The sequence below is a fragment of the Mytilus trossulus genome, chromosome 1 (assembly GCF_036588685.1).
Source record: "Mytilus trossulus isolate FHL-02 chromosome 1, PNRI_Mtr1.1.1.hap1, whole genome shotgun sequence".
NCBI classification, from domain to species: Eukaryota; Metazoa; Mollusca; class Bivalvia; order Mytilida; family Mytilidae; genus Mytilus; species Mytilus trossulus.
Window position 1 is genome coordinate 113,332,588 of NC_086373.1, and position 144,179 is coordinate 113,476,766.

A 144,179-nucleotide genomic window follows, 5' to 3' on the forward strand; every position below is an offset into this window, starting at 1 on the left:
CTCAGTGGAGTATACAATTGTAAAGTATTCTCACTACGTATAAACCATACCTTTGGTCTCAGTGGAGTATACAATTGTAAAGTATTCTCACTACGTATAAACCATACCTTTGGTCTCAGTGGAGTATACAATTGTAAAGTATTCTCACTACGTATAAACCATACCTTTGGTCTAAGAGGAGTATACAATTGTAAAGTATTCTCCCTACGTATAAACCATACCTTTGGTCTCAGTGGAGTATACAATTGTAAAGTATTCTCACTACGTATAAACCATACCTTTGGTCTCAGTGGAGTATACAATTGTAAAGTATTCTCACTACGTATAAACCATACCTTTGGTCTCAGTGGAGTATACAATTGTAAAGTATTCTCCCTACGTATAAACCATACCTTTGGTCTCAGTGGAGTATACAATTGTAAAGTATTCTCACTACGTATAAACCATACCTTTGGTCTCAGTGGAGTATACAATTGTAAAGTATTCTCACTACGTATAAACCATACCTTTGGTCTCAGTGGAGTATACAATTGTAAAGTATTCTCCCTACGTATAAACCATACCTTTGGTCTCAGTGGAGTATACAATTGTAAAGTATTCTCACTACGTATAAACCATACCTTTGGTCTCAGTGGAGTATACAATTGTAAAGTATTCTCACTACGTATAAACCATACCTTTGGTCTCAGTGGAGTATACAATTGTAAAGTATTCTCCCTACGTATAAACCATACCTTTGGTCTCAGTGGAGTATACAATTGTAAAGTATTCTCACTACGTATAAACCATACCTTTGGTCTCAGTGGAGTATACAATTGTAAAGTATTCTCACTACGTATAAACCATACCTTTGGTCTCAGTGGAGTATACAATTGTAAAGTATTCTCCCTACGTATAAACCATACCTTTGGTCTCAGTGGAGTATACAATTGTACTTTTTTAAAACGTTTTCCGGCGAACAATATCGTCCTCGTGAAGATTAGTCGGGGACAAAAATAAACATTTGACAACGATTTCGATGAAAAATATAAGTATAAGTTAACATATTTTTATTTTTGTTTATTCAAATATTGTTTGCTTTTCATGCTATCATGTGGTCTGGCCTTTGCTCATTGTTGAAGGCCATACGGTGACCATTACTTTTCTTGCTTTATAAAACGTAATAAATCCTCTTCGTAGATTAGTTTCAACTTAACGAATTATAAAAGTATATATATATAACCCTTATAGGACTGGTTATATAATATATACATATGCACATTACTTTTAAAAGATAGACAAAGTATTAACTTGTTTTTATTCTATACCATAGATTCCTGAACTGTATTTGTCGGAGTCGTTTCTCTCTCATGCCATATAACAATTGAGTTCTCGTTAGCTGACTGCTGCGTTTTCTTATAATCCGACGGATCATAGGGGAGGTAACTTAAACGTTTTGATTCTCTGAATTGTAATAATGCGTCCTTTGGTCTCAGTAAAATGTCCGACTCTCTGTGTGCAAGAGTATGTCTATTTGCTTGTGTTCCTATCAAGACGTTTTGGTATCTTGAACTTTTGTCTGTGTATTCTGATGACGGCACTGGGGATAAAGTTCTGTCTTTGGATGATATTTCAAATGAATCGTTTTCAATGGATTGGTCCCATTCGTCTAACTGGGTCAACCAATGCTGAACACTATCGGTGGGCGCTATTTTCTCTTTCGGCAAGCAGTGAAGATTTATAAAGGATATAGGATTTGACGGAGGCCACGTCATCGCACTACTGGAATCACATGACATAGATGACCAATCACTGGTATCCGCGTAATAACTATAACTGACAGAATATGACGTGTCACTGCTACCGACGTTGTACTCGTCAACAGAGTTACTAAGCACATGCTTTGTTTCAAAAGTTTTATTTGAAACAAAATCAGAGCACTCGTTTGGAAATAATGGAAGGGGCGATTTTCTATTTTTTGGTGGACTTTTACAGAACGATCGCTTTATCTCCGAATTATTTGGTTTTCGATCAGATGTTCGAACAGACAGTTCGGGTCGTCTTTTGACTGTTAGACAGGGCATTGTTTGAGCATTATGTAAATGAGAGTTGTTTATATGACAGAATATATTACTTGGGTCACTAACATTTAAAGTGTTTGTATTCCGACTATTACTAGATGCTAAATCTACATTGCTACTATGTTTTCTTCGCTTTTTCCTTGAAGGTGTGGAATCGTCATTTTCAATTGATATTTCCCCCTTTAAATTTTCGGATGTTCCATTCTTATTGTTTCCGTTATGTGGAACTTTATGAATATATCCATTTTGTAAACTAATAATTGAACAATGATTTTCCCCATATTGTTCATGATTTTGTATCTCAATCCCGTGTTTTACAGAGAAATCATGAGCTGTATTTTTCATTGCTATTTCTAATTCAAGTTGGTAAACAGCGTCAGAGAATGGTTTGAATGTTTCATTCTGCAGATAACTACAACTGCAACATTTAAGGAACATTCCACATACAAACGTCAGTATAATTGAGACAGTAGTTCCTAGTTGGTATTTATAATCCCATGTATTGTTCATCATCCAGAATCCTGTCATAATCACATTTTCTACAAGAAGTCCACTATACAGAAGAACATTCACGCACATTATCTTTTGATTCTCTTTGTTGAAAATGTCAAAAATATTAAAATAAGATAAACATATATTCTTAAAAACTTGTAAAATGCTGCCTTTGCCATTGCAAAAAGTTAAAATAGTGGTGGAAAATAAATATACTAGAAAATGAAATCCTAATGGCAGAGGAAGCCAACGTGGTATAACAGCTTGAAATAACATAATGGATCCACATCTTGAGAACATAAGAAAGATGGTACCAAATGTTAACATTATGATACCAACCGGTTTTCTTATCCGAACACTTAATTTAGAAAAGTCGTCGTTTTCAAAGAGAAACTTTTGTGTATTGTACATTGAAAACACAATAGAATTAGCGATTACGCCTATAATTACAAGAATTATTACTTCTGAAGTGGTATCGTGGCCACTGAAGAAATGACTGCCTTTCAAGAGTAAGATTGGGAAACTTTGCATAGCTGTGTGTATCAACCTGAGTATTATAAACTCCCTCCAATCATGTTCATCAAACAATAGAAGCAACTTTAAACATCGCCAAATAAGTCCTACTTGTAGAAAATGGAGTAAGATGCAGATTGTACGAGCACATCCTCGACCGCTGAAGTCCATGGTCCTTAGCACCAGGATGGTAGATATGACGTTCACAAGAATTAATGGTCCGGCGGTTAAAGATAAAATTATAACCGATGACGTGAAGTCTGAGGTAATTCGGGTTAGACATAAGTGTATATTTAAACCTGTTTCTGCCAGGTATAATACCATGCTAGTAATGGACAACACTATACCTAGCATTGCTAGATGTGTGAAAGCTTTGGGTTACTCGATTTGTCGTAGCATTGTCAGTAGTGTCAATGACTATGTACACCTGCCAGTGTAGTATTACTCCTGTCACGAAGTGTAGCGTATATCACTCTGTACTCATGTCACAGACAGAAGATATGTTGCCACTATACGTACTATGATACCTCATTGAGATATGGTACCGTTCAAAGTTCGAGTTCTGGAGAATGGTTACGTGTAACAATGTTCTTGGTCGAGTAAGTAGAAGAGGTTAAATGTATCACGTTTGGAATTTACATAATTGAAGTAGAATTGTTCATATCAAACACTCAGGTATCGAGTAAGTTTATTTTTGGTATCAAGTTGTCGTTTCCATCGTAGAACTATTGACTAAATAACGACACAGTTTATCCATGACAAGAATACACTAAATTCACATTACCCTGGAACGAACATGCAGGCGTAAATCAATCCACCACTCGGGACGAGTTTACAATAGTGTTTAACAAGGAAATATTTTCCATTGTATGCTCGACAAGTTATTGACAAAATATATACCATGTAGTATGATGCCTTGTCGAAGATGAGATGTTCGTCAACTTTCGTCATCCAACAGCACCGTGACACAATCAAGTCAGTTATCTGATATACCTGAAATAAAGAAGAAAAATATATCTGATTGAGTTCTGAATACATTTAACTATGTGTGATTATTATCAAAGCATTTAAACTAAAACCTTCAATGTCCTGTTCTAGCAACCGACGATTTGCATTTCTAAATAATATGTAGTTTGTGTTAATAACGTATCATATTCCATAATAAGGGCCAGGATGAATAAAATAGTAATAAAATTGGATATATTAAACATATCCTGACCTAAGTGTACCATTACACTGACTGCAAAGTTAGTCGTGTCAGTAATATCAAAAGCATCAAAGCTATACCGGTTACTTGTACGAGTTCAAAGGTCACCTACATAGCTGTTTATATAAATATACAATACAAGATAAATCTAGAGGTGGTATGTAGAGTATACATTACTACTTATCATAACAATGGCAGAGTCTTTATCATAACAATGGCAGAGTCTTTATCATAACAATGGCAGAGTCTTTTTCGTGTGTTTTCTTAACATATAATTCCATGACGACATTTAAATATTTTTTCATGTTTTATGTGACTTTAAACAATAGTTGATAGCCCGAGATATTCAGTCAACTGAAACGTGTTATATTGAAGTGTGTGTAAGATTTCACTTCACTGTTTTGCCATCAAAATATAAAAAATCAGTGTTCCTTGTACAATTCTATTTAAATAATAAAACACTGGCTCTTATCAGGCAGTGGCTGAAACGATATTAAACAAGGTAGGTGTTGACAGCCAAATATTCAATGTTCTCGTGTGTTAGTATAATGAAATATACATCGGGAATATATAAATAATTAGCAATAAACAAGATATATATATATATATATATATAAATATACCTAGTCATGTCCCTCCCCAAAACTCATGCAAGACTAACGCATGTAACGCCTAATACATCATGAACGTAAACTATCAAACATAGAATAGTGTCTGTCTTTAGCCCGAGTCAGTATCGAAACATAAAATACCATTATCCTGTTGGTCTGGATGGAAATGAATTTATTTCAATATATGATTATTGACTTTGATGTATCAACTGAAATCAAAAGTCAACAATTGTTTTATTATATGATTTTTTTTTATCCTTCTCCATATTTGGTATTTACTCAAGATCCTTTCAAAACAGCTCCCTGTTTTATACTAAATATTAGGATAGAAACATTGTAAAGTTTAAAAAGGAAACAAAGCACCAGGAATTATCCTTAGAAATATTTTAGTCTTAATTAAATTTGTAAAGACAGCTACATTATATCCATGATGAAACCTACAATGGAATGTTCATAAACAATATCGGACCCAACAAACTGACATAAGATCAATGCAATATAACAGATCTCAAGCAACAGGAGTTCAGCACAACAGCTTACAAACCGACATAAGATCAATGCAATATATATCAATCGCATGTACCTCAAAATTCAAACTTGACCTGATTGACATAGTTCGCCAACAATATTTGACCCTTAAAAGACCCAGGGCAGAGATAAAAAAACATTTTTACCAAGAAAGAACCATAACAGATGCCTTCTTCTAATCTTTCCTTTCCAATGACCATCAGGGATTGGAACAACCCATCAAAATCATTATCGTCAGCCAATACAGTTCTTGGATTTAGAACTGCATTGAAAGACATAGGCAATATTTAGATGTACATGGGTTTGATGTAAATAGCAAAGAGAAAGTGTGTTCTCCGACACTATACAAATTGTTCACTCGGAATCAACTACATTGGTAATTTTGAATCCAGTTCCTTACCTAATGACCTCATGAAGAAATTGTCAATAAAGTTAAGTTTACATAACATTGAAATTAAATGTTGGAATAAGTTGTTTACAAAACTAAAGAAGTTAGCAGCGAAGATTAGGTATACACGTAAAAGTACATGTAACGAACGTAACGGGGAAGTAAAAACTATAATAGAGTTGTTTATCAAGACTACGAGTATAACATCTAAATCAGGGTGCTTACCTAAAAAATCTTCATTTTATAACTTTCCAAAGCAATACAGCACAAGTTAATTGTGAGATGGACTTTTATCAAATACTCACTAAATATTTAAAACAAACAATGATAAATTCTAAATTAAATCAAATTATGTTTAACTTTACGGAGTTGTTTATTTTGCAGAGATAAGCCAGGACGTTCCTAGTTGACAACTGGTTCCCCGTGTTACCCTGGTTCTTTAAGTCATTATAGATAATTTAAATAATCTTGAAGTAAGTTTTTACCTGTACATGATTGCGTTTTAACACCAAATAAAGGCTAATTTCTGAATGCATGCAAAGCAAGACTTTATTTGTATATTGTACCATTGTATTTTTAATTCAGTAGTGGCGGATCTAAAACTTTTCATAAAGAGGGGGGCAGTCATGATTCAGTGATTCCCTATTTAATCAACCAAATTTTCCCCACAAAAAGCCCCCCCCCCCCCCCCCCCCGGGTTCCGCCTATGAATTGGGATAACATATATGATCATAGGAGAAGGTTCACTAGCTAGTGAAAATGGTCCCATTCTAAACAATTTTTCTATTGTGACTAAATAGTTGTATGTGATATATGAAGTATGAAAAGACATGAAATTAACAAATAAATCCATACATTTTTATTTTAGGGTAAATAATGAAAAAATTCTTAAAATACGCTGATTTCTGGAAAATAATTTTAATTTCTTAAATATTCAATTTCGATAATTGGTAGTTAGTTGAAATTAACACAAACTAACATCTCTTAGTATTCAGACTAAATTTTTGGACTTATTGGAGAATTTAACCGAATTTTTGCGTAAAAGATGAAAAATCATAAAAAATCACAGATATGCCTATATATTGTTTGAAGATGTCGATCTTAATTACAAAGCTTGAAACAGCTTTTATACACACAGAGCAAGCAAACATACCAAAGTTTTACTCTACAAGCATTAGGAAATTAGCTGTAATAGATGCCTTGTCTTGATGTAACACGGATTCATTCATGTACACGTGAGTAAGATGACCACGCGTCCAGTTGTAAGTATTTCATGTATTTCGATAACAAGAGGTAATGAAAGAAATGATTCGAAAAATGGAATGTATTTACCTGCGGAAAGTGTTTGTATACCACATGAGTGATCAATCCTCCATTGATGATATAATGTTACATAGATGGTCCCTACTGATATGATATAAATACTAATATGTACCAAGGTACAAATATTATAAACCACATAAACGTGTACTTTGTGATTTCCCATATTTAAATGAGCCAGTTGATTTTCATGTAGATATAAATACAATATTATTTTTTGGCGTCTTTGTTAGATTTTTTGAAAATGTTTATAAATTTCGTTTCAAATTTAATGTTGTTACCTTTCAGAAACAAACAGACTGACTCAGTGATTGAAAATTCAATAATGTGCTTAATAAAAAAAAACAGAAATAGAATTAACATAAATTATCGGTAATAGTATCGTGGTTTCTGTTGCTGTTTTTATTATCTAAGAATGTTTGCTTCTCTATAAAAGAGATCAAAATAAATCTTACAAGAACCAACTGCTTTAACATCTTCTAAAAACTGTCAGACATAATAGGGTGGAGAGCAGGTTGTCTTTAACGAATGTATAAAAAAGAAGATGTGGTATGATTGCCTATGAGACAAATATCCACAAAAGACCAAAATGACACAAACATTAACAATCATAGGTCACCGTACGGCCTTGTCTTGTTTCTTTTACATGAAGGTCGAAAATAACCATTTCTTTTATTATTTTTTTTATCCCTTTTTGGTAAATTTAATACTTATTTTGAACAGACGTTTGGCGGTATGTTCTGACGGTTTTAAAGGTTCTTCAGAGATTATGTTTGTAATAGTATTGCTTATACCGACTCTAAATAAAGCTTTATGTCATATGTCTGTCTTAACTTGAGGCTTTATAATTTGTCTAGCAGCTGATATTTTACAAGATAATCAATTTATCGCGTAGTATTTACGTATTGTGTATGAGAGAAACAAGTGTTATTTGGTTTCCCCAGCAAACAAGAAGATGACTTGACTTTCTCCACTCCTTCTATACGAGAAAGGATTAATATAGGTTGAGCCTTTTTCTACCCTTTATACTGAGAAAGGATTAAAAAAAGGCTGAGCCTTTCTCTACTCCTTATATATGGGAAAGAATTAATACAGAATGAGCCTTTCTCTACTTTTTATATATGGGGGAAAAGTAAAATCACAAAAAAAAAACTGAACTCCGAGGAAAATTCAAACGGACAGTCCCTAATCAAATGGCAAAATCAAAAGATAACACACATCAAATGCATGGATTAATATAGGAGAAAGACTTGATAAGTTCGGATAATAAATAATTAATACATTATTTATAGCGAAAGCATATTATATAATAACAACAATTACTGTAACTGCTTCACATATTTCACAAAACTAATCATGATTTTGAATTGATTAGAAAGCTACTTTAAGTATTGTATCAGAAAGTATCAGAACAGTAAAATACAATAAGTATTGTCTGAACAACCTATGGATAATTTATTTATAAATTGTTGAATATGTTTTATAGAATTGATGTTTATGTAATATTAAGTTATACATTGTTCAATATGTTATGTTGAAATGAAGCATACCTTACAATTTCCTTTCGTCTTTCCAAATAATGCTCAGGTAAAATAATATATTACCTTTAAAGTGCATCAAAGTGTGCAATGAAACTTCACATAATCTCAACACATCTTCGGCTACCGTTGTTCGACATATATTGTATATGAGATGACCTTTCATCCGTTAATGATATTGTCTACCCGACCTCAGTACAATAGGTCGTTATCACTACAATCTTACCTTTAATATGGCTTCCCGTTGTGAACAAATTACTTGTTTGTAAATACGATTATCGAGTGGCATTTTACCTGACAATAGATTATTCAGATACATGCAGTTTGTGTGGCTAAATGTGGATATCTACAATGATGACAATGATAACTACGTACATTGCTGTGACGACGCTATTAAAGGGACAACAATAGAACCACATCAGTCATTATACGGCTATGTAATTCAGTATAACACCCATTCAAAACTCGATCACATTCTTAATTTAAAATGACAACAACAAAAATCTTTAATATTTGAAAAAATCCGAATGTACCGATCTCCAAAATACAAAAATATATCGAATGAATATATTTAAGATTGCAATAATGTGGACAGTAAATAAGTCGCGGTCATAAAACTTTCGAGCAGAATTTTTGTACTCAGACTCGAAAATCAACCAATCAAATTGCTGGATTTCATGTTTCGAGCACTGAGCAAAGTTTTATGCCTTCAAGGTTGAAGTCATGAAACTTTGCTCAGTGCTCGGAGCACAAAAATCATGCTCGAAACACAAAATCCAGTATTTTGATCGGTTGATTCTTGAGTCGGAGTACAAAAATCGTGCTCGAAAGTTTTATGACCGCAAGGCTTGAAGTCATAAAACTTTGCTCAGTGCTCGGGGCACAAAAATCATGCTCCAAACATGAAATCCAGCTTTTTGATTGGTTAATTCCTGAGTCTGAGTTTTTGTACTCAGACTCGAAAATCAACCAATCAAATTGCTGAATTTCATGTTTCGAGCACGATTTTTGTGCTCCGAGCACTGAGCAAAGTTTTATGACTCCAACCCCTGTAGGTCTATGTAAAGAAAAATACAAATAACCCTGATGTATGTATTTGTATGTAGGCATGCCGGACTTGATGTGAGGCCTGGCAATCCAACGGACTGATACATTGTTCTTGTTAAAAGGTGAGGCCTGGCAATCCACCGTTTGGACTGATACATTGTACTTGTTAAAAGGTGAGGCCTGACAATCCAACGTTTGGACTGATACATTGTTCTTGTTAAAAGGTGAGGCCTGGCAATCCAACGTTTGGACTGATACATTGTTCTTGTTAAAAGGTGAGGCCTGACAATCCAACGTTTGGACTGATACATTGTACTTGTTAAAAGGTGAGGCCTGACAATCCAACGTTTGGACTGATACATTGTACTTGTTAAAAGACTTTAAAAAGGTGAGGCCTGACAATCCAACGTTTGGACTGATACATTGTACTTGTTAAAAGGTGAGGCCTGACAATCCAACGTTTGGACTGATACATTGTACTTGTTAAAAGGTGAGGCCTGACAATCCAACGTTTGGACTGATACATTGTACTTGTTAAAAGTGAGGCCTGACAATCCAACGTTTGGACTGATACATTGTACTTGTTAAAAGGTGAGGCCTGACAATCCAACGTTTGAACTGATACATTGTACTTGTTAAAAGGTGAGGCCTGACAATCAAACGTTTGGACTGATACATTGTACTTGTTAAAAGGTGAGGCCTGACAATCCAACGTTTGGACTGATACATTGTACTTGTTAAAAGACTTTAAAAAGGTGAGGCCTGACAATCCAACGTTTGGACTGATACATTGTACTTGTTAAAAGGTGAGGCCTGACAATCCAACGTTTGGACTGATACATTGTACTTGTTAAAAGATAAAGTAGTAGTAGTAGTATTTTAGTTGCTGAGTATACTTTTATATTCTTTTTTGTTACTTTTTTAAGTCGCTGAATACAATTAAATATTAAATAATATTCAAATTTGTGGTTTTATTATTTGTATTTGTTACTTTGTACGTAGCTGAAAATACTTTTGTTATATTTCTCAGAATATCATAATGCGTGACCGGTTTTTTTTGTTATCTTACTATCACTGATGATAATAAAACGGTGAGAATTTATGTGATATCTCCATAAGTTACGGAGTGTATTTATGTATGCCCGAGAATATCACAATGTGTTTTTTTCTACTTTTTTATTTGCTAAGTATACTTGTTTTCTTGTTTTACGCAAGAAGATCACGGTGTGCGGTTAGTTTTATTTTGCTACTGTATAAGTCATATATAAGTTACTTTTTTCCCCTAAAGAACGTGTGTTTGATTAAAGTTTAGCTGAGTATACTTTAGTAATCATGTGAATGTAACAGTATGTGTTTATTTATAGTTTAACTGAGCTGAGTATACTTTAGTATTTCTGTGAATATTACAATGTGCGCTAATTTTTAAATCTATAGGATCCATGTGAATCATTCCAGTGTGTGGTTTATTTTTTTTATAGCTGAGTATAATTTAGTATTCCTGAGAATATTCTCCTGTGTGTTACTTTTTAGTTTTGCTGAGTATACTATAGTTCCTGTGAATATAATTACGTGTGGTGCATTTTTTGTTTAGTCACAGAATATTCCAGTGTGTGTTACTTTATAGTTTTGCTGAGTATACTATAGTTCCTGTGAATATAACAACGTGTGGTGCATTTTTTGTTTAGTCACAGGATTTTCATTATTTCACATCATATTAAACTTATTTCATTTCAACAAGGTATTCAGTATTGAACTTCAGACACGCCTCCCTAATAAAGGGTTGAAGAATGTTCTTTAATCATTTGGATTATATCAATACAACCGTATGTGTCATAATGTCGGTGAGGGGACATTAATAGATCTTTGGTCTACATTAACATATTATACTTCAACAAAACCGTTAGTATTACAAAACAAGCTGCTGTAGCCTTAATTCATAGAACTTACAAAAAATATATATCAATTCAAAAGAAAAATTAACTTCAACAGATTTACTACATAAAAACTTATTGGGAAGTAATTAAAAAAATATAATAAAAGGATTTGTCAAAAATTAAGCTGCTCTATTGAAACATCAAGAATTCATTTCACTATATATACATGATATATATATAATGGAAATAGCGGGTGCATTAATACTTTTGAATTGACAGAAGTATAGATAAAGCTTTGTACTAAGACGTTACATTTATTGACGTGTCAAAAAGCTACGCATTAAGACCTAACATTTATTGACGTGACATAAACTTCTAACACGAATTGGGGGGACAAAAAGCTGTAAGACGTTACATCTATCGACGTGACAAAAAGCTATGCATTAAGAACTTATACGTGTGGGCGTGACTTATAGATACTATGCATTAAGACATATTACATATTGGCGTGACAACAAGCTATATACTAAGACCTAACACGTATTGGGGGACAAAAAGCTTTAAGACGTAAAATTTATTGGCATGACAAAAAAACTATCATGCATTAAGACCTAATATGTATTGGCGTAACAAAAAGCTATATGCATTCAGACCTAACATTTTTGACTTGACAAAAAGCTAGGCATTAAGACTTAACACGTATTGGCTTGACAAAAAGCTAAGCATTAAGACCTTACATTTTTTTACTTGACAAAAAACTATGCATTAAAACCTAACACTTTTGACTTGACAAAAAGATATGCATTTAGACCTAACATTTTTGACTTGATTTTAGGCTGGTATGCATAAAACCACTTTAGTTAAGATATCCATTCGTAATATTAATTTATCGTAGGACATGTAGAAAATCAGTTGGATCGGACAAAACTTAACTTAGTATATTTATGCATATGGAACCTATAAACTGAACTTGGTTTGGTATAGTGTAGAAACAGGCAACGTACCGTTCATTTCTCTTTTAGTCTGTTTACTACATTTGTAGCAGAGAACTCAATCTGTCAATGTATCTTTGTTCCGCCTAACAGACGTTTCCCCGGAAACTTTAAATCATCAAGAACTTGATGCAATTCTTAATTAAATGCAAAGCAACATTAATCTTGCAAAAAACCGTCGAACATCTTAAAATTGAAAACATTTACATGCTTTTTTTTTATAAATATATAATCTGGTAGAAATTTAAGATGATGACGTTTTTCGTTCTTTAGTATGATGCAGATAAATTGGTCGAGAGGGATGTGTTCATTCAAATCTTGTAAATTGGTTGACGATTATGATTACTATCAGGCAATATGACATTTCTATTTATTTATGACTTTTCAAAACTAGAGGCTCTAAAGAGCCTGTGTCGCTCACCTTGGTCTATGTGCATATTAAACAAAGGACACAAATGGATTCATGACAAAATTGTATTTTGGTGATGGTGATGTGTTTGAAGTTCTTACTTTACTGAACGATTTTGCTTCTTACAATTATATCTATCATGAACTTTGCCCATTAGTAACATAGAACTATATTTGGTAAAAATTTACATAAATTTACCAAATTAATGAAAATTGTTAAAAATTGACTATAAAGGGCAATAACTCCTTAAGGGGTCAATTGACCATTTAGGTCATGTTGACTTATTTGTAGATCTTACTTTGCTGAACATTATTGCTGTTTACAGTTTATAGTATTCAAGATAACCAAAAACGGCAAAATTTCTTTAAAAATTACCAATTGGAGGGCAGCAACCCAACAACCAGTTGTCCAATTCATCTGAAAAATTCAGGGCAGATAGATATTGACTTGATTAACAATTTAACTTCTTGTCAGATTTGCTCTAGATGCTTTGGTTTCATAGTTATAAGCAAAAAACTGCATTTTACCCCTATGTTCTATTTTTAGCCGTGGCGGCCATCTTGGTTGAATGGCCAGGTCATCGGACACATTTTTCAAACTAGATACCCAAAGATGATTGTGGCCTAGTAGTTTCAGTGGAGATTTTGTAAAAGATTACTTAGATTTATGAAAAATGGTTAAAGATTGACCATAAAGGGCAATAACTCCTAAAGGGGTCAACTGACCATTTTGGTCATGTTGACTTATTTGTAGATCTTACTTTGCTGAACATTATTGCTGTTTACAATTTATCTCTATTTATAATAATATTCAAGATAATAACCAAAAACAGCAAAGTTTCCTCAAAATTACCAATTCAGGGGCAGCAACCCAACAACCGATTGACCGATTCATCTGAAAATTTCAGGGCAGATAGTTCTTGACCTGATAAACATTTTTATCCCATGTCAGATTTCCTCAAAATGCTTTGGTTTTTGAGTTATAAGCCAAAGACTGCATTTTACCCCTATGTTCTATTTTTAGCGGTGGCGGCCATCTTGGTTGGTTGACCAGGTCACGCCACACTTTTTTTAAACTAGATACCCCAAAGATGATTGTGGCCAAGTTTGGATTAGTTTGGCCAAGTAGTTTCAGAGGAGAAGATTTTTGTAAAAGATTACTTTAATTTACGAAAAATGGTTAAAAATTGACTATAAAGGGCAATAACTCCTAAACGGGTCAACTGACCATTTTGGTCATGTTGACTTATTTGTAGATCTTACTTTGCTGAACATTATTGCTGTTTACAGTTTATCTCTATCTATAATAATATTCAAGATAATAACCAAAAACTGCAAAATTTCCACAAAATTACCAATTCAGGGGCAGCAACCCAACAACCGATTGACCGATTCATCTGAAAATTTCAGGGCAGATAGATCTTGACCTGATAAACATTTTTACCCCATGTCAGATTTCCTCTAAATCCTTCGGTTTTTGAGTTATAAGCCAAAAACTGCATTTTACCCCTATGTTCTATTTTTAGCCGTGGCGGCCATCTTGGTTGGTTGACCGGGTCACGCTACACATTTTTTAAACTAGATACCCCAATGATGATTGTGGCCAAGTTTGGTTCAATTTGGCCCAGTAGTTTCAGAGGAGAAGATTTTTGTAAAAGTTAACAACGACGACGGACGCCGGATGACGGACGACGACGGACGCCGGACGCAAAGTGATGGGAAAAGCTCACTTGGCCCTTCGGGCCAGGTGAGCTAAAAAGGGTTGACATTCGATACATATATAGACAGGTGAGCGATGACATTCGATACATATATAGACAGGTGAGCGATGACATTCGATACATATATAGACAGGTGAGCGATGACATTCGATACATATATAGACAGGTGAGCGATGACCTTCGATACATTTATAGACAGGTGAGCGATGACATTCGATACATATATAGACAGGTGAGCGATGACCTTCGATACATATATAGACAGGTGAGCGATGACCAGGTGAGCGATGACATTCGATACATATATAGACAGGTGAGCGATGACATTCGATACATATATAGACAGGTGAGCGATGACATTCGATACATATATAGACAGGTGAGCGATGACATTCGATACATATATAGACAGGTGAGTGATGACCTTCGATACATATATAGACAGGTGAGCGATGACCAGGTGAGCGATGACCTTCGATACATATATAGACAGGTGAGCGATGACATTCGATACATATATAGACAGGTGAGCGATGACATTCGATACATATATAGACAGGTGAGCTATGACATTCAATACATATATAGACAGGTGAGCGATGACATTCGATACATTTATAGACAGGTGAGCGATGACATTCGATACATATATAGACAGGTGAGCGATGACCTTCGATACATATATAGACAGGTGAATGATGACCTTCGATACATATATAGACAGGTGAGCGAAGACCAGGTGAGCGATGACCTTCGATACATATATAGACAGGTGAGCGATGACATTCGATACATATATAGACAGGTGAGCGATGACATTCGATACATATATAGACAGGTGAGCGATGACATTCGATACATATATAGACAGGTGAGCGATGACCTTCGATACATATATAGACAGGTGAGCGATGACATTCGATACATATATAGGTGAGCGATGACATTCGATACATATATAGACAGGTGAGCGATGACATTCGATACATATACATATATAGACAGGTGAGCGATGACATTCGATACATATATAGACAGGTGAGCGATGCAGGCTTTTACAAACTCTGTAGTTTAAAGCATAGAAAAATCAAGAATTTTGACATGCACCTTTTTGCCTTGAAACGACGAAAAGACGTTAGCAGACTAGACAATGTAAATTCTTATTAATAAAAACTATCTTATACATGTAGTGGAAATGAAATGTGGTAGCAATGACCTATATTCACACCCTAACCGTCGGTTTGGTATCAGTATGAAATGCTCAACTGAGTAAGTTCATGTTTTAAATCGATGTTTAGATCCAATCTAGCTTACTTTTATTAGAGAGCTTACAAATTTGAACTGCTCTGTCAAGGAATATTTCGTGGTTGCTTTCTGCTTTACAAGGAATCATTAGTGGTTGCTTCATACAGCTTGTTATTACTATTTCCGGTTTTTACAGCACTGTGTTTCATTAAACATTCATACACTTTTAAAAATGAACAGAATTCCTAAATAAAAAATAATAAATCCATACAATGATACGGGTTTACCTTTTCCAAACACCTGGCGCGTCCATTTTTACCTGTAACATGATTTATGTTTTTATGTGATACAAAAATAACTAAATAAATATGGTATTCGAAAATTCACAAAGGAAATATCAAGATAATATCAAATTTGTTAAATAATTTACTTTTTTAAATATGGCGAATCTGTGTTATGTTGTAAAATAATAATGTGCATTTGTTAACACATGTAATGATGTATTTTGTGTATTTTTTTCTTACCTTTAGTTATATTTTTAGCTATATCCTGTCCGAGTTAGAATAAATAGTTAGTCAGTTCTATAATCCTATCATTGATCTGTCCCAGCACCTTTAACACATGTTTAATCCGGCTATGTTTACATGTATTGATTTCTTTATAAAAACGCTTTTGGACACTTTAAAAACGTCACACTGTACTCATTCTATTTGTATACAACTATTTTCTCTCCGTTATAGATCGATAAGATTTACACATCTTATATAGACTGTATTTGTGTAACAAAATATTATTTTAAATCGAATTTAAAACTTTGTTGATCGTTAAAAGTAAACATTGATTTAACAAATGCCAATATTAGAATTGTTACCCGGCTTATATTATGATATCTTTGTGTAATAACACGTCACATGGATGACTGCATAGGAAGGTTTATAAACGTAGACAATAATGACCCTTCTGATCTAAATCTCAAATGATGCAGCAAATATAAACACTCTAGTAAAACAGTAAATTAACATGAGCAATTCCTTTTTTTTTTGCGAGGTACCGAAGTATTCCTCAGGTATCGAGAAAGAGTTCACATCCCCAGTAATATTCTGCATTGGTAATTAATTTAGATGAAGTTTTAGATTTTTTTGTTACTTTAAATCCAAAGCAGTTTTTCTTTAATGTAAATACTACGGTTATTGAAAATAAGGATTTACATATTCATGGTATTTAAACAGCACCGATATGAACTATGGACATTCAATAGACTTATATCATGCTAATCATTACGGCTACACCAGATTGAATTATAACAAAAAAACTGCCAAGTATACCAGAAACGAATTGAATATTTTTTTAAACTGTTTTCCGATTATCCATAAATTTGACTGCTATGTTACATTGTCCTCTTTCAATATTAGATGTTTTAATACTAAATAAAGTGTAAACTAACTTAGGTACAAACCTTAAAAGATAAAAGTCAACAAAAGAGTCCCGTCAGTCCGGATTTACCATTCTAAGATATCACACCTTTTCTACAAAAATTGGAAATAGAAAATCTTAACCTTTCCAAGACCTTCGCCGAGCTACCCGTCTTTTAAAAATTTTCGCCGGCTAAAAAGATTTGAAGACTTTCTGGTGAGAACATATCTGTCCTCTGAATCAGGCTATTCGTCGATTGGTACTTGCAAATTTGTGAAAACAAATGATGTCTGTACCAAGATTTTTAAAAAAATCTGATATTGAATACACATTATTTATGAATGTAAACTGCAAGACTACAATTGCTGCGTGTCTTATACAACGTTAATGTGGTTTTATTTTATTTCGCCACCTGCACACGCGTTCGTTCATTTCATTCACGTTTCACATTAACAACTTGTTATACTATTCTTTTATTTGTCTTTATTAATATTAATTTTACTTTTGAAGTGTTTTATTGATATCTGTTTGACGTGGCTCGGTACTTGTTCATCCCGTCATTGTGTTTTTGTTCTTTGATTATTTTCGTATTCTTGTCTTTCATTTTTGCTAATGTGCTTTTTCTATATGCTTTTTGATGTTTCCTTGATACATATGGCTGGCTCTGTACTTATATATCGCGTTATTGTGCTATGGTAAAACATTTTTGTATTCTTGTATTTCAATTTTGCTAATGAGTTTTGTCTTTATGACTTTTTAAGTTTCTTTGATACATATAACATGTATAAGACGTGGCTCTGTACCTACACATCCCATCATTGTGTATTGTTCTATCGTAAATTTATTTATTCAATTCTTTAATTCTTACTAATATGCTTGGTTTATATGCCATTTTGTGCTTTTTTGTGACTTCTTTGTTTGTTTGTATTAAGACTATAACACAATGTTGACTGCTGTACCCCTATTTTTTTTTTACATTTTTACCTATTATGTCTGTTTGTTTTGTTCACACATCGTTGTCGATATAATGGAATTTGATGCAACTGTCATACATGTGAAAGTTTTAACTAGCTTTAAAACCAGGTTTTATTCACCTTTTTCTACATACGAAAATGCCTGTACCAAGTCAGGAATATAATAGTTGTGATCCATTCGTTTGATGTGTATGAGCTGTTTGTTTGGTCGTGTGATAAGGGCTTTATTTTTCGAACTTTCAATGGAGTTCAGTATTTTTGTGATTTTATTTTCATTCACACACCATCTTTACACATATATATTCATTTCATTTACTTTGCTATCTTCACACGCATTCTTGCTAACAATTCACTTCGCGATCTACACACTCGTTCGTTCATTTCATTCACTTTGCGATTTTCACACACATTCGTTCATTTCATTTACTTTGCGATCCACACACACATTCGTTCATTTCGTTCACTTTGCTATCTTCACAATCTTTGCATTGTTTCCAACCATTCACTTCGCGATCTACACACACGTTCGTTCATTTTATTCACTTTTAATTCGCGATCTACACACACATTCGTTCGAATTCATTTAATTCACTTTGCAATCTTCAAACAGGTTCGTTCATTTCATTCAATTCGCAATATTCACACACATTCGTTCATTTCATTCACCTTGCGATCTACATACACATTCGTTTACTTTGCAATCTACACATTCATTGGTTGATTTTCATTAGTTAAGTCAAGTGGATACATTCAGTCAATGCTATATTTAGTTTGTATGCAAATTATGGTATATGCAGTCAGTATCTATCGTCTGTTTGTGTCTTATTACTTATAAAGTTATGACTGCAGAAATTCTAAAAAGCATTTCCATTTGATGCATATAAGTAAGGAGCATGTTTTGAAATTGATTTAAATAAAAGTGAAATGTTAAAGTAAATAGCAAATATGCCAGATGGAAAGCATATTCATTGTACTAGTTTGAAATCTAAATACAAATTTGATAGTATCTTAATTTCCTGAAGCATGTCTTCAAATTAAACTATGTGTCTCTTACTCTATTTAATTGTTCTATGATCGCAGTCGTAATTGGTAATGCACTTTATTTACTAGAACACTTTAATTATGCAACTTGAAGCAAACCACATGGTGTGTGTTTAAATTGGCATCTACGAGCAAACTGCTGCCAGGGTGTATAGTTTTACTACTGAGCTTAATGCAAACCGAAGGGTGTATAACTTTTTACTAGGCTGTTGTTTTATCGACGAAAGCATACGATATTTAAAAGACAAACAAATAGAAATAGGACATTACTTTATGGTTTTGCCTTTTGTTGGATTTGTTACCCTAATAAATACTTAGATTTTACTTCTCCTAAATTCTTCCATTGATGGATCATGCAGTTTGTACACATAGCAATTTGATTTGTTTTTTTTTCGTCAGAATGGTTCTAAGTAAATTATTGTTAAACCTTTAATGGTTGATTCCTTTGTGTTAAATGGTTTGATATAGATATCAAGATAGGACATGATCTTATCTTTATACAGAACAATGGCGTCCTTAAGATTTAATCTGATTTTCTTGATCCTTATTCCAGCAGGTATTTTTCTTACACGGAATTCTTTTACTTTTTAATCGATAATTTATTACATGTATTTTCTTTTTTTATATATATATCTTTTTGAATTGATAATTTATTACATGTACATTTTGTATTTCTTTATATCTTTAAAGATGCCTCCTATTTTAGAACTTGACATAAATCCAAAATTGTACAAGATTTAATTCGCTGCAACCTTCTGAATTGGCTATTTGAATCAATATTATATGCGGAGATCGAACATGTAAGAATGAAACAGCATAATGTATCGATATCTTCCAGGTTTAACAGAGAACTGTCCAAATGGTTGGTTAATATATGATTCTTCATGTTATCTCATTAGTCAGACAAGTGTGGATTGGGCAGACTCGGTGGTGAGTATCAGTTAGTAAAACATTGCGTAAATGAGACAGACTTGGTGTTAAGTTTCATTTAGGAGAGCGTTTATATATAAGACGCATTAGGTTGTGGGTATCAGTAAGGAAGGCGTTTATTGGACCGACTCGGTGGAACAGTTGAGAAGGAGTTTTTTGGACAGAATTGGGGGTGGGATTAGTTAGGATGTAGTTTATTAGACATACTTTGTGGTGACTATCATTTAGGATAGCGTTTATTGACAGACACTGTGGTGAGTCTCAGTAAATATAACATGTATTAGACACACTTGGTGGTTAGCATTGTTAGGATAGCGTTTATTAAACAGACTAGGTGACGAAAATCAGCTTAGCAAAACGTTTATCGTTAAACACGGTGTCGAGTGTCAGTAAATGTCACATATATTAGACACACTTGGTGGTGAACATTGTTAGGATAGCGTTTATTTAACAGACTTGGTGACGAAAATCAGCTAAGCAAAACGTTTATTGACAAACACGGTGTCGAGTCTCAGTTACAATGGCGTTTATAAATAAAGGCAATAGTAGTTTACCGATGTTAAAAACTCATAAATCGATAGAAAGAAAAACAAATCCGGGTCACAAACCAAAACCTAGGGGAACGCATTAAACATAAGAGGAGAATGACGACACAATGAAGACAGACTCGGTGGTGAACACTAGTTAGGATAGCAATTAAACTTGACAGACTCGGTGGTGAACACTAGTTAGGATAGCAATTAAACTTGACAGACTTGGTGGTGAACACTAGTTAGGATAGCAATTAAACTTGACAGACTCGGTGGTGAACACTAGTTAGGATAGCAATTAAACTTGACAGACTTGGTGGTGAACACTAGTTAGGATAGCAATTAAACTTGACAGACTCGGTGGTGAACACTAGTTAGGATAGCAATTAAACTTGACAGACTCGGTGGTGAACACTAGTTAGGATAGCAATTAAACTTGACAGACTCGGTGGTGAACACTAGTTAGGATAGCAATTAAACTTGACAGACTCGGTGGTGAACACTAGTTAGGATAGCAATTAAACTTGACAGACTCGGTGGTGAACACTAGTTAGGATAGCAATTAAACTTGACAGACTTGGTGGTGAACACTAGTTAGGATAGCAATTAAACTTGACAGACTCGGTGGTGAACACTAGTTAGGATAGCAATTAAACTTGACAGACTCGGTGGTGAACACTAGTTAGGATAGCAATTAAACTTGACAGACTCGGTGGTGAACACTAGTTAGGATAGCAATTAAACTTGACAGACTCGGTGGTGAACACTAGTTAGGATAGCAATTAAACTTGACAGACTCGGTGGTGAACACTAGTTAGGATAGCAATTAAACTTGACAGACTCGGTGGTGAACACTAGTTAGGATAGCAATTAAACTTGACAGACTTGGTGGTAAGTGCTATTTATGATAGCGTTTTTTTACCGTCTTGGTGGTCAGTAGTTGTTAGGATGGCGTTTATTAGACAGACTCGGTGGTAGGCATCAGTTAGGATGACATACATAAGATAGATTCATTTCTGACCATCAGTTAGGATGCGTTTATATCGGACTCAACAGTTGAATGGTCATTAGTTTAGATGACGTTTATAAGACAAACTCGTTGGTGAATACTTATACCTCTGGCAGTTCATGCTAATGAATAGAAGATAAAGGATTCCAAGGAGTTTTTATATTCTAACTATCAGATAGGACTGGAAAATTCATTCAGACGACGTGTGAGATAATGGACAACTCAGCCATTAAATTCTCTAACATCAAACCCTCGCACAAGGCAAAACCGAAACTCAAAGTATGGAAACCTGCAATACAGGTTGCTCTTAAGGAAATGCAAAATAGCTACAATGCGTGGGTAAATTCTAGAAAACATGAAGATCTAGATAATGTGTTTTCCCTGGAGAAACGACGTACAATACAACGATTTCGAAAAACAGTCCGTGAATAAATTGCGAAAAGAAGAGAGAACGAAAAAGAGCTGATCATGGAAACTAGAACCAGAAATATGAAACTATTCCGTAGGCTATTCAGAAATACACGTAAAAAGGCGGAGAAATTATAATGGACTTGAATGTGAATGAACACTGCTATACTGGAGATAAAAACATATTAGCTGGTTTCAAGGAACATTTCCACACACTAGCAACATACGATGAAAACATTAACATTGACAACGACTATCATCAACATGTGGAACATGAAATTCTTATAATATATCACCTGGTCAAAGACAAGAACATTTCTGATGCATCAAGGGAAGAATTTTCAAACGCAATCAAAAATATCAACAAGGGTAAATCTGCTGATAACTATTGCATCACAATTGAACATATCGTTAATGCGGGAGAAATCATAGTCATCTTGCTCCAAAGCATCATAAATGAATTATTCCAACAAGGATATGTGCCAGATCTCCTTAAATAAAGGCAACAGTAATATACCGCTGTTCAAAACTCATAAATCCATGGACAAAAAACAAAATCGGGCTGACAAACTAAAACCGAGGGAAACGCATCAAATATAAGAGGAGAACAATGACACAACACCGAAACACAACACACACAGAAATCGGACTTCTCACACCAAGAAATCGGACTTCTCACACCAAGAAATCGGACTTCTCACACCAAGAAATCGGACTTCTCACACCAATTTTCAAAAACAAAGGAAGTAAGAATGATGCAAGAAATTACAGAAGAATAATAGTGCTGCCAGTAGTGAGCAAAATTATAGTGCTGAAAAATAGAACACAACCACCAGTAAGAGCCGTGCAACATAAATATCAAAGTGGATCCACAAGAGGTTCATGCCCAATGAACCCAGCACTACCAGTGGAAGAAGTGTACCGCGAAGTTCATGACGGTGAAACAGAAGCACATATAATGCTGCTAGATGCCAAATCAGTGTTTGACAAAGTGATACATAGCCATATGATGAGAAGAGTGTACCATGCAGGTATCGAAGTCTGTACCAAAATGCGGTTAGTACCATCAAATGGGGAGGAAATATCTCTGAGTCGCATAGAATCAAAGTGTTTGATAGTTACCAAAAGTACCAGAATTACACTTTTATACGCCAGACGCGCGTTTCGTTTACATAAGACTCATCAGTGACGCTCATATCAAAATAGTTAAAAAGCCAAGTAAATACAAAATTGAAGAGCAGTGAGGACCCAAAATTCCAAAAAGTTGTGCCAAATACGGCTAAGGTAATCTACTCCTTGGATAAGAAAATCCTTAGTTTTTCGAAAAATTCTAAGTTTTGTAAACAGAAAATTTATAAATATGACCATATAATTGATATTCATGCCAACACCGAAGTGCTGACTACTGGGCTGGTGATACCCTCGGGGACGAAACGTCCACCAGCAGTGGCATCGACCCAGTGGTGTAAATAGTTATCAAAAGTACCAGGATAACAATTTTATACGCCAGACGCGCGTTTCGTTTACAAATGAATCATTGACTCTGTAGTAGATGGCTGCGATTGCACAGTTTACAATTGCAAATCTACGAAACAAATAGCCCTCGAACGTCTAGGCAGCATATGACAATCACCCATCCATAATAGGTTTCAGAGTGTTGCTGACGCGGGTCTACTGTAAAAGAGGGACGAAAGATACCAAAGGGACAATCAAACTCATAAATCGAAAACAAACTGCCATAGCCAAAAATGAAAAAGACAAACAGACAAACAATAGTCCACACGACATAACATAGAAATTTAAATAACAAGCAACACGAACCCCACCAAAAACTCAGGTGCTCCGGAAGGTTAAGCAGATCCAGCTCCACATGTGGCAACCGCCGTGTTGCTTATGTGATACCAAATCCGGTAAATAGTCTAATTCGGTTGGTCACATTCATGAAAGGGAAGGGGATTGTAGTTACGACGTAAGGAATAGTTATCAAAGGTACCAGGATTATAATTTAGTACGCCAGACGCGCGTTTCGTCTACATAAGACTCATCAGTGACGCTCATATCAAAATAGTTATAAACCAAACAAGTACAAAGTTGAAGAGCATTGAGGATCCAAAATTCCAGAAAATTGTGCCAAATACGGCTAAGGTAATCTTTGCCTGGGATAAGAAAATCCTTACTTTTTCGAAAAATTCAAAGTTTTGTAAACAGGAAATTTATAAAAATGACCACATAATTGATATTCATGTCAACACCGAAGTGCTGACTACTGGGCTGGTGATACCCTCGGGGACGAAACGTCCACCAGCAGAGGCATTTACCCAGTGGTGTAAATAGTTATCAAAGGTACCAGGATTATAATTTAGTACGCCAGACGCGCGTTTCGTCTACATAAGACTAATCAGTGACGCTCATATCAAAATAGTTAAAAAGCCAAATAAATACAAAGTCGTAGAGCATTGAGGACCCAAAATTCTAAAAAGTTGTGCCAAATATGGCTAAGGTAATCTATGCCTGGGATAAGAAAATCCTTAGTTTTTCGAAACATTCAAAGTTTTGTAAACAAGAAATTTATAAAAATGACCACATAATTGATATTCATGTCAACACCGAAGTGCTGACTACTGGGCTGGTGATACCCTCGGGGACGAAACGTCCACCAGCAGAGGCATCGACCCAGTGGTGTAAATAGTTATCAAAGGTACCAGGATTATAATTTAGTACGCCAGACGCGCGTTTCGTCTACACAAGACTCATCAGTGACGCTCATATCAAAATAGTTATAAACCAAACAAATACAAAGTTGAAGAGCATTGAGGATCCAAAATTCCAAAAAGTTGTGCCAAATATGGCTAAGGTAATCTATGCCTGGGATAAGAAAATCCTTAGTTTTTCGAAACATTCAAAGTTTTGTAAACAGGAAATTTATAAAAATGACCACATAATTGATATTCATGTCAACACCGAAGTGCTGACTACTGGGCTGGTGATACCCTCTGGGACGAAACGTCCACAAGCAGAGGCATCGACCCAGTGGTGTAAATAGTTATCAAAGGTACCAGAATTATAATTTAGTACGCCAGACGTGCGTTTCGTCTACATAAGACTCATCAGTGACGCTCATATCAAAATAGTTATAAACCAAACAAATACAAAGTTGAAGAGCATTGAGGATCCAAAATTCCAAAAAGTTGTGCCAAATACAGCATAGGTAATCTATGCCTGGGATAAGAAAATCCTTAGTTTTTCGAAATATTCAAAGTTTTATAAACAAGAAATTTATAAAAATGACCACATACTTGATATTCATGTCAACACCGAAGTGCTGACTACTAGGCTGGTGATACCCTCGGGAACGAAACGTCCACCAGCAGAGGCATCGACCCAGTGGTGTAAATAGTTATCAAAGGTACCAGGATTATAATTTAGTACGCCAGACGCGCGTTTCATCTACATAAGACTCATCAGTGATGCTCATATCAAAATAGTTATAAACCAAACAAATACAAAGTTGAAGAGCATTGAGGATCCAAAATTCCAAAAAGTTGTGCCAAATATGGCTAAGGTAATCTATGCCTGGGATAAGAAAATCCTTAGTTTTTCGAAACATTCAAAGTTTTGTAAACAGGAAATTTATAAAAATGACCACATAATTGATATTCATGTCAACACCGAAGTGCTGACTACTGGGCTGGTGATACCCTCGGGGACGAAACGTCCACCAGCAGAGGCATCGACCCAGTGGTGTAAATAGTTATCAAAGGTACCAGGATTATAATTTAGTACGCCAGACGCGCGTTTCGTCTACATAAGACTCATCAGTGACGCTCATATCAAAATAGTTATAAACCAAACAAATACAAAGTTGAAGAGCATTGAGGATCCAAAATTCCAAAAAGTTGTGCCAAATACGGCTAAGGTAATCTATGCCTGGGATATGAAAATCCTTAGTTTTTCGAAAAATTCAAAGTTTTGTAAACAGGAAATTTATAAAAATGACCACATAATTGATATTCATGTCAACACCGAAGTGCTGACTACTGGGCTGGTGATACCCTCGGGGACGAAACGTCCACCAGCAGAGGCATCGACCCAGTGGTGTAAATAGTTATCAAAGGTACCAGGATTATAATTTAGTACGCCAGACGCGCGTTTCGTCTACATAAGACTCATCAGTGACGCTCATAATAAAATAGTTATAAACCAAACAAATACAAAGTTGAAGAGCATTGAGGATCCAAAAATTCCAAAAAAATGTGCCAAATATGGCTAAGGTAATCTATGCCTGGGATATGAAAATCCTTAGTTTTTCGAAACATTCAAAGTTTTGTAAACAGGAAATTTATAAAAATAACCACATAATTGATATTCATGTCAACACCGAAGTGCTGACTACTGGGCTGGTGATACCCTCGGGGACGAAACGTCCACCAGCAGAGGCATCGACCCAGTGGTGTAAATAGTTATCAAAGGTACCAGGATTATAATTTAGTACGCCAGACGCGCGTTTCGTTTACATAAGACTAATCAGTGACGCTCATATCAAAATAGTTATTAACCAAACAAATACAAAGTTGAAGAGCATTGAGGATCCAAAAATTCCAAAAAAATGTGCCAAATACGGCTAAGGTAATCTATGCCTGGGATATGAAAATCCTTAGTTTTTCGAAACATTCAAAGTTTTGTAAACAGGAAATTTATAAAAATGACCACATAATTGATATTCATGTCAACACCGAAGTGCTGACTACTGGGCTGGTGATACCCTCGGGGACGAAACGTTCACCAGCAGAGGCATCGACCCAGTGGTGTAAATAGTTATCAAAGGTACCAGGATTATAATTTAGTACGCCAGACGCGCGTTTCGTTTACATAAGACTAATCAGTGACGCTCATTTCAAAATAGTTAAAAAGCCAAATAAATACAAAGTCGAAGAGCATTGAGGATCCAAAATTCCAAAAAGTTGTGCCAAATACGCCAAATAAGGAACATATCCAATATCAAGGGATGTTTCAAGCCTACTTGTACGTCGTTGAACCATCTTAGCAGCGTAACATGTTGTAGCCAACGGGTAATCAGGAGCTGATCCAGCACGACCATTCAGCATTAAGGACTGATACGTGACTGAATTGTAATGACTTTATGTGATCTCAGGTGCTACCGAGGGTAAGCAGATTTGCTTCACATGTGGCACCCGTCCTGTTGTTCGTGTTATTACAAACCCGGTAAATACTCTAATTCGGTAATGTAAGTATCTCTAAGAATTGGGTTTATAAGACAGAATGAGTAATGAATATACTTTTGGATAGCGTTTATTGGACAGACTCGTTGCTGAGTATCAGTAAGCATAGCGTTGATTGGTCAGACTTGGTTTGGAGTATCAATAAAATTATGATTGCATTGATTTGACATACTCGATGTTGAGTTTGTAAAAGAATCGCTTGTGCGACAGACTCGGTAATGTGTATCAGTTAGAACAGCGTTTGTACGGTCTCTGTAGTGAATAACATTTATGATTGCGTTTGAAGGACAGACTCGTTGGTAAGTGTCAGGTAGACAAAACATTAGTTAGAAATACGTAGTGGTAAGTATTAGTTAGGATATGGGTTATTTGTCATACTCGATAGTGATCATCAGTAAGGATGTAGGTGTTTAGATAGACACATTGGTAAGTACTTGTAAGGTTAGCGTTTATTAAAGAGACTAATTGGTGAGTACTTGTAAGGATACCGTTTATTTAAGAGACTAATTGGTGAGTATCACTTATGGTAACGTTTATTAGACAGACTGGGTGTTGAGAATTAGTGAGAATGGCGTTTATTGGACATACTGCTTTTTTAGTATCAAAGTGTCATAGCATTAATTGAATACACTCAGTTATGAGTTTACAAAAGAATAGAGAAGTTTGGATTTGCAAAACTTTGAATTTTTCGAAAAACTAATGAATTTCTTATCCCAGGCATTGATTGCTTTAGCCATATTTGGCACAACGTTTTGGAATTTTGGATCCTTAATACTCTTCAATTTTGTTCTTATTTGGCTTTATAACTATTTTGATATAAGCGTCACTTATGATTCTTTTTTAGACAAACGCGCATCTGGCGTACTTAATTAAAATCCTGGTACCTTTGATAACTAATTAAACTAGTTCGTTGGTGAGTATGAGTAAGGATATCGTTGTTTGGAAGAACCGGTTGAGAGTATTTATTAGTATATCGTTGCTTTGACAGACTCGATTATGAGTATCAATAGGTATAGTGTTGATTGGAATGTCTCGATGGTGTGCATCAAGAAGGAATTTCTCGATTGGACAGATTCGGTGTTGAGTATCAGTTAGGATAGTGAAGGTTGGGCAGAGTAAATATTGAGTATGAGTTAGGATGGTAAAGGTTAGACAGAGTAAGTGTTGAGTATGAGTTAGGATACTATTGATTCGAAGGATTCGGTAGCGAGTATAATGTTAGCTTTGGTTGGATAGACTAGGTGTGAGTATGAGTTAGGAAAGTGAAGGTTGGACAGAGTAAGTGTTGAGTATGAGTTAGGATATTATTGATTCGACGGTTTCGGTAGCGAGTATAATGTTAGCTTTGTTTATATAAACTAGGTGTGAGTATGAGTTTAATAGGATAGTGAATGTTGGACGGAATAAGTGTTGAGTATGAGTTAGGATATTATTGATTCGACGGATTCGGTAGCGAGTATAATGTTAGCTTTGTTTATATAAACTAGGTGTGAGTATGAGTTTAATAGGATAGTGAATGTTGGACAGAATAAGTGTTGAGTATGAGTTAGGATATTATTGATTCGACGGATTCGGTAGCGAGTATAATAGATATAGGAAGATGTGATGTGAGTGCCAATGAGACAACTCTCCATCCAAATGACAATTTAAAAATTAAACCATTATAGGTTAAAGTACGGCCTTCAACACGGAGCCTTGGCTCACACCGAACAACAAGCTATAAAGGGCCCCACAATTACTTGTGTAAAACCATTCAAACGGGAAAACCAACGGTCTATTCTATATATAGTTAGCTTTGGTTGGATAGACTAGGTGTGAGTATGAGTTTAATAGGATAGTGAATGTTGGACAGAGTAAGTGTTAAGTATGAGTTAGGATATTATTGATTCAACGGATTCGGTCGCGAGTATTATATTAGCTTTGGTTGGATAGACTAGGTGTGAGTATGAGTTTAATAGGATAGTGAATGTTGGACAGAGTGAGTGTTGAGTATAAGTTAGGATGTTATTGATTCGACGGATTCGGTAGCGAGTATAATGTTAGCTTTGGTTATATAAACTAGGTGTGAGTATGAGTTAGGAAAGTGAAGGTTGGACAGAGTAAGTGTTGAGTATGAGTTAGGATATTACTGATTCGACGGTTTCGGTAGCGAGTATAATGTTAGCTTTGTTTATATAAACTAGGTGTGAGTATGAGTTTAATAGGATAGTGAATGTTGGACAGAGTAAGTGTTAAGTATAAGTTAGGATATTATTGATTCGACGGATTCGGTAGCGAGTATAATGTTAGCTTTGGTTGGATAGACTAGGTGTGAGTATGAGTTAGGAAAGTGAAGGTTGGACAGAGTAAGTGTTAAGTATGAGTTAGGATATTATTGATTCAACGGATTCGGTCGCGAGTATTATATTAGCTTTGGTTATACAAACTAGGTGTGAGTATGAGTTAGGATAGTGAAGGTTGGACAGAGTAAGTGTTGCGTATGAGTTAGGATATTATTGATTCGACGGATTCGGTAGCGAGTATAATGTTAGCTTTGGTTGGATAGACTAGGTGTGAAAAAGTAAAATCACAAAAATACTGAACTCAGAGGAAAATCAATTTGGAAAGTCCATAATCACATGGCAAAATCAAAAAACAAAACCCATCAAAAACGAATGGACAAGAACTGTCATATTCCTGACTTGGTACAGGCATTTTCAAATGTAGAAAATGGTGGATTAAACCTGGTTCTATAGCGCTAACCCTCTCACTTTAATAACAGTCTCATCAAATTCCGTTACATTTACATGATGCGTTAAATAAACAGTCACAATCAATAAAATAGTCAAAATATGGGAACATCAGTCATCATCGTATAACAATTTAACAGGACACAACAACATCTACTATCTACGAACACATGGATTGATTCGAGTATGTGAGTATGAGTTAGGAAAGTGAAGGTTGGACAGAGTAAGTGTTGAGTATGATGTTAGGATATTACTGATTCGACGGTTTCGGTAGCGAGTATAATGTTAGCTTTGTTTATATAAACTAGGTGTGAGTATGAGTTTAATAGGATAGTGAATGTTGGACAGAGTAAGTGTTGAGTATGAGTTAGGATATTATTGATTCGACGGATTCGGTAGCGAGAATTATGTTAGCTTTGGTTATATAAACTAGGTGTGAGTATGAGTTTAATAGGATAGTGAATGTTGGACAGAGTAAGTGTTGAGTATGAGTTAGGATATTATTGATTCGACGGATTCGGTAGCGAGTATTATGTTAGCTTTGGTTATATAAACTAGGTGTGAGTATGAGTTTAATAGGATAGTGAATGTTGGACAGAGTAAGTGTTGAGTATGAGTTAGGATATTATTGATACGAAGGATTCGGTCGCGAGTATTATATTAGCTTTGGTTATACAAACTAGGTGTGAGTATGAGTTAGGATAGTGAAGGTTGGACAGAGTAAGTGTTGAGTATGAGTTAGGATATTATTGATTCGACGGATTCGGTAGCGAGTATAATGTTAGCTTTGGTTGGATAGACTAGGTGTGAGTATGAGTTAGGAAAGTGAAGGTTGGACAGAGTAAGTGTTGAGTATGAGTTAGGATATTACTGATTCGACGGATTCGGTAGCGGGTATAATGTTAGCTTTGTTTATATAAACTAGGTGTGAGTATGAGTTAGGAAAGTGAAGGTTAGACAGAGTAAGTGTTAAGTATGAGTTAGGATATTATTGATTCGAAGGATTCGGTAGCGAGTATTATGTTAGCTTTGCTTATATAAACTAGGTGTGAGTATGAGTTTAATAGGATAGTGAATGTTAGACAGAGTAAGTGTTAAGTATGAGTTAGGATATTATTGATTCGACGGATTCGGTAGCGAGTATAATGTTAGCTTTGGTTGGATAGACTAGGTGTGAGTATGAGTTAGGAAAGTGAAGGTTGGACAGAGTAAGTGTTGAGTATGAGTTAGGATATTATTGATTCGACGGATTCGGTAGCGAGTATAATGTTAGCTTTGGTTGGATAGACTAGGTGTGAGGATGAGTTAGGAAAGTGAAGGTTGGACAGAGTAAGTGTTGTGTATGAGTTAGGATATTACTGATTCGACGGTTTCGGTAGCGAGTATAATGTTAGCTTTGCTTATATAAACTAGGTGTGAGTATGAGTTTAATAGGATAGTGAATGTTAGACAGAGTAAGTGTTAAGTATGAGTTAGGATATTATTGATTCGACGGATTCGGTAGCGAGTATAATGTTAGCTTTGGTTGGATAGACTAGGTGTGAGTATGAGTTAGGAAAGTGAAGGTTGGACAGAGTAAGTGTTGAGTATGAGTTAGGATATTATTGATTCGACGGATTCGGTAGCGAGTATAATGTTAGCTTTGGTTGGATAGACTAGGTGTGAGTATGAGTTAGGAAAGTGAAGGTTGGACAGAGTAAGTGTTGTGTATGAGTTAGGATATTACTGATTCGACGGTTTCGGTAGCGAGTATAATGTTAGTTTTGTTTATATAAACTAGGTGTGAGTATTAGTTTAATAGGATAGTGAATGTTGGACAGAGTAAGTGTTGAGTATGAGTTAGGATATTATTGATTCAACGGATTCGGTAGCGAGTATAATGTTAGCTTTGTTTATATAAACTAGGTGTGAGTATGAGTTTAATAGGATAGTGAATGTTGGACAGAGTAAGTGTTGAGTATGAGTTAGGATATTATTGATTCGAAGGATTCGGTCGCGAGTATTATATTAGCTTTGGTTATACAAACTAGGTGTGAGTATGAGTTAGGATAGTGAAGGTTGGACAGAGTAAGTGTTGAGTATGAGTTAGGATATTTTTGATTCGACGGATTCTGTAGTGAGTATTATTGTAGCTTTGGTTAGATAGACAAGGTGCGAGTATCATCTATAATAGCATAGGTAGGCAAACATCTTTTTAAAACAAAACGTTAAATCTGAGATGTAAAATAATATTCAAATAGGTTTTTTAGAGAGTGATACTGCTTCGTAAGAATGTTTTAAATATGTACGATGTTGTCTTAAAAACGTTTTAAATATGCTTATTCTATTGTTCATAATACATGAAGACATGTCTTTTAAAAATATATCACAAATATAAAACAAAGAGCATATGATTGCAAATGAAACAAATATCAACAAGGGATCGATGGCTTGGGTGTATTGGCAACATTAGGTCTCCGTCTCATCAACAATAAGAAATCCCTTTTCAAAAACTGTAAAGTATTGAACGAAAAACCAACGTCATAGTATTTGAAAATAATTGATTTTTTTATTAATGTCTTTTTAAAATTTTTAATTTAAAGTGCATTTTGATAAATAGCAAACTTTTATGTATTAAATAAATAATTTGAATTTTCAGACATTTTGTAAAGCATTTGGATCAAAACTTGTAGAGATAGAATCACAAAAAGAGGATAATTTCATCCAGACGACATTAAAACATAAACACGAACACGGTAATCTCTTAATCTATTTATACTATAATGTCGCATTGGCTATTTTTAATTAAATTAGACCTTTTTAAATCGCTATGTAGTAGTAACTGCTGGTTGAAATTTTATCCATGAATGTATCACCAGCCTAGTTGTCAGTATTTATATTTATATGTGCTTGCCTGAAACATTAATCAAACTTAAATGCCTGTAAATTTACCTGTTTTTCTAACAGTCGATCGAGATAGCCTTAGCCATATGTGGCATAATGCTTCGGTATTTTCGTTTTTTTTTTAATGTTTTTGAATATTCGTTTCTCTATAGACAATCCAACTGGTTTGATTCGATCACTACCTGCTGGTGTACACAATTATAAACTTTAAATCTTTCATCTCCTCCTGCTAGTGTACACAATTAAAACATATTTGTTATGTTCGGAGGACGTGTTTTTCAACAGACTGTCGGCATTCATATGACACAAACTGTGCCCCTCTACTTGCCGACTTGTTTCTTTATTAATTATGAGGCTGACTTCATGCTGGAAATTCTTAGGAATAAAGATAAGACGTTTAACTCTACTTTCCGCTATATAGATGATGTTCTTTCACTAAATAAATCAAAATTTGATAACTATGTGGAACACATCTATCCCATCGAACTAGAGATAAAGGATACTACAGATACACTGAAGTCGGCCTCATATTTTGACTTACATCTAGAAATTGAGGGTCGGTTGAAAACAAAACTTTACGACAAAACAGATGCTTACAGCTTTCCAATTGTGAACTTTCCATTTCTAAGTAGCAACAATCCAGCAGCACCTTCATACGGGGTATTTACCCCCTAATTGATACGATATTCCCATGCTTGCATTTCCTATCATGATTTTCTAGATAGCGGGTCGCTGCTCACAAGGAAGCTATTAAACCAAGAGTTCTAAACGGTGGAATTGAGATCATCCTTTCGTAAATTTTACGGACGCTATCACGAGTTTGTTGACCGTTATGGAATAACCGTTTCACAAATGATATCGAATATGTTCCTTACGTTGTAACTAAAATCCACTCCCCTTTCACGAATGTGACCTACCAAATTAAACTATTTAACGGATTAGTTTTTACATAAGCAACACGACGGGTGCCACAAATGGAGCAGGACCTGCCTACCCTCCCGGAGAACCTGAGATCACCCGTAGTCTTTGGTGGGGTTCGTGTTGTTTATTCCTAAATTTTCTATGTTGTGTCATGTGTACTATTGTATAAAATTGAGAATGGAAATAGGGAATGTGTCAAAGAGACAACAACCCGACCGTAGAAAAAAACTACAACAGAAGGTCACCAAAAGGTCTTCAATGTAGCGAGAAATTTCCGCACCCGGAGGCGTCCTTCAGCTGGCCCCTAAACAAATATATACTAGTTTAGTGATAATGAACGCCATAGTAATTTCCATACACAAGAAACTAAAATTAAAATAATACAAGACTAATAAAGGCCAGAGGCTCCTGACTTTAGACAGGCGCAAAAATGCGGCGGGTTTAAACATGTTTTTGAGATCTCAACCCTCCCCCTATACCTCTAGTCAATGTAGAAAAGTAAACGCATAATAATACGCACATTAAAATTCAGTTCAAGAGAAGTCCGAGTCTCATGTCAGAAGATGTAACCAAAGAAAATAAACAAACTGACAATAATACATAAATAAAAACAGACTACTAGCAGTTAACTGACATGCCAGCTCCAGACTTCAATACAACTGACTGACAGATTATGATTTCATCATATGAACATCAGGCACAATCCTTCCCGTTAGGGGTTTAGTATCATACCACCATAACATATATGAGAAGAACACAACCCTTGTCATGCCAACAACTGGTTTTTGAATAAATGTGTTTAGTTCCGACGCAAATACCCTATCAGTGAATCAATATTAACGCCAAAATATGCAATCTTTTATGACCTGACAACAGTATCGTAGCTATATCCCTTCTTAATAAGTCTGTTTGTCTTTTTCATTTTTAGCCATGGCGTTGTCAGTTTGTTTTAGATTTATGAGTTTGACTTTTCTCTGGTAGCTTTCGTCCCTCTTTTATTAACCTTATATATTTTGTATATGTATTTACAACCATTGGGTCCTTATCACTGTTAGTGGACGTTTTAGTTCTAATGTTTCACCAACTCACAGTAGTGTTAGCATATAACATCAATGATTCGTTATTATTATTATGTTCATTTTCTGCTTTTCGAATGTTTTAACTATTATAAACAATAAGATGTTTCTTGGAAGGACATGCAAATATAACAAAATGAGATTCGGTTAATAATGTTTCTGTTGTGATTGTCAATGTTATAGTTTGATTATGTGTCTGTAGATTCTATTCTCACAGGGAAACTGAGTAGTCTCCTTGGCAACCTTTTTTTAATTTTCATTTGAGTCGGAGTTCCTTCAAACATATGTCGAAAACAAAAATATATAAGAAGCCAGGTCATTTAGTTTCACATTCAGGTACATTCATTATCACTGAGCTAGTATATATTTGTTTAGCGGCCAGCTGAAGGACGCCTCCGGGTGCGGGAATTTCTCGTTACATTGAAGACCTGTTGGCGACCTGCTGTTGTTTTTGCTATGGTCGGGTTGTTGTCTCTTTGACACATTCCCCATTTCCATTCTCAATTTTATATTGATGATGCTCCTACCTTTAACAATCTAAACTTGTCTGATTGTGTTCTATTTATATATCCCTAGAACTAGAAATTAAAGAAACAACAAACATAGCTTGCCCTGCCTCATTTTTAGACTTATACTTCGAATTTGAAATTCACGTTCATTTTAGAATCAGGATCTATGACTTAACAGACGATTTTAATTTTAAAATTATCTATCCGGTATTCAAGAGCTTGCAGCTGTTACTAAGACTTTGGTAAACGTCACCAGTGTCTACACAGAAAGTTGATATGGGATATGTCAAAGAACGTATCGTCCTTTTGCTAAAAAAACAAGAAGATACAAAGACCTTGTTGATAAACATTCCGCATCAACTTCACAAATAAAACACGATGGTCTATAGATTCTGGGAACCAACGTGGCATTGGCTCGGTACTTATACATTACTTTATTGTTTTTTATTACTATTGTTTCTTTTTATAGTGTTTAAGATTATAACACAATGTTGACAACTTTTCCCTATAATGTCTGTTTGTTTTGTTCACACATCGTTGTCAATATAAGGGACTTTTTTGCGACTGTCATACAAGTGAGGGGTTTAGATAGCTGTGAAACCAGGTTTAATCCACCATTTTCTACATAAGAAAATTCCTGCACCTAGTCAGGAATACGACAGTTGTTATCCATTCGTTTGACGTGTTTGAGCTTTTGATTTTGTCAGTTGATCAGGGACTTGCCGTTCTAAATTTTCCTCGGAGTTTTTTTTTTTTTTTAAGTTGTGATTGTAGGTGAAATCGTTTAATGATATGTCTGAAGATTCTGGTCCCTCACATTAAAAAAATGACCAATCTGATAGATACAGTTAAACTAATGTAGTTCCGTTTGTGATTGTCTGTTTAATCGTGAAGTCATCTCACATTGAACAATAACAGATTTGCTAGATACTATAATGTTCCTTTCGTCATCTGTTTCTGTGAAAAATTCCCTCACATTGAAACTGGGTAGATCTGCTAAATACCATAATGTTGCTTGCTGTGTTCCTTTCGTCATCTGTTTGTGTAATCTATTTCCTCACATTGAAACTGGATAAATCTGCTAGATACCATAATGTTATGTGCTGTGTTCCTTTCTTCCTCTGTTTGTGTAGTATTTTCCTTAAAATTGAAACTGAATAGATCCGCTAGATAACATAATGATACGTGACGTGTTCTTTTTGTCATCTGTTTGTGTAATCTTTTCCCTCACATTGAAACTGAATAGATCTTCTAAATACCATAATGTAACGTGGTGTATTCCTTTCTTCGTCTGTTTGTGTAATCTCTTCACTCATTTTAAAACTGGATAGATCTTCTAGACACCATACTGATACGTGCTGTGTTCCTTTTGCATGTGTTTCTGTAACAAATTCCCTCACATTGAAACTGATTAGATCTGCTAGATACCATAATGTTGCTTGCTGTGTTCCTTTCGTCATCTGTTTGTGAAATATATATCCTCACATTGACACTTGATATATCTGCTAGATACCTTAATGATACGTGATGTATTCCTTTCGTCAATATAAAACTGAATGGATCTTATAGATACCATAATGTTACGTGTTGTGGTCCTTTCGGCATTTGTTATTTAATCTTTTCCTCACATTGAAACTGAATAGATCTGCTAGATACCATAATGGTACGTGCTGTGTTCCTTTCTTCGTCTGTTTGTGTCATCTCTTCACTCATTGTGAAACTGAATAGTATAAAAAAGAAGATGTGGTATGATTGCCAATGAGACAACTATCCACAAAAGACCAAAAATGACACAGACATTAACAACTATAGGTCATCGTACGGCCTTCAACAATGAGCAAAGTCCATACCGCATAGTCAGCTATAAAAGGCGCCGATAAGACAATGTAAAACAATTCAAACGAGAAAACTAACGGCCTTATTTATGTAAAAAAATGAACGAAAAACAAATATGTAACACATAAACAAACAACAACCGCTGAATATGCAGGCTCCTGACTTGGGACTGGCACATACATAAATAATGTGGCGGGGTTAAACATATTAGCGGGATCCCAACCCTCCCCTAACTTGGGACAGTGGTATAACAGTACAACATAAAGACGAACTATAAAAAATCAGATCTGCTAGATACCATAATGATACGTGATGTGTTCTTTTTGTCATCTGTTTGTGTAATCTTTTCACTGACATTGAAACTGAATACATCTGCTAGATACCGTACTGATACATGATGTGTTACTTTCGTCCTTTGTTTGTGTAATATATTCCCTAACATTGAAACTGGATAAATCTGCTAGATACCATTATGTTACATGCTGTGTTCCTTTCGTCATTTGTTAGTGTAAATTTTACTTCACATTGAAACTTGATAGATCTGTTAGATATCCTAATGATACGTGCTGTTTTCACTTCGTCATCTCTATGTGTAATATATTCCCGCACATTGACACTGGAAATATCTGCTAGATACCATAATGTTACATGCTGTGTTCCTTTCGTCATGTGTTTGTGGAATATATTCCCTCACATTGAAACTTGATAGATCTGCTAGATACCATAATGATACGTGCTGTTTTCACTACGTCATGTGTTTGTGTAATATATTCCCACACATTGAAACTGGATAAATCTGCTAGATACAATAATGATATGTGCTGTTTTTAGATCGTCATCTGTTCGTACATCATTTTCTGTCACATTAAAAAAGAAGAGGTCTGATAGATACAATAATGATATGTGCTGTTTTTAGACCGTCATCTGTTCGTACATCATTTTCTGTCACATTGAAAAGGAAGAGGTCTGATAAGTATCATATTGATACGTGCTGTTCTGTTTTCGTCATCTCTTTGGCGATCCTGTTATAAAACATTTGAACTTGATAGTTCTGATTAAAACACAGTAATGGGTTTTTTATTTCAGATGTGGCAAGTAGTGTTATATTTTTGTCTTATTGTTATATAATTTTTACACTAATATGGAAATTGGATAGATCCGTGAGATACACTCATGATTGTGTAAGTTCTCTCTTTCATGCATTTGTAGATTACATCCTATAAGTTGTAATTGGATAGATAGATCATATTGATACCGTGATGTTTATATGTTTGATGTGATTGTTGTGTTCTCTATCTTGTTTTTGTAGATTCTGCTCCACCACATGGATACTGGCTAGGACTGACAGATGTCGTTATACAAAATGAATGGACATGGATTGAAAGTGGAAGAGAATTGTCCAACATGTATAGTCATTGGGAGAAAGGGCAACCAGACTCCCGTCAAAGCGAAAATTGTGGAATACTTTGGCACAGTACAGGATTCACATGGCATGATGACTTCTGTTCAGACAAGCTAGCCTTCTTCATCTGTGAAAAAGAGTATGTATGAAAAATAAAACATGGATTAATTGTTTAGAAAAGACACATTATACAATCATTTTAAAACGTTTACAAACAAAATAACTTAGAAGTATTTGTGCAATTGTTATTGTCATTATTTTTTGTTTCGTAATTGGAATTCAAAATAGCACCGCTGTCACTAGAACGAGAATATTATAATGAACAAAAGTGTCGAAAAAAAATAATCATTCATACATTACTTTTCTTACTGTTATAAGGGACTTTTTCATGATGTTAAACTTGATGAATACGAGTTTTTGTTAGTTATATAGTGTGTCAGAGACCTAATACGATATAAAGGAGGTCTGAAAAATTCCATATGGTTTTTGAGCGAAACTCGGATCTCCATAAAGAATATACTGACTACATATTCATCGTATTAGGTCACAAGCACACGGTGTAACGAATTTAACCTACTGACTATCGTAATATATGATATTTAAATAGCGGCCTATTAAAGTGATCAAATCTCTAATATTAAGAACCTATTTTCTATATAAAAAACATTCCAACAACAATAACTTGTACCAACCGAGTATTGAAATAGACCACGACTACTAATCCCATATGAAATATAAACGGTCTTCACGTGGTTGCTTTAAACCAATCACATTCATAGAATTACAAAGAAGGTAAGAAAAATATAAATGTCACCCTAGCCGTACACATTATAAGAGGTACTTAGAGGAGTTAAATTACACTTTATTTATAAGTTTGATGTCACCATACCCCCAAGAATTATTCCTTTTCAAATTTATCATCAAAATTTATGTCCACAAGGTATAAATGTCATCCTACTAGGACACATATTATACATAACTATTTAAACCTTATGTGGATATGTGTATGTCATGAAAAAGTTGCGATTTTGTAAAGGTTATAACATGTACAAATATTTTGTACATGTTATAATTTGTACAATGCAAAAATACTAGTTATAACATGTACAAAAGTACCTCATAAAGTATTGCTTAAAAATGGTTTTAACTTAAATTTAAAAATAAAAAATATGTTTCTATTATTACAACACATGCCATTAACCTCAATAACATTTTCATCATTATTTTGTTATTGTCCATTCATGTTAGAGTCCAACATTTTTGATACAGTTAATGGCTATATAAAAAGTTTTTATGATTACTTAATACCAGTTCTTAAAGACTTTTAAAATACACATGTAGTCAACAAACATTATTTAGTTTTCTTTCCTAGTATTTAAACAGAAGAAAACTTAGAAGCGATATTTGAAGCAAGTTGTGTATCCAATAATACTGATATTGTAGACCCTTTTACAGAAACAGAACATTATACCGACACTGAAATTAAAACTGACAAAACAATGCCAGAGACGGACATTATTACTGACACAAACACTGAAACTTATAGCGAATTGAATGGTCATGATTTAGCAAACAACATTACAATGAACAAACAATCGGGTTAGAAACAGAATCAGTCCTATTGAATGAAGTGATGCTAACATGGATGGTGAGGAAGTATCAGCATGACATCTACTGGTACACTTCCTCGTGAGAGTGCGCATTCTGGTAGTGATATTTCTGCTGTCAACACTAGTGAGGGTTTGTCTGAAATTTCAAATATTGACATCAAGCATGCACGAAAGAGGTCCCTTTCTGGCCTGCAGGTACAAGCTGATACTTTGACAAAAAACTAAAAAAAATAGATTAATCAAAGACTTACATTTTGTGTAGTTGGACAAATAAAGGGATACTTCAGTAAAAACTAGGGTCAATGTCTTGCAACTGCAACTCTTACCCTTCCGGAGCACCTGAGATCACCCATAGTTTTTGGTAGGGTTCGTGTTGTTTATTCTTTAGTTTTCTATGTTGTGTCGTGTGTACTATTGTTTGTCTGTTTGTCTTTTTTATTTTAAGCCATGGTGTTGTCAGTTTTTTTTTGTTTTTTTAGATTTTATGAGTTTGACTGTTCCTTTGGTATCTTTCGTCCCTCTTTTTATGTGTCTTCAGTCCCAATGAGTGATACGAGTGTGAGAGAGATGGTGCCTAATATATCATTAAGTGGAGGGCAAAGTTTTGTGCATTGTCAGTTTAAGAAAGGCAGTTGTAAGGCAGCTGGTAGGTGTAAATGTAGAAGAATGAAAGTTTTTTTTGCAATTCAAAGGTGCCACATGTCTCTGTTTTGAAGCAACAAGTAAAACAACTTGTTTCTAAAATATATGAAAATGAAGTATGTTATGCATGCTGTAAATAATGCACCTTCTTTTGCATTTGATTATTGTTCATTATTATTTTCAATCGTGAATGTATATTCTGCTTTATTATTATTCTAAAATTTTGTACAGGTTTAGACCATTTTTAAGTAATATTTTGTACATGTTGTAACATGTACGAGGTACTTTTTTACATGTTATATTTTGTATTTTGGCATTGTTCAAATTATAACATGTACAATATGTTTGTACATCTTATAACCTGTACAAAATTGCAACTTGTACACGACATTTATATAAACAATAGTGGATGGATGTAAATGACGTATATATATACATAATAACTTTTTTTTAACTCTTTTCAGACTTCGGCCTGGTGGTTCAGAGATAATTGGTTGAAATAAACTTGTATTATTGTCATTTTGTTTATTTTCTTTGGTTACATCTTCTGACATCAGACTCGGACTTCTCTTGAACTGAATTTTAATGCGCGTATTGTTATGCTTTTACTTTCTACATTGGCTAGAGGGATAGGGGGGGGGTTGAGATCTCACAAACATGTTTAACCCTGCCGCATTTTTGCGCCTGTCCCAAGTCAGGAGCCTCTGGCCTTTGTTAGTCTTGTATTGTTTTAATTTCAGTTTCTTGTGTTCAATTTGGAAATTAGTATGGCGTTCATTATCACTGAACTAGTATATATTTGTTTAGGGGCCATCTAAAGGACGCCTCCGGGTGCGGGAATTTCTCGCTACATTGAAGACCTGTTGGTGACCTTCTGCTGTTGTTTTTTCTATGGTCGAGTTGTTGTCTCTTTGACACATTCCCCATTTCCATTCTCAATTTTATTTGCATGTTGTATATGTGTTATTTAGAAATAACTACAATCCCATTTTTTTAAGAATCTGACCTACCGAATAAGAGTATATACAGGGTTTTAATGACATGTGCAACACGACGGGTGCCAAATGTGGAGTCAAATCTGCTTCTTAGTTTTCTTTGTGTCTCGTGTACTATTATTTGTCTGTTTGTCCTTTTCTTTTCAGTCATTGATTTAGCCCCTCTTGTATCCTTATCATTGTTAGTTGAGAAATCCTGTATACTAGTAAAAAACAATATATGTAAATAAAATAAAACATTTGTCATTGTCAATAATTGTTTTATTGTCGAAACCTTTGTCACAACTTATGTTTTTTACGACTGAGCCCAAGGATTATAACTGATTTCGGTTGCGACGATCTATTTCTGTTCTTTTTTCACGTTTGAAATCTCTTAACACGACTTATTTCCGTCGACAAAAAAGATTTTCGCACTCACGACTAGTTTCCGTTTTTTTTCACGATTGAAATCCGTTGTCACCACTGATTTCCATTGTCAAAAATGATTTTCGCATTCACAACTTATTTTTTTTCTTTGACACAATTGAAATCCGTTGTCAGAAATAATTTTCAGACTCACGACTGATTTCAATTGTCACAACTGGTATTTGATTAATTGTCCTTGCGGCGTGTTATCTTTATGTTCTAGAATGATAAGATGAACTGATTTTGATTATATAGTAGGGTTAGCGGCAGGGTTATCTAAGGAGTGGAAATGAATTTAGTTTATATACAGATTTTGTATTTCTATCATACTTTCTATGCAGGTAAATATAACAGTTTTTCTATATTTTTTAATGAATAATTAGTCGTTTCATATATTGATGCTTATCAACCATATTTTATTTTCCCTGCAGATAAATATTTTTTTTTTTTTTATTAATTACTAGTTATGACAAAATATATCCATTAAAGAACAGGATTCTACTTAATGGGGAAACAGTCATTTCTTTTGCTGATAATAGAACAGGTCTTCAATATTTATCAATGTAGGAAGAATTCTTTCAAAGACATATATACATCTTGATACAATTCCAGCTTTTTTTGCTCACCTGGCCCGAAGCTCGTCGTCGTCGTCCGTCGTTATTAGCTTTTACAAAAATCTTCTCATCTGAAACCACTAGGCCAAATTCAACCAAACTTGGAAACAATTATCATTAGGGTGTCAAGTTTAAAAAGTTGTACGATGACCCCGCCAACCAACCAAGATGGCCGCCATGGCTAAAAATAGAACATATGGATGACATGTAGATTTTGAATTATATCTCTGAAACCAAAGCATTTAGAGCTAATCTGAAAAAGGGTAATACTGTTTTGGGTCGAGTCTATCTGCCATGACATTTTGACACATCGGACAACTCATTGTTGGTTTGCTAACCCTAGATTGGTAATTTTAAGGAAATCTAGAAGTTTTTGGTTATATTTTGAATATTATTAAAAATAGAGAGAAACTGTAAACAGCAATAATGTTCAACAAAGTAAATATTTATCAAAGGTACCAGAATTATAATTCAATACGCAAGACGTGCGTTTCGTTTACATAAGACTCATCAGTCACGCTCAAATCGAAATATTTATAAACCCTAACCCTAACCCTTACAAAGATCTACACATAGGTTATATGACCACAATGGTCAATTGACCCGTTAAGGAGTAATGGTCCTATACAGTAAATGTTTCAACATATTCTTGTTAATTTTTGTAATCTTACAAAAGTCTTTTTTCTCTTAAACTACTGAGACAAATTTAACCAAACTTGTTTACATTAATTACTAGAGTATTCAGTATAAAAAAATATGTCCGATGACCCCGCCTCCAAACCAACATGACCAACATGGATACAAAAGAAGATAAGGGGGGAAAGCAGTCGTTTGGTTATATCTCTGAAACTAAAGCATTTAGAGCAAATTAGACAATGGACAAAAATGTTCATCAGGTTGAGATCCTTCTCTCCTGCAATTTAAAAACGAGTCAGTGAAAGCGTTGTTTTGTTGCTGCCCCTGAATAAGTTACTTTAAGGACAGTTTGCAGTTTTTGGTTATCTTGAATATTATTATAGATAGAGATAAACTGTATACAGCCATAATGATAAAAAAAAGTAGATCTTCAAATAATTCAAGCATTTCCAAAATGGTCAATTGACCCCATAAGGAGTTACTGACATTTTCAGTCAAATTTAACAATTTTCCGTAAATATTTGTAATTTTTACAAAAGTCTTCTCCTGAAAGAACTGAGACAAATTTAACAAAACTTGACCACACTCAGCATTAGGGTATCTAGTTTAAAAAATGTGTCTAATGACACTAACAACCAACTTCAGTGGGCAGACATGGCTAAAAATAGGGACAAAATGCAGTTTTTGACTTATATCTCTGAAAGCAAAGAAAAAGTATAACGGTTGCATTATTTTAGCATCGTATGTAAATTAAAATATCAGGTGAGCAACAAAGGCTTGTTGGAGCCGATAGTTGTTGTTTCAAAATAACGAAAAGCCAACCTTTTCGTATGTTAATGGTATAAATAAACTCATCATAGATACCAGGACTAACTTTATATATACGCCAGACGCGCGATTCGTCTACAAAAGAATCACAAGTGACGCTCGAATTCAAAAAAGTTTTAAAAAAAAAGCCAAATAAAGTATAAATGATCTTAATTTTTATCAATGACGTCGTTTGATATATATGTTGATGATGGAAGTTTATCAAGCGAAAAAATCTTTCTTTCATATATATTTAAAACATTGATGTGACGTCATTCTATTGTTTAACCTGTTCTTTATTTCAGTTATTGGACTATCATTTACCTTTAAGAAACCATTATTTCACCTTTAGCTGTCCAGTATTTTTAAGAATAACCCTCTTCTTTCTTAAAAATAATTGACAGATAAAGGTAGCCTAACTGATTCTTAAAGGCAAATGAGAGTTCAATCACTAAAATTAAAAACCTCTTAATTATCCCAATTGTTTTCATCATGTAAACAAGTAAACAAAAATACAACCAAAGAACAAATGGCAATTAAAAAAAACACATTTTATTAAAGCCACCTTCCAATAAAATAATGTTGTCACTCATCAAAACGGTTTCTTGAGGAAAACAAATGACTTTATTATTATTTTCAACACTACCTATATTTATATCACAACCATTTTTGTCATGTTCTTGGGTTGTCTCTTTTAGCATTAATTCAATAAATTGATTATGTTCGTTGTAAGTCTTGTTTTTGTTGCCTTTATGTATTTTTTTTTTTCAAAAGAATTATCCTCGTCCGTCTTTAGGTAATCAAAATTAACCTCTGGTGTTGCTCTTATTCTTTCTAACCTCATTTTCAACTACAATTAAAATGAAAAAAGCAACAAATTAATGCTTCTAAAATTTGATAGATCATGCCACAATACAATGGCCATAAACAACCTAAACCTTATCCTGTGTACAAAGTGCGAATCTAGAACTTCCTTAATAAACTAGGGGACTATAAGAATTTTGTCAGGTAACTGCGTTGATTTACAAGTTGTTGCATTTTATCTGTCAAACAAACCAATCGTGTGTCCGATTCGTACTTTGCTCGCCGTGATCGTTTTATAAAAGCTTTTTTACATGTCGGTGTCACTTAAAAAACACAAGGGACTCAATAGAGCGACACAATCTGGCAGGAAGAAAAAAACAAAAAAGAAATGCATGTTGTTATCTCTTCATTTGCTCATATTAATTATATATTCGAAATAAAATTGACTGCAGTGCACTCGATATGGTTCAACGAGAACCTGTCTCAATATGCTATTCTCTTTTTTCTCGTTCACAAGGTAAAAAATAAAACCTGAGATCGAAGAACAAGAAACTTACAGAAGGGGACTGCATTTTAAAATATAATATACATAACACTTGCCATTATTAGCTGCTTTGACTGTATCCTCTTTGTAATCCACACTAAAATAATGTATCTGAATAGATTCTGAATACACATCTGATTTTAATCTAAAGTTTTAAACAACACAAACACTAAAAATTACATCTATTTCTTCGTTTTTGCATTAAGACTATACTTTCATCACTTTATCCATTTTCAAACACAAAACGTATGTAATGGTAGTAGCGGAAACTATGTGCGAAAACTATGAGTAGTCATTGCGCACGCAAAAATGCATGTTGTTAACCATCAGCTGTACGTTCTTTTCGTCTTTTCGTCTTTTTTTTTTTTAAAGTTGAGCTACTGTTTAAAGGGGCCAACATGTAGGATGTATTTAAATGAAAGAAAGTTTATTCACAAAACAATATTCATACTTGATGAAAATAAATCTTTGCTTGCTTTTTCTTTGTTTTACCTTTGTTTGGCGACTTAAACAATGTTTTAAGTAAGATATCCAACATCAAAATGGACTGTTATCGGCTTATATCTCTTACGTCATTGATATACCAGTTCTTTTGTATTCATTGATTAAGGAGCATTCCTTTCATATATATGTTGACGATAGAAAAGGTCTTCAATGTTCATCAATGAAAGAACAATATAATTTTCATATAATCAATGAGAGAATTGTCATCCGGTATACATGGTAACGATCGAAAAGGTCTTTAATGTTCATTGTGAATGAACAGTCTTTTCATATACATGTATTTGATAGATCAGGTCAGAAATGTCTTTGACAAAGGAATAGTCTTTCATATACAAGTCAATGACGGAAAAAGGGTAAGTAGATCCTACTCCACATGTAAAATCCTAAGTATATCGAATAATTCATACTTTCGTAAACAGGTTACTTTTTGAAAATGACCATATACAATTTAACCTGTGTAATTCGACACACTGGGGACCATAAAAATATATGGGATTAAGCTGGTTGTCTGAATACTCGGCAAGGATATGCATATTTTGGGACCATGAAAATGTGTCGATTAATTCAGGATGTTGGAATACTCATGTGTCAGATTAGTAAGCAGTTTACACTGTAATTGATATTCATGTCAACACCGAAGTGCTGACTATTGGTCTGGTGATACCCTCGGAGAAGAAACGTGCACCAGCAGTGGTATTGATCCAGTGGTGTAATTATTATCAAAAGTACCAGGCTTATAATTTAATACGCCATATGCACGTTTCGTCTACATAAGACGCATCAGTGACGCGCAGATCAAAAGAGTTATAAAGCCAAACAAGTACAAAGATGAAGAGCGTTGACGACCCAAAATTCCAAAACGTTTTGTCAAATACTGCTTAGGTAATACATGCCTAGGATAAGAAAATCCTTAGTATTTCGAAAAGTTCATACTTTTGTAAACAGGAAATTTATAAAAATGACCAAAATGATAGTGAACACAGACGACAACCTTCATTTGATGTTTATGACAAAGTTACAATTGATTGATATATGGCATTCGACAGTAGGAAATCAAAAATAACGTTGCTACAAACTTAATTCTAGTGCACACAAAAATTTAGTACAAAACATTGACAAATTCATATGCATAAGAAATATCACAATGCAAAATACTATTTTTCGTAAGCAAAATTAAAGAAGTCTTCTTATTGGCTTTTGAAGTAAAATTGCGAATATAATTCATACACTGATGTTTAGTTCAACAGAAGCGTAAAATAAGTCCAATCTGGAAACAACAATGATATTAAAGGATTGAACCTACAAAGCTGCTTCACGAGTAAAAATAATTTACCCCACAGGCAATACAATATTTTCTATATAAAATCAAGATACTCCCAATCCATATTGATATATAAAACTATAATAAAAAATAATCAAAATTATTAATCCTGTCGCATCGAATGTAAATATATATAAATCTATGCACACAAATATAAAGCCAAGATACATAAAATGGTAAATCCACACCTTCCTTCACCTTAGTAGACAAAAACGGTTGTCATTCGTTATAAAGAGGAGGACGGTCGTGAAAGAAAGCGTTACGGTGGTAAATTATTTCGATTGGATCGTGAAGTGATCTTATCTCCAAAAAAACATATGCAAGGTCAATAGGTAATCACATTTAAAATGGTTCAACAATATGATCAGTATTCCAGAGAGTCAAGAGTTTTAAATATCATCGTTTTTATAAACGTACAAAAGGCAGATTGGTCTTTTACAATTTGGTGACAGAATATTTCAATACCGCGAAAAGGATCGTGTAGAATGCAGTGTTGCTTAATATTTGAAAATTCCATGATTATGCAGTCAGTTTGTTAGCCATTATCAAGGTTTTTGGAGATGTCGTCTATAAGTTCTATCAGCTGGGTTTCACATGATAGTTTCTCCCGAAACCAATGTTGGACGTCATACATGATGTTGTTGTTATTTGCATGGCAAATAAAATAGCTGATGACTATGTGCTCCATTATTTTACAATATATACAGGTAAACGATATTGCTCTGTAGTCGTTTGGTTCAAACTTTTGCCCTTTTTTATATCAGAAATAACATATAAAAAACACGTCATATAAAAAATATAATCACGGGATGGGAAGGAAATCAAAGTCTCGGCCAATAAAACGGTGAGAAAACATTACAAAACTGCTAGGCCGGTATTGATATGGAAATTCAAATCGCAAGGCTAAAAAATAACCTCTGAAAAGATGCAGAATGTAAAGTAAATGTTCAAATAAACTTATTTTGAAGGCTAAATTATTCTTCAGCTATCTAAATATTAATTTCATTAAATAATAGTTTTCATATTACAAATTTCACTAGAGCCTCTATGTGAAACTCATCTTATTGTTTTGGAACCTTACGAAAGAGATTGTCAACACGACTGTTAAATAGTTGTTCTTTGTATATGTGTGTGTCACTGTTAAAGCAATCAACGACAATTACTCCTGAATAGCAAGGGTGAAATCGTCAATATTAAACTGAATGTTTGAAGAAAAAAATAGTTGGTTTTACAATCCTTGATAGAAAGATCGTAATATAGAACATGATAGATGATACCATAAATGGACCTTAACTAACTAATACTATCCTTTAATGTTTAAAACTATTGACTGCAAAATAAACTTTACTGGTATGTTATCATTAATTACGACCAGGAATTTATATTACAGTTGCAAACGGAGCATGTCCAAACGGTTGGTTTAGTCATGGACTGTCCTGTTATTTCTATAGTAAAACAAGTGTAGACTTTGCGGATGCTATGGTGAGTATCATTAACTACATTTATAATGATATAATCAGTAAAATAAGTGTAGACTTTGGGGATGCTATGGTGAGTATCAGTAACTACAATTATAATGATATAATCAGTAAAACAAGTGTAGACTTTGGGGATGCTATGGTGAGTATCAGTAACTACATTTATAATGATATAATCAGTAAAACAAGTGTAGACTTTGGGGATGCTATGGTGAGTATCAGTAACTACATTTATAATGATGTAATCAGTAAAACAAGTGTAGACTTTGCGGATGCTATGGTAAGTATCAGTAACTACATATATAATGATATAATCAGTAAAACAAGTGTAGACTTTGCGGATGCTATGGTGAGTATCAGTAACTACATTTATAATGATATAATTAGTAAAACAAGTGTAGACTTTGCGGATGCTATGGTAAGTATCATTAACTACATATATAATGATGTAATCAGTAAAACAAGTGTAGACTTTGCGGATGCTATGGTAAGTATCAGTAACTACATTTATAATGATACAATCAGTAAAACAAGTGTAGACTTTGCGGATGCTATGGTGAGTATCAGTAACTACATTTATAATAATATAATCAGTAAAACAAGTGTAGACTTTGCGGATGCTATGGTAAGTATCAGTAACTACATATATAATGATATAATCAGTAAAACAAGTGTAGACTTTGCGGATGCTATGGTAAGTATCAGTAACTACATTTATAATGATATAATCAGTAAAACAAGTGTAGACTTTGCGGATGCTATGGTGAGTATCAGTAACTACATTTATAATGATATAATCAGTAAAACAAGTGTAGACTTTGCGGATGCTATGGTAAGTATCAGTAACTACATTTATAATGATATAATCAGTAAAACAAGTGTAGACTTTGCGGATGCTATGGTAAGTATCAGTAACTACATATATAATGATATAATCAGTAAAACAACAGTAGACTTTGCGGATGCTATGGTAAGTATCAGTAACTACATATATAATGATGTAATCAGTAAAACAAGTGTAGACTTTGCGGATGCTATGGTAAGTATCAGTAACTACATTTATAATGATATAATCAGTAAAACAAGTGTAGACTTTGCGGATGCTATGGTGAGTATCAGTAACTACATATATAATGATGTAATCAGTAAAACAAGTGTAGACTTTGCGGATGCTATGGTAAGTATCAGTAACTACATTTAACATGATACAATCAGTAAAACAAGTGTAGACTTTGCGGATGCTATGGTGAGTATCAGTAACTACATTTATAATGATATAATCAGTAAAACAAGTGTAGACTTTGCGGATGCTATGGTAAGTATCAGTAACTACATATATAATGATGTAATCAGTAAAACAAGTGTAGACTTTGCGGATGCTATGGTAAGTATCAGTAACTACATTTATAATGATATAATCAGTAAAACAAGTGTAGACTTTGCGGATGCTATGGTGAGTATCAGTAACTACATTTATAATGATATAATCAGTAAAACAAGTGTAGACTTTGCGGATGCTATGGTAAGTATCAGTAACTACATTTATAATGATATAATCAGTAAAACAAGTGTAGACTTTGCGGATGCTATGGTAAGTATCAGTAACTACATATATAATGATATAATCAGTAAAACAACAGTAGACTTTGCGGATGCTATGGTAAGTATCAGTAACTACATATATAATGATATAATCAGTAAAACAAGTGTAGACTTTGCGGATGCTATGGTAAGTATCAGTAACTACATTTATAATGATATAATCAGTAAAACAAGTGTAGACTTTGCGGATGCTATGGTAAGTATCAGTAACTACATATATAATGATATAATCAGTAAAACAACAGTAGACTTTGCGGATGCTATGGTAAGTATCAGTAACTACATATATAATGATATAATCAGTAAAACAAGTGTAGACTTTGCGGATGCTATGGTAAGTATCAGTAACTACATTTATAATGATATAATCAGTAAAACAAGTGTAGACTTTGCGGATGCTATGGTAAGTATCAGTAACTACATATATAATGATATAATCAGTAAAACAAGTGTAGACTTTGCGAATGCTATGGTAAGTATCAGTAACTACATATATAATGATATAATCAGTAAAACAAGTGTAGACTTTGCGGATGCTATGGTAAGTATCAGTAACTACATATATAATGATATAATCAGTAAAACAACAGTAGACTTTGCGGATGCTATGGTAAGTATCAGTAACTACATATATAATGATGTAATCAGTAAAACAAGTGTAGACTTTGCGGATGCTATGGTAAGTATCAGTAACTACATTTATAATGATATAATCAGTAAAACAAGTGTAGACTTTGCGGATGCTATGGTGAGTATCAGTAACTACATATATAATGATGTAATCAGTAAAACAAGTGTAGACTTTGCGGATGCTATGGTAAGTATCAGTAACTACATTTAACATGATACAATCAGTAAAACAAGTGTAGACTTTGCGGATGCTATGGTGAGTATCAGTAACTACATTTATAATGATATAATCAGTAAAACAAGTGTAGACTTTGCGGATGCTATGGTAAGTATCAGTAACTACATATATAATGATGTAATCAGTAAAACAAGTGTAGACTTTGCGGATGCTATGGTAAGTATCAGTAACTACATTTATAATGATATAATCAGTAAAACAAGTGTAGACTTTGCGGATGCTATGGTGAGTATCAGTAACTACATTTATAATGATATAATCAGTAAAACAAGTGTAGACTTTGCGGATGCTATGGTAAGTATCAGTAACTACATTTATAATGATATAATCAGTAAAACAAGTGTAGACTTTGCGGATGCTATGGTAAGTATCAGTAACTACATATATAATGATATAATCAGTAAAACAACAGTAGACTTTGCGGATGCTATGGTAAGTATCAGTAACTACATATATAATGATATAATCAGTAAAACAAGTGTAGACTTTGCGGATGCTATGGTAAGTATCAGTAACTACATTTATAATGATATAATCAGTAAAACAAGTGTAGACTTTGCGGATGCTATGGTAAGTATCAGTAACTACATATATAATGATATAATCAGTAAAACAACAGTAGACTTTGCGGATGCTATGGTAAGTATCAGTAACTACATATATAATGATATAATCAGTAAAACAAGTGTAGACTTTGCGGATGCTATGGTAAGTATCAGTAACTACATTTATAATGATATAATCAGTAAAACAAGTGTAGACTTTGCGGATGCTATGGTAAGTATCAGTAACTACATATATAATGATATAATCAGTAAAACAAGTGTAGACTTTGCGAATGCTATGGTAAGTATCAGTAACTACATATATAATGATATAATCAGTAAAACAAGTGTAGACTTTGCGGATGCTATGGTAAGTATCAGTAACTACATATATAATGATATAATCAGTAAAACAACAGTAGACTTTGCGGATGCTATGGTAAGTATCAGTAACTACATATATAATGATATAATCAGTAAAACAAGTGTAGACTTTGCGGATGCTATGGTAAGTATCAGTAACTACATTTATAATGATATAATCAGTAAAACAAGTGTAGACTTTGCGGATGCTATGGTAAGTATCAGTAACTACATATATAATGATATAATCAGTAAAACAAGTGTAGACTTTGCGAATGCTATGGTAAGTATCAGTAACTACATATATAATGATATAATCAGTAAAACAAGTGTAGACTTTGCGAATGCTATGGTGAGTATCAGTTACTACATATATAATGATATAATCAGTAAAACAAGTGTAGACTTTACGGATGCTATGGTAAGTATCAGTAACTACATATATAATGATATAATCAGTAAAACAAGTGTAGACTTTGCGGATGCTATGGTGAGTATCAGTTACTACATATATAATGATATAATCAGTAAAACAAGTGTAGACTCTGCGAATGCTATGGTGAGTATCAGTAACTACATATATAATGATATAATCAGTAAAACAAGTGTAGACTTTACGGATGCTATGGTAAGTATCAGTAACTACATATATAATGATATAATCAGATGAAGCTATATCATTGACGACTGCTGAATGGGTTGGCACAGGCATACTATGTATAAGTTGTTGATGGAATTAATTCGGAGCTGCGTATTATTTATCAATGTTAGTATTTGTTTCTCAGAAAGACATATAGCAAGTCATCATGGAACAGAAAAACATACATATTGTACACCAATGAAGATACGAGTTTCTTGAAAGATGTTCTACAAATAAACAAGGAACAGGCTGAATTACGTAAAATACAACAATTTTAGTACTTGTTTCTTGGTAAACCTTCATCAAGTACATACTGTGGATTCATTGATATTCGTTGGATACCAATTTTCGTGGATTTCGTGGGTACAGGAGAACCACGAATTCAAATGTTCAACGAAATACAAATTTTGTAAAGGAATGAGTGTAGACTTTGCAAAAACCACGAAATTAAATATCCACGAATATGTAAGTTTTCCTCAAACCACGAAAATTGGTACCCACAAAAATAAATGAATCCACAGTATGTAAATTCCCAATTTAGGTCAATCAGTGGCCATACAAAAGCACAAAATAAAGGCAACAGTAGTATACCTCTGTTCAAAACTCGTAAATCCATGGACAAAAACTACTAAATCGGGATAACAAACTAAAACTAAGGAAAACGCATTAAATATAAGAGGAGAACAACGACACAACATTAAAATATAACACACACAGAAACGGACTAAGCATTAGACAAAATCCGATGAGAATAACAAATATAACATCACCACTAAATACATGAATTTGGGATAGAAAAGTACCGTGACACGTCTTATAGTAATGTGAATTTATACTCAAACACTAGAGAAAACAAACGACCCAACGGAAACACAACGTTAAAATGTAACACACCCAGAAACGAACAAAGCAGTAGATTAATTGACCGAGCTTAACATATCTACCACTGGCCTCTGGGCAGAAGTTACATCAAGTAACGGGCTTATAAGAGAAAAAAACATATTTTACAGACCGGATGATGTTTTAAGAAAAAAAATCTATTTGCAGGTTTTTTGCAAAAACATTGATGCAGCGTTAGTTGAGATAGAATCAGATGATGAAAACAAATTTATACAAAACAGTCTGAAAAACATAACATTAAAAGGTAGTATATTATGTTAACATTGTTGATATGAGTGGATATCGGTGTCTTTTTCTGATATGATTTAAACGAACACACCTATACCTTCAATCAAGCGCTCTGGGTAACTATTCCATCATCTTATCAGAGTGATACATCATTGACACGAATCTTATTATGTGTATGAACTAACTCTTGGACTCTGTAATGGACTGTGAGTGATACATCCTGGACGTGAATCTTAATACATATACGAACTAACTCTTGGACTCTGTAATGGACTGTGAGTGATACATCCTGGACGTGAATCTTAATACATATATGAACTAACTCTTGGACTCTGTAATGGACTGTGAGTGATACATCTTTGACGTGAATCTTACTATGTGTATGAACTAACTCTTGGACTCTGTAATTGACTGTGAGTGATACATCCTGGACGTGAATCTTAATACATATATGAACTAACTCTTGGATTCTGATATACTGGAGACAGTGTCATTAACACTTTGAGTTACATTGGAATTACATGTATTATTCGCATCTATATTTTGGGTTAAATTATCTACCTCAGAATTTATAGTTCCAAAGTTCACTTTCAACATATTGGACTTAAAAATTTCTTCTCGTTTAGTAGTCCATTTAACTCTTCTAAGAGTTGGCTTAACACAATTATCACATGACTTATTCACTAATTGAGAATGTAAAGTTATTGAAATTGGATAGTGATCAGATATTGTTGGTTCAAATTGTCCTACACTAAAATTGACAATACTTGGTAAAAATTCAGATGAACATAAACAATAGTCATCAATTGACACACCATTATGATTATACAAAGTGATTTTACCATTTGAATCACCAAGAGTTCTTCCATTCAAGATTCTTAATTGAGATTCTGTGCATAAGTCAAATATTAATTTTCCATAGTTATTAGTTTTTTGGTGTACTTGAGTATTTCAAACTTTGCATACACTATCTGCCACATAATTAGTGGGAAGACAGTTGTCCAAACTGTCATCTACTTCATTTGTTATGAAATCTAACTCTTTACAGTTTATATGTGCATTTAGATCTCCCATAAGGATTACATCCCCTAATATACTATATTTCGCAATATCTGCTTCAAGTTTCTCAAAAAATTGTTTATAAAAATTTGTTCTTTATGTGTAAGATGAGTTTGAAGGAGGAATATATAAAAAACATAAAAATACATTTCTATCAAAACTGAAAAATGTCTTGTCTAGTTTAAACCACATTATATCATCCATTGATTTATCCATCAACTTTACGCTTGATAATATTTCCTTCTTAAAAAATGTAGCTAAACCACCTCTAACTTTATTTGAATCAGATGATCTACAGTTTACATAACATTTATAACCATCATAGTTTAAAATCTCATTGGCGGGGGTATGAGTTTCTGAAAGACCAACAATGTCTGCAGTCATAATATGACAAATATTAGCATCATCTAGTTTACAAACTCTGTTACCACTTATTCTTTTAAATAATCCATTAACATTCCAAGAGTTGATAGATAATTGCTTTGAAACTTTTATACTTTTTTCACTTTCGATCTTTTATATCTGGGCGTCACTGGTGAGTCTCGTGTGGACTAGACGCGTTATTGGCGTATTGAATTTTAAACCTGATGCTTTTTGTTATCTATAAATCATGCTTTTCTTTGTCTAATATGTTCTGCTTTTTATTTGTATTGTAGTCCTGTAATATTTTGTTTTCATTTCAATGTTATATTTAACTGTGCCACTAAAGTGTGAGGTTTGGCATGCCATAAAACCAGGTTCAACCCACCACTGTTATTCCCCTTTAAAAGTGTCCTGTACCAAGTCAGGAAGATGGCCATTGTTATAATATTGTTCGTTTCTGTGTGTGTGTGTTGCATTTTAACGTTGAGTCGTTTGTGTTTTCTCTTATTTTTGAGATAAGACGTGGCACGGTACTTGTCTATCCCTAATTCATATATTTGGTTTTGATGTTATATTTGTTATTCTCGTGGTGTTTTGTCTGTTGCTTGGTCCGTTTCGGTGTTGTGTCGTTGTTCTCCTCTTATATTTAATGCGTTTCCCTCGGTTTTAGTTTGTTACCCCGATTTTGTTTTTTGTCCATGGATTTATGAGTTTTGAACAGCGGTATACTACTGTTGCCTTTATTTATAGACATGATCAAAATTTTATTTGAATTAACCAATCAAAATGCACAGGGGTCGGTGAACTGTAAAACAGATGGAGAGAGAAATTAAAGTGAAAAATAAAATAGAGAAATACTATCACTGTTTAATTATTTTCAAGTCTAAAATCTTACTTGCTTAAATTATTTGCCTTTATCCAGCTTTGATTATAATATGTGAAATTAAATAAAAGTGCTTGCCCTCTACTAGCATACAAGCTGGAAAGTTACTTTAAATGCAAGTATTTTTAAAACTATGATAAAGTGTAAGTATTACAAATGTATTACAAAACTGTCTTTTGTCATCCTTGGCTAAATTTATCCCTAATCTACATACTAATAGTAAATACTGAGAAATATCACTTCTGCAGAAGCTTATGACAATAATAATAATAATAATTAGAACCAATAATGAATTCTTAATATATATATTGAGACATTATAAGAAATCTTCCCTTGTCTTTATCTAGGTTCATCCTCAATAGTCCTTGAATTCTATAAAGGACTGATACTGACTTGCCACGAGATCTCAAGCCATGAGACATTATATCCCTTGTCTTTATCTAGGTCCATCTGCAATAGTCCTTGAATTCTTTGATACTTCAGTGTTTAACTACCTTTCCAACAACTTCATATATGCATTTACTGTCAAGTAATGCCTGAGTAAATACCTGTTTTACTGAAAAGAGAGAACTATATATTCTTCAGACTTGGGTCCTCTTTGGAAGGCACGAACCTAAGACGCCATAGTGGGAGTTTCTGTAGTATTTCAATTGTTTTAATTTTCTTACGAAGTCATCAGATCAGCTGAACATATTTGTTGCTTGAAAGTAACATGATTTATAATAATCAGATTTAAATACTAATCTCGCTGATTCACTAGTTAAATCAAGTAGAAACCCTATATGTAGGCGGATAGTCAACATACCAGGTATTGAGGTCGAAGGTCGTAACTCCAGATCAGTTTCACATTTAATCGCTTTAAGGTTGTTGTCTTGAAGTATACCATGGACTTTTGCCAATATACGGGAATCGGCAGATTTTAGATCCATGAAATTGATTATAAATACAACATTGATATTTAGTTTGCTTTTAATTTACTGATAATAAAATTGATATTAATACAAATAAAAAAAAGTATTCAAAGATCAAATTACAATGTTGAATTGGTAACCTTTTAGAGTAGTGTATTTAAAAGTATCGATATGTTTACCAGGATCGTTTCTAAATTTTCTGGACACGGTAATAAAATTAACGGTACCAATTTTCTTGCACCAGATGCGCAGTTCTTCAGTGATGCTCGTGGCCAAAATATTTGTAATCCAAAGCTTATATAAAAGATGAAGAGCTATAATCCAAAAGGTGCAAAAAGTATAGCCAAATCCGTGAAAGGAATCAGAGCTTTGCATGAGGGAGATACATTCCTTAATTTATAATAATTCTTAATATTTTGTAACAGCAAATTTTAATAACACAAAAAAAATAATCCGTATTTTCATACCAGTAAACGACATCTCCGTATAAATGAGGATATGGTATCCCGTTAGAAATAGGTTTTTACAAGAACAACCTAACTTCAAAACAAAATCTTTATTCATATGGACGAATTTAGTAAAAGTTTTCAGAAATGTATGGTAACAAAATCCCTGTCCTAATAATTTTTACAGTAATACATATAGACCACGGTCGTGAAAATCTAAAATGTCACAACAGACAAGTGCGTAACGAACAGGTAGTGAAATATAAACACCATAAGATTGTGCCCAAGGATCATCACCATAAAAATAGGGAACGGAAAATTGTCCCTTTTATCGTTAATTTTCCCGTGGTATTTCCCGTGTAAAACTGAAATATCTCAATTTAGGAAAAAACACTAATAAGCATTTACATTAGATTTACTCAAAATTAATTCCTTACGGTAAATTTCAGCAGTATTCTTAGAAAATTTTTGTTTATTCAATATAAAAAAGATCAATCCTGATAACGGAAAGTGTTGTTGAATTAATAAATTAAATGCAATTAAGACGGGTGTTTATTAATTTGGTTATAAACTGTGATTCATAACAGAACAAACAAAATAGGTCTTCTAAAAGAGGTGCGCATTTATTGTCCATCGGGTTACCTACATTCTGTCGATAAACTTTATTGCCGACACGTACATAAAAGTTATCTAAGAGAAAATTAACCGCTTCAATTGTCTCATGAAACAACCAATATATCTAGCATTTAGGCCGTTCTTATTAAAGAAGAAGGAAGCTTAAAATGAGTTGCACACAATATATTTGCGTTCATATTCAACCAAATGGCCATTGAATAAAGTAGGAAAACTGTTCTTTGATGAGATTGTGTGGAAGTGTAGTGTAAAGAGTTGAAAAGTCAATAGTAATCAAAGGTACCAGGCTAACAATTTGATACACCAGACGTGCGTTTCATCTACATAAGACTCGTCAGTGACGCCAAACAAGTATAAAGTTGAACATTGAGGATCTAAAATGCCAAAACATGGTAACAGATACGGCTAATATAATATATTCCAGGATAAGAAAATCCTTAGTTTCTTAAATTGTTCGTACTTTTGTTTACAAAACTAAAAGGACCACTAAAAGCACATAGTTTATCTTAATCATCCAAAGAATGTTTTACACCCAAGAAATAGTTGATTCCACCATTTTCATATATTTTGTAACAAAGGTTTCTAGAAGTTTTTTAGTAGTAAGGGAACTAACTAAAAGCTATTTTGTTCGTATGGAATGAAAGTAAGTTGTACATGTCGGACTTGAATCATTTTACAACATACTGGAGTTTTCTGAATATTCATATCAATGTTAGACACTGATTGTATATCTTTATAACTGTATTGTTTATACTCACTCGTTGATACTTGGATTATTGATGCCTTTAAAAACTTTATTTATTATTTTTACCTTGTGAGTAAAATGAAATCAGGGGGGGAAATCTCCAAACCTCTTTTGAAAATAATCACGTACCATAAACCAAATAAGTGTGTTGATCTTAACCGACGGAACATAAAATAGGGTTAGTGTTTAGGGTTAAATAATTTAGTTTTGGAAGTAACGCGTCTTCTGATTAGCTGACGTTATTTTGTTATCAGCCCAGAGACATAATTAAGTCATGTGACCGTGACGTCATCAACATTTTTTCGTGGTTATTATTGTTTAAAATGGAATTTAGAATTAAATTATAAGAAATGACTGTAAAATTGTTTCTGTTCGAAATAACATAAAAAATGTGGTGCACACTGTTAAATAACCCATTATGCGCGTTTTTAAGTGTGCACCAATTTTTTTTATGTTATGTCTTTATAGACAGAAAAACTATTACAGTCATTCCTTAAATACATAACTGGCATACAAACTTGCAAACTTGTAGTTTGGTATGATAACGACATGTAATATGTGTTTTAAATTCTGTTCTGTGCAATTCACTTGCTACATTGAGTTTGTTATAAGAAAGTAATGTCCCTGCATTTACTTCACAGTTCCACCCCATGGCTATTGGATTGGTCTAACAGACATTGAGATAGAAAATGAATGGAAATGGATTGAAAGCGGAAATTCTGCGTCATACGTCAACTGGAATCCTGGTCAACCGGATCTGCGTCAGAGTGAAAACTGTGGAATACTATGGTACAGTACTGGATTTACATGGCATGATGACTTCTGTTCGGACAATTTAGCCTTCTTCATCTGTGAAAAAGAGTACGTATAAATAAAAAAACATAAATTAATTGTTCCCTGCATAAATTCTAGCTTTATTTTAAGAAAAGATATACTGGCATGTTGTATACATCTAATCAGTGATACAACCCTTTATTTTTCTAATCTGCTCCGATCAAGGACAGTAAGTAACCTATATCCTGAATATAACCCGGTCCTCTTGCTGGATATCCTTAAATCGATTATTTTGCTAAAATACTAGAACGTTCATACAGTCGTCGTCGAGACGATAAGCAGGCTGTCTTAAATGTTGGCTCATTGGGAGAAATGGCTTCCTTATGATATATCGCTCCCACATCATGTGCGTTGTTTGTGGAATATTGAATTTAATTCACCAACAAATTGAAAGCAAGTATCAGTAGAAAGATTCTAGATAAAAGAAATAATGTATATCATTCAAAAAGCGTTAGCAGAGAAAAAAAGCTTATTTTCCCCCGCTGTAAAGAATGCTTTGATAGTTCCGTAAAGTTGTCAGGCGGTCAAAATCAAAACAATAAATGATAGTTAATTTTTCACGTTTTCATGAGCTTATTCTTCTTGAAATAGAGGCATTTTAACTTTATGTGGGAACCTTGAGTTCAACGACTACTCATACAAGGTTTGAACTTGATCATCTGTAGGAGATTCAAGTTTCAAATTTCACTCGGCAACCTGTTTTTAATTACCTTGTAAGCCAAATGTCAACACGAAGTTTAAAAATTTGACGTTTCAGCCGTTTCAGCCTGTATTTTACACTGCAATATAAAAAGCTTCTCGCTTCCATTTTTATTTTTGCAACAACAGTCATAATTATGTTTCGTTTAAATGGTGTATATTGTTGTGTATATTTGTTTTCTGCCCCGGCAACCTGTCTATCACTTAAATTAAAATTAAAACACACATTTTTTTCAAAATTCCCTATCATTTTGATATATCTTCTGTTACCCGTATCCGATTTCCTTAGTATAATATCCAAAAAAGCAATGTGGCGTTGATTTCTGGATATGTTGCAAAAAGAAATAAGAATTCCGAACCAAAACCAAAATTCAAATGGAATTTATGTTATATATGGTGTACTAATTAATTATCAGTTTGTGTCGAATAAAAATGTACTTTAATGCAAAAAGAAGAATCAAACCTCATTAGTTATATTAAATACAGAAAACATTGTGCCCCCTCCTTACCAAAAATAGGCGAAAAACACCGGTTTACACCTAAAATGGGGATGCTAAAAAAAATATAAAAAAAATTAAATAATTGAATAGCTAATTGTTATTATTGAAACACGAAGACAATGGTATCGCTCTATCATTTAACGTATAAATAGTAATCACATATAATACACCAGACGAGCGTTTCGTCTTCATAAGACTCATAAGTGACGCTCATCTCAAAATATTTATAAATCCACACAAGTACAAAGTTGAAACGCATTGAGGACGCAAAATTCCAAAAAAAGTGCCAAATACCACTAATATAATCTATGTCTGGGATTAGAAAATGTTAAGTTTCATTTGAAAAAAAAATTCAAAGTTTTTTAAGCAGGAAATTTATTAAAAAAATACAATATAATTGATATTCATCATTTCAACACCGAAGTGGTGGATAAACTGTTTACTGTGGTCAATGTCTATGATGAAATGTTGGTCGTGTCATTTTGGTAAACTTGGGCAATAAAACTTAAAAGTTAATTTGAAGAATAACTTTGTATTGTATACCAGGTATAACTATACATGCTTCGGTTTAATAATTTCCTAAAAAGAAGTATTGTTACCATGTAGAAAATCATCGTATATCTCTTTTAACTGTATCTCAAGCTTTCATATCCTCTCTCCAGCAATGATAGATTTGCAACTCCATAAGAGAAATACAAAGATAACAAAAGAAATATAAAATGTCATTGACCTGTTATTATTTTGCATATGATTTTAAGATTAATCATAACTTTTACCTCCTTTTTAGGAAATCATGTTTTACTATAATTCGTTTATTTTTTAGAAGGGAAGTTTGAAAAGGAACACCACCAAGATACAGAAAAGTGTGTGTTCGTGAACTTGACATTAATTTTCAATAAATAATAAAAGTGTTATTGTTCTATTTTGTGGAGGTTATTAGAATGGGATGTATTTCAAAATAAGAAATTACGTAAATTTAGACACGTTCCATGTAAACTAACTAATCCTTAGAATAAATATTATAAAAGGATCGAAAGTTTATCCTATGAATGCGGCGTTCACACATTGCCAATCATTGCTCCCGTTTGAGATCAGACAGCAATATGACACGAAAAGTAAAAAAGCCGGATAACTATCCTCAATTATCTAGAATGTCATATCATTGTCTGAACGCAGTTGTTTAAGTTCGCAACAGATACCTACGAGTCGGGAATGGTCCGAACAGTTCGGAGAAGCACCCAGACAGTTAGGTAAATGCTGGGGTCACACATTCGCGACCTTTCCCGATTTAAATTTGTCAAAAGACTGATCAAGATCCTGTGAATCGTGGATGAAAATACAAACTAAAATTTAAATCTAAACAAAAATTTAAATTAATCACGACAACAATCAGATATTGTTCAGGAAGCGTCGATATTCAACCGTTTCCAAGCGAATTTATCCCGACAATTCCGTTCTTAATCCGCTTCTAATCCGATTTGTGTCTTTCGTCTGATAAAATTCGATCGAATCTGTAAATACTGCGTCCCGATTTTATCGAATGTTATCCGACAGATATCAGACAGTGAACCGACGCTGAAAAATGGTGGCATACTCGGGATGATCAGGTACTGTCGGAACGTAATCCTATCAAAGTCAGCTCTATCGCATTGTAAACGGTCGTGTCTTTTCTCAGTCGTATTGTATTCAGTAATTGTCGCTGGGACTCTGACGTGGCTATATCATTGCCGAATATCGTATTAATAACAGGGCTATCCAGGAACATTTTTGACAAAGATGGTTCGCAAGATCTGGATGCAATCTGGACTCAATCGGCAAAAAAACAGTAATAAAAACCTGTCTCCAGATCATTCCCGTTCAACAGGACACCATCCACAATACACAGAACATTGTTAGGACTTTGATTCGATACAGCAAAATCTGTCACGCACGATTGTAATCCGACTAGACAAAATCGGCTGAGTCTTCCCCCATGTTCTTCTCTTATATATTTAATGCGTTTCCCTCAGTTTTAGTTTGTAACCCCGATTTCATTTTTTGTCCATGGATTTATGTCTTTTGAACAGTGGTATACTACTGTTGCCTTTATTTACGGGACGGGTGCTTCGCCGAACTATTTGGACCCTTCCCGACCCGTAGGAATCTGTTGCGATCTTAATCGACAATGCTAGAACGTTCCAGATAATTGAGGATAGTAATCCGACTTTTTCACTTTTTGTGTCGTATCGCTGTCTGATCTCAAACGGGAGCAATAATCGGCAATGTGTGAACCCCGCATAACATTTGGGAAAACTCAATCGATTTTGTCTAGTCGGATTACAAGCGTGACTATGTCGTGACAGATTCTGCTTCATCGGAAAAAATCCTTACAATCCTTCTGTGTTTTCTGGACGGTGTCTTGTGGTACGGGAATGATCTGGAGAAAATTTTAATTGCTGTTTTTCTACCTAATGAGTCTAGATTGCATCCAGAGCTTGTCGTTTGCGAACCATCTTCAAGTTTGTCGGGAACGTTCCGGGATAGTCTCGTTATTAATATGATATTCGGCAATAATACCCACGTCAGAGTCCTGATAATTACGAAACACAATGCGGCTGGGTCCAGATAAAGCCGTGTGCAATGGAGAATAAAGACAATAACTGTTTAATGTCTTTAAATATGAGCTGTATTTGTACTCGGCTCGGCTAAAAGCTCGCATACACCTTGTTTCCTAGCCTCGTACAAATACAGCTGATATTTAAAGACACTAAACCGTTAGTGTCTATTGAATTTTAGCTTTAGATGACTGATAATGTTATGGTCTGCTATTTAGACAAAGTTTACAGATACAAATTTGATCATGTTGTGTATATGGGTCCCATATTATGGCACCATATTCCATAGTTGATCGTACTAATGATATATATGCAGTCTTTTTGGCATCTTTTGGGCAGAAGTGTAGATTTCTTCTTAAAAAGCCGAGTGTCGAATAGGCTTTCTTGGCTACATTTGAGATATGCGTGGTCCATTTTATGTCTTCTTATATTTGAAAGCCTAAGTATGGGTTGTGTTTGAATTGTTGTAGTACATGTCCGTCTAGGCTGTACATCATCTGGCTTTTGTTCTTGATGCTAAGTATATAGCACTTCTTTGCATTGAAGCGCATGCCCCAATTTTTTTTTTCTCAACAAACTTTTTTTTCGCCTTCGGTGAAGAACAATATATTTTTTTTGCGGCAAGTCGAAAACAATTTTTTTCTTTCAATGTTAGCATAACATATAGTGATAGCTAAGGGTGAAACAAACATTTTTTTTCTCAGGGTCAAAAACAAATTATTTTTTTCTCCAAAAACTGGAAACAAACTTTTTGTCTCAAAAGAAATCATAGCCCCTCCCCCCCCCCGAAAATAAAATGGTTGCTGCCTTAATGTGACAGAGGAAGAGAAGGTGTCCTAGTACTGTACCTGGTGTTACACCGGAGTCAACTGAAGATTCTTCTGCTTCCTCCCCATCTACGACTGCTGTTATTTTCTTTGGGTTAGGAACATCTCCAACCATTTGTTTAGTGGTTCTCTTATACCGTATTCGTTCATTTTGTGTAGCAGTTTGTAGTGTGGCACAGTGTCAAATGCAGGAGGATTTGTTTTGATCGGTTATGTATCTTTGTAAACTAAGGGGACAGATTATTCATTTTCTGCACTATTGAAGCAAGATTTTTCATTTTCATTAAAGCGAGGGACTGATTATTCATTTTCACAACTATATTTATGATATTCGAAAACCTTCAATTTTTAAATGATTTGTTTAAATTATAAATAATACATGTAAAGTCAAGTCATGATTTTATGTACCATTTAAACAGAATTAATCATCATCCTCAGAAGAAATGAATCTTTTATATTCCCCACTGCATATACATGTATTGCATACATACATAGTAGCCTCTTTTAAAACAGGAACTTGTATGTACACTATACATCTTAAAATTTTAAAATGGATAAAAATAATATCTTGTCAGTTGTTTAAATTTCTCTTAATAAAGGAAAGTGAAAGGATCTATTAATCCGTATTAGTAATGGGTTAAATTTATGGACTAGTATATGGTTTCATAATTAAATTATATATATATGTACTTAAAATCTAAAATGGTAAAAGATACGAATAAAAAAAAAAGAAACTTGTAAAAATTTGTTTTAAGTAAAACAGTAGAGTTTGTCAATACAATTTGGGTCTACAATATTATTTACAGGGGTAATTAATATTCATATGCTCTAGTTATGGTTTAACTATGAAGTACTTAGCTATATCACCTAGTATTTAATTAAGTATATATACATAGTAGTATAATACTTTTTATATGTTACATTCCCACGACTGACAGCCACTTGCAAGTTAAGCTCAGAACTCAACTGATTGTTCATTTGCTTTCCAAAAGTTGGGTTCTTTTAGCATACAATGCATAGATCCAGTTTTTTTCAGATTCGTTCTAAATCTCTCTGCTGAGACACAGTTATAAGGTCGTTCCTAGAACAGTCAACCAAGAATTCGAGAAGATCCTCATCAGAATTAATTATACTGCAATAGGGAATTTGATTATCCTCTAGTAGGGATTTTAGTCTATTGTGATGAATTTTTCTCACACAATTCAGACTTTCACACTTGATTAGAAAATGTTTATAATCCTCAGGTCCTACCATGCACAATATGCATTCTGCAGATTTTGTTTCGTCAAATCGGTTGGTAATACTTTGGGTTTTGTAAGTTCCTGTAAGTATCCTGGATTGCATTATCCCTTTGCTAACATCTCTTTTATGATCTCTGACACTGCTCCAACAGAAGTTTGGTTAAGTTAAGTTCCAGTTGTTAACTTCCATATATTTGAGTGTTGATTTGCTTCTAGCAGTTTCGGTCCATCTATTTTTCCAGGTTTTGTCTATGACATCATGAGTCAATCTTTTCCAATTTTTCTCTGGATTTAGTATAATCTCATGTGCGGATGGAAGATCATAAGATTTGAGAGTTTTGTCCATATTTATGTACCAACTATTTGATTTATCATCTTTTGTAGCTAGCTGTCTAATTCCAATTTTACACTCGATTGAGTTGGGATCTTTTGATATTCTTAGAAATAGGTAAATGACAGCTTTATGTACGAGTTGCTCAATAGATTCGGCTCCGAGCAAGATATAGATAGCAGCATCTGCAGTTCTTTGTGGTAAGGATAGAATTTGCTTAAATGTTTTTTTCTGAAAAGCTTCTAATTTTTGGATATCAGTTTTAGTAATGTTGAGAATTTCAATTCCATAGAGCATTCTTGGTATAACGTAAGTCCGCCATAGTTTATACGATAATAGAGAATTTATACCATTTATTCCATGTAATCCAGCACCTAATAGTGAATACATTGTAGCTCTTGCAGCAGAGATTCTTTTCTCTACATTTGGATTATTTTTCTCTTGTCTTCCAATTCCTAAATGTTTTTTTTTGCTTTTCGTCTATTTTTTCATTAAAAAGTTGAAGATTTATATCTTTATTCTTCTTGTTAATCATTAGAAGTTCAGTTGTTTTGCTGTTTGAAAGCATTTGACTGTCTCCCCCATGACTTACTGCTACTGAAACTAAAAGCTTATGGTCTATCCAAATCCTCACTTTATATGTTATATAGTTATTTAACAAAAAGAAAACAATGTGTGAAAGTAAACCAAAATTTAAGTGGTATGCTTGACATATTTAAAGGGGTACCACAAGGTTCTATCATTGGACCCATCCTATTTAAATTTTTATTAACGATTTGTTCTTTTTTGTAAAAAAATGTTCTTTATATAACTATGCTGATGACAATACTTTGTCAAAGTCTGGAAATTCCTTACAAGATGTAATTTCTGATCTTGAGGAAGACAGCAATTATTTAATACAGTCACTGTGGTTTTCTTCCAATAAAATGCAGGCCAACCCAGAGAAATTTCAAGCTATCTCTCTTGGCAAAAAAACACACGATAAAAAGATTGTGTTTGATTTGAATGGTATTTCTATATCATGTGAGGATGAGGTGAAACTACTTGGAGTTACGATTGATTTTAAATTAAACTTTATTTACACATTTCAAATATTTGTAAAAAGGCTGCAAGGCAAATAAATGTTTTGAAAAGAATTGGGAAACATCTAAACAAATTGAGTAAGCTTACAATTTACTACTCTTTTATTATGTCTAATTTTAGTTACTGCCCTTTGACTTGGCAAAATACCAGAAAAATAGAAAAAATACAAGAACGAGCGCTTCGATTTATTTATGAAGACCATCTGAGCACATACGAAACACTCCTGCAGATTTCGATCCTTCCATCATTAAAAACTCGTAGAATGCGCTCAATTGCCTTGGAGACCTTTAAATAATTAATAAAAAATGCCCTTTATTTATTCAAGATTTAGTTGTAATAAAAAACAATTCATATAATTTCAGGTATGTAAACAATGCTGAGGTACCTAGACCTAGAACCTCCAGTTATGGTAAAAGATCTTTTAGATTTGAGGCAGCACAAGTATGGAACTCAGTTCCTAATGAGGCTAGACTCATGACTTCTTTTGGCCAGTTTAGGAATTACATAAATTCCTGGTGTGGGGGTCAAAAATGCTTCTGTAGTTCATGTCGTTTCCACCCAGTGCTATCTCAAAGCTGAAATTTCTCTCTTTCTTTTTATAATGGCCTTTTGCTCTGCTTTTTATGCATTTTTATTTAATATATCTGCCATTAAATGCTAGTGCTTATTTTTATTTATTTATTTGTTTGTATGCTTTTAGTTTGTTATATTTTATGATCTTCAAATGATTTGCTGATTCCCCCGTTTCAATGCACATAGAGGCGCTTGCCACATGAGCTTTGACTCTGGAGGCTTAAATCAAATAGAAGTTTGCTTTCATTATTTTGCATGTTTTATTTGGTAGTATTTGCATGATGCTGCATGATTTTTTATGTGATAGTCGGTTAAAGAGCTCACCAGAGCTCATGTTTTCTCGGTTATTATGTATATATATGCCGACTCTAAATAAAATTTACTTACTTACTTACGTTTATCTTTACCCGATCGTTTTTGGTACAGTTTTCAATGATGCGGAGTTGGATTGAGGCATCATATTCTGAGCCAGCACATAGCATTATGTCATCTGCGCACGTTGGGCAACCCACATAATTGGTTCCAATTTTAATTCCTATGTTTGTGGATTCAAGAGTATCACGGATATTTTTATTATAGGCCTTGTAAAAAGTGGCAGAGAGAATTCCTCCTTGTTTGACTCCCTGCTCATTTACAAATGTTTCCGAGATGTATCCTTGATATTTAACTTGTGTAGTTGTCTTGTTATATAGTTCCTTAATTAGTAACCATGCAGCTCCATTAATTCCTTGATGATATAATTTCCAAAATAGGTGTATATGGTCTACCACGTCAAATGCTTTTTCTGCATCCAGAGTTATTAGAACGAGACACTCGTTTTTATCTTTGGCTTCATTAATTGCTTCAGAGATGAGAAGAGCAATATTAATAGAGGATGCACCTTTAGTGAAACCTTTCTGAAGCTTGTTTTTATTATTATTATTATTATTATTATTATTATTATTATTATTATTATTATTATTATTATTATTATTATTATTATTATTATTATTATTATTTTATTATTATTATTATTATTATTTCCGCAAATATAGGTAAATTGGGGCGGGTTGATAAGAATGGGACGATTTTTTAAAAAGAGGGGCGAGTTTGTGAAAAAGCGGAGCTGGTGTGGGTCGATTTTTCAGTGGGGCGAGTTGGGCACAGCTTACTATATAAAAACATGGCGAAGAATCAACACATCCAACAGAATGAAGGCCCGCTGGTCAATAATTTCGAAGTACCGTCTTGGTGTGTAACTAATAGCGTATTTGAAATTGCGACTGCAACATATGTTATTCATTATTTATGCATATAAATTTAATTTTGACAGTGCACAACATAAAAAGGCCAAACCGAGTGTCTTTAATTCACTGTCTCGGGCATTTGCCATTTCTCTTTGTAATTATATACTGTTTTTCAATTACACCACTTTTTCTGATATGATTATGTTTTGTCTGAAATGTGAAGTTACTCATTACCATTTGACAATATATAGTTGTGTTAAGCATGTTAAATGTTTACACAATATACATGTGCTACTCTGCACAAACAAACCGTAAAACCACAGGAATCGGAAGTTCTATCAATAAAATTCTGTAAATAATAAGGTTGACTATCAATAGAGCTTCTCGTAGACAGTCAACCTCATTACGAGAAGCTCTATTGATAGTCGAACTTATTATTTACAGAATTTTATTGATCCAGAACTTCTGCTTCCTGTGGTAAAACTGAGAAAATACATCTACCTACCTGTTTGGTCTACAACTGGGGCTTGCATCATAGTGTAGTGACTTAAGTATACTAATAGATATATATGACTTACCGAAGAGTTTGGCTGAGTACTCTTAGGTTGAGAGTTTCAAGGGTCTGTGTACAGCACCGAATGTCAGGCTCCTACGATCAGGGAACACGTCTGTCATCTATATTAACTTTAGATAAGGGAACCCCGACCATTCGGAACTCTCTTGACTAATACATATGGTGTTTGATTGTATGTAACCAGCGTACTTTACAATAGATGCATTTAGTCTGGAATATGTCAACTGGAATGCATGGTAGACTACATGTTCAAGTCAAAAGTCGCCCAGGTAACACTATATGTAACAATTTGATCTTAAGTACATGGACATCATTATGTTGACCTAGTCCAAATAATTATCACGTCTTGAAAGGCTATTATAAATTTTTTCAAAGTAAGACGTCAAAGAAAAAAATTATAATAGCCTTTCAAGTTGTTATAATTATTTGGACTATGTTGAACATGTGCTTTTATAGACTTAAATAAGGTTACTGCATCCCAAACTGTGGAACATGTAAACAATTGTAGTTTTGATCAAATGCAATCATAGGATTGAACGTTGATTTCATTTTAGACTTGTTTATCTATAACAGTCAGGGGTGCTACTTAAACAAGTGATTTCATTATAACCTATTTCAGTGATTTGATAAATTCAGTTATCACCTATTTAAGTGATTTTGGTGTTTCCTTTGATTTTCAAATGCTAATTTCATTGATTTTCCATATTTTCACAAACTTTTCTATAATTTTCCTACATAGATCAGTTATCCCTTTTTCTATGGATATTAACTTCGCCAGTGAGTTTGGGCAGTAAGTTAGTGCGCTAAAGCTTTTAAAAGTACCCTTGGGAATTGTTCTGTAATCAAATATTCATTAACTACTCTGACTATCAGACAAAGGTCAACAATATTAGGTAACCTGATTGGTTTTCTTTAGAGTTAGAATGATATACTTCAAGGTTATGTCCTGATCTACAAATTATTCCAGAAAATGCATATTTTCAATAAATTGTAAAAACTGACAGGCTTATCAAGCAAAAGACAATTTCTAGATGTACATAGTTGTTTTTTCAATGGAATTCTTGTCTTTTTAACAATAAAAAAATCCAGCTTGTGCAGTCAGGGATATAACTCTATAGGGTTATTACAGAAAAATAACATACATTTGTTATTGTGAACTAAAAATTCAAAGAATAGTGATAACATATGTATGTTACATGTTTAAAACTTTAAAAGGGACAATATACAACATTAGTTTAGTTAAAATGTATAAAAGTTCTATTGATATTACTTTTGTCTATATCAGGGTTCTCGTTAAGACGCGTATACGCGTCCTGGACGCATGAAAATCGAGCTGGACGCGTCATTTTTGAAACCCGTGAGTCCCTGGGACGCGTCCTGATTGTATCCCCTGAGTCCCAGAAACATCGTTTTGCCTAGAAGATTAATGATATGACATTGTTTTGACAAGAAACTAAACCGGAAGTCGATGTCAAAACATCGATGTGATGCGTAGATCAATATTTTTGACAGCTGATAGATTTATAATTTACATAATTTACATTGTCTGCATGGTTGAACAAGCCAATGAACGGCGATCATGAGACATTTCTCAAATTGAAAAGTAAAAATTCTTTGCAAACTATATTTATTAAATACAAATGCATGACTGTACCTTAAATGAAGTGAATATTAATCCAAACTAAATTATGAAAAGCAGAATAATCCAGAAAATAAATGAATTGCTTGACCACATGGTTTGTTTTGTTTACAAATATGTCACATGATCATTTTAGGCGGGAAAAATACTTGGGGAAACACCTAAGTAACAGACAACTGTGTCTGGATATTTATAGACATTAAAAATAAACAGATGATATGGTTGTGCCATGAAAGTAGTAAAACTTGGTGTATAAATTCAATCTACACTAATTTAATTGGGAAAAGGGGTTTGAGGGGAAGGGGTTAATTTGTAAATTTTTTTTTTTTTTAATTTTAATAAATTGTGGTCACTAAAAATGACAAGACAAATTCTTTAACTGGGTTTATTATTGAATAGTCCATTCATATAAAAAAACAAAAAACAAACTAAAACCCTACCTATCGCCCTGATCTTTTTAAGAGAACTCTGGCTTTGGCAAACCAATTTTTTTTTCAATGTGGCCCCACATCAAGGATATGATATAGACCCAGAAAGAAGTCTGTTACATGTATATTTTGAACAATAACTATTAAGAGGTCATATTTTTTATTGATTTAATAAAATCTACCAACCCGACACGCATGGTTTAAGTTGTATTTCGTCAAATTTCATTATTTTATGACACAAAAAAAATACATTGCATCCTGGACTCATCAAAATCTTTTGGGACTCACCATTTCTAAAAGTGATGAGTCCCAGGACTCACCATGAAAAATTCCTAGTGAGAACCCTGGTCTATATGTATACTTAACTATTGAAAGATATAACAGTTCATAGTTTGCCAATTTTGAATAGTACACCCATATGTTATTACAGAAAAAATATGCCTGTAATAACTATAGGGTGTTATCACAGCTTCTCTATATCACTTCAAAGCATTTGCTCAGACATACATCATGCTTAATTACAATGTTTTTTAATTTATTGTAAGAAATAATGACCAGAGCATGTAATGAGGTTCTGCGCAATTTTCTCAGTAATTCCCAAGTGTTTTATATAATAAGTTACATTCCTTTAATAACCTAGCCTTGTTATCACGGCTAAGTTTATTCTTTAATAGCCTCGTCTCATTGATTTACCATAATTAATCAAAAATGAATTAATTCAATTAAAAAATTAGTTATCAAGGCTATATATATATATGCATTTAGTTTCTGCGCAAAGTCTCAAGAGTTCCCTAGAGCCCACTACAAATGAAATAATTTTACAAATAACAAACATATATTATTACAGATTTAGAAAATTTAAAAAATAAAGAGTAGTCAACTCATGAAAGTATCTGTAATAACACACACAAGTTATTTTCTGTAATAACCCTATAGAGTTATATCTTTGACTGTTGTGAGAAAAATATCAAGAAAAAGTTATAAACACTTATTGAAGTGATCTTCTCAAATTACTTGTTTCAGTGATTTTAAAAAGTCTGTGTCTATTTATAGATTTTTTTTTAATATTTCACAGCCAAAATCACTTGAAGAAGTGATTCTGAAATCGCTGGTTTAAGTAGCACCCCTGACTGTATAATACTAAAATAATGAAGTTCAATTTGTCAGCCGTCATCAGGTAAAAAACGACAAACCAAAGAATTCAACTTTATATATAGCAAATATAGGACAATGATGTAGACTAAAAATTACACCACTCCAGGCCCTTTTGTTTTCCACATATTTAATATTGCCAATAATCATGATAATTAACAAGTTCCAGTTCGAATCCGATACCGATACCAATATATAATATTCACCTGTTACCTTTTACCTTATCTGAACGTTCTGCATCTGACAGGCGCACTACCAAATGGTATATTAAGGATTCTGCTATAAACACAGGTCAAACTCACAGGGAATACTAAAATAATGAGGTCCGATATATCAGCCGTCATCGGGTAAAAACGACAAATCAAAGAATTCAAGAGGGGTGTAAAGGGGGGTATCTGCATGGAATGGAAATAAAATTGCCATTTCACAATGAACGAACAATTAAGAATTTCTTGCAGGTTGATCTTTTTACTGATTTCACAAAACACAGTGATTAACAAACCTTTTTCTAGGCTGCAAGTGAAATAAAAATGGCAAAACATGTTGCACCAAAACAATCCTTTACCAACCTCGTTCAACAATTATTTTGCCTTCCTACTACATGTACTGTTTCGAACCTTAATATCACTGAAGTGACATTAATTATCAAATCTGGATATATGGTGTATAAATTTTTGTTATGTTTCGGTATACAATCTTTTCTGCAAGTTTATCTTTTTCTGTTTGGTATTAAATTTTTAAGAGGGTGGTAAAGTGTTATTTTCATGCAACGATTCATACAGCCAAAAATAATTATAATGGTCAATTATGCACACCTGATGTTGATTATAAGAGAATAACAACTCATAACACCTCATGTTGATTATAAGAGAATCACAACTCATAACACCTGATATTGATTATAAGAGAATCACAACTCATAACACCTGATGTTGATTATAAGAGAATCACAACTCATAACACCTGATGTTGATTATAAGAGAATCACAACTCATAACACCTGATGTTGATTATAAGAGAATCACAACTCATAACACCTGATGTTGATTATAAGAGAATCACAACTCATAACACCTGATGTTGATTATAAGAGAATCACAACTCATAACACCTGATGTTGATTATAAGAGAATCACAACTCATAACACCTGATGTTGATTATAAGAGAATCACAACTCATAACACCTGATGTTGATTATAAGAGAATCACAACTCATAACACCTGATGTTGATTATAAGGGAATCACAACTCATAACACCTGCTGTTGGTTATAAGAGAATCACAACTCATAAGACCTGATGTTGATTATAAGAGAATCAAAACTCATAACACCTGATGTTGATTATAAGAGACTCATAACACCATGAACACCTGATGTTGATTATAAGAGAATCACAACTCATAACACCTGCTGTTGATTATAAGAGACTCACAACTCATAACACCTGATGCTGATTATAAGAGAATCACAACTCATAACACCTGCTGTTGATTATAAGAGAATCACAACTCATACATGTCATAACACCTGATGTTGATTATAAGAGAATCACAACTCATAACACCTGATATTGATTATAAGAGAATCACAACTCATAACACCTGATGTTGATTATAAGAGAATCACAACTCATAACACCTGCTGTAAATGATAATCAGCTGAGGGTCATACACCTTATCATGCATGAAGACGGGCAGAATTTTTGTATTTCATCAAAATAATACGACAACAAAGGCATGGACTTTCAAAAAGGGCACAGGGCTGCAGTCAGGGGTACTACTTTTTCAAATAATTTTTATTTATTTGGAAGAAGTAAAAAAAAGTATACTGAGATCGACGTCTGGTCTCTAATCATCTTCGTTCCCAAAATCTAACGTCACAATAAAATATCTTTCCAACTCAACGGCTTATCATTTTCTAATTGAATACCTATCTAATCCGACAACGTCCATTTTTTTTGCTTCTCTAATCGACATCCAATTTTTAGCTTCTCTAATAAACATCCCCTTTGAAAACACAGAATACAAAATTGACCAGAACCAACCACAGCTGAAACCTTTAGACCTTTAAACATATTATGTGTGACAAATAGCATGAATAGGATCTATTTAAAAAAAATTTGTCATTTTGGACTTAAATGCAATTTTATTTTTTGCGATATTGTGAAAAATCCTGTAAACATGGTAAACATGGTATAATCCCTAAAAAAAAAAAAAAATGCGAGTTCAAATTAAAGGGAGTCACATTTTTTTGCAATAATAAAAGCATCGCAATAATTTCTGAATTTACTGCAATGTTTCTGATAGTTAGCTTTTGTTGTAAATTTGAAATTTTAAAATAAAAAGTAATACAGTCCTAATTTTGAAATTAAAAGTAATACAGCCCTAATTTTAGAGAAAATGTTCCATTATCTGTTTTCACAGAGGTCTCATATATTCATGATATTTGGAGGAATATTAATTTTCTTATGATTCACTAATTATATCATGTATATGACATCTCTTGCTAAATTCAGAATCATGATAAATAAATAGATAAATAGATATAATTTGCTGATTAACATGACATGTATGGGATATACAATTTGCTGATTAACATGACATGTATGGGATATACAATTTGCTGATTAACATGACATGTATGGGATATACAATTTGCTGATTAACATGACATGTATGGGATATACTTTTAGGGCAGGTAAACCACCACCAGGCCTCCATTTGGATGTTGTCAAAGAAAACAAAATGGTTCAGGTAAGCTAGATTTTACTATTATGAACTAAAAAGAATAAAAAAATACTCCTTAATTTTAAGGACATGAAGGATGAGTGCATTAAAGTTTGTCATCACTCCAGATTATTATCATAACCCTAACCCATGCATGCCATGTAACCCTAACCCTATATAGATATCCAAATTTTATATGCTGAAACTTCAGGAATAAAATAGAAAGGCAGTGCCTCAATGCCATTCATGGTCAAAATGATGGTATCAGGTAATAGACATTTTGTATCTATATACTTGGGGACGTAATTATAACTATGTCACCATTGTAATCCAGATAAGAGGAATTTTATCTCCATGATCTCCTTCTTGGTAATATACTGTGTTTTATATTGTAATTCATTGACATTGCAAAGTAAGGAATCAAACAGCCTTATTTTTAAGTTGTCAAATTTACTACTTATCACGTGGATACTCATCTTGATAGTAGGGCCACAATGAAAAATATTTCAGGTAGGCAAATCTGATGTGCCAAATATTGTTTTATATGATATTTGATTTCACAGTGAAATTAACATTGAGCCTATAGGGAAGGGTTTTGCAATACAGACAACAGTATAAAAAAACTCTGCCATTTTCACATACTGCTTTACATTTCGTTAAATCAGAAGATGAAAATTAATTTGAATATTTATTATCATGATTATGTGCTAAATGAGTAGTTATTGTTGCAATCAAAAATTTGAATTGAGATTATTTTTGGAATAAGGGAAAGGGGAGGAGAAAAAAAGGGGGTGGGTTACAAATTTGCTTATTTCAGATTTCAGAAATTAAAAAGAAAATATCTTCAAATATTTTTGTTGAGGGGATTAATATTCAACATAATAGTGTATTTCTCAAAAGCAAAAACAAAATAAGTTCATTAGACCACATTCACTCTGTGTCAACTTTTTAATCACAATCCAAATTCAGAGCTGTATCAAGCTTTAATGTTGTGTCCATCATGTCCATACTTGCCCAAACTGTTCAGGGTTTGACCTCTGCAGTCTTATAAAGCTTTGCCCTGCGAATCATCTGTTGTTTTTTTTTATCTAAATTGCCAACATTAATATTTAAAAGCACATGAAAATCACAGGTATATGTAGTGGATGGTAATTTAAATGTGCATGTCCATGCAACAGAGATGGGTCCGATTACTTTCAATGTAATTGATTAAATTACAATTACTTTGTCATTTGTACGATTAAATTAAATTAAAAAATGCTATAGTTATATATTAAATGTTTATTCATTCACATCATGCAATTTTTTTTTTCATTGTAATCAGACAGTCAGGGGTACTACTTATACAAGTGTATTTTATTTACTTGAAGAAGTAAAAAAAAATACACACATATAAGTAAATTTGTAGGATACTTATACAAGTGAATTTTATTTACTTGTATAGGTAAAAAAAAAATTGGCTTAGTTATGTCCCTTAGGCATTCAGAATTTTTTACTTGTATAAGTAAAAAAATCATCCTTTCTTCTTTTCTTGAATTCTTAAGATTTCTTTGCTCTAATAGAATTTTAAATTGTGTACCCTTTACAGATGTCTTTAATAATCATTTAAGTGTAATTTCATGGACAATGAAAGTCCCATTTGTTTGTTATCTTCTTAACACTGCTCATTTACAAGCCCAAAAGGAGCAATTTTTGAAGGCCTTGCGCAAATATACAAGATCTTTGCTCAATCAGTTTCTTTGATGAATTAATGAGATGAAACATTGATCTTTAATGAAAAAATTTGAGCTAACTCCAATATAAAGAAAAGTATTACTTGAATATAAGTTATTATCAAATATATATGTATATTTGTACATCTTTAAATTGTGAATATATGTACAATATCTTTTATTAAGGCCAGAAACATATAATTGTATTATGTCTCTTCTTAGGCTATTTATGACTTTTCAATACTGTAACAGTTTATTTTTACTGAAGTATACAAACCAATTTTCATGTTTTATAAAAAAAAAAGTAAACCAAACTATCTTATTAAAGATGTTCAATATAAATTGAATAATAACATAAAGTTTCCTTTATTGACCATAAATACAGTTTAAATATTTTTCAATGTAATCAGAATGTAATCATAAAGTAATCAGGATTACAGGGTATTTTGAAAAGTAATTGATTAAATTAAATTACATGTAATCAGATTTTTGGCTGATTAATGATTACAATGATTACTTGAAAAATTGTAATCAATTACAGCTGATTAACGATTACAATTACAATTACCCCAACTCTGCCATGCAACAATACATGTTGGTCACTGTGATCTGTTTGTTGATATGAGATATATTTGATATTAAAGCACTAGAACAGAAAGTGTCCTTACAGTGGTGTGAGGTTCATTTTAACATGGGTGCAATATTAATATGAGTTTTATCAGCATGGTGCTTGGAAGATACAGTATTGTGTTATTACAGCTTCAGACATACAGTATTGATATTAGTATATTTTAATTAAATTAAGAGGTTAATGTAGTCATTTATTTCACCTTTTGCCTTTTTGTTGTAGAAATTAATGATAGACACCAAGAAATGTTACTTCTTTGGGAGAAATAAACAGATGTGTGATTTCTGTATCGACCATCAGTCTTGTTCACGTGTACATGCAGCTTTAGTGTGGCATAAACATTTATCAAGACCCTTTATATTGGATCTAGGCAGTAGTGAGTATATGATAAAATTGAGAATGGAAATGGGAATGTGTCAAAGAGACAACAACTCGACCACATGTTTACTATAGGTTATAACCCTTTATATTGGATCTACTGAGAAGTGAATATATTGAATAAAATTAAGGATTGATTGATTGATTGTGGGTTTTTTATCATCCAGTGACAAATACTTCATGCATATTCAGGACTCATACATGAATATTGCCTATTGGGAGATGTGGTATGCTTGCATTGTCAAGGAGATAACTTTCCATCAAATGAATCATTGTTAAACAGGGACTTAACTAAACAGTTGCCCAATACCCCAACGAGACCAGATTTTTCGGCTGGGCGAATATATATTTATCCTCCTGATTAACATGATTACCCAGCTGGCGACCGATTAATATTTTGCCTTGATTCCAATGTCTATCCTTTCCCGCATTATATAAACAAAAAATGTTCTCAAAGGGAAACCTGATTGGGCTTAAATTTTAATATTGTTTGTTTACCCTTTACCGACCGACCCTATAAATTCGTTCCTCCTGAAAATCTTTTATCTGTATTTACCAGCAAGATTTTACTTTATATTATTTTTCGTTCCTACCAAAAATCTTATATTTGTATTTCCCGCTCAAAACTTTTTTAACCGGAATCCTTGGCTTTTATCTTCACCGTATAAGGTTTAGTCCGTTTGGTATCACCATGATCACGTGAGCGTTTGACATGAACACTTGCATTTAGAGTTTCAAAGCATTTGTTTTGAAATCAATGTTGAAAGCTTTTGAATCATGATATGACGAACGTTACTCTGTCTTTATATAAGCTACGAACAGTTCCGCAGCTATCTTTATACTTGAAAAGCAGGGTTCATTTAAAAAAAAGTCCGTCCAATACAAAATTATCATTGTGTGTATAAACTATTTTGTAAACAGACGTTGTATCCATGTAGGGATGGCCTATGCCTTTGGTGATCCATTGATCGGGATGATTATTTTAAGTGGGTCTCATTGGGTCTAAGCGTGACGTGGGATTGCTGATTGTTTGTAAGCATGACATGTGAAATGCCAATTATTCTGCTGTGAAAACAGGAAATGAAGTCTAGCGGGACACGGGAAAATACAAAAAAAAATGAGAATTGCTTTACTAACGTACATACATGTAGTGTAAGTGGGATATGGGAATCTGACAAAACAGAAAGCGGGATCCGGGATCAGAACCCCCCAATGAGACCACCTTTTAATGATGCCTTCGACCAGCATTGATATATTATCTATATCTGACATGAACCAAAGGTCTTTAAAGTGGAGAATATTTGGCAGTAAAATCGCCAACTTTTTCCATACAGATCAATTATAAATGCGATGTAAAATACAATGTACATGACAATTGAGTTTCAAGTCTCATAGAATTTTTATTGGAAACATAGGCCCACATGAAAATTTAAACATTCTAGGGACTGTTTCCACTAGTAATGTATGTCTGCCCGGACATATTTTACCAGGACAGAGTTATCTCTTTCAGGAAACCTTTAGGTCTAGGTAAGCGTACAAGATATGTTGGTACAGAATATTAGTGCAAGTTAAAACTCGTAAAAGTTCCAGGCATGTAAACGTTGAAAATATGCTGCACAGCCATATATTTTGATATTTGAAAACAAAATAGTAGCGCTTATGAATTCACATTCTACATATTTTTTTTTCAAAACTTCCTGGGACTATAAGTAAACTTATTAGCAAAAGCATGTTTAAACAAAAGCAAAACAGACAAAAAAGCCATCATGCAGGTCTTGTATCTATAAAATAAAATATTATACCTACCTACCTTTTAAAGTTTCTCTGATTAAGTCATTATTTATTAGTGTTTTCGTTAAGCTGTTAAATCGGAATTGCTTCAGAGATACATTCTAGTTGTTCAGGGAGTCATTACAAGTCCGTTTTTGACAAAAACTTGTTTACACAACTTGTTCTTCAATGAAAAAACAAACTTCAAAATCTCATAAATACATTTTTAGCTCAAGTGAGCTTTTCTCATCACTTGTTGTCCGTCGTCATCGTCCTCGTAAACTTTTACAAAAATCTTCTCCTCTAAAACTACTGGGACAAATTTAACCAAACATGGCCACAATCATCATTGGGGTATCTTGTTTAAAAAATGTGTCTGGTGACCCGGCCAACCAACCTGATGTTGGGTTGCTGCCCCTAAATTGGTAATTTTAAGGAAATTTTACTATTTTTGGTTATCATCTTGAATATTATTATAGATGGAGATAAACTGTAAACAGCAATAATGTTCAGCAAAATAAGATTTACATTTTTCGTAAATATCCATGATCTTTTACAAAAATCTTCTCCTCTGAAACTACTGGGCCAAATTAATCCAAACTGGGCCACAATTATCATTGATGTATTTAGTTTAAAGTTTGTGTTTAAAATTACCTGGCCAACCATGCAAGATGGTCGCCATGGCTAAAAATAGAACATAGGGGTAAAATGCAGTTTTTGGCTTATAACTCAAACACCAAAGCATTCAGAGAAAATCTGACATGGGGTAAAATTGTTTATCAGGTCAAGATCTATCTGCCCTGAAATTTTGAGATGAATCAGCCAACCCATTGTTGGGTTGCTGCCCATAAATTGGTAATTTTAAGGAAATTTTACTGTTTTTGGTTATTATCTTGAATATTATTATAGATGGAGATAAACTGTAAACAGCAATAATGTACAGCAATTTAAGACTAAAAAATAAGTCAAATGACAAATGGTCAATTGACCCCCTAAGAAGGAATTGTCCTTTACAATCAATTTTTAAAACAATTTTCATAAAATTTGTAAATTTGTACTAACATTTTCCACTGAAACTACACGGACAAGTTCATTATAGAGAGAGATAATTGTAAGCAGCAAGAATGTTCAGTAAAGTAAGATGTACAAACACATCACAATCACCTAAACACAATTTTGTCATGAACTGTCTGCTTCCTTTGTTTAATTCACATATACCAAGGTGAGCGACACAGGCTCTTTAGAGCCTCTAGTTTCTAATTCCACTGAATTCATTATGGTGTTTTACATAGTGAATATAGATCCTTGGGGCCTCTTTTTTCTGATTCCACTGAATTCATTATGTTGTTTTACATAGTGAAGATAGATCCTTGGGGCCTCTTTTTTCTGATTCCACTGAATTCATTATGGTGTTTTACATAGTGAATATAGATCCTTGGAGCCTCTTTTTCTGATTCCACTGAATTCATTATGGTGTCTTACATAGTGAATATAGATCCTTGGAGCCTCTTTTTTCTGATTCCACTATATTCATTGTTACAGCACATGGCACCTACATTGGCAGAATACGGTTAGAATCAAAGAAGCCACAACAAGTTCCTATAGACAGTGAAATTCATTTTGGTGCATCCACTAGACTCTATATTATACGAGAAAGACCACAGACAATATCTGGACAAATGAATGATGATAAAGATAAAAGAGGCGAGGATTTAGAAGGCAGTTTGTTAGGATTACCAGAAACTGAAACAGAATTAGATGTAAGATAATATCAAATAACAACTCATATGAGTATTGTATTTGTACTCTTTAGTAAAATTGAGAATGGAAATGGGGAATGTGTCAAAGAGACAACAACCCGACCAAATAAAAAACAACAGCAGAAGGTCACCAACAGGTCTTCAATGTAGCGAAAAATTCCCGCACCCGGAGGCGTCCTTCAGCTGGCCCCTAAACAAATATATACTAGTTCAGTGATAATGAACGCCATACTAATTTCCAAATTGTACACAAGAAACTAATATAAAAATAATACAAGACTAACAAAGGCCAGAGGCTCCTGACTTGGGACAGGCGCAAAAATGCGGCGGGGTTAAACATGTTTGTGAGATCTCAACCCTCCCCCTATACCTCTAACCAATGTAGAAAAATAAACGCATAACAATACGCACATTAAAATTCAGTTCAAGAGAAGTCCGAGTCTGATGTCAGAAGATGTAACCAAAGAAAATAAACAAAATGACAATAATACATAAATAACAAAAGACTACTAGCAGTTAACTGACATGCCAGCTCCAGACTTCAATTAAACTGACTGAAAGATTATGATTTCATCATATGAACATCAGGCACAATCCTTCCCGTTAGGGGTTTAGTATCATACCATCATAACATATATTAGAAGAACATAACCCGTGTCATGCCAACAACTGTTTTTAGAATAAATGTCTTTAGTTCCGACGCAAAGACCTTATCAGTGACTCAATATTAACGCCAAAATATGCAAATTTAATGACTTGACAACAGTATCGTAATTATATCCCTTCTTAATCAGTCTATTTAAAGGTTTTGTAAGTTTCTGAGGTGAATACTGACACCTTTGTGCTTTATAAAGAATATTTCCATAAAAAATTGGATGTGAAATACCTGAACGTATAAAAAGTCTGCATGTTGAGCTATATTTACGAATGATGTCTTTATACCGATGATAAAATTTAGTAAAAGTTTTGACTAGTTTGTGATATCGAAAACCCGGGTGTAATAATTTTTCAGTAATACATAAATTTCTCTCGTTAATATCTATAACATTGTTAGAAACACGAGCGAATCGTACAAGTTGAGATATATAAACACCGTAATTTTACCAAATTACAAATTGAGTAAAGTTAATACTTCATATCTTCCTAATGTTTGTCCCCAGTGCTGAATATCACTGATCAATTATCTTTTGAGTTTTGTGTCATTATGAAATGTTAATTTTCATTAAAAAAATCTTTGTTTGCACTCTCACAACTACATTTGTGTAGTATTGCCATGAAACACAATAGAAAAACACTTTTATATGTATGAATGTATGATTATCTGATGTAAAACAGCACACAACAGAAATACACTTTTATATGTATAATTATCTGATGTAAAACAGCACACAGCAGAAATACACTGTTATATGTATGATTATCTGATGTCAAACAGCACACAACAGAAATACACTTTTATATGACTATCTGACCATTGTAAAACAGCACCCAGCAGAAATACACTTTTATATGTATGATTAATTGATGTAAAACAGCACACAGCAGAAATACACTTTTATATGTATGATTATCTGATGTAAAACAGCACTGAGCAGAAATACACTTTTATATGTATAATTATCTAAGGTAAAACAGCACACAGCAGAAATACACTTTTATATGTATGATTATCTGATGTAAAACAGCACACAGCAGAAATACACTTATATATGTATGATTATCTGATGTAAAACAGCACACAACAGAAATACTCTTTTATATGTATAATTATCTGATGTAAAACAGCACACAGCAGAAATACACTTTTATATGTATGATTATCTGATGTAAAACAGCACACAACAGAAATACTCTTTTATATGTATAATTATCTGATATATAAAAAAGCACACAACAGAAATACACTTTTATATGTATGATTATCTGATGTAAAACATCACACATCAGAAATACACTTTTATATGTATAATTATCTGATGTAAAAGGGCACACAGCAGAAATACACTTTTATATGTATGATTATCGGATGTAAAAGGGCACACAGCAGAAATACACTTTTATATGTATAATTATCTGATGTAAAACAACACACAACAGAAATACACTTTTATATGTATAATTATCTGATCAATGTAAAACAGCACACAACAGAAATACTCTTTTATATGTATAATTATCTGATATATGAAAAAGCACACAACACAAATATACTTTTATATGTATAATTATCTGATGTAAAACAGCACACAGCAGAAATACACTTTTATATGTATGATTATCTGATGTAAAACAGCACACAACAGAAATACACTTTTATATGTATAATTATCTGATGTCAAACAGCACACAGCAGAAATACACTTTTATATGTATGATTATCTGATGTTAAACAGCACACGGCAGAAATACACTTTTATATGTATGATTATCTGATCAATGTAAAACAGCACACAACAGAAATACACTTTTATATGTATAATTATCTGTTGTAAATTAGCACACAGCAGAAATACACTTTTATATGTATGATTATCTGATGTAAAACAACACACAGCAGAAATACACTTTTATATGTATGATTATCTGATGTAAAACAGCACACAGCAGAAATACACTTTTATATGTATGATTATCTGATGTAAAACAGCACACGGCAGAAATACACTGTTATATGTATGATTATCTGATGTAAAACAGCACACAACAGAAATACACTTTTATATGTATGATTATCTGATGTAAAACAACACACAGCAGAAATACACTTTTATATGTATGATTATCTGATGTTAAACAGCACACAACAGAAATACACTTTTATATGTATGATTATCTGATCAATGTAAAACAGCACACAACAGAAATACTCTTTTATATGTATAATTATCTGATATATGAAAAAGCACACAACACAAATATACTTTTATATGTATAATTATCTGATGTAAAACAGCACACAGCAGAAATACACTTATATGTATAATTATCTGATGTAAAACAACACACAGCAGAAATACACTTTTATATGTATGATTATCTGATGTAAAACAGCACACAACAGAAATACACTTTTATATGTATGATTATCTGATGTAAAACAGCACACAACAGAAATACACTTTTATATGTATGATTATCTGATGTAAAACAGCACACAACAGAAATACTCTTTTATATGTATAATTATCTGATGTAAAACAGCACACAACAGAAATACACTTTTATATGTATAATTATCTGATATATAAAAAGCACACAACAGAAATACACTTTTATATGTATGATTATCTGATGTAAAACAGCACACAACAGAAATACACTTTTATATGTATAATTATCTGATGTAAAACAGCACACAACAGAAATACACTTTTATATGTATGATTATCTGATGTAAAACAGCACACAGCAGAAATACACTTTTATATGTATGATTATCTGATGTAAAACAGCACACATCAGAAATACACTTTTATATGTATGATTATCTGATGTAAAACAGCACACAACAGAAATACACTTTTATATGTATGATTATCTGATCAATGTTTTACAGCACACAACAGAAATACACTTTTATATGTATAATTATCTGATGTAAAACAGCACACAACAGAAATACACTTTTATATGTATGATTATCTGATGTAAAACAGCACACATCAGAAATACACTTTTATATGTATGATTATCTGATGTAAAACAGCACACAGCAGAAATACACTTTTATATGTATGATTATCTGATGTAAAACAGCACACATCAGAAATACACTTTTATATGTATGATTATCTGATGTAAAACAGCACACAGCAGAAATACACTTTTATATGTATGATTATCTGATGTAAAACAGAACACAACAGAAATACTCTTTTATATGTATAATTATCTGATGTAAAACAGCACACAACAGAAATACACTTTTATATGTATAATTATCTGATATATAAAAAGCACACAACAGAAATACACTTTTATATGTATGATTATCTGATGTTAAACAGCACACATCAGAAATACACTTTTATATGTATAATTATCTGATGTAAAACAGAACACAACAGAAATACACTTTTATATGTATAATTATCTGATGTAAAACATCACACATCAGAAATACACTTTTATATGTATGATTATCTGATGTAAAACAGCACACAGCAGAAATACACTTTTATATGTATGATTATCTGATGTAAAACAGCACACAACAGAAATACACTTTTATATGTATGATTATCTGATGTAAAACAGCACACAGCAGAAATACACTTTTATATGTATGATTATCTGATGTAAAACAGCACACAACAGAAATACACTTTTATATGTATGATTATCTGATGTAAAACAGAACACAACAGAAATACACTTTTATATGTATAATTATCTGATGTAAAACATCACACATCAGAAATACACTTTTATATGTATGATTATCTGATGTAAAACAGCACACATCAGAAATACACTTTTATATGTATGATTATCTGATATAAAAAAAAGCACACAACAGAAATACACTTTTATATGTATGATTATCTGATGTAAAAGGGCACACAGCAGAAATACACTTTTATATGTATGATTATCTGATGTAAAACAGCACACAACAGAAATACACTTTTATATGTATGATTATCTGATGTAAAACAGCACACAGCAGAAATACACTTTTATATGTATGATTATCTGATGTAAAACAGCACACAACAGAAATACACTTTTATATGTATGATTATCTGATGTAAAACAGCACACAACAGAAATACACTTTTATATGTATGATTATCTGATGTAAAACAGCACACAGCAGAAATACACTTTTATATGTATGATTATCTGATGTAAAACAGCACACAACAGAAATACACTTTTATATGTATGATTATCTGATGTAAAACAGCACACAACAGAAATACACTTATATGTATGATTATCTGATGTAAAACAGCACACAACAGAAATACACTTTTATATGTATGATTATCTGATGTAAAACAGCACCCAGCAGAAATACACTTTTATATGTATGATTATCTGATGTAAAACAGCACACAGCAGAAATACACTTTTATATGTATGATTATCTGATGTAAAACAGCACACATCAGAAATACACTTTTATATGTATGATTATCTGATGTAAAACAGCACACAGCAGAAATACACTTTTATATGTATGATTATCTGATGTAAAACAGAACACAACAGAAATACACTTTTATATGTATGATTATCTGATGTAAAACAGCACACAGCAGAAATACACTTTTATATGTATGATTATCTGATGTAAAACAGCACACATCAGAAATACACTTTTATATGTATGATTATCTGATGTAAAACAGCACACAGCAGAAATACACTTTTATATGTATGATTATCTGATGTAAAACAGAACACAACAGAAATACTCTTTTATATGTATAATTATCTGATGTAAAACAGCACACAACAGAAATACACTTTTATATGTATAATTATCTGATATATAAAAAGCACACAACAGAAATACACTTTTATATGTATGATTATCTGATGTTAAACAGCACACATCAGAAATACTCTTTTATATGTATGATTATCTGATGTAAAACAGCACACAGCAGAAATACACTTTTATATGTATAATTATCTGATGTAAAACAGCACACGACAGAAATACTCTTTTATATGTATGATTATCTGATGTAAAACAGCACACAACAGAAATACACTTTTATATGTATGATTATCTGATGTAAAACAGCACACAACAGAAATACACTTTTATATGTATGATTATCTGATGTAAAACAGCACACAACAGAAATACACTTTTATATGTATGATTATCTGATGTAAAACAGCACACAACAGAAATACTCTTTTATATGTATGATTATCTGATGTAAAACAGCACACAACAGAAATACACTTTTATATGTATGATTATCTGATGTAAAACAGAACACAACAGAAATACACTTTTATATGTATAATTATCTGATGTAAAACATCACACATCAGAAATACACTTTTATATGTATGATTATCTGATGTAAAACAGCACACAACAGAAATACACTTTTATATGTATGATTATCTGATGTAAAACAGCACACAACAGAAATACACTTATATGTATGATTATCTGATGTAAAACAGCACACAACAGAAATACACTTTTATATGTATAATTATCTGATGTTAAACAAAACACAACAGAAATACACTTTTATATGTATAATTATCTGATGTAAAACAGCACACAGCAGAAATACACTTTTATATGTATGATTATCTGATGTAAAACAGAACACAACAGAAATACACTTATATGTATGATTATCTGATGTAAAACAGCACACAGCAGAAATACTCTTTTATATGTATAATTATCTGATGTAAAACAGCACACAGCAGAAATACACTTATATGTATGATTATCTGATGTAAAACAGCACACAACAGAAATACACTTTTATATGTATAATTATCTGATGTTAAACAAAACACAACAGAAATACACTTTTATATGTATAATTATCTGATGTAAAACAGCACACAACAGAAATACACTTATATGTATGATTATCTGATGTAAAACAGCACACAACAGAAATACACTTATATGTATGATTATCTGATGTAAAACAGCACACAACAGAAATACACTTTTATATGTATAATTATCTGATGTTAAACAAAACACAACAGAAATACACTTTTATATGTATAATTATCTGATGTAAAACAGCACACAACAGAAATACACTTATATGTATGATTATCTGATGTAAAACAGCACACAGCAGAAATACACTTTTATATGTATAATTATCTGATGTAAAACAGCACACAACAGAAATACACTTATATGTATGATTATCTGATGTAAAACAGCACACAACAGAAATACACTTTTATATGTATGATTATCTGATGTAAAACAGCACACAGCAGAAATACTCTTTTATATGTATAATTATCTGATGTAAAACAGCACACAGCAGAAATACACTTATATGTATGATTATCTGATGTAAAACAGCACACAACAGAAATACACTTTTATATGTATAATTATCTGATGTTAAACAAAACACAACAGAAATACACTTTTATATGTATAATTATCTGATGTAAAACAGCACACAACAGAAATACACTTATATGTATGATTATCTGATGTAAAACAGCACACAACAGAAATACACTTATATGTATGATTATCTGATGTAAAACAGCACACAACAGAAATACACTTTTATATGTATAATTATCTGATGTTAAACAAAACACAACAGAAATACACTTTTATATGTATAATTATCTGATGTAAAACAGCACACAACAGAAATACACTTATATGTATGATTATCTGATGTAAAACAGCACACAGCAGAAATACACTTTTATATGTATAATTATCTGATGTAAAACAGCACACAGCAGAAATACACTTATATGTATGATTATCTGATGTAAAACAGCACACAGCAGAAATACACTTTTATATGTATGATTATCTGATTTAAAACAGAACACAACAGAAATACTCTTTTATATGTATGATTATCTGATTTAAAACAGCACACAACAGAAATACACTTTTATATGTATAATTATCTGATGTAAAAAAGCACAAAACAGAAATACACTTTTATATGTATGATTATCTGATGTTAAACAGCACACAACAGAAATACACTTTTATATGTATAATTATCTGATGTAAAACAGCACACAACAGAAATACACTTTTATATGTATAATTATCTGATATATAAAAAGCACACAACAGAAATACACTTTTATATGTATGATTATCTGATGTAAAACAGCACACAACAGAAATACTCTTTTATATGTATAATTATCTGATGTAAAACAGCACACATCAGAAATACTCTTTTATATGTATGATTATCTGATGTAAAACAGAACACAACAGAAATACACTTTTATATGTATGATTATCTGATGTCAAACAGCACACAACAGAAATACACTTTTATATGTATGATTATCTGATGTAAAACAGAACACAACAGAAATACACTTTTATATGTATAATTATCTGATGTAAAACATCACACATCAGAAATACACTTTTATATGTATGATTATCTGATGTAAAACAGCACACATCAGAAATACACTTTTATATGTATGATTATCTGATATAAAAAAAAGCACACAACAGAAATACACTTTTATATGTATGATTATCTGATGTAAAAGGGCACACAGCAGAAATACATTTTTATATGTATGATTATCTGATGTAAAACAGCACACAACAGAAATACACTTTTATATGTATGATTATCTGATGTAAAACAGCACACAGCAGAAATACACTTTTATATGTATGATTATCTGATGTAAAACAGCACACAACAGAAATACACTTTTATATGTATGATTATCTGATGTAAAACAGCACACAACAGAAATACACTTTTATATGTATGATTATCTGATGTAAAACAGCACACAGCAGAAATACACTTTTATATGTATGATTATCTGATGTAAAACAGCACACATCAGAAATACACTTTTATATGTATGATTATCTGATGTAAAACAGCACACAACAGAAATACACTTATATGTATGATTATCTGATGTAAAACAGCACACAACAGAAATACACTTTTATATGTATAATTATCTGATGTTAAAGAAAACACAACAGAAATACACTTTTATATGTATAATTATCTGATGTAAAACAGCACACAGCAGAAATACACTTTTATATGTATGATTATCTGATGTAAAACAGCACACAGCAGAAATACTCTTTTATATGTATAATTATCTGATGTAAAACAGCACACAGCAGAAATACACTTATATGTATGATTATCTGATGTAAAACAGCACACAACAGAAATACACTTTTATATGTATAATTATCTGATGTTAAACAAAACACAACAGAAATACACTTTTATATGTATAATTATCTGATGTAAAACAGCACACAACAGAAATACACTTATATGTATGATTATCTGATGTAAAACAGCACACAACAGAAATACACTTATATGTATGATTATCTGATGTAAAACAGCACACAACAGAAATACACTTTTATATGTATAATTATCTGATGTTAAACAAAACACAACAGAAATACACTTTTATATGTATAATTATCTGATGTAAAACAGCACACAACAGAAATACACTTATATGTATGATTATCTGATGTAAAACAGCACACAGCAGAAATACACTTTTATATGTATAATTATCTGATGTAAAACAGCACACAGCAGAAATACACTTATATGTATGATTATCTGATGTAAAACAGCACACAACAGAAATACACTTTTATATGTATGATTATCTGATGTAAAACAAAACACAACAGAAATACACTGTTATATGTATGATTATCTGATGTAAAACAGCACACAGCAGAAATACACTTATATGTATAATTATCTGATGTCAAACAGCACACGACAGAAAAACACTTTTATATGTATAATTATCTGATGTAAAACAGCACAAAACAGAAATACACTTTTATATGTATAATTATCTGATGTAAAAAAGCACACAGCAGAAATACACTTTTATATGTATAATTATCTGATGTTAAACAAAACACAACAGAAATACACTTTTATATGTATGATTATCTGATGTAAAACAGCACACAACAGAAATACACTTTTATATGTATGATTATCTGATGTAAAACATCACACAACAGAAATACACTTTTATATGTATAATTATCTGATGTAAAACAGAACACAGCAGAAATACACTTTTATATGTATGATTATCTGATGTCAAACAGCACACAACAGAAATACACTTTTATATGTATGATTATCTGATGTCAAACAGCACACAGCAGAAATACACTTTTATATGTATGATTATCTGATGTAAAACATCACACAGCAGAAATACACTTTTATATGTATGATTATCTGATGTAAAACATCACACAGCAGAAATACACTTTTATATGTATGATTATCTGATGTAAAACAACACACAGCAGAAATACACTTTTATATGTATGATTATCTGATGTAAAACAGCACACAGCAGAAATACACTTATATGTATAATTATCTGATGTCAAACAGCACACGACAGAAAAACACTTTTATATGTATAATTATCTGATGTAAAACAGCACAAAACAGAAATACACTTTTATATGTATAATTATCTGATGTAAAAAAGCACAAAACAGAAATACACTTTTATATGTATAATTATCTGATGTAAAAAAGCACAAAACAGAAATACACTTTTATATGTATAATTATCTGATGTAAAACATCACACAACAGAAATACACTTTTATATGTATGATTATCTGATGTAAAACAGAACACAACAGAAATACTCTTTTATATGTATAATTATCTGATGTAAAACATCAAACAGCAGAAATACACTTATATGTATAATTATCTGATGTCAAACAGCACACAGCAGAAATACACTTTTATATGTATAATTATCTGTTGTAAATTAGCACACAACAGAAATACACTTTTATATGTATAATTATCTGTTGTAAAATAGCACACAACAGAAATACACTTTTATATGTATAATTATCTGATGTAAAAAAGCACAAAACAGAAATACACTTTTATATGTATAATTATCTGATGTAAAACATCACACAACAGAAATACACTTTTATATGTATAATTATCTGATGTCAAACAGCACACGACAGAAAAACACTTTTATATGTATAATTATCTGATGTAAAACAGCACAAAACAGAAATACACTTTTATATGTATAATTATCTGATGTAAAAAAGCACAAAACAGAAATACACTTTTATATGTATAATTATCTGATGTAAAAAAGCACAAAACAGAAATACACTTTTATATGTATAATTATCTGATGTAAAACATCACACAACAGAAATACACTTTTATATGTATGATTATCTGATGTAAAACAGAACACAACAGAAATACTCTTTTATATGTATAATTATCTGATGTAAAACAGCACACAGCAGAAATACACTTATATGTATAATTATCTGATGTAAAACAGCACACAGCAGAAATACACTTTTATATGTATGATTATCTGATGTAAAACATCAAACAGCAGAAATACACTTATATGTATAATTATCTGATGTCAAACAGCACACAGCAGAAATACACTTTTATATGTATAATTATCTGTTGTAAATTAGCACACAACAGAAATACACTTTTATATGTATAATTATCTGTTGTAAAATAGCACACAACAGAAATACACTTTTATATGTATAATTATCTGATATATAAAACAGTACAGAACATTAAATATATGTATTTTTGATATTGTAGAATTTAACAGAATTTAACACAGCCCACAACAGAAGAATAGCATCAATGAAAGAGGATGGCCCAGCCCCTAATCCATTAAAGAGAAAACATAAAAATGCCCATGTGTTCTTTTATGATGAGGAAGATATAATAAATCCAGGTTTGTAGAGTACATGGAGTAATCTGTTGATTTGAAATAATAAAACTAGTATACATGGTATAGTTGATTTTAACCTATTAATTGAAAATTATAAATCAAGGTTTGATGTGTTTGAGCTTTTGATTTTTTTATTTGATGATGGACTTTCTGTTATGAATTTTCCTTGGAGTTCGGTATTTTTGTTATTTTATTTTTTGCTGATTAATATATTGATTTGATTGTTATACCCAGGTTTGTTGATAAATACTGACGATTTTATTACCAATGTTCATGGGTTTGATAGGGAAAGGTGAATCACGAATTTAAGTGTTCAACAAATCTTAAATTTTCTATAGGCTTTGAACACCTTGTATACAGAGATTAGCAAAACCATGAAATCAAATATCCATGTTTTTTTATCTTTCAATTTGAAATAATTAAACAAATTTTGTTGAAAAATCATGTGATGTAAAATTGTAGGGCCAAGTTTATTGATCAATATATTTTTTTGAAATAGTATATTTTCTATTTTAATGTAACATATATCCTGTATATATATACACTGACTGCTGAAATGAGGTGAAAAACAAGTGTAAACTGCAATACCTGGACACAAAATTGATAAATATTCTCTATTGTACACCGAGTAGTAGGTCCAAGAGTAACTTGACAGATATTAAGAAATAATTTCGCTCCTAATGACTGTAACAGCTTTTTTAGTCCTAATGACTGTAACAGCTTGTTATTTTCTGTTTTAGAGGATATTGATCCAACAGTTGGCAGGTTCAGAAATCTTGTATCTACAACAGTTATACCCACAAAGGTAAAGCTAAGCAATGTCAATGTTAGGGAGGGTGAATTCATGTAACTCTAAGTAATGTCAATGTTAGGGAGGGAGAACTCTGGTAATGCTTAGTAATGTCAATGTTAGGGATGGGGGACTCAGGTTATACTAAGCAATGTCAATGTTAGGGAGGGGAAACTCTGGTAATGCTTAGTAATGTCAATGTTAGGGAGGGGAAAGTTTAATGTAATACAATGTCAATGTTAGGGAAGGGAAACTCAGGTAATGCTAAGTGATGTCAATGTTAGGGAGGGGGGACTCTGGTAATGCTAAGTAATGTCAATGTTAGGGAGGGGGAACTCTGTCAATGTTAGGGTGGTGGGACTCATGTAAAGCTAAACAATGTCAATGTTAGGGTGGGGGGACTCAGGTAAAGCTAAACAATGTCAATGTTAGGGTGGGGGGACTCAGGTAAAGCTAAACAATGTCAATGTTAGGGTGGGGGGACTCAGGTAAAGCTAAACAATGTCAATGTTAGGGAGGGGAACACAGGTAATACTAAGTAATGTCAATGTTAGGGAGGGGAAACTCGAATAAGCTAAGTAATGTCAATGTTAGGGAGGGAGAACTCAGGTAAAGCTAAGTAATGTCAATGTTAGGGAGGGGAACACAGGTAATAATAAGTAATGTCAATGTTAGGGAGGGGAACACAGGTAATGCTAAGTAATGTCAATGTTAGGGAGGGGAAACTCCGGTAATGCTAAGTAATGTCAATGTTAGGGAGGGAGAACTCAGGTAAAGCTAAGTAATTTCAATGTTAGGGAGGGGAACACAGGTAATACTAAGTAATGTCAATGTTAGGGAGGGGAACACAGGTAATACTTAGTAATGTCAATGTTAGGGAGGGGAACACAGGTAATACTAAGTAATGTCAATTTTAGGGAGGGGAACACAGGTAATGCTAAGTAATGTCAATGTTAGGGAGGGGAAACTCCGGTAATGCTTAGTAATGTCAATGTTAGGGAGGGGGAACACAGGTAATGCTAAGTAATGTCAATGTTAGGGAGGGGAAACTCGGGTAATGCTAAGTAATGTCAATGTTAAGGAGGAGGGACTCCGGTAATGCTAAGTAATGTCAATGTTAGGGAGGGGAAATTCGAATAAGCTAAGTAATGTCAATGTTAGGGAGGGAGAACTCAGGTAATGCTAAGTAATGTCAATGTTAGGGAGGGGAACACAGGTAATGCTAAGTAATGTCAATGTTAGGGAGGGGAACACAGGTAATGCTAAGTAATGTCAATGTTAGGGAGGGGAACACAGGTAATGCTAAGTAATGTCAATGTTAGGGAGGGGGAACTCTGGTAATACTAAGTATTGTCAATGTTATTGAGGGGAAACTCGGGTAAAGCTAAGTAATGTCAATGTTAGGGAGGGAGAACTCAGGTAATGCTAAGTAATGTCAATGTTAGGGAGGGGAACACAGGTAATGCTAAGTAATGTCAATGTTAGGGAGGGGAAACGCAGGTAATGCTAAGTAATGTCAATGTTAGGGAGGGGAACACAGGTAATGCTAAGTAATGTCAATGTTAGGGAGGGGAAACTCAGGTAATGCTAAGTAATGTCAATTTTAGGGAGGGGAACACAGGTAATGCTAAGTAATGTCAATGTTAGGGAGGGGGAACTCTGGTAAAGCTAAGTAATGTCAATGTTAGGGAGGGAGAACTCAGGTAATGCTAAGTAATGTCAATGTTAGGGAAGGGAACACAGGTAATGCTAAGTAATGTCAATGTTAGGGAGGGGAAACTCCGGTAATGCTTAGTAATGTCAATGTTAGGGAGGGGGAACTCTGGTAATGCTACATAATGTCAATGTTAGGGAGGGGAACACAGGTAATGCTAAGTAATGTCAATGTTAGGGAGGGGAAACTCGGGTCATACTAAGTAATGTCAATGTTAGGGAGGAGGGACTCGGGTAATGCTAAGTAATGTCAATGTTAGGGAGGGGAAACTCGAATAAGCTAAGTAATGTCAATGTTAGGGAGGGAGAACTCAGGTAATGCTAAGTAATGTCAATGTTAGGGAGGGGAACACAGGTAATGCTAAGTAATGTCAATGTTAGGGAGGGAGAACTCTGGTAATACTAAGTAATGTCAATGTTAGGGAGGGGGAACTCTGGTAATACTAAGTAATGTCAATGTTAGGGAGGGGGAACTCTGGTAAAGCTAAGTAATGTCAATGTTAGGGAGGGGAACACAGGTAATGCTAAGTAATGTCAATGTTAGGGAGGGGAAACTCCGGTAATGCTTAGTAATGTCAATGTTAGGGAGGGGGAACACAGGTAATGCTAAGTAATGTCAATGTGAGGGAGGGGAAACTCGGGTAATGCTAAGTAATGTCAATGTTAGGGAGGAGGGACTCCAATAATGCTAAGTAATGTCAATGTTAGGGAGGGGAAACTCGAATAAGCTAAGTAATATCAATGTTAGGGAGGGAGAACTCAGGTAATGCTAAGTAATGTCAATGTTAGGGAGGGGAACACAGGTAATGCTAAGTAATGTCAATGTTAGGGAGGGGGAACTCTGGTAATACTAAGTAATGTCAATGTTAGGGAGGGGAAACTCGGGTAAAGCTAAGTAATGTCAATGTTAGGGAGGGAGAACTCAGGTAATGCTCAGTAATGTCAATGTTAGGGAGAGGAAACTCAGGTAATGCTAAGAAATGTCAATGTTAGGGAGGGGGGACTCAGGTAATGCTAAGTAATGTCAATGTTAGGGAGGGGGAACTCAGGTAATGTTAAGCAATGTCAATGTTAGGGAGGGGGGACTGAGGTAATGCTAAGTAATGTCATTGTTAGGGAGGGGGGACTCAGGTAATGCTAAGTAATGTCAATATTAGGGAGGGGGAACTCAGGTAATGCTAAGTAATGTCAATGTTAGGGAGGGGGAACTCAGGTAATGCTAAGTAATGTCAATGTTAGGGAGGGGGAACTCAGGTAATGTTAAACAATGTCAATGTTATGGAGGGGGGATTGAGGTTATGCTAAGTAATGTCAAGGTTAGGAAGGGGGGACTCAGGTAATGCCAAGTAATGTCAATGTTAGGGAGGGGGGACTCAGGTAATGCTAAGTAATGTCAATGTTAGGGAGGGGAGACTCAGGTAATGCTAAGTAATGTCAATGTTAGGGAGGGGGAACTCAGGTAATGTTAAGTAATGTCAATGTTAGGGAGGGGAGACTCAGGTAATGCTAAGTAATGTCAATGTTAGGGAGGGGAGACTCAGGTAATGCTAAGTAATGTCAATGTTAGGGAGGGGGAACTCAGGTAATGCCAAGTAATGTCAATGTTAGGGAGGGGAGACTCAGGTAATGCTAAGTAATGTCAATGTTAGGGAGGGGGAACTCAGGTAATGTTAAGTAATGTCAATGTTAGGGAGGGGGGACTCAGGTAATGCTAAGTAATGTCATTGTTAGGGAGGGGGGACTCAGGTTATGCTAAGTAATGTCAATATTAGGGAGGGGGAACTCAGGTAATGCTAAGTAATGTCAATGTTAGGGAGGGGGAACTCAGGTAATGCTAAGTAATGTCAATGTTAGGGAGGGGGAACTCAGGTAATGTTAAACAATGTCAATGTTAGGGAGGGGGGACTGAGGTAATGCTAAGTAATGTCAATGTTAGGAAGGGGGGACTCAGGTAATGCCAAGTAATGTCAATGTTAGGGAGGGGGACTCAGGTAATGCTAAGTAATGTCAATGTTAGGGAGGGGAGACTCAGGTAATGCTAAGTAATGTCAATGTTAGGGAGGGGGAACTCAGGTAATGTTAAGCAATGTCAATGTTAAGGAGGGGAGACTCAACACTCATGTTATATAATGTCAACATGGTCAATGTTAGGGAGGGGAAACTTAAATGTAATACAATGTCAATGTTAGGGAGGGGAGATTTAATGTAAGTCAATGTTAGGGAGGGGAAACTTTAATGAAATACAATGTCCATGTTAGGGAGGGGAAACTTTAATGCAATACAATGTCAATGTTAGGGAAGGGAGACTCAACGATAATGTAATATAATGGCAATATTAGGGAGGGGAAACTCAATGATAATGCAATACAATGTCAATGTAAGGGAGGGGAAACTCAGGTAATGCTAAGCAATGTCAATGTTAGGGAGGGGAGACTAAACGTTAATGTAATATAATGTCAAAAAATGTTAGGAAGGGGAAACTTTAATGTAATACAATGTCAATGTTAGGGAGGGGAAACTCAACGATAATGTAATACAATGACAATGTTAGGGAGGGGAGGGGAAACTCAACAATAATGTAATACAATTACAATGTTAGGGAGGGGAAACTCAACGATAATGGAATACAATGACAATTTTGGGGAGGGGAAACTCAACGATAATGTAATATAGTTAGAAATGTACCAAACCAAAATAAGACATCAGATTTGGTATGGTGACAATTTAACAAGAATACAGATTATTATTAAAACCTCAACCATTTTGAACATTCTTTATCAGGATTAAGTCAGTATTAAGCTATATATAGTGCATTGGAAGTTTCTACACAAACATGATTTACATCTAAGAATCAAATATGTGAAGTTGATGAATAAGATATAAGTTGTCACAGTGATCATTGATCAAGAAGTTTTTATTGACTATTTTCTGCTCCTTGGAAAATGTTGGAAGATATCAAAGTATTTGACAAGTATTATCTTTTATGTTTAAGCCTAAGCAACAGCTTAAAACCCTATCTTTCTTATTAAATCTTTTAATTTCTGCATGTATCTAAAATGTTTTTGTTTTTTTACAGCGACAGAAATTAGATGGGAATTTACTATCATCTTCAGGTTCAATGACAGACAATATTACAAAAAGACTACAAAGTTTCTCGTACTCTAATCCTAATTTATATGGTGATTTGCCATCTAGTGACTCTACAGCAAGTATAGCTAGTAAAATGGGAATACATTTACCCAATCTGGCTCCTGACATTGAGGAAGAACCCACAACTCTACCTGTAATAGATGCTAATCAACAGGTGGTGTTCCAAGTAGAGGAGGGATCAAAGGAACCCAGAAAGAAGAAATATGCAAAAGAAGCATGGCCAGGCAAAAAACCAACTCACTCATTTCTTGTGTAGTATTGCATTGTATTTTATGTTCTCATTTAAAACAAATATACATAGGTCTGATCATACATGGATTATTTTAATTAAAAATAATAAAGAAGTCACATTGATATTTCCTCTTCTTTTTTTTAAAGCAAATATTTTCTTACAAAAATGGGTTCAACTCCTTGAACATGTTGATAGTGCAATATTTTTCTGAATACCTGGTTAATATTTTACAATTTAAAAAATGTTTTTAGCCTGAAGATTTTTTGTGAGGATTACAGTCAATGAATAAAAAAGTATTTTTTATTTAAAAAAAACTTCTATTGAATGTTGATAGGTTCTTTAAACTGTAAATGGATTTTAACTACATGTATCTATAATTAAGACATATTAGGCTTTATAGTTTTTGTTTGGTGGGTAAAAGGGATAATCAAATTTTTGAATTATTTGTTACCAGTGACAGACAAACTATGGATTTTTATGCTTTTTAAGGACTAATTGGTTTATCAATATAATTGAGAATGAACAAACAGTTGTGACAAGTTTTTAAAGAATGGTAATTGAGAATGAACAAACGGTTGTGACAAGTTTGTAATTGAGAATGAACAAACAGTTGTGACAAGTTTGTAAAGAATGGAAAAAGCAATGTTTAAAGTCAATGAAAAATTTATAAATTCATATCACTGATATAAGCCTTTTAAAATTCATCTTACAATTTGTCATTCATTTGCAGACATTTAATTAAAAAATAATCTTGAAATTCTTACACACTTGGTTACATGCTAATTGTGTTCCTGTTTGACTGTTTGATCTTTCAGAGCAATCTATAATGAGACAATCTCAACAGATGCCTCCTGTACATCAAGGGTTTAACTGTTTAGGTCCAAAAAATAATTTGGATTTTATTACATTGGTTTCCCATTATGAATGCTGGTCCAAATTTTAAGATAGCTAAATTTTTATCTTGCTGCAGTAAAACAAAAGAAAATCAAGTAAATTTTATCCATATTACGGAATAACAAAATATTTTATACCAATACATGCAAAAATGTGTTAGAAAAATCTCAGTGTTGTGAGACAAAACTTTGTTTATATTATATCCACATTGTAATGTACAAATGTATGTCTGAAAATTGATTTCTGTTCTTTAACTTTAGTTTGCCCCAACCAAACGTAATGAAACTTAATGCAATGATTATTACCACAAAACATCGATCAAGTTTAAATTTGGGTGGCATCACTTATACCTTTCTAAAGTTATGACCCTTTACAAATAGAAAAATTGATGAATTTTTCATTTCCACCTTCTAACTTATGTTTGCCTCAACCAAATGTTAAGAATCTCATACAGAATGATAATGCTATAAAACACAGATCTAGTATCTTCCAAGGTATATCAACAGCTTTGTTAGTTAAATAAAAAAGCACAGTGAAGTGATAATTTAATTATTAAGATCCTACAAGGTCAATGTTATGCAATTTATTGGTGTAATGTTATACTTTGATAACTAAGGCATGTAAGGTACAATATGTTATGCATTTGAATTACATGTACCATACTTGTCAATTTTTTTTTTTTATTAAATACTACATAAGTTTTTATTGTCGAGCCTGCAACTTTTGTTGCAGAAAACTAGACATAGGGATAGTGATCCGGCGGCGGCGTTAGCTAACTTTTTAAAACGTTTTATTTTAGAAGGTGGAAGACCTGGATGCTTCATACTTTGTATATAGATGCCTCATGTTACGAAGTTTCCGTCAGTCACATGTCAAATGTCCTTGACCTCATTTTCATGGTTCAGTGACCACTTGAAAAAAAAGTTCAGATTTTTTGTAATGTTGAATTCTCTCTTATTATAAGTAAAAGGATAATTATATTTGGTATGTGCGTACCTTGCAAGGTCCTCATGCCCGTCAGTCAGTTTTCACTTGACCTCGACCTCATTTCATGGATCAGTGAACAAGGTTAAGTTTTGGTGGTCAAGTCCATATCTCAGATACTATAAGCAATAGGGCTAGTATATTTGGTGTATGGAAGGATTGTAAGGTGTACATGTCCAACTGGCAGGTGTCATCTGACCGTGACCTCATTTTCATGGTTCAGTGGTTATAGTTTAGTTTTTGTGTTTTGGTTTGTTTTTCTCATACTTTATGCAATAGATCTACTATATTTGTTGTATGGAATGATTGTAAGGTGTACATGTCTAGCGGGCAGATGTCATCTGACCTTGACCTCATTTTCATGGTTGAGTGGTCAAAGTTAAGTTTTTGAGTTTTGGTCTTTTTATCTAATACTATATGCCATAGGTCAACTATATTTGGTGTATGGAAATATTTTATGATCTATATGTCAGTCACGCAGGTTTTATTTGATCTCGACCTCATTTTCACGGTTCATTGCTCAGAGTTAAGTTTTGTGTTTTTGGTCTATTTTTCTTAAACTATAAGTAATAAGTCAACTATATTTGTTGTATGGAAGCATTGTTAGCTGTACATGTCTGCCTGGCATGGTTCATCTAACCTTGACCTCATTTTCATGGTTCATTGGTCTTTGTTTAGTTATCTTGGTTAATGTTAAGTTTATGTGACAGTTTTTAATAAAGCTTTATACTTAGGACTTTCAACATAATATCAATGATTAGTAAAGAAGGCGAGACATTTCAGCGTGTGCACTCTTGTTGAATACTACTGAAGTTTTTATTGAATACTACATAAGGTTTTATTGAATACTACATTAGATATGCATGGTTTATGAATCTGTGATCAACTACAAATGTACAATCATGATCAAATTTCAATTTTAAATTTACTTTATACATAGCAAAATACAATTTTATCTTTTATTAAAAATTCAGAAGATTGCCAAATGAAAGCAATCTTTACCCTTCAGTGCAGTGTTAGGGTGCTCAAAGCCCTTCAATTTCATATTGAGTTGGTACAGATGATATTTTCTTGATACAACAAAGTTGATAGGATTACAATTTTTAGTGTTGCTGGCATCTTTCATGAAAGACATAGGTATTACTATCTTTCGAGGCATAGCCTTTTGATTGAAGCTGTATATATTTCAGAAGGAGGAATCCCTAAATTCTTCTTATCTTAAATGCAGATACCTAATGATACTAATGTTATGAAGGTTTTTTTAAAGGCAGTGATTTAAGGCCCGACTTTCAAGTCATGGGGTACATCTTTTCATACGCAACGTCCAACAAATCTATGTAGGGGGTCATTTGGCCAGAAATAGATCCGGAAATGTTCAATTTTCTCCTCTCCTTTTTATGGTATGATATTGTTTTCGGGGATGACGGCTTTACGGCGTCAATCCCCAATGGGGTTGACCAGAGTGACATTCCCTCACATCATTCATTTTGTTTTTTTTGTAAGGCAAACCCCCAACAAATCTTACTGAGAATGATGAGATGGGGAGACACAAATGAATAAATTGACTTTAAACACTTTTTTACACATTTCCCTTCTGTTTCTCTCGAAATTATCGTATAATGAGCTCTCCTTTACACTATTTACGTTTCTTTTACAATCCGGAAAAATCAGTATGACGAGATATTCTAAATATATCCAACCTACATTATATTTTAAAGTGAAGTCATTGTTGGAATGCCACACTACGCATAAGCTGGGATATCCTTCACTAGTTATTTAAATCATTCTCAAAGATTGTGCACTTATTAAAAAATAGTATTTGTTAAATTTAAACATAATGATGTTTGGTGTAGATGATTCAAACATCAACATGCAATACTTTAATTTGTAGGTCAACAAATGCCTAGACTAGAGAAATCTTTACAAATGATGTCAAACACAAACACCAACATCATGCTAACTGGAGATTTTAACTGTCCAGATATAAACTGGGAATCAATGTCAGTCCCGAACAACTCAAGTGACAAGGAGATACAAACTAGACTCATGGAAATAACAGCATCCTTCCATCTTACTCAAATTCATGAAGAACCAACAAGAGAAGACAACCTCCTTGATATAGTACTAACTACAAATCCATCACTTGTCAAAACATAAAAAAACACACCTGGTATATCAGACCACGAAATGATAGTTACAGACTGTGATACCAAACCGTACTACCAGCGTAGCAAGCCCAGGAAGTGCTATATTTACTCCAAGGCAAACTGGAGCAGCATTAAAGAGGAAATAACAAAAACATAAACAAAAGTCCGACAGATGCAGGACCGCGAAATAAACGCACAAGAGATGAGCGACACCTTTAAGAAAGAGCTGTTTAAAAGCATGGACAAACATATCCCATCTAAAGAAATCCGCTCCAAAAATAACTTACCCTGGATAAACCACAAAATTAGGAAACTATTCAAAAAGAAACAACGGCTATACCACCAATCTAAAAAATCTAAAAAGTGGACAAACTACAGACATTTTCAAAAAGAAGTAAAACGGCAAATCAGAAAAGCAGAATACTCATACATAAACGATACCATCATCAAAGACCTAGAAACAAACAACTCAAAGCCATTCTGGAAGTATATCAAATCCAGAAAAACAGATAACATCGGAGTATCACCGTTAAAAACAAAGGGGAGCTGGTCAGTGACAGCAAAGGGAAGGCTGGAATACTAATTCAACAATTTAGATCCGTATTCACAATTGACAAATCAACATCAATACCTAAAACAACAAAATACATCAAGGAATCAATACCACAACTTACTATAACAACTAAAGGTCTCGAAAAACTACTTAAAGATGTAAACCCATCAAAAGCATCTGGACCAGATGGTAAGCCAAACAGAATACTAAAAGAATGTGCATCAGAAATAGCACCAGGACTAACTCATTTTGTGTCAACTTATTCATCATAAGAAGAAAATGGTCATGCCAGCACAGTAGTTTCACTAAAAAAGGATACATATTGGCACCATTTGTAGATACAGCCAACAAAAACAGCAACCTGAAACCTTCATGTCTTCACTTTTGTGTCTGAGAATCCATTTAAACTCATAAATATTGCTTTATTGTCAGAATATGATAAAACATGAAATGGTGTCGCTTTTTATTGTTTTGGGACATAAATATAAGTAACCGTAGACTTATAAACCTCAAATTATGCATTCTTATAGTTGCCGACAAAAGTTTTAGTAACCGTACACCTCTCACCTGTCTAAAACTGTCAACTCTGAGGAACCAACTCAATAAAATGTGAATGCCAGTCAGTAATAACCAAGAAAATTGTCAATATTGGCACCCATAAGTGCTGAATGCAATTAAAATAGCACTTCAAAAACCTTTATTGATTCATTTTTAGGTCTGACAGTCAATTTTTATGTATCAAATGTCCACCATGATCAGGCCAGAAAAAGAATTTTGTAAAAAAAGTAAAATTTTGTCACTTTAAATTGTTTCGCGACATAAATATCAGTAACCCTAACCCTAACACGAACACGAACACTAACCCTAACCCTAACCCTTTTCACGCATGCGCAGTCACAGAAAAGGGCAGACATGCGCAGAAGTGAAAAAGGGCATCTCACAAACCCTCGCCTAAGTCCACAACCATGTACCAAACTCTGACTTTTACCTTAACTCTAACTCTAACCCTAACCCCAAACCTAACCTTAACCCTAACCCTAACACTAACCCTAACCTTAACCCTAATCCTAACCCTTCTCACGCATGCGCAGTCACAAAAAAGGGCAGACATGCGCAGAAGTGAAAAAGGGCACCTCACAAACCCTCGTCAAAGTACACAACCCTAACCCTAACCCAAACCCTAACCCTAACCCTAACCCTAACCCTAACCTTAACCCTAACCCTAACCCTAACCCTAACTCTTACCCTAACCGAAACCGTAACCTTAACCCTGACCCTATCCCTAACCTTTACCCTAACCTTAACCCTAACCTTAACCCTAACCCTAACCGTAACCATAACCTTAACCCTAACCCTAACTCTAACCGTAACCCAAACCCTAACCTTAACCCTTACACTTACCCAAACCCCATATGTGTTAACATTGTTGTTTTGGAGGCCTTACTCCATCTCGGAAAGGGTAAGTCTAGGAGGGTAACCGATTGGATTTTCGTATTAAGTTTTTTCACAAACTTCTCAAAAATCAAAGTTTTGGAGGCATGGGGTTATGGTTTTTGGTACTTTTTGTAGTCAATCTTTTCAATATTTAAACATGATCCTTTGCTTTGATCGGCTTGCCGTTAAAAAATCGACCCATTGTGGATATTACTTTTGGACAATTAAGCCTATAGTGAAAACCGCAAGTCTTTATCTGTTGTAGTTTAGGAGTTGGCGTTAACTCGGGGTAAGGCTTTACTCTCGTATAAACGTTTCTTCAGTGAGGTTGGAAAGTGCGGCCGTCTATTTCATTGATACCAAAACGTTTTCACCCTCTAGATTGCTTTTCCATCTTTTAGGATCAGTTTACTCTATATCTCTATTCAAATCCATTCTTCATCTGTTTGAAGATTGAAGTCAAAGGCACTTTTCATACGCTGTATAACGTACACTACCTTGTCCCAATCTTTACCCTTACCCTAACCCTAACCCTAACCTTAACCCTAACCTTAACCCTAACCTTAACCCTGACCCTAAACCAATTCGGCTTCCCGATGAAAATTTCACCCACGGTAAAACATTTTAGGGTTAGGGTTAGGGTTAGGGTTAAGGTTAGGGTTAAGGTTAGGGTTAAGGTTAGGGTTAGGGTTAGGGTTAAGGTTAGGGTTAGGGTTAGGTTAAGGTTAGGGTTAAGGTTAGGGTTAGGGTTAGGGTTAAGGTTAGCGTTAAGGTTAGGGTTAGGGTCAGGGTAAGGGTCAGGATTGGGACATCGTAGTGTACTTTGGCGAGGGTTAGTGAGGTGCCCTTTCTCTCTTCTGCGCATGTCTGCCCTTTTTTGTGACTGCGCATGCGTCAGAAATTTTTAAAAAATAAGTCCAGAGTATGAAAAGTGCCTTTGACTTCAATCTTCAAACAGATGTAGAATGGATTTGAATAGAAATATTTTTATAAAGTTAACTGTTCCTAAAAGACAGAGAAGCAATCTAGAGAATGAAAACGTATTGGTATCACTGAAATGTACGGCTGCACCCTCCGACCTCACTGAAGAAACGTTTATGGGAGAGTAAAGCCTAACCCCGAGTTAACCCAAACTCCTAAACTACAACAGATAAAGATTTGCGGTCTTCACTTCAAGCTTAATTGTCGAAAAGTACTGTCCCTTACGGGACCGATTTTTTAACGGCAAGCCGATCGAAGCATAGGATCATGTTGAAATATTGAAAAGATCGACTTTGAAAAGTACCAAAAACCATAACCCGACCCCCCATCCCTCCAAAATTGTGATTTTTGAGAAGTTTGTGAAAAAACTTAATACGAAAATCCAATCGGTTACCCTCCTAGACTTACCCTTTCCGAGATGGAGTAAGGCCTCCAAAACAACAATTTTAACACATTTGGGGTTTGGGTTAGGGTTAGTGTTTGGGTTAGGGTCAGGGTTAAGGTTAGGGTTAGGGTTAGGGTTAGGGTTCGGGTTAAGGTTAGGGTAAGGGTTAAGGTTAGGGTTAAGGTTAGGGTTAGGGTTAAGGTTAGGGTTAAGTTTAGGGTTAAGGTTAGGGTTAAGGTTAGGGTTAGGGTTAAGGTTAGGGTTAAGGTTAGGGTTAAGGTTAGGTTTAGGGTTAAGGTTAGGGTTAGGGTTAGGGTTAAGGTTAGGGTTAAGGTTAGGGTTAAGGTTAGGGTTAAGGTTAGGGTTAAGGTTAGGGTTAAGGTTAGGGTTAAGGTTAGGGTTAGGGTTAGGGTTAGGGTTAAGGTTAGGGTTAAGGTTAGGGTTAAGGTTAGGGTTAGGATTAATGTTAGGGTTAGGGTTAGGGTTAAGGTTAGGGTTAAGGTTAGGGTTAGGGTTAGGGTTAAGGTTAGGGTTAGGGTTAAGGTTAGGGTTCAGGTTAGGGTTAGGGTTAAGGTTAGGGTTAGGGTTAAGGTTAGGGTTAAGGTTAGGGTTAAGGTTAGGGTTAAGGTTAGGGTTAAGGTTAGGGTTAAGGGTTAGAGTTAGGGTTAAGGTTAGGGTTAGGGTTAAGGTTAAGGTTAGGGTTAAGGTTAGGGTTAGGGTTAGGGTTAAGGTTAGGGTTAAGGTTAGGGTTAAGGTTAGGGTTAAGGTTAGGGTTAAGGTTAGGGTTAAGGTTAGGGTTAAGGTTAGGGTTAAGGTTAGTGTTAAGGTTAGGGTTAAGGTTAGGGTTAGGGTTAGGGTTAAGGTTAGGGTTAGGGTTAGGGTTAGGGTTAGGGTTAGGTTAGGGTTAGGGTTAGGGTTAGGGTTAGGGTTAGGGTTAGGGTTAGGGTTAGGGTTAGGGTTAGGGTTAGGGTTAGGGTTAGGGTTAGGGTTAGGGTTAGGGTTAGGGTTAGGGTTAGGTTAGGGTTAGGGTTAGGGTTAGGGTTAGGGTTAGGGTTAGGGTTAGGGTTAGGGTTAGGGTTAGGGTTAGGGTTAGGGTTAGGGTTAGGGTTAGGGTTAGGGTTAGGGTTAGGGTTAGGGTTAGGTACTTTGACGAGGGTTAGTGAGGTGCCCTTTCTCTCTTCTGCGCATGTCTGCCCTTTTGTGTGACTGCGCATGCGTCAGAAATTTCAAAAAATATTTCTAAGTCCAGAGTATGAAAAGTGCCTTTGACTTCAATCTTCAAACAGATGTAGAATGGATTTGAATAGAGATATTTTTATAAAGTTAACTGTTCCTAAAAGATAGAGAAGCAATCTAGAGAATGAAAACGTATTGGTATCACTGAAATGTACGGCCGCACCCTCCGACCTCACTGAAGAAACGTTTGTGGGAGAGTAAAGCCTAACCCCAAGTTAACACCAACTCCTAAACTACAACAGATAAAGACTTGCGGTCTTCACTACAATCTTAATTGTCGAAAAGTAATACCCCTAACGGGGCCGATTTTTTAACGGCAAGCCGATCGCAGCAGAGGATCATGTTGAAATATTGAAAAGATAGACTTTGAAAAGTACCAAAAACCATAACCCGACCCCCCATCCCTCCAATATTGTGATTTTTGAGAAGTTTGTGAAAAAACTTAATACGAAAATCCAATCGGTTACCCTCCTAGACTTACCCTTTCCGAGATGGAGTAAGGCCTCCAAAACAACAATTTTAACACATTTGGGGTTTGGGTTAGGGTTAGTGTTTGGGTTAGGGTCAGGGTTAAGGTTAGTGTTAAGGTTAGGGTTAGGGTTAGGGTTAGGGTTTGGGTTAGGGTTAGTGTTTGGGTTAGGGTCAGGGTTAAGGTTAGTGTTAAGGTTAGGGTTTGGGTTAGGGTTAGGGTTAGGGTTAGGGTTTGGGTTAGGGTCAGGGTTAAGGTTAGTGTTTGGGTTAGGGTTAGGGTTAGGGTTAGGGTTAGGGTTTGGGTTAGGGTCAGGGTCAGGGCTAGGGTCAGGGTTTGGGACATGGTAGTGTACTTTGACGAGGGTTAGTGAGGTGCCCTTTCTCTCTTCTGCGCATGTCTGCCCTTTTTTGTGACTGCGCATGCGTCAGAAATTTCAAAAAATATTTCTAAGTCCAGAGTATGAAAAGTGCCTTTGACTTCAATCTTCAAACAGATGTAGAATGGATTTGAATAGAGATATTTTTATAAAGTTAACTGTTCCTAAAAGATAGAGAAGCAATCTAGAGAATGAAAACGTATTGGTATCACTGAAATGTACGGCCGCACCCTCCGACCTCACTGAAGAAACGTTTGTGGGAGAGTAAAGCCTAACCCCAAGTTAACACCAACTCCTAAACTACAACAGATAAAGACTTGCGGTCTTCACTACAAGCTTAATTGTCGAAAAGTAATACCCCTAACGGGGCCGATTTTTTAACGGCAAGCCGATCGCAGCAGAGGATCATGTTGAAATATTGAAAAGATAGACTTTGAAAAGTACCAAAAACCATAACCCGACCCCCCATCCCTCCAATATTGTGATTTTTGAGAAGTTTGTGAAAAAACTTAATACGAAAATCCAATCGGTTACCCTCCTAGACTTACCCTTTCCGAGATGGAGTAAGGCCTCCAAAACAACAATTTTAACACATTTGGGGTTTGGGTTAGGGTTAGTGTTTGGGTTAGGGTCAGGGTTAAGGTTAGTGTTAAGGTTAGGGTTAGGGTTAGGGTTAGGGTTTGGGTTAGGGTTAGTGTTTGGGTTAGGGTCAGGGTTAAGGTTAGTGTTAAGGTTAGGGTTTGGGTTAGGGTTAGGGTTAGGGTTAGGGTTTGGGTTAGGGTCAGGGTTAAGGTTAGTGTTTGGGTTAGGGTTAGGGTTAGGGTTAGGGTTAGGGTTTGGGTTAGGGTCAGGGTCAGGGCTAGGGTCAGGGTTTGGGACATGGTAGTGTACTTTGACGAGGGTTAGTGAGGTGCCCTTTCTCTCTTCTGCGCATGTCTGCCCTTTTTTGTGACTGCGCATGCGTCAGAAATTTCAAAAAATATTTCTAAGTCCAGAGTATGAAAAGTGCCTTTGACTTCAATCTTCAAACAGATGTAGAATGGATTTGAATAGAGATATTTTTATAAAGTTAACTGTTCCTAAAAGATAGAGAAGCAATCTAGAGAATGAAAACGTATTGGTATCACTGAAATGTACGGCCGCACCCTCCGACCTCACTGAAGAAACGTTTGTGGGAGAGTAAAGCCTAACCCCAAGTTAACACCAACTCCTAAACTACAACAGATAAAGACTTGCGGTCTTCACTACAAGCTTAATTGTCGAAAAGTAATACCCCTAACGGGGCCGATTTTTTAACGGCAAGCCGATCGCAGCAGAGGATCATGTTGAAATATTGAAAAGATAGACTTTGAAAAGTACCAAAAACCATAACCCGACCCCCATCCCTCCAATATTGTGATTTTTGAGAAGTTTGTGAAAAAACTTAATACGAAAATCCAATCGGTTACCCTCCTAGACTTACCCTTTCCGAGATGGAGTAAGGCCTCCAAAACAACAATTTTAACACATTTGGGGTTTGGGTTAGGGTTAGTGTTTGGGTTAGGGTCAGGGTTAAGGTTAGTGTTAAGGTTAGGGTTAGGGTTAGGGTTAGGGTTTGGGTTAGGGTTAGTGTTTGGGTTAGGGTCAGGGTTAAGGTTAGTGTTAAGGTTAGGGTTTGGGTTAGGGTTAGGGTTAGGGTTAGGGTTTGGGTTAGGGTCAGGGTTAAGGTTAGTGTTTGGGTTAGGGTTAGGGTTAGGGTTAGGGTTAGGGTTTGGGTTAGGGTCAGGGTCAGGGTTAGGGTCAGGGTTTGGGACATGGTAGTGTACTTTGACGAGGGTTAGTGAGGTGCCCTTTCTCTCTTCTGCGCATGTCTGCCCTTTTTTGTGACTGCGCATGCGTCAGAAATTTCAAAAAATATTTCTAAGTCCAGAGTATGAAAAGTGCCTTTGACTTCAATCTTCAAACAGATGTAGAATGGATTTGAATAGAGATATTTTTATAAAGTTAACTGTTCCTAAAAGATAGAGAAGCAATCTAGAGAATGAAAACGTATTGGTATCACTGAAATGTACGGCCGCACCCTCCGACCTCACTGAAGAAACGTTTGTGGGAGAGTAAAGCCTAACCCCAAGTTAACACCAACTCCTAAACTACAACAGATAAAGACTTGCGGTCTTCACTACAAGCTTAATTGTCGAAAAGTAATACCCCTAACGGGGCCGATTTTTTAACGGCAAGCCGATCGCAGCAGAGGATCATGTTGAAATATTGAAAAGATAGACTTTGAAAAGTACCAAAAACCATAACCCGACCCCCCATCCCTCCAATATTGTGATTTTTGAGAAGTTTGTGAAAAAACTTAATACGAAAATCCAATCGGTTACCCTCCTAGACTTACCCTTTCCGAGATGGAGTAAGGCCTCCAAAACAACAATTTTAACACATTTGGGGTTTGGGTTAGGGTTAGTGTTTGGGTTAGGGTCAGGGTTAAGGTTAGTGTTAAGGTTAGGGTTAGGGTTAGGGTTAGGGTTTGGGTTAGGGTTAGTGTTTGGGTTAGGGTCAGGGTTAAGGTTAGTGTTAAGGTTAGGGTTTGGGTTAGGGTTAGGGTTAGGGTTAGGGTTTGGGTTAGGGTCAGGGTTAAGGTTAGTGTTTGGGTTAGGGTTAGGGTTAGGGTTAGGGTTAGGGTTTGGGTTAGGGTCAGGGTCAGGGCTAGGGTCAGGGTTTGGGACATGGTAGTGTACTTTGACGAGGGTTAGTGAGGTGCCCTTTCTCTCTTCTGCGCATGTCTGCCCTTTTTTGTGACTGCGCATGCGTCAGAAATTTCAAAAAATATTTCTAAGTCCAGAGTATGAAAAGTGCCTTTGACTTCAATCTTCAAACAGATGTAGAATGGATTTGAATAGAGATATTTTTATAAAGTTAACTGTTCCTAAAAGATAGAGAAGCAATCTAGAGAATGAAAACGTATTGGTATCACTGAAATGTACGGCCGCACCCTCCGACCTCACTGAAGAAACGTTTGTGGGAGAGTAAAGCCTAACCCCAAGTTAACACCAACTCCTAAACTACAACAGATAAAGACTTGCGGTCTTCACTACAAGCTTAATTGTCGAAAAGTAATACCCCTAATGGGGCCGATTTTTTAACGGCAAGCCGATCGCAGCAGAGGATCATGTTGAAATATTGAAAAGATAGACTTTGAAAAGTACCAAAAACCATAACCCGACCCCCCATCCCTCCAATATTGTGATTTTTGAGAAGTTTGTGAAAAAACTTAATACGAAAATCCAATCGGTTACCCTCCTAGACTTACCCTTTCCGAGATGGAGTAAGGCCTCCAAAACAACAATTTTAACACATTTGGGGTTTGGGTTAGGGTTAGTGTTTGGGTTAGGGTCAGGGTTAAGGTTAGTGTTAAGGTTAGGGTTAGGGTTAGGGTTAGGGTTTGGGTTAGGGTTAGTGTTTGGGTTAGGGTCAGGGTTAAGGTTAGTGTTAAGGTTAGGGTTTGGGTTAGGGTTAGGGTTAGAATTAGGGTTTGGGTTAGGGTCAGGGTTAAGGTTAGTGTTTGGGTTAGGGTTAGGGTTAGGGTTAGGGTTAGGGTTTGGGTTAGGGTCAGGGTCAGGGTTAGGGTCAGGGTTTGGGACATGGTAGTGTACTTTGACGAGGGTTAGTGAGGTGCCCTTTCTCTCTTCTGCGCATGTCTGCCCTTTTTTGTGACTGCGCATGCGTCAGAAATTTCAAAAAATATTTCTAAGTCCAGAGTATGAAAAGTGCCTTTGACTTCAATCTTCAAACAGATGTAGAATGGATTTGAATAGAGATATTTTTATAAAGTTAACTGTTCCTAAAAGATAGAGAAGCAATCTAGAGAATGAAAACGTATTGGTATCACTGAAATGTACGGCCGCACCCTCCGACCTCACTGAAGAAACGTTTGTGGGAGAGTAAAGCCTAACCCCAAGTTAACACCAACTCCTAAACTACAACAGATAAAGACTTGCGGTCTTCACTACAAGCTTAATTGTCGAAAAGTAATACCCCTAATGGGGCCGATTTTTTAACGGCAAGCCGATCGCAGCAGAGGATCATGTTGAAATATTGAAAAGATAGACTTTGAAAAGTACCAAAAACCATAACCCGACCCCCCATCCCTCCAATATTGTGATTTTTGAGAAGTTTGTGAAAAAACTTAATACGAAAATCCAATCGGTTACCCTCCTAGACTTACCCTTTCCGAGATGGAGTAAGGCCTCCAAAACAACAATTTTAACACATTTGGGGTTTGGGTTAGGGTTAGTGTTTGGGTTAGGGTCAGGGTTAAGGTTAGTGTTAAGGTTAGGGTTAGGGTTAGGGTTAGGGTTTGGGTTAGGGTTAGTGTTTGGGTTAGGGTCAGGGTTAAGGTTAGTGTTAAGGTTAGGGTTTGGGTTAGGGTTAGGGTTAGAATTAGGGTTTGGGTTAGGGTCAGGGTTAAGGTTAGTGTTTGGGTTAGGGTTAGGGTTAGGGTTAGGGTTAGGGTTTGGGTTAGGGTCAGGGTCAGGGTTAGGGTCAGGGTTTGGGACATGGTAGTGTACTTTGACGAGGGTTAGTGAGGTGCCCTTTCTCTCTTCTGCGCATGTCTGCCCTTTTTTGTGACTGCGCATGCGTCAGAAATTTCAAAAAATATTTCTAAGTCCAGAGTATGAAAAGTGCCTTTGACTTCAATCTTCAAACAGATGTAGAATGGATTTGAATAGAGATATTTTTATAAAGTTAACTGTTCCTAAAAGATAGAGAAGCAATCTAGAGAATGAAAACGTATTGGTATAACTGAAATGTACGGCCGCACCCTCCGACCTCACTGAAGAAACGTTTGTGGGAGAGTAAAGCCTAACCCCAAGTTAACACCAACTCCTAAACTACAACAGATAAAGACTTGCGGTCTTCACTACAAGCTTAATTGTCGAAAAGTAATACCCCTAACGGGGCCGATTTTTTAACGGCAAGCCGATCGCAGCAGAGGATCATGTTGAAATATTGAAAAGATAGACTTTGAAAAGTACCAAAAACCATAACCCGACCCCCCATCCCTCCAATATTGTGATTTTTGAGAAGTTTGTGAAAAAACTTAATACGAAAATCCAATCGGTTACCCTCCTAGACTTACCCTTTCCGAGATGGAGTAAGGCCTCCAAAACAACAATTTTAACACATTTGGGGTTTGGGTTAGGGTTAGTGTTTGGGTTAGGGTCAGGGTTAAGGTTAGTGTTAAGGTTAGGGTTAGGGTTAGGGTTAGGGTTTGGGTTAGGGTTAGTGTTTGGGTTAGGGTCAGGGTTAAGGTTAGTGTTAAGGTTAGGGTTTGGGTTAGGGTTAGGGTTAGGGTTAGGGTTTGGGTTAGGGTCAGGGTTAAGGTTAGTGTTTGGGTTAGGGTTAGGGTTAGGGTTAGGGTTAGGGTTTGGGTTAGGGTCAGGGTCAGGGCTAGGGTCAGGGTTTGGGACATGGTAGTGTACTTTGACGAGGGTTAGTGAGGTGCCCTTTCTCTCTTCTGCGCATGTCTGCCCTTTTTTGTGACTGCGCATGCGTCAGAAATTTCAAAAAATATTTCTAAGTCCAGAGTATGAAAAGTGCCTTTGACTTCAATCTTCAAACAGATGTAGAATGGATTTGAATAGAGATATTTTTATAAAGTTAACTGTTCCTAAAAGATAGAGAAGCAATCTAGAGAATGAAAACGTATTGGTATCACTGAAATGTACGGCCGCACCCTCCGACCTCACTGAAGAAACGTTTGTGGGAGAGTAAAGCCTAACCCCAAGTTAACACCAACTCCTAAACTACAACAGATAAAGACTTGCGGTCTTCACTACAAGCTTAATTGTCGAAAAGTAATACCCCTAACGGGGCCGATTTTTTAACGGCAAGCCGATCGCAGCAGAGGATCATGTTGAAATATTGAAAAGATAGACTTTGAAAAGTACCAAAAACCATAACCCGACCCCCCATCCCTCCAATATTGTGATTTTTGAGAAGTTTGTGAAAAAACTTAATACGAAAATCCAATCGGTTACCCTCCTAGACTTACCCTTTCCGAGATGGAGTAAGGCCTCCAAAACAACAATTTTAACACATTTGGGGTTTGGGTTAGGGTTAGTGTTTGGGTTAGGGTCAGGGTTAAGGTTAGTGTTAAGGTTAGGGTTAGGGTTAGGGTTAGGGTTTGGGTTAGGGTTAGTGTTTGGGTTAGGGTCAGGGTTAAGGTTAGTGTTAAGGTTAGGGTTTGGGTTAGGGTTAGGGTTAGGGTTAGGGTTTGGGTTAGGGTCAGGGTTAAGGTTAGTGTTTGGGTTAGGGTTAGGGTTAGGGTTAGGGTTAGGGTTTGGGTTAGGGTCAGGGTCAGGGTTAGGGTCAGGGTTTGGGACATGGTAGTGTACTTTGACGAGGGTTAGTGAGGTGCCCTTTCTCTCTTCTGCGCATGTCTGCCCTTTTTTGTGACTGCGCATGCGTCAGAAATTTCAAAAAATATTTCTAAGTCCAGAGTATGAAAAGTGCCTTTGACTTCAATCTTCAAACAGATGTAGAATGGATTTGAATAGAGATATTTTTATAAAGTTAACTGTTCCTAAAAGATAGAGAAGCAATCTAGAGAATGAAAACGTATTGGTATCACTGAAATGTACGGCCGCACCCTCCGACCTCACTGAAGAAACGTTTGTGGGAGAGTAAAGCCTAACCCCAAGTTAACACCAACTCCTAAACTACAACAGATAAAGACTTGCGGTCTTCACTACAAGCTTAATTGTCGAAAAGTAATACCCCTAACGGGGCCGATTTTTTAACGGCAAGCCGATCGCAGCAGAGGATCATGTTGAAATATTGAAAAGATAGACTTTGAAAAGTACCAAAAACCATAACCCGACCCCCCATCCCTCCAATATTGTGATTTTTGAGAAGTTTGTGAAAAAACTTAATACGAAAATCCAATCGGTTACCCTCCTAGACTTACCCTTTCCGAGATGGAGTAAGGCCTCCAAAACAACAATTTTAACACATTTGGGGTTTGGGTTAGGGTTAGTGTTTGGGTTAGGGTCAGGGTTAAGGTTAGTGTTAAGGTTAGGGTTAGGGTTAGGGTTAGGGTTTGGGTTAGGGTTAGTGTTTGGGTTAGGGTCAGGGTTAAGGTTAGTGTTAAGGTTAGGGTTTGGGTTAGGGTTAGGGTTAGGGTTAGGGTTTGGGTTAGGGTCAGGGTTAAGGTTAGTGTTTGGGTTAGGGTTAGGGTTAGGGTTAGGGTTAGGGTTTGGGTTAGGGTCAGGGTCAGGGTTAGGGTCAGGGTTTGGGACATGGTAGTGTACTTTGACGAGGGTTAGTGAGGTGCCCTTTCTCTCTTCTGCGCATGTCTGCCCTTTTTTGTGACTGCGCATGCGTCAGAAATTTCAAAAAATATTTCTAAGTCCAGAGTATGAAAAGTGCCTTTGACTTCAATCTTCAAACAGATGTAGAATGGATTTGAATAGAGATATTTTTATAAAGTTAACTGTTCCTAAAAGATAGAGAAGCAATCTAGAGAATGAAAACGTATTGGTATCACTGAAATGTACGGCCGCACCCTCCGACCTCACTGAAGAAACGTTTGTGGGAGAGTAAAGCCTAACCCCAAGTTAACACCAACTCCTAAACTACAACAGATAAAGACTTGCGGTCTTCACTACAAGCTTAATTGTCGAAAAGTAATACCCCTAACGGGGCCGATTTTTTAACGGCAAGCCGATCGCAGCAGAGGATCATGTTGAAATATTGAAAAGATAGACTTTGAAAAGTACCAAAAACCATAACCCGACCCCCCATCCCTCCAATATTGTGATTTTTGAGAAGTTTGTGAAAAAACTTAATACGAAAATCCAATCGGTTACCCTCCTAGACTTACCCTTTCCGAGATGGAGTAAGGCCTCCAAAACAACAATTTTAACACATTTGGGGTTTGGGTTAGGGTTAGTGTTTGGGTTAGGGTCAGGGTTAAGGTTAGTGTTAAGGTTAGGGTTAGGGTTAGGGTTAGGGTTTGGGTTAGGGTTAGTGTTTGGGTTAGGGTCAGGGTTAAGGTTAGTGTTAAGGTTAGGGTTTGGGTTAGGGTTAGGGTTAGAATTAGGGTTTGGGTTAGGGTCAGGGTTAAGGTTAGTGTTTGGGTTAGGGTTAGGGTTAGGGTTAGGGTTAGGGTTTGGGTTAGGGTCAGGGTCAGGGTTAGGGTCAGGGTTTGGGACATGGTAGTGTACTTTGACGAGGGTTAGTGAGGTGCCCTTTCTCTCTTCTGCGCATGTCTGCCCTTTTTTGTGACTGCGCATGCGTCAGAAATTTCAAAAAATATTTCTAAGTCCAGAGTATGAAAAGTGCCTTTGACTTCAATCTTCAAACAGATGTAGAATGGATTTGAATAGAGATATTTTTATAAAGTTAACTGTTCCTAAAAGATAGAGAAGCAATCTAGAGAATGAAAACGTATTGGTATCACTGAAATGTACGGCCGCACCCTCCGACCTCACTGAAGAAACGTTTGTGGGAGAGTAAAGCCTAACCCCAAGTTAACACCAACTCCTAAACTACAACAGATAAAGACTTGCGGTCTTCACTACAAGCTTAATTGTCGAAAAGTAATACCCCTAACGGGGCCGATTTTTTAACGGCAAGCCGATCGCAGCAGAGGATCATGTTGAAATATTGAAAAGATAGACTTTGAAAAGTACCAAAAACCATAACCCGACCCCCCATCCCTCCAATATTGTGATTTTTGAGAAGTTTGTGAAAAAACTTAATACGAAAATCCAATCGGTTACCCTCCTAGACTTACCCTTTCCGAGATGGAGTAAGGCCTCCAAAACAACAATTTTAACACATTTGGGGTTTGGGTTAGGGTTAGTGTTTGGGTTAGGGTCAGGGTTAAGGTTAGTGTTAAGGTTAGGGTTAGGGTTAGGGTTAGGGTTTGGGTTAGGGTTAGTGTTTGGGTTAGGGTCAGGGTTAAGGTTAGTGTTAAGGTTAGGGTTTGGGTTAGGGTTAGGGTTAGGGTTAGGGTTTGGGTTAGGGTCAGGGTTAAGGTTAGTGTTTGGGTTAGGGTTAGGGTTAGGGTTAGGGTTAGGGTTTGGGTTAGGGTCAGGGTCAGGGTTAGGGTCAGGGTTTGGGACATGGTAGTGTACTTTGACGAGGGTTAGTGAGGTGCCCTTTCTCTCTTCTGCGCATGTCTGCCCTTTTTTGTGACTGCGCATGCGTCAGAAATTTCAAAAAATATTTCTAAGTCCAGAGTATGAAAAGTGCCTTTGACTTCAATCTTCAAACAGATGTAGAATGGATTTGAATAGAGATATTTTTATAAAGTTAACTGTTCCTAAAAGATAGAGAAGCAATCTAGAGAATGAAAACGTATTGGTATCACTGAAATGTACGGCCGCACCCTCCGACCTCACTGAAGAAACGTTTGTGGGAGAGTAAAGCCTAACCCCAAGTTAACACCAACTCCTAAACTACAACAGATAAAGACTTGCGGTCTTCACTACAAGCTTAATTGTCGAAAAGTAATACCCCTAACGGGGCCGATTTTTTAACGGCAAGCCGATCGCAGCAGAGGATCATGTTGAAATATTGAAAAGATAGACTTTGAAAAGTACCAAAAACCATAACCCGACCCCCCATCCCTCCAATATTGTGATTTTTGAGAAGTTTGTGGTTAGGGTTAGGGTTAGGGTTAGGGTTAGGGTTAGGGTTAGGGTTAGGGTTAGGGTTAGGGTTAGGGTTAGGGTTAGGGTTAGGGTTAGGGTTAGGGTTAGGGTTAGGGTTAGGGTTAGGTTAGGGTTAGGGTTAGGGTTAGGGTTAGGGTTAGGGTTAGGGTAGTGTACTTTGGCGAGGGTTAGTGAGGTGCCCTTTCTCTCTTCTGCGCATGTCTGCCCTTTTTTGTGACTGCGCATGCGTCAGAAATTTCAAAAAATATTTCTAAGTCCAGAGTATGAAAAGTGCCTTTGACTTCAATCTTCAAACAGATGTAGAATGGATTTGAATAGAGATATTTTTATAAAGTTAACTGTTCCTAAAAGATAGAGAAGCAATCTAGAGAATGAAAAGGTATTGGTATCACTGAAATGTACGGCCGCACCCTCCGACCTCACTGAAGAAACGTTTGTGGGAGAGTAAAGCCTAACCCCAAGTTAACCCCAACTCCTAAACTACAACAGATAAAGACTTGCGGTCTTCACTACAAGCTTAATTGTCGAAAAGTACTACCCCTAACGGGGCCGATTTTTTAACGGCAAGCCGATCGCAGCAGAGGATCATGTTGAAATATTGAAAAGATAGACTTTGAAAAGTACCAAAAACCATTACCCGACCCCCCATCCCTCCAAAATTGTGATTTTTGAGAAGTTTGTGAAAAAACTTAATACGAAAATCCAATCGGTTACCCTCCTAGACTTACCCTTTCCGAGATGGAGTAAGGCCTCCAAAACAACAATTTTAACACATTTGGGGTTTGGGTTAGGGTTAGTGTTTGGGTTAGGGTCAGGGTTAAGGTTAGTGTTAAGGTTAGGGTTTGGGTTAGGGTTAGGGTTTGGGTTAGGGTTAGTGTTTGGGTTAGGGTCAGGGTTAAGGTTAGTGTTAGGGTTAGTGTTAGGGTTAGTGTTTGGGTTAGGGTCAGGGTTAAGGTTAGGGTTTGGGTTAGTGTTTGGGTTAGGGTTAGGGTCAGGGTTAAGGTTAGTGTTTGGGTTAGGGTTAGGGTTAGGGTTAGGGTTTGGGTTAGGGTTAGGGTCAGGGTCAGGGTTAGGGTCAGGGTTTGGGACATGGTAGTGTACTTTGGCGAGGGTTAGTGAGGTGCCCTTTCTCTCTTCTGCGCATGTCTGCCCTTTTTTGTGACTGCGCATGCGTCAGAAATTTCAAAAAATATTTCTAAGTCCAGAGTATGAAAAGTGCCTTTGACTTCAATCTTCAAACAGATGTAGAATGGATTTGAATAGAGATATTTTTATAAAGTTAACTGTTCCTAAAAGATAGAGAAGCAATCTAGAGAATGAAAAGGTATTGGTATCACTGAAATGTACGGCCGCACCCTCCGACCTCACTGAAGAAACGTTTGTGGGAGAGTAAAGCCTAACCCCAAGTTAACCCCAACTCCTAAACTACAACAGATAAAGACTTGCGGTCTTCACTACAAGCTTAATTGTCGAAAAGTACTACCCCTAACGGGGCCGATTTTTTAACGGCAAGCCGATCGCAGCAGAGGATCATGTTGAAATATTGAAAAGATAGACTTTGAAAAGTACCAAAAACCATTACCCGACCCCCCATCCCTCCAAAATTGTGATTTTTGAGAAGTTTGTGAAAAAACTTAATACGAAAATCCAATCGGTTACCCTCCTAGACTTACCCTTTCCGAGATGGAGTAAGGCCTCCAAAACAACAATTTTAACACATTTGGGGTTTGGGTTAGGGTTAGTGTTTGGGTTAGGGTCAGGGTTAAGGTTAGTGTTAAGGTTAGGGTTTGGGTTAGGGTTAGGGTTTGGGTTAGGGTTAGTGTTTGGGTTAGGGTCAGGGTTAAGGTTAGTGTTAGGGTTAGTGTTAGGGTTAGTGTTTGGGTTAGGGTCAGGGTTAAGGTTAGGGTTTGGGTTAGTGTTTGGGTTAGGGTTAGGGTCAGGGTTAAGGTTAGTGTTTGGGTTAGGGTTAGGGTTAGGGTTAGGGTTTGGGTTAGGGTTAGGGTCAGGGTCAGGGTTAGGGTCAGGGTTTGGGACATGGTAGTGTACTTTGGCGAGGGTTAGTGAGGTGCCCTTTCTCTCTTCTGCGCATGTCTGCCCTTTTTTGTGACTGCGCATGCGTCAGAAATTTCAAAAAATATTTCTAAGTCCAGAGTATGAAAAGTGCCTTTGACTTCAATCTTCAAACAGATGTAGAATGGATTTGAATAGAGATATTTTTATAAAGTTAACTGTTCCTAAAAGATAGAGAAGCAATCTAGAGAATGAAAAGGTATTGGTATCACTGAAATGTACGGCCGCACCCTCCGACCTCACTGAAGAAACGTTTGTGGGAGAGTAAAGCCTAACCCCAAGTTAACCCCAACTCCTAAACTACAACAGATAAAGACTTGCGGTCTTCACTACAAGCTTAATTGTCGAAAAGTACTACCCCTAACGGGGCCGATTTTTTAACGGCAAGCCGATCGCAGCAGAGGATCATGTTGAAATATTGAAAAGATAGACTTTGAAAAGTACCAAAAACCATTACCCGACCCCCCATCCCTCCAAAATTGTGATTTTTGAGAAGTTTGTGAAAAAACTTAATACGAAAATCCAATCGGTTACCCTCCTAGACTTACCCTTTCCGAGATGGAGTAAGGCCTCCAAAACAACAATTTTAACACATTTGGGGTTTGGGTTAGGGTTAGTGTTTGGGTTAGGGTCAGGGTTAAGGTTAGTGTTAAGGTTAGGGTTTGGGTTAGGGTTAGGGTTTGGGTTAGGGTTAGTGTTTGGGTTAGGGTCAGGGTTAAGGTTAGTGTTAGGGTTAGTGTTAGGGTTAGTGTTTGGGTTAGGGTCAGGGTTAAGGTTAGGGTTTGGGTTAGTGTTTGGGTTAGGGTTAGGGTCAGGGTTAAGGTTAGTGTTTGGGTTAGGGTTAGGGTTAGGGTTAGGGTTTGGGTTAGGGTTAGGGTCAGGGTCAGGGTTAGGGTCAGGGTTTGGGACATGGTAGTGTACTTTGGCGAGGGTTAGTGAGGTGCCCTTTCTCTCTTCTGCGCATGTCTGCCCTTTTTTGTGACTGCGCATGCGTCAGAAATTTCAAAAAATATTTCTAAGTCCAGAGTATGAAAAGTGCCTTTGACTTCAATCTTCAAACAGATGTAGAATGGATTTGAATAGAGATATTTTTATAAAGTTAACTGTTCCTAAAAGATAGAGAAGCAATCTAGAGAATGAAAAGGTATTGGTATCACTGAAATGTACGGCCGCACCCTCCGACCTCACTGAAGAAACGTTTGTGGGAGAGTAAAGCCTAACCCCAAGTTAACCCCAACTCCTAAACTACAACAGATAAAGACTTGCGGTCTTCACTACAAGCTTAATTGTCGAAAAGTACTACCCCTAACGGGGCCGATTTTTTAACGGCAAGCCGATCGCAGCAGAGGATCATGTTGAAATATTGAAAAGATAGACTTTGAAAAGTACCAAAAACCATTACCCGACCCCCCATCCCTCCAAAATTGTGATTTTTGAGAAGTTTGTGAAAAAACTTAATACGAAAATCCAATCGGTTACCCTCCTAGACTTACCCTTTCCGAGATGGAGTAAGGCCTCCAAAACAACAATTTTAACACATTTGGGGTTTGGGTTAGGGTTAGTGTTTGGGTTAGGGTCAGGGTTAAGGTTAGTGTTAAGGTTAGGGTTTGGGTTAGGGTTAGGGTTTGGGTTAGGGTTAGTGTTTGGGTTAGGGTCAGGGTTAAGGTTAGTGTTAGGGTTAGTGTTAGGGTTAGTGTTTGGGTTAGGGTCAGGGTTAAGGTTAGGGTTTGGGTTAGTGTTTGGGTTAGGGTTAGGGTCAGGGTTAAGGTTAGTGTTTGGGTTAGGGTTAGGGTTAGGGTTAGGGTTTGGGTTAGGGTTAGGGTCAGGGTCAGGGTTAGGGTCAGGGTTTGGGACATGGTAGTGTACTTTGGCGAGGGTTAGTGAGGTGCCCTTTCTCTCTTCTGCGCATGTCTGCCCTTTTTTGTGACTGCGCATGCGTCAGAAATTTCAAAAAATATTTCTAAGTCCAGAGTATGAAAAGTGCCTTTGACTTCAATCTTCAAACAGATGTAGAATGGATTTGAATAGAGATATTTTTATAAAGTTAACTGTTCCTAAAAGATAGAGAAGCAATCTAGAGAATGAAAAGGTATTGGTATCACTGAAATGTACGGCCGCACCCTCCGACCTCACTGAAGAAACGTTTGTGGGAGAGTAAAGCCTAACCCCAAGTTAACCCCAACTCCTAAACTACAACAGATAAAGACTTGCGGTCTTCACTACAAGCTTAATTGTCGAAAAGTAATACCCCTAACGGGGCCGATTTTTTAACGGCAAGCCGATCGCAGCAGAGGATCATGTTGAAATATTGAAAAGATAGACTTTGAAAAGTACCAAAAACCATTACCCGACCCCCCATCCCTCCAAAATTGTGATTTTTGAGAAGTTTGTGAAAAAACTTAATACGAAAATCCAATCGGTTACCCTCCTAGACTTACCCTTTCCGAGATGGAGTAAGGCCTCCAAAACAACAATTTTAACACATTTGGGGTTTGGGTTAGGGTTAGTGTTTGGGTTAGGGTCAGGGTTAAGGTTAGTGTTAAGGTTAGGGTTTGGGTTAGGGTTAGGGTTTGGGTTAGGGTTAGTGTTTGGGTTAGGGTCAGGGTTAAGGTTAGTGTTAGGGTTAGTGTTAGGGTTAGTGTTTGGGTTAGGGTCAGGGTTAAGGTTAGGGTTTGGGTTAGTGTTTGGGTTAGGGTTAGGGTCAGGGTTAAGGTTAGTGTTTGGGTTAGGGTTAGGGTTAGGGTTAGGGTTTGGGTTAGGGTTAGGGTCAGGGTCAGGGTTAGGGTCAGGGTTTGGGACATGGTAGTGTACTTTGGCGAGGGTTAGTGAGGTGCCCTTTCTCTCTTCTGCGCATGTCTGCCCTTTTTTGTGACTGCGCATGCGTCAGAAATTTCAAAAAATATTTCTAAGTCCAGAGTATGAAAAGTGCCTTTGACTTCAATCTTCAAACAGATGTAGAATGGATTTGAATAGAGATATTTTTATAAAGTTAACTGTTCCTAAAAGATAGAGAAGCAATCTAGAGAATGAAAAGGTATTGGTATCACTGAAATGTACGGCCGCACCCTCCGACCTCACTGAAGAAACGTTTGTGGGAGAGTAAAGCCTAACCCCAAGTTAACCCCAACTCCTAAACTACAACAGATAAAGACTTGCGGTCTTCACTACAAGCTTAATTGTCGAAAAGTACTACCCCTAACGGGGCCGATTTTTTAACGGCAAGCCGATCGCAGCAGAGGATCATGTTGAAATATTGAAAAGATAGACTTTGAAAAGTACCAAAAACCATTACCCGACCCCCCATCCCTCCAAAATTGTGATTTTTGAGAAGTTTGTGAAAAAACTTAATACGAAAATCCAATCGGTTACCCTCCTAGACTTACCCTTTCCGAGATGGAGTAAGGCCTCCAAAACAACAATTTTAACACATTTGGGGTTTGGGTTAGGGTTAGTGTTTGGGTTAGGGTCAGGGTTAAGGTTAGTGTTAAGGTTAGGGTTTGGGTTAGGGTTAGGGTTTGGGTTAGGGTTAGTGTTTGGGTTAGGGTCAGGGTTAAGGTTAGTGTTAGGGTTAGTGTTAGGGTTAGTGTTTGGGTTAGGGTCAGGGTTAAGGTTAGGGTTTGGGTTAGTGTTTGGGTTAGGGTTAGGGTCAGGGTTAAGGTTAGTGTTTGGGTTAGGGTTAGGGTTAGGGTTAGGGTTTGGGTTAGGGTTAGGGTCAGGGTCAGGGTTAGGGTCAGGGTTTGGGACATGGTAGTGTACTTTGGCGAGGGTTAGTGAGGTGCCCTTTCTCTCTTCTGCGCATGTCTGCCCTTTTTTGTGACTGCGCATGCGTCAGAAATTTCAAAAAATATTTCTAAGTCCAGAGTATGAAAAGTGCCTTTGACTTCAATCTTCAAACAGATGTAGAATGGATTTGAATAGAGATATTTTTATAAAGTTAACTGTTCCTAAAAGATAGAGAAGCAATCTAGAGAATGAAAAGGTATTGGTATCACTGAAATGTACGGCCGCACCCTCCGACCTCACTGAAGAAACGTTTGTGGGAGAGTAAAGCCTAACCCCAAGTTAACCCCAACTCCTAAACTACAACAGATAAAGACTTGCGGTCTTCACTACAAGCTTAATTGTCGAAAAGTACTACCCCTAACGGGGCCGATTTTTTAACGGCAAGCCGATCGCAGCAGAGGATCATGTTGAAATATTGAAAAGATAGACTTTGAAAAGTACCAAAAACCATTACCCGACCCCCCATCCCTCCAAAATTGTGATTTTTGAGAAGTTTGTGAAAAAACTTAATACGAAAATCCAATCGGTTACCCTCCTAGACTTACCCTTTCCGAGATGGAGTAAGGCCTCCAAAACAACAATTTTAACACATTTGGGGTTTGGGTTAGGGTTAGTGTTTGGGTTAGGGTCAGGGTTAAGGTTAGTGTTAAGGTTAGGGTTTGGGTTAGGGTTAGGGTTTGGGTTAGGGTTAGTGTTTGGGTTAGGGTCAGGGTTAAGGTTAGTGTTAGGGTTAGTGTTAGGGTTAGTGTTTGGGTTAGGGTCAGGGTTAAGGTTAGGGTTTGGGTTAGTGTTTGGGTTAGGGTTAGGGTCAGGGTTAAGGTTAGTGTTTGGGTTAGGGTTAGGGTTAGGGTTAGGGTTTGGGTTAGGGTTAGGGTCAGGGTCAGGGTTAGGGTCAGGGTTTGGGACATGGTAGTGTACTTTGGCGAGGGTTAGTGAGGTGCCCTTTCTCTCTTCTGCGCATGTCTGCCCTTTTTTGTGACTGCGCATGCGTCAGAAATTTCAAAAAATATTTCTAAGTCCAGAGTATGAAAAGTGCCTTTGACTTCAATCTTCAAACAGATGTAGAATGGATTTGAATAGAGATATTTTTATAAAGTTAACTGTTCCTAAAAGATAGAGAAGCAATCTAGAGAATGAAAAGGTATTGGTATCACTGAAATGTACGGCCGCACCCTCCGACCTCACTGAAGAAACGTTTGTGGGAGAGTAAAGCCTAACCCCAAGTTAACCCCAACTCCTAAACTACAACAGATAAAGACTTGCGGTCTTCACTACAAGTTTAATTGTCGAAAAGTACTACCCCTAACGGGGCCGATTTTTTAACGGCAAGCCGATCGCAGCAGAGGATCATGTTGAAATATTGAAAAGATAGACTTTGAAAAGTACCAAAAACCATTACCCGACCCCCCATCCCTCCAAAATTGTGATTTTTGAGAAGTTTGTGAAAAAACTTAATACGAAAATCCAATCGGTTACCCTCCTAGACTTACCCTTTCCGAGATGGAGTAAGGCCTCCAAAACAACAATTTTAACACATTTGGGGTTTGGGTTAGGGTTAGTGTTTGGGTTAGGGTCAGGGTTAAGGTTAGTGTTAAGGTTAGGGTTTGGGTTAGGGTTAGGGTTTGGGTTAGGGTTAGTGTTTGGGTTAGGGTCAGGGTTAAGGTTAGTGTTAGGGTTAGTGTTAGGGTTAGTGTTTGGGTTAGGGTCAGGGTTAAGGTTAGGGTTTGGGTTAGTGTTTGGGTTAGGGTTAGGGTCAGGGTTAAGGTTAGTGTTTGGGTTAGGGTTAGGGTTAGGGTTAGGGTTTGGGTTAGGGTTAGGGTCAGGGTCAGGGTTAGGGTCAGGGTTTGGGACATGGTAGTGTACTTTGGCGAGGGTTAGTGAGGTGCCCTTTCTCTCTTCTGCGCATGTCTGCCCTTTTTTGTGACTGCGCATGCGTCAGAAATTTCAAAAAATATTTCTAAGTCCAGAGTATGAAAAGTGCCTTTGACTTCAATCTTCAAACAGATGTAGAATGGATTTGAATAGAGATATTTTTATAAAGTTAACTGTTCCTAAAAGATAGAGAAGCAATCTAGAGAATGAAAAGGTATTGGTATCACTGAAATGTACGGCCGCACCCTCCGACCTCACTGAAGAAACGTTTGTGGGAGAGTAAAGCCTAACCCCAAGTTAACCCCAACTCCTAAACTACAACAGATAAAGACTTGCGGTCTTCACTACAAGCTTAATTGTCGAAAAGTACTACCCCTAACGGGGCCGATTTTTTAACGGCAAGCCGATCGCAGCAGAGGATCATGTTGAAATATTGAAAAGATAGACTTTGAAAAGTACCAAAAACCATTACCCGACCCCCCATCCCTCCAAAATTGTGATTTTTGAGAAGTTTGTGAAAAAACTTAATACGAAAATCCAATCGGTTACCCTCCTAGACTTACCCTTTCCGAGATGGAGTAAGGCCTCCAAAACAACAATTTTAACACATTTGGGGTTTGGGTTAGGGTTAGTGTTTGGGTTAGGGTCAGGGTTAAGGTTAGTGTTAAGGTTAGGGTTTGGGTTAGGGTTAGGGTTTGGGTTAGGGTTAGGGTTAGGGTTAGGGTTAGGGTTAGGGTTAGGGTTAGGGTTAGGGTTAGGGTTAGGGTTAGGGTTAGGGTTAGGGTTAGGGTTAGGGTTAGGGTTAGGGTTAGGGTTAGGGTTAGGGTTAGGGTTAGGGTTAGGGTTAGGGTTAGGGTTAGGGTTAGGGTTAGGGTTAGGGTTAGGGTTAGGGTTAGGGTTAGGGTTAGGGTTAGGGTTAGGGTTAGGGTTAGGGTTAGGGTTAGGGTTAGGGTTAGGGTTAGGGTTAGGGTTAGGGTTAGGTTAGGTTAGGGTTAGGGTTAGGGTTAGGGTTAGGGTTAGGGTTAGGGTTAGGGTTAGGGTTAGGGTTAGGGTTAGGGTTAGGGTTAGGGTAGTGTACTTTGGCGAGGGTTAGTGAGGTGCCCTTTCTCTCTTCTGCGCATGTCTGCCCTTTTTTGTGACTGCGCATGCGTCAGAAATTTCAAAAAATATTTCTAAGTCCAGAGTATGAAAAGTGCCTTTGACTTCAATCTTCAAACAGATGTAGAATGGATTTGAATAGAGATATTTTTAAAAAGTTAACTGTTCCTAAAAGATAGAGAAGCAATCTAGAGAATGAAAAGGTATTGGTATCACTGAAATGTACGGCCGCACCCTCCGACCTCACTGAAGAAACGTTTGTGGGAGAGCAAAGCCTAACCCCAAGTTAACCCCAACTCCTAAACTACAACAGATAAAGACTTGCGGTCTTCACTACAAGCTTAATTGTCAAAAAGTACTACCCCTAACGGGGCCGATTTTTTAACGGCAAGCCGATCGCAGCAGAGGATCATGTTGAAATATTGAAAAGATAGACTTTGAAAAGTACCAAAAACCATAACCCGACCCCCCATCCCTCCAAAATTGTGATTTTTGAGAAGTTTGTGAAAAAACTTAATACGAAAATCCAATCGGTTACCCTCCTAGACTTACCCTTTCCGAGATGGAGTAAGGCCTCCAAAACAACAATTTTAACACATTTGGGGTTTGGGTTAGGGTTAGTGTTTGGGTTAGGGTTAGGGTTAGGGTTAGGGTTAGGGTTAGGGTTAGGGTTAGGGTTAGGGTTAGGGTTAGGGTTTAGGGTTAGGGTTAGGGTTAGGGTTAGGGTTAGGGTTAGGGTTAGGGTTAGGGTTAGGGTTAGGGTTAGGGTAGTGTACTTTGACGAGGGTTAGTGAGGTGCCCTTTCTCTCTTCTGCGCATGTCTGCCCTTTTTTGTGACTGCGCATGCGTCAGAAATTTCAAAAAATATTTCTAAGTCCAGAGTATGAAAAGTGCCTTTGACTTCAATCTTCAAACAGATGTAGAATGGATTTGAATAGAGATATTTTTATAAAGTTAACTGTTCCTAAAAGATAGAGAAGCAATCTAGAGAATGAAAACGTATTGGTATCACTGAAATGTACGGCCGCACCCTCCGACCTCACTGAAGAAACGTTTGTGGGAGAGTAAAGCCTAACCCCAAGTTAACACCAACTCCTAAACTACAACAGATAAAGACTTGCGGTCTTCACTACAAGCTTAATTGTCGAAAAGTAATACCCCTAACGGGGCCGATTTTTTAACGGCAAGCCGATCGCAGCAGAGGATCATGTTGAAATATTGAAAAGATAGACTTTGAAAAGTACCAAAAACCATAACCCGACCCCCCATCCCTCCAATATTGTGATTTTTGAGAAGTTTGTGAAAAAACTTAATACGAAAATCCAATCGGTTACCCTCCTAGACTTACCCTTTCCGAGATGGAGTAAGGCCTCCAAAAACAACAATTTTAACACATTTGGGGTTTGGGTTAGGGTTAGTGTTTGGGTTATGGTCAGGGTTAAGGTTAGTGTTAAGGTTAGGGTTAGGGTTAGGGTTAGGGTTTGGGTTAGGGTTAGTGTTTGGGTTAGGGTCAGGGTTAAGGTTAGTGTTAAGGTTAGGGTTTGGGTTAGGGTTAGGGTTAGGGTTAGGGTTTGGGTTAGGGTCAGGGTTAAGGTTAGTGTTTGGGTTAGGGTTAGGGTTAGGGTTAGGGTTAGGGTTTGGGTTAGGGTCAGGGTCAGGGTTAGGGTCAGGGTTTGGGACATGGTAGTGTACTTTGACGAGGGTTAGTGAGGTGCCCTTTCTCTCTTCTGCGCATGTCTGCCCTTTTTTGTGACTGCGCATGCGTCAGAAATTTCAAAAAATATTTCTAAGTCCAGAGTATGAAAAGTGCCTTTGACTTCAATCTTCAAACAGATGTAGAATGGATTTGAATAGAGATATTTTTATAAAGTTAACTGTTCCTAAAAGATAGAGAAGCAATCTAGAGAATGAAAACGTATTGGTATCACTGAAATGTACGGCCGCACCCTCCGACCTCACTGAAGAAACGTTTGTGGGAGAGTAAAGCCTAACCCCAAGTTAACACCAACTCCTAAACTACAACAGATAAAGACTTGCGGTCTTCACTACAAGCTTAATTGTCGAAAAGTAATACCCCTAACGGGGCCGATTTTTTAACGGCAAGCCGATCGCAGCAGAGGATCATGTTGAAATATTGAAAAGATAGACTTTGAAAAGTACCAAAAACCATAACCCGACCCCCCATCCCTCCAATATTGTGATTTTTGAGAAGTTTGTGAAAAAACTTAATACGAAAATCCAATCGGTTACCCTCCTAGACTTACCCTTTCCGAGATGGAGTAAGGCCTCCAAAAACAACAATTTTAACACATTTGGGGTTTGGGTTAGGGTTAGTGTTTGGGTTATGGTCAGGGTTAAGGTTAGTGTTAAGGTTAGGGTTAGGGTTAGGGTTAGGGTTTGGGTTAGGGTTAGTGTTTGGGTTAGGGTCAGGGTTAAGGTTAGTGTTAAGGTTAGGGTTTGGGTTAGGGTTAGGGTTAGGGTTAGGGTTTGGGTTAGGGTCAGGGTTAAGGTTAGTGTTTGGGTTAGGGTTAGGGTTAGGGTTAGGGTTAGGGTTTGGGTTAGGGTCAGGGTCAGGGTTAGGGTCAGGGTTTGGGACATGGTAGTGTACTTTGACGAGGGTTAGTGAGGTGCCCTTTCTCTCTTCTGCGCATGTCTGCCCTTTTTTGTGACTGCGCATGCGTCAGAAATTTCAAAAAATATTTCTAAGTCCAGAGTATGAAAAGTGCCTTTGACTTCAATCTTCAAACAGATGTAGAATGGATTTGAATAGAGATATTTTTATAAAGTTAACTGTTCCTAAAAGATAGAGAAGCAATCTAGAGAATGAAAACGTATTGGTATCACTGAAATGTACGGCCGCACCCTCCGACCTCACTGAAGAAACGTTTGTGGGAGAGTAAAGCCTAACCCCAAGTTAACACCAACTCCTAAACTACAACAGATAAAGACTTGCGGTCTTCACTACAATCTTAATTGTCGAAAAGTAATACCCCTAACGGGGCCGATTTTTTAACGGCAAGCCGATCGCAGCAGAGGATCATGTTGAAATATTGAAAAGATAGACTTTGAAAAGTACCAAAAACCATAACCCGACCCCCCATCCCTCCAATATTGTGATTTTTGAGAAGTTTGTGAAAAAACTTAATACGAAAATCCAATCGGTTACCCTCCTAGACTTACCCTTTCCGAGATGGAGTAAGGCCTCCAAAACAACAATTTTAACACATTTGGGGTTTGGGTTAGGGTTAGTGTTTGGGTTAGGGTCAGGGTTAAGGTTAGTGTTAAGGTTAGGGTTAGGGTTAGGGTTAGGGTTTGGGTTAGGGTTAGTGTTTGGGTTAGGGTCAGGGTTAAGGTTAGTGTTAAGGTTAGGGTTTGGGTTAGGGTTAGGGTTAGGGTTAGGGTTTGGGTTAGGGTCAGGGTTAAGGTTAGTGTTTGGGTTAGGGTTAGGGTTAGGGTTAGGGTTAGGGTTTGGGTTAGGGTCAGGGTCAGGGCTAGGGTCAGGGTTTGGGACATGGTAGTGTACTTTGACGAGGGTTAGTGAGGTGCCCTTTCTCTCTTCTGCGCATGTCTGCCCTTTTTTGTGACTGCGCATGCGTCAGAAATTTCAAAAAATATTTCTAAGTCCAGAGTATGAAAAGTGCCTTTGACTTCAATCTTCAAACAGATGTAGAATGGATTTGAATAGAGATATTTTTATAAAGTTAACTGTTCCTAAAAGATAGAGAAGCAATCTAGAGAATGAAAACGTATTGGTATCACTGAAATGTACGGCCGCACCCTCCGACCTCACTGAAGAAACGTTTGTGGGAGAGTAAAGCCTAACCCCAAGTTAACACCAACTCCTAAACTACAACAGATAAAGACTTGCGGTCTTCACTACAAGCTTAATTGTCGAAAAGTAATACCCCTAATGGGGCCGATTTTTTAACGGCAAGCCGATCGCAGCAGAGGATCATGTTGAAATATTGAAAAGATAGACTTTGAAAAGTACCAAAAACCATAACCCGACCCCCCATCCCTCCAATATTGTGATTTTTGAGAAGTTTGTGAAAAAACTTAATACGAAAATCCAATCGGTTACCCTCCTAGACTTACCCTTTCCGAGATGGAGTAAGGCCTCCAAAACAACAATTTTAACACATTTGGGGTTTGGGTTAGGGTTAGTGTTTGGGTTAGGGTCAGGGTTAAGGTTAGTGTTAAGGTTAGGGTTAGGGTTAGGGTTAGGGTTTGGGTTAGGGTTAGTGTTTGGGTTAGGGTCAGGGTTAAGGTTAGTGTTAAGGTTAGGGTTTGGGTTAGGGTTAGGGTTAGGGTTAGGGTTTGGGTTAGGGTCAGGGTTAAGGTTAGTGTTTGGGTTAGGGTTAGGGTTAGGGTTAGGGTTAGGGTTTGGGTTAGGGTCAGGGTCAGGGTTAGGGTCAGGGTTTGGGACATGGTAGTGTACTTTGACGAGGGTTAGTGAGGTGCCCTTTCTCTCTTCTGCGCATGTCTGCCCTTTTTTGTGACTGCGCATGCGTCAGAAATTTCAAAAAATATTTCTAAGTCCAGAGTATGAAAAGTGCCTTTGACTTCAATCTTCAAACAGATGTAGAATGGATTTGAATAGAGATATTTTTATAAAGTTAACTGTTCCTAAAAGATAGAGAAGCAATCTAGAGAATGAAAACGTATTGGTATCACTGAAATGTACGGCCGCACCCTCCGACCTCACTGAAGAAACGTTTGTGGGAGAGTAAAGCCTAACCCCAAGTTAACACCAACTCCTAAACTACAACAGATAAAGACTTGCGGTCTTCACTACAAGCTTAATTGTCGAAAAGTAATACCCCTAATGGGGCCGATTTTTTAACGGCAAGCCGATCGCAGCAGAGGATCATGTTGAAATATTGAAAAGATAGACTTTGAAAAGTACCAAAAACCATAACCCGACCCCCCATCCCTCCAATATTGTGATTTTTGAGAAGTTTGTGAAAAAACTTAATACGAAAATCCAATCGGTTACCCTCCTAGACTTACCCTTTCCGAGATGGAGTAAGGCCTCCAAAACAACAATTTTAACACATTTGGGGTTTGGGTTAGGGTTAGTGTTTGGGTTAGGGTCAGGGTTAAGGTTAGTGTTAAGGTTAGGGTTAGGGTTAGGGTTAGGGTTTGGGTTAGGGTTAGTGTTTGGGTTAGGGTCAGGGTTAAGGTTAGTGTTAAGGTTAGGGTTTGGGTTAGGGTTAGGGTTAGGGTTAGGGTTTGGGTTAGGGTCAGGGTTAAGGTTAGTGTTTGGGTTAGGGTTAGGGTTAGGGTTAGGGTCAGGGTTTGGGTTAGGGTCAGGGTCAGGGTTAGGGTCAGGGTTTGGGACATGGTAGTGTACTTTGACGAGGGTTAGTGAGGTGCCCTTTCTCTCTTCTGCGCATGTCTGCCCTTTTTTGTGACTGCGCATGCGTCAGAAATTTCAAAAAATATTTCTAAGTCCAGAGTATGAAAAGTGCCTTTGACTTCAATCTTCAAACAGATGTAGAATGGATTTGAATAGAGATATTTTTATAAAGTTAACTGTTCCTAAAAGATAGAGAAGCAATCTAGAGAATGAAAACGTATTGGTATCACTGAAATGTACGGCCGCACCCTCCGACCTCACTGAAGAAACGTTTGTGGGAGAGTAAAGCCTAACCCCAAGTTAACACCAACTCCTAAACTACAACAGATAAAGACTTGCGGTCTTCACTACAAGCTTAATTGTCGAAAAGTAATACCCCTAACGTGGCCGATTTTTTAACGGCAAGCCGATCGCAGCAGAGGATCATGTTGAAATATTGAAAAGATAGACTTTGAAAAGTACCAAAAACCATAACCCGACCCCCCATCCCTCCAATATTGTGATTTTTGAGAAGTTTGTGAAAAAACTTAATACGAAAATCCAATCGGTTACCCTCCTAGACTTACCCTTTCCGAGATGGAGTAAGGCCTCCAAAACAACAATTTTAACACATTTGGGGTTTGGGTTAGGGTTAGTGTTTGGGTTAGGGTCAGGGTTAAGGTTAGTGTTAAGGTTAGGGTTAGGGTTAGGGTTAGGGTTTGGGTTAGGGTTAGTGTTTGGGTTAGGGTCAGGGTTAAGGTTAGTGTTAAGGTTAGGGTTTGGGTTAGGGTTAGGGTTAGGGTTAGGGTTTGGGTTAGGGTCAGGGTTAAGGTTAGTGTTTGGGTTAGGGTTAGGGTTAGGGTTAGGGTTAGGGTTTGGGTTAGGGTCAGGGTCAGGGTTAGGGTCAGGGTTTGGGACATGGTAGTGTACTTTGACGAGGGTTAGTGAGGTGCCCTTTCTCTCTTCTGCGCATGTCTGCCCTTTTTTGTGACTGCGCATGCGTCAGAAATTTCAAAAAATATTTCTAAGTCCAGAGTATGAAAAGTGCCTTTGACTTCAATCTTCAAACAGATGTAGAATGGATTTGAATAGAGATATTTTTATAAAGTTAACTGTTCCTAAAAGATAGAGAAGCAATCTAGAGAATGAAAACGTATTGGTATCACTGAAATGTACGGCCGCACCCTCCGACCTCACTGAAGAAACGTTTGTGGGAGAGTAAAGCCTAACCCCAAGTTAACACCAACTCCTAAACTACAACAGATAAAGACTTGCGGTCTTCACTACAAGCTTAATTGTCGAAAAGTAATACCCCTAACGGGGCCGATTTTTTAACGGCAAGCCGATCGCAGCAGAGGATCATGTTGAAATATTGAAAAGATAGACTTTGAAAAGTACCAAAAACCATAACCCGACCCCCCATCCCTCCAATATTGTGATTTTTGAGAAGTTTGTGAAAAAACTTAATACGAAAATCCAATCGGTTACCCTCCTAGACTTACCCTTTCCGAGATGGAGTAAGGCCTCCAAAACAACAATTTTAACACATTTGGGGTTTGGGTTAGGGTTAGTGTTTGGGTTAGGGTCAGGGTTAAGGTTAGTGTTAAGGTTAGGGTTAGGGTTAGGGTTAGGGTTTGGGTTAGGGTTAGTGTTTGGGTTAGGGTCAGGGTTAAGGTTAGTGTTAAGGTTAGGGTTTGGGTTAGGGTTAGGGTTAGGGTTAGGGTTTGGGTTAGGGTCAGGGTTAAGGTTAGTGTTTGGGTTAGGGTTAGGGTTAGGGTTAGGGTTAGGGTTTGGGTTAGGGTCAGGGTCAGGGCTAGGGTCAGGGTTTGGGACATGGTAGTGTACTTTGACGAGGGTTAGTGAGGTGCCCTTTCTCTCTTCTGCGCATGTCTGCCCTTTTTTGTGACTGCGCATGCGTCAGAAATTTCAAAAAATATTTCTAAGTCCAGAGTATGAAAAGTGCCTTTGACTTCAATCTTCAAACAGATGTAGAATGGATTTGAATAGAGATATTTTTATAAAGTTAACTGTTCCTAAAAGATAGAGAAGCAATCTAGAGAATGAAAACGTATTGGTATCACTGAAATGTACGGCCGCACCCTCCGACCTCACTGAAGAAACGTTTGTGGGAGAGTAAAGCCTAACCCCAAGTTAACACCAACTCCTAAACTACAACAGATAAAGACTTGCGGTCTTCACTACAAGCTTAATTGTCGAAAAGTAATACCCCTAATGGGGCCGATTTTTTAACGGCAAGCCGATCGCAGCAGAGGATCATGTTGAAATATTGAAAAGATAGACTTTGAAAAGTACCAAAAACCATAACCCGACCCCCCATCCCTCCAATATTGTGATTTTTGAGAAGTTTGTGAAAAAACTTAATACGAAAATCCAATCGGTTACCCTCCTAGACTTACCCTTTCCGAGATGGAGTAAGGCCTCCAAAACAACAATTTTAACACATTTGGGGTTTGGGTTAGGGTTAGTGTTTGGGTTAGGGTCAGGGTTAAGGTTAGTGTTAAGGTTAGGGTTAGGGTTAGGGTTAGGGTTTGGGTTAGGGTTAGTGTTTGGGTTAGGGTCAGGGTTAAGGTTAGTGTTAAGGTTAGGGTTTGGGTTAGGGTTAGGGTTAGAATTAGGGTTTGGGTTAGGGTCAGGGTTAAGGTTAGTGTTTGGGTTAGGGTTAGGGTTAGGGTTAGGGTTAGGGTTTGGGTTAGGGTCAGGGTCAGGGTTAGGGTCAGGGTTTGGGACATGGTAGTGTACTTTGACGAGGGTTAGTGAGGTGCCCTTTCTCTCTTCTGCGCATGTCTGCCCTTTTTTGTGACTGCGCATGCGTCAGAAATTTCAAAAAATATTTCTAAGTCCAGAGTATGAAAAGTGCCTTTGACTTCAATCTTCAAACAGATGTAGAATGGATTTGAATAGAGATATTTTTATAAAGTTAACTGTTCCTAAAAGATAGAGAAGCAATCTAGAGAATGAAAACGTATTGGTATCACTGAAATGTACGGCCGCACCCTCCGACCTCACTGAAGAAACGTTTGTGGGAGAGTAAAGCCTAACCCCAAGTTAACACCAACTCCTAAACTACAACAGATAAAGACTTGCGGTCTTCACTACAAGCTTAATTGTCGAAAAGTAATACCCCTAACGGGGCCGATTTTTTAACGGCAAGCCGATCGCAGCAGAGGATCATGTTGAAATATTGAAAAGATAGACTTTGAAAAGTACCAAAAACCATAACCCGACCCCCCATCCCTCCAATATTGTGATTTTTGAGAAGTTTGTGAAAAAACTTAATACGAAAATCCAATCGGTTACCCTCCTAGACTTACCCTTTCCGAGATGGAGTAAGGCCTCCAAAACAACAATTTTAACACATTTGGGGTTTGGGTTAGGGTTAGTGTTTGGGTTAGGGTCAGGGTTAAGGTTAGTGTTAAGGTTAGGGTTAGGGTTAGGGTTAGGGTTTGGGTTAGGGTTAGTGTTTGGGTTAGGGTCAGGGTTAAGGTTAGTGTTAAGGTTAGGGTTTGGGTTAGGGTTAGGGTTAGGGTTAGGGTTTGGGTTAGGGTCAGGGTTAAGGTTAGTGTTTGGGTTAGGGTTAGGGTTAGGGTTAGGGTTAGGGTTTGGGTTAGGGTCAGGGTCAGGGCTAGGGTCAGGGTTTGGGACATGGTAGTGTACTTTGACGAGGGTTAGTGAGGTGCCCTTTCTCTCTTCTGCGCATGTCTGCCCTTTTTTGTGACTGCGCATGCGTCAGAAATTTCAAAAAATATTTCTAAGTCCAGAGTATGAAAAGTGCCTTTGACTTCAATCTTCAAACAGATGTAGAATGGATTTGAATAGAGATATTTTTATAAAGTTAACTGTTCCTAAAAGATAGAGAAGCAATCTAGAGAATGAAAACGTATTGGTATCACTGAAATGTACGGCCGCACCTTCCGACCTCACTGAAGAAACGTTTGTGGGAGAGTAAAGCCTAACCCCAAGTTAACACCAACTCCTAAACTACAACAGATAAAGACTTGCGGTCTTCACTACAAGCTTAATTGTCGAAAAGTAATACCCCTAACGGGGCCGATTTTTTAACGGCAAGCCGATCGCAGCAGAGGATCATGTTGAAATATTGAAAAGATAGACTTTGAAAAGTACCAAAAACCATAACCCGACCCCCCATCCCTCCAATATTGTGATTTTTGAGAAGTTTGTGAAAAAACTTAATACGAAAATCCAATCGGTTACCCTCCTAGACTTACCCTTTCCGAGATGGAGTAAGGCCTCCAAAACAACAATTTTAACACATTTGGGGTTTGGGTTAGGGTTAGTGTTTGGGTTAGGGTCAGGGTTAAGGTTAGTGTTAAGGTTAGGGTTAGGGTTAGGGTTAGGGTTTGGGTTAGGGTTAGTGTTTGGGTTAGGGTCAGGGTTAAGGTTAGTGTTAAGGTTAGGGTTTGGGTTAGGGTTAGGGTTAGGGTTAGGGTTTGGGTTAGGGTCAGGGTTAAGGTTAGTGTTTGGGTTAGGGTTAGGGTTAGGGTTAGGGTTAGGGTTTGGGTTAGGGTCAGGGTCAGGGTTAGGGTCAGGGTTTGGGACATGGTAGTGTACTTTGACGAGGGTTAGTGAGGTGCCCTTTCTCTCTTCTGCGCATGTCTGCCCTTTTTTGTGACTGCGCATGCGTCAGAAATTTCAAAAAATATTTCTAAGTCCAGAGTATGAAAAGTGCCTTTGACTTCAATCTTCAAACAGATGTAGAATGGATTTGAATAGAGATATTTTTATAAAGTTAACTGTTCCTAAAAGATAGAGAAGCAATCTAGAGAATGAAAACGTATTGGTATCACTGAAATGTACGGCCGCACCCTCCGACCTCACTGAAGAAACGTTTGTGGGAGAGTAAAGCCTAACCCCAAGTTAACACCAACTCCTAAACTACAACAGATAAAGACTTGCGGTCTTCACTACAAGCTTAATTGTCGAAAAGTAATACCCCTAACGGGGCCGATTTTTTAACGGCAAGCCGATCGCAGCAGAGGATCATGTTGAAATATTGAAAAGATAGACTTTGAAAAGTACCAAAAACCATAACCCGACCCCCCATCCCTCCAATATTGTGATTTTTGAGAAGTTTGTGAAAAAACTTAATACGAAAATCCAATCGGTTACCCTCCTAGACTTACCCTTTCCGAGATGGAGTAAGGCCTCCAAAACAACAATTTTAACACATTTGGGGTTTGGGTTAGGGTTAGTGTTTGGGTTAGGGTCAGGGTTAAGGTTAGTGTTAAGGTTAGGGTTAGGGTTAGGGTTAGGGTTTGGGTTAGGGTTAGTGTTTGGGTTAGGGTCAGGGTTAAGGTTAGTGTTAAGGTTAGGGTTTGGGTTAGGGTTAGGGTTAGGGTTAGGGTTTGGGTTAGGGTCAGGGTTAAGGTTAGTGTTTGGGTTAGGGTTAGGGTTAGGGTTAGGGTTTGGGTTAGGGTCAGGGTCAGGGTTAGGGTCAGGGTTTGGGACATGGTAGTGTACTTTGACGAGGGTTAGTGAGGTGCCCTTTCTCTCTTCTGCGCATGTCTGCCCTTTTTTGTGACTGCGCATGCGTCAGAAATTTCAAAAAATATTTCTAAGTCCAGAGTATGAAAAGTGCCTTTGACTTCAATCTTCAAACAGATGTAGAATGGATTTGAATAGAGATATTTTTATAAAGTTAACTGTTCCTAAAAGATAGAGAAGCAATCTAGAGAATGAAAACGTATTGGTATCACTGAAATGTACGGCCGCACCCTCCGACCTCACTGAAGAAACGTTTGTGGGAGAGTAAAGCCTAACCCCAAGTTAACACCAACTCCTAAACTACAACAGATAAAGACTTGCGGTCTTCACTACAAGCTTAATTGTCGAAAAGTAATACCCCTAACGGGGCCGATTTTTTAACGGCAAGCCGATCGCAGCAGAGGATCATGTTGAAATATTGAAAAGATAGACTTTGAAAAGTACCAAAAACCATAACCCGACCCCCCATCCCTCCAATATTGTGATTTTTGAGAAGTTTGTGAAAAAACTTAATACGAAAATCCAATCGGTTACCCTCCTAGACTTACCCTTTCCGAGATGGAGTAAGGCCTCCAAAACAACAATTTTAACACATTTGGGGTTTGGGTTAGGGTTAGTGTTTGGGTTAGGGTCAGGGTTAAGGTTAGTGTTAAGGTTAGGGTTAGGGTTAGGGTTAGGGTTTGGGTTAGGGTTAGTGTTTGGGTTAGGGTCAGGGTTAAGGTTAGTGTTAAGGTTAGGGTTTGGGTTAGGGTTAGGGTTAGGGTTAGGGTTTGGGTTAGGGTCAGGGTTAAGGTTAGTGTTTGGGTTAGGGTTAGGGTTAGGGTTAGGGTTAGGGTTTGGGTTAGGGTCAGGGTCAGGGTTAGGGTCAGGGTTTGGGACATGGTAGTGTACTTTGACGAGGGTTAGTGAGGTGCCCTTTCTCTCTTCTGCGCATGTCTGCCCTTTTTTGTGACTGCGCATGCGTCAGAAATTTCAAAAAATATTTCTAAGTCCAGAGTATGAAAAGTGCCTTTGACTTCAATCTTCAAACAGATGTAGAATGGATTTGAATAGAGATATTTTTATAAAGTTAACTGTTCCTAAAAGATAGAGAAGCAATCTAGAGAATGAAAACGTATTGGTATCACTGAAATGTACGGCCGCACCCTCCGACCTCACTGAAGAAACGTTTGTGGGAGAGTAAAGCCTAACCCCAAGTTAACACCAACTCCTAAACTACAACAGATAAAGACTTGCGGTCTTCACTACAAGCTTAATTGTCGAAAAGTACTACCCCTAACGGGGCCGATTTTTTAACGGCAAGCCGATCGCAGCAGAGGATCATGTTGAAATATTGAAAAGATAGACTTTGAAAAGTACCAAAAACCATAACCCGACCCCCCATCCCTCCAATATTGTGATTTTTGAGAAGTTTGTGGTTAGGGTTAGGGTTAGGGTTAGGGTTAGGGTTAGGGTTAGGGTTAGGGTTAGGGTTAGGGTTAGGGTTAGGGTTAGGGTTAGGGTTAGGGTTAGGGTTAGGGTTAGGGTTAGGGTTAGGGTTAGGGTTAGGGTTAGGGTTAGGGTTAGGTTAGGGTTAGGGTTAGGGTTAGGGTTAGGGTTAGGGTTAGGGTAGTGTACTTTGGCGAGGGTTAGTGAGGTGCCCTTTCTCTCTTCTGCGCATGTCTGCCCTTTTTTGTGACTGCGCATGCGTCAGAAATTTCAAAAAATATTTCTAAGTCCAGAGTATGAAAAGTGCCTTTGACTTCAATCTTCAAACAGATGTAGAATGGATTTGAATAGAGATATTTTTATAAAGTTAACTGTTCCTAAAAGATAGAGAAGCAATCTAGAGAATGAAAAGGTATTGGTATCACTGAAATGTACGGCCGCACCCTCCGACCTCACTGAAGAAACGTTTGTGGGAGAGTAAAGCCTAACCCCAAGTTAACCCCAACTCCTAAACTACAACAGATAAAGACTTGCAGTCTTCACTACAAGCTTAATTGTCGAAAAGTACTACCCCTAACGGGGCCGATTTTTTAACGGCAAGCCGATCGCAGCAGAGGATCATGTTGAAATATTGAAAAGATAGACTTTGAAAAGTACCAAAAACCATTACCCGACCCCCCATCCCTCCAAAATTGTGATTTTTGAGAAGTTTGTGAAAAAACTTAATACGAAAATCCAATCGGTTACCCTCCTAGACTTACCCTTTCCGAGATGGAGTAAGGCCTCCAAAACAACAATTTTAACACATTTGGGGTTTGGGTTAGGGTTAGTGTTTGGGTTAGGGTCAGGGTTAAGGTTAGTGTTAAGGTTAGGGTTTGGGTTAGGGTTAGGGTTTGGGTTAGGGTTAGTGTTTGGGTTAGGGTCAGGGTTAAGGTTAGTGTTAGGGTTAGGGTTAGGGTTAGTGTTTGGGTTAGGGTCAGGGTTAAGGTTAGGGTTTGGGTTAGTGTTTGGGTTAGGGTTAGGGTCAGGGTTAAGGTTAGTGTTTGGGTTAGGGTTAGGGTTAGGGTTAGGGTTTGGGTTAGGGTTAGGGTCAGGGTCAGGGTTAGGGTCAGGGTTTGGGACATGGTAGTGTACTTTGGCGAGGGTTAGTGAGGTGCCCTTTCTCTCTTCTGCGCATGTCTGCCCTTTTTTGTGACTGCGCATGCGTCAGAAATTTCAAAAAATATTTCTAAGTCCAGAGTATGAAAAGTGCCTTTGACTTCAATCTTCAAACAGATGTAGAATGGATTTGAATAGAGATATTTTTATAAAGTTAACTGTTCCTAAAAGATAGAGAAGCAATCTAGAGAATGAAAAGGTATTGGTATCACTGAAATGTACGGCCGCACCCTCCGACCTCACTGAAGAAACGTTTGTGGGAGAGTAAAGCCTAACCCCAAGTTAACCCCAACTCCTAAACTACAACAGATAAAGACTTGCGGTCTTCACTACAAGCTTAATTGTCGAAAAGTACTACCCCTAACGGGGCCGATTTTTTAACGGCAAGCCGATCGCAGCAGAGGATCATGTTGAAATATTGAAAAGATAGACTTTGAAAAGTACCAAAAACCATTACCCGACCCCCCATCCCTCCAAAATTGTGATTTTTGAGAAGTTTGTGAAAAAACTTAATACGAAAATCCAATCGGTTACCCTCCTAGACTTACCCTTTCCGAGATGGAGTAAGGCCTCCAAAACAACAATTTTAACACATTTGGGGTTTGGGTTAGGGTTAGTGTTTGGGTTAGGGTCAGGGTTAAGGTTAGTGTTAAGGTTAGGGTTTGGGTTAGGGTTAGGGTTTGGGTTAGGGTTAGTGTTTGGGTTAGGGTCAGGGTTAAGGTTAGTGTTAGGGTTAGTGTTAGGGTTAGTGTTTGGGTTAGGGTCAGGGTTAAGGTTAGGGTTTGGGTTAGTGTTTGGGTTAGGGTTAGGGTCAGAGTTAAGGTTAGTGTTTGGGTTAGGGTTAGGGTTAGGGTTAGGGTTTGGGTTAGGGTTAGGGTCAGGGTCAGGGTTAGGGTCAGGGTTTGGGACATGGTAGTGTACTTTGGCGAGGGTTAGTGAGGTGCCCTTTCTCTCTTCTGCGCATGTCTGCCCTTTTTTGTGACTGCGCATGCGTCAGAAATTTCAAAAAATATTTCTAAGTCCAGAGTATGAAAAGTGCCTTTGACTTCAATCTTCAAACAGATGTAGAATGGATTTGAATAGAGATATTTTTATAAAGTTAACTGTTCCTAAAAGATAGAGAAGCAATCTAGAGAATGAAAAGGTATTGGTATCACTGAAATGTACGGCCGCACCCTCCGACCTCACTGAAGAAACGTTTGTGGGAGAGTAAAGCCTAACCCCAAGTTAACCCCAACTCCACAACAGATAAAGACTTGCGGTCTTCACTACAAGCTTAATTGTCGAAAAGTACTACCCCTAACGGGGCCGATTTTTTAACGGCAAGCCGATCGCAGCAGAGGATCATGTTGAAATATTGAAAAGATAGACTTTGAAAAGTACCAAAAACCATTACCCGACCCCCCATCCCTCCAAAATTGTGATTTTTGAGAAGTTTGTGAAAAAACTTAATACGAAAATCCAATCGGTTACCCTCCTAGACTTACCCTTTCCGAGATGGAGTAAGGCCTCCAAAACAACAATTTTAACACATTTGGGGTTTGGGTTAGGGTTAGTGTTTGGGTTAGGGTCAGGGTTAAGGTTAGTGTTAAGGTTAGGGTTTGGGTTAGGGTTAGGGTTTGGGTTAGGGTTAGTGTTTGGGTTAGGGTCAGGGTTAAGGTTAGTGTTAGGGTTAGTGTTAGGGTTAGTGTTTGGGTTAGGGTCAGGGTTAAGGTTAGGGTTTGGGTTAGTGTTTGGGTTAGGGTTAGGGTCAGGGTTAAGGTTAGTGTTTGGGTTAGGGTTAGGGTTAGGGTTAGGGTTTGGGTTAGGGTTAGGGTCAGGGTCAGGGTTAGGGTCAGGGTTTGGGACATGGTAGTGTACTTTGGCGAGGGTTAGTGAGGTGCCCTTTCTCTCTTCTGCGCATGTCTGCCCTTTTTTGTGACTGCGCATGCGTCAGAAATTTCAAAAAATATTTCTAAGTCCAGAGTATGAAAAGTGCCTTTGACTTCAATCTTCAAACAGATGTAGAATGGATTTGAATAGAGATATTTTTATAAAGTTAACTGTTCCTAAAAGATAGAGAAGCAATCTAGAGAATGAAAAGGTATTGGTATCACTGAAATGTACGGCCGCACCCTCCGACCTCACTGAAGAAACGTTTGTGGGAGAGTAAAGCCTAACCCCAAGTTAACCCCAACTCCTAAACTACAACAGATAAAGACTTGCGGTCTTCACTGCAAGCTTAATTGTCGAAAAGTACTACCCCTAACGGGGCCGATTTTTTAACGGCAAGCCGATCGCAGCAGAGGATCATGTTGAAATATTGAAAAGATAGACTTTGAAAAGTACCAAAAACCATTACCCGACCCCCCATCCCTCCAAAATTGTGATTTTTGAGAAGTTTGTGAAAAAACTTAATACGAAAATCCAATCGGTTACCCTCCTAGACTTACCCTTTCCGAGATGGAGTAAGGCCTCCAAAACAACAATTTTAACACATTTGGGGTTTGGGTTAGGGTTAGTGTTTGGGTTAGGGTCAGGGTTAAGGTTAGTGTTAAGGTTAGGGTTTGGGTTAGGGTTAGGGTTTGGGTTAGGGTTAGTGTTTGGGTTAGGGTCAGGGTTAAGGTTAGTGTTAGGGTTAGTGTTAGGGTTAGTGTTTGGGTTAGGGTCAGGGTTAAGGTTAGGGTTTGGGTTAGTGTTTGGGTTAGGGTTAGGGTCAGGGTTAAGGTTAGTGTTTGGGTTAGGGTTAGGGTTAGGGTTAGGGTTTGGGTTAGGGTTAGGGTCAGGGTCAGGGTTAGGGTCAGGGTTTGGGACATGGTAGTGTACTTTGGCGAGGGTTAGTGAGGTGCCCTTTCTCTCTTCTGCGCATGTCTGCCCTTTTTTGTGACTGCGCATGCGTCAGAAATTTCAAAAAATATTTCTAAGTCCAGAGTATGAAAAGTGCCTTTGACTTCAATCTTCAAACAGATGTAGAATGGATTTGAATAGAGATATTTTTATAAAGTTAACTGTTCCTAAAAGATAGAGAAGCAATCTAGAGAATGAAAAGGTATTGGTATCACTGAAATGTACGGCCGCACCCTCCGACCTCACTGAAGAAACGTTTGTGGGAGAGTAAAGCCTAACCCCAAGTTAACCCCAACTCCTAAACTACAACAGATAAAGACTTGCGGTCTTCACTACAAGCTTAATTGTCGACAAGTACTACCCCTAACGGGGCCGATTTTTTAACGGCAAGCCGATCGCAGCAGAGGATCATGTTGAAATATTGAAAAGATAGACTTTGAAAAGTACCAAAAACCATTACCCGACCCCCCATCCCTCCAAAATTGTGATTTTTGAGAAGTTTGTGAAAAAACT

The 144,179-nt window shown here is 35.8% G+C and overlaps 3 protein-coding genes and 1 long non-coding RNA gene across 9 annotated transcripts; 3 read left to right on the forward strand and 1 right to left on the reverse strand.

The window, feature by feature from the left end:
- Positions 1 to 1,280: 1,280 nt before the first annotated feature.
- Positions 1,281 to 16,880, reverse strand: LOC134698452 (uncharacterized). 6 transcript variants are annotated; one of them, XM_063560493.1, is made up of 2 exons: positions 16,469 to 16,880; positions 1,281 to 4,058 (listed from the first exon to the last, which is right to left on the reverse strand). In XM_063560493.1, the coding sequence occupies exon 2, from the start codon at positions 3,417 to 3,419 to the stop codon at positions 1,302 to 1,304; it is 2,118 nt and encodes a 705-aa protein (XP_063416563.1). In that variant the 5' UTR covers positions 3,420 to 4,058; positions 16,469 to 16,880; the 3' UTR covers positions 1,281 to 1,301. The 6 variants fall into 6 exon arrangements, with proteins under 6 accessions (XP_063416563.1, XP_063416566.1, XP_063416564.1 ...); XM_063560496.1 differs by lacking the exon at positions 16,469 to 16,880 and adding an exon at positions 8,884 to 9,037; XM_063560494.1 differs by lacking the exon at positions 16,469 to 16,880 and adding an exon at positions 8,724 to 8,841.
- Positions 16,881 to 19,878: 2,998 nt separating this feature from the next.
- LOC134706144 (perlucin-like protein) lies at positions 19,879 to 38,994 on the forward strand. Its single transcript, XM_063564855.1, has 4 exons — positions 19,879 to 19,928; positions 20,211 to 20,302; positions 32,857 to 32,953; positions 38,753 to 38,994. Exons 1-4 carry the CDS (start codon positions 19,880 to 19,882, stop codon positions 38,992 to 38,994), a joined length of 480 nt encoding a protein of 159 aa, XP_063420925.1. The 5' UTR covers position 19,879.
- Positions 38,995 to 54,269: 15,275 nt separating this feature from the next.
- LOC134711843 (uncharacterized) lies at positions 54,270 to 62,336 on the forward strand. The gene is made up of 3 exons (XR_010106242.1): positions 54,270 to 54,367; positions 60,033 to 60,252; positions 62,248 to 62,336. It is a non-coding gene; the product is annotated as an uncharacterized LOC134711843 (long non-coding RNA).
- A 6,856-nt stretch (positions 62,337 to 69,192) lies between these two features.
- On the forward strand, positions 69,193 to 99,567 carry LOC134698518 (nuclear inhibitor of protein phosphatase 1-like). Its single transcript, XM_063560499.1, has 7 exons — positions 69,193 to 69,303; positions 75,787 to 75,847; positions 78,383 to 78,536; positions 81,851 to 82,068; positions 93,423 to 93,561; positions 94,299 to 94,363; positions 99,138 to 99,567. Exons 1-7 carry the CDS (start codon positions 69,236 to 69,238, stop codon positions 99,465 to 99,467), a joined length of 1,035 nt encoding a protein of 344 aa, XP_063416569.1. The 5' UTR covers positions 69,193 to 69,235; the 3' UTR covers positions 99,468 to 99,567.
- Positions 99,568 to 144,179: the final 44,612 nt, after the last annotated feature.

Bases quoted from the DNA above. Each gene is read 5' to 3' on its own strand.
- LOC134698452 (XM_063560493.1), bottom strand. From the start codon at position 3,419: ATGCTAGGTATAGTGTTGTCCATTACTAGCATGGTATTATACCTGGCA.
- LOC134706144 (XM_063564855.1), top strand. From the start codon at position 19,880: ATGGCGTCCTTAAGATTTAATCTGATTTTCTTGATCCTTATTCCAGCA. The intron at 20,303-32,856 runs GTGAGTATCAGT...TTGAATTTTCAG, and splicing joins TGGATTGGGCAGACTCGGTG to ACATTTTGTAAAGCATTTGG. The intron at 32,954-38,752 runs GTAATCTCTTAA...TTGTTTTTGTAG, and splicing joins AAAACATAAACACGAACACG to ATTCTGCTCCACCACATGGA.
- LOC134698518 (XM_063560499.1), top strand. From the start codon at position 69,236: ATGGCGAAGAATCAACACATCCAACAGAATGAAGGCCCGCTGGTCAAT. The intron at 78,537-81,850 runs GTGAGTATATGA...TCATTGTTACAG, and splicing joins TATATTGGATCTAGGCAGTA to CACATGGCACCTACATTGGC. The intron at 94,364-99,137 runs GTAAAGCTAAGC...GTTTTTTTACAG, and splicing joins CAACAGTTATACCCACAAAG to CGACAGAAATTAGATGGGAA.